This window comes from Lepeophtheirus salmonis, chromosome 6, assembly GCF_016086655.4.
Source record: "Lepeophtheirus salmonis chromosome 6, UVic_Lsal_1.4, whole genome shotgun sequence".
Taxonomy (NCBI): domain Eukaryota; kingdom Metazoa; phylum Arthropoda; class Copepoda; order Siphonostomatoida; family Caligidae; genus Lepeophtheirus; species Lepeophtheirus salmonis.
The window spans coordinates 140,647-274,595 of NC_052136.2; the positions used below are offsets into that span (position 1 = coordinate 140,647).

General features: G+C 32.7%; 3 protein-coding genes and 2 long non-coding RNA genes across 7 annotated transcripts; 2 read left to right on the top strand and 3 right to left on the bottom strand.

The window, feature by feature from the left end:
• Positions 1 to 15,168: 15,168 nt before the first annotated feature.
• Positions 15,169 to 16,113, bottom strand: LOC139905692 (uncharacterized). The gene is made up of 2 exons (XR_011780704.1): positions 15,979 to 16,113; positions 15,169 to 15,906 (listed from the first exon to the last, which is right to left on the bottom strand). It is a non-coding gene; the product is annotated as an uncharacterized lncRNA (long non-coding RNA).
• tst (superkiller complex helicase subunit twister) lies at positions 15,928 to 22,286 on the top strand. Its single transcript, XM_040713792.2, has 4 exons — positions 15,928 to 16,773; positions 16,808 to 18,218; positions 18,274 to 19,020; positions 19,086 to 22,286. The coding sequence occupies exons 2-4, from the start codon at positions 17,916 to 17,918 to the stop codon at positions 21,687 to 21,689; spliced, it is 3,654 nt and encodes a 1,217-aa protein (XP_040569726.1). The 5' UTR covers positions 15,928 to 16,773; positions 16,808 to 17,915; the 3' UTR covers positions 21,690 to 22,286.
• Positions 22,287 to 22,762: 476 nt separating this feature from the next.
• LOC121119180 (uncharacterized) lies at positions 22,763 to 27,535 on the top strand. Its single transcript, XM_040713794.2, has 3 exons — positions 22,763 to 23,057; positions 25,975 to 26,142; positions 27,073 to 27,535. The coding sequence occupies exons 1-3, from the start codon at positions 22,815 to 22,817 to the stop codon at positions 27,274 to 27,276; spliced, it is 615 nt and encodes a 204-aa protein (XP_040569728.1). The 5' UTR covers positions 22,763 to 22,814; the 3' UTR covers positions 27,277 to 27,535.
• LOC121119181 (uncharacterized) lies at positions 24,258 to 24,864 on the bottom strand. The gene is made up of 2 exons (XR_005864699.2): positions 24,496 to 24,864; positions 24,258 to 24,433 (listed from the first exon to the last, which is right to left on the bottom strand). It is a non-coding gene; the product is annotated as an uncharacterized lncRNA (long non-coding RNA).
• Positions 27,536 to 31,864: 4,329 nt separating the features above from the next.
• LOC121119634 (DBH-like monooxygenase protein 1) lies at positions 31,865 to 114,440 on the bottom strand. 3 transcript variants are annotated; one of them, XM_040714353.2, is made up of 10 exons: positions 113,743 to 114,440; positions 82,182 to 82,469; positions 81,324 to 81,512; positions 78,662 to 78,797; positions 74,082 to 74,230; positions 55,163 to 55,409; positions 39,049 to 39,237; positions 35,004 to 35,187; positions 34,741 to 34,933; positions 31,865 to 32,384 (listed from the first exon to the last, which is right to left on the bottom strand). In XM_040714353.2, the coding sequence occupies exons 1-10, from the start codon at positions 114,127 to 114,129 to the stop codon at positions 32,163 to 32,165; spliced, it is 2,184 nt and encodes a 727-aa protein (XP_040570287.1). In that variant the 5' UTR covers positions 114,130 to 114,440; the 3' UTR covers positions 31,865 to 32,162. The 3 variants fall into 3 exon arrangements, with proteins under 3 accessions (XP_040570287.1, XP_040570288.1, XP_040570289.1); XM_040714354.2 differs by lacking the exon at positions 39,049 to 39,237 and having other exon boundaries at positions 113,743 to 114,267; XM_040714355.2 differs by lacking the exons at positions 34,741 to 34,933; positions 35,004 to 35,187 and having other exon boundaries at positions 113,743 to 114,284.
• Positions 114,441 to 133,949: the final 19,509 nt, after the last annotated feature.

Genomic DNA, 133,949 nt, shown 5'->3' on the forward strand with positions numbered 1-133,949 from the left:
TTATTCCCTTGGTGTGATGTAAGGCCTCAGCTCTGTCTAGCTTATCTCACAAGCCAATCAAAGAGGAAGGAAAATGTCTTCTGTGTATTTTCCATAAATCTTATATTCCGCCTCTGGAAAGATGGAGGAAAGATATATGAGGAGGCTTAGTACTCTTGATTAGAGTTTTGCCTAAAATTAATATCAAGGTTCTTATTGGCATATCGACTAGACCCGAACTCGAATGGAGATCTATTATTATCTCTAAATCGTGCATATATCCGTGGTTCATTCTCAGCTCAGACCTCTCGAATGAGGACTTGAGCTCACTCCCTCCTTCATGGGCTGCTGTTCAAAGGATTGTATGGTATGCTAAACCTGTCTATGATTCGCCAACAACAGTGGATATAATTAAGCAGAATTAATAGAAGAGAGCTTTTTTTTTTTAAATCTTGAAAATTACCAAAGTTTAGAGATTGAAGTAATGCAACTTAATATTCCTACGGCTCATGATCTCCATGAAAACTTTGAATCAATATTAAACCAAGTATAGTTCTATATTTGTCAGATGAGATCTGTAAGAAAACATCAACATCCCAGCCCCTGGCACCTGAAAATGAAGGGTTCACCATCATATAGTGAGGAGGCATTCGAAGTATGCAAATATTTGTAAGAGCATAAAAACACCCAGACACTTGGCTGATGAGAATTAGGGAATCCCCCCTGCGTGGAGTAGTAGAAGGAAATAAATTTACTTCACAATTCTAGATATCCACAAATTACTTCTTTTTCAATAGTCCTTGTAAGGACTGTGGGAAGCTCTTTAATAGTATTCAGCATTATTTTGTTAATTGTCTGTTTGCGGAAATACTTCAAGAGTTCTACTCATTGAACAAAGAAATGACAACCCACAACATAGGGAAAATTAAATCTTTAATTTTATTCAGTCTTTTATCCAGAAAATGGTCACTCGAAATTCAAGCCATGCATTTATCATTGCTAAGTGCCAAGGCTTTCATCTCATCAAAGCTAACTAAGCGTGAAAATATTTCCAGCTAAGATTTAAAGTCAATAATATCTGCGATATATTCTGCTTTTTATCTCAGAATCTGAAACTTGGATGGTAACTCCTGGGTCTACGACCTTGAGGTGATTCGGTATCGTATTTCTGATTCCCTCCGAGACTATTCGACGTTGAAGAGGATCGTCCGACGGTATGAATATTTTATGAAGAGATCATCATTTTAAATTGAGGATTTTTTCAACAGTTTTACATTATTTTTTTTATTATTTATTATTAATTAGTTAGTAAATACTTGTATTGTTTTAGGTCTTGGTTCAGTAGTCTAATCTTAAGCTATAATGCTTATCTATGATTTTTTAGTAACGCAATTCTTCCTAACATTTTATATTGTTTTAATTCTGTTTGTGCATTATGATCAATAAAAATAAAGACATTAAAAAAAAATTAGAAGGCTTCCTATGATTACAAGTGTTTCGGGTTGACTTCAGCACCGATAATTTTTACTAAACTTTTGAAACCTGTAATTTTGCAGTGCAATACCAACGTGCAAGTTTTGAGGTTCCTCAGAGCAGAAACCATTAGTCTACGCCTTCCATCCTTGAAGTGTATTTCCATTCTACGGAGGTATTGCACCGTGGAGAAGACATGCCCCTCAAGCTTCGGGAAGTGCACCATAAATGTCGTACCAAAGCGCCCCGAATGCTGGATTTTGTGCAACATCGCCCTAAAGTTATCTAAACCCTTCACTTGTTTCCTCCGATTGCTCAGTTATACTTGGCAAATCCTTGGTTACACTAGATATAGGCTTCTTCATAAGCCCCCATAAGGGGCCCCGAAGAGAGCCTAAAGCTTTTGTGAATATTCGTCAGAGCCCTGACCTAAGGCCCAATATCAAATCTCTTAACCTCCAGGTAAACAGACGGGATCGCCAACTCTGTGTTCACTGAGTCACTTACAGTATTAAATTCTTATATAATTGTAGATCCGATCAGGTTTTAGAAGGAATTCATCATGCTCATAAAGTGGTTGATGATGTCCTTGTGGATAATGAAAATTTGGAACCCCATGTTGAAAGTGTACGTAAAATATTTTTAAGATGTAGAAAATATGATATTATGCTGATCAAGGAGAAATTTCAATTGAAGAAATCAATTTTGTTGGCTATAGAATTTGTAAAGATGGGATAGCATTAAATGGGAAGTCTTGCCTAGTTTGTGTCGATGCTCTATCTGGTTACACAGTTATAGAGGAGTATGAAAAGGAGTTTACACATCTCTTCGCGCATATCACACATACATGATCATTTACAGAAATTGTAGATATTTCTTCTGTTTCATTGTCAATCACTTCAATTTCTAAAGCTTTAGCAAATTGTTCCTCAGTTTATATATACTCCAGAACATAATCGGACAAGTTTGAAGTCGAAATTCCCATTTGAAGCTTTTGCCCATACATGGCCTCGTATGGGAGTCTCTTAATACCCCGGTGAAAGCGCGTATTCTTGTACCATTGTACAAACTTAAGCCCCTCTGACCAATTTGTTGTGTTATAATCCCTCTGCCAGCACGCTAGCAATGATTCAATGTCCTGAACTAAGCGGTTCTTTAGAAGTATCTCTTTTCTAATTCCCGCTGAAGGTGTCTTGCAATTGAAAATGTTCCAATAAGTTCTTACAACGGAGAGAAAGATTCTGGCTATTTTCCATGTAGGGTGTGATGAGGAGTAATATTGAAGAGCAGCAATGGTGCTCTTATGGAAAATGGTGTCAGCTTGTAAAACATTTTTGTTTCAATAGGTGTTGGACATACTGATTTTGAGGTTAGCTTGTGAGCAATTTTGACGGCCTTATGTTTTTCCATCTCATACAAGTCAATGACGTGTTGAAAATTTGGAGATGAGAGGTCAATATCACCCAAAATTAGGACATCTAAATATTTTTCTCCTTTGGAAACAGTTATACAAGTTTTTGAAATCGTGGGTACTATCAAAGAGAAGATAGAGTGGAAAATCTGGAGCAGCTGGATTTGGTATACTTGGTTTGCAAGATCCTTAACAGAATTTGTTTAAATAGCATTTCCTGTTGGGACTTGCATTCTCCATCAAAATAGATATAACATTAAATCCGATTTTAAAAGGCTCAGAATTTATGTTTAGCATTAAATCATTTAGCGTTTCTGAGTTGAGGTTAACAATTGGATAAAGTGCGATAGTGTCTCGATAGTTTGAACATATTGATTTTATCATGAAGACAAGCAGAGTTTTTGTTATTTTACCTCCTTCCTGTCCCGTCAATTTTCCTCCAAAAAAACTCGACTCTTTGAGCAGTATAAACTTCATCCACTAAGACAACAACTTTTTTCTGGACATCTGATAATGAAGTATATCTTGCATCAAGTATTCTCTTGATGAAAATGATGAATCCACATTGATTATAAATGAAGAAGACAGTGTAATAAGGTTATTAGGCGAAGGAAAAGGTACACCATCAATGGGCATCTAGCGATATAGTGCAGGACTCGTGTTTTGCAAAACGGGGGATGATGCCAAATAGCCTGTTGAATAACGTCTAAGGGTTGCAGGAGAGTTAAGCAGATTGAGCTGTTCACACATAAATATCATTTTTTTTTATGATGAGAGTCAAGATCCGATGACGAATTTTGATAAGCTTATTAAAATCATTCAAGGCATTGCAAATGGCATCTTGCATTGACGGAGAGTTAAGAGATGTCATATAGGCTAATATTTTTAGAAGCTTACTGATAGAAGTAATCTTCTCTTGAGCTGTTATGTGTTGAATAATCTTATGATGGACTTTGATATTCTTATGGAAGAGTAAAAATGTCAGATCCATTTGACTAGAAAAGGGGAATATTACTTCAAGGAAGCTTTGTTGTGAGCCTTCTAAGCAATAAAATTGAATACAATTATCTGTTTTTCTATAATGGATATTAGCCGGAAGTATTTCATTTGTAACTTTTGAACATAAATCATCAAAGTCGCCCACAGAGTACATTTCCAAAAAGTTTCTTTATCTTGGAGAGTACTGAAATTTCCAGCTACTAGCCTTGCTGATGAAGTGGTTTTTTTAGTTGTTCTCTCATGTTTGTGATTACACAAGTACTTAGGAAGATTTGGGAAAAGTTTCGGAATAGAAGAAGGTTTTAAATATCTATTCTTGAGATTGATATCCACCAATTTTAACTGGGTTTTTTCGACTCTTCAGGAGCTTATCTCAACTTTCTGTAACAAAATCATCGTCTTGAAAATGAAGAGAACAAACTTGTGAAATCTTTGAAGGTGCCTAAACTCCGCCAGCTTGCCTAGGAATCGCTCTAAGCCAGGCAATTTTTAAGCTTTCATAATAAGGGAAAGAGTGTAGAGACACAATAGGGCCCGGTCCTTTGGTGCATTTTTATATCCACTGCGACAATTTGGTACACAACAGCAGGCTGGCATTATGAAAAATATCTTAAACATGATTTCAAATTCATTAGGTACATATATTATATAACTATGACAAAATGGTTGTCTCTTCAATTAATTATTATCATTAATCTAATAATTGTTCAAAAAAGTAATTATTATTATGGAGTCAGTTTAATCAAATTACATCAATTTTCTTACAAGCTTCCTTAAATTCCAGCCCCGACAATATTGGGTTCACAATTATGAGAATATTTCGTAATATGGAGGGAACAATCAAGGATTCAATTCAAATTATACAAATGACTCGAAGAACAATACCAAATTTCGTTGTTACGTATAAGAAAAATATAACAAACTGAATAAGAGAACAAAAAACCAGTGAGTTAGAATGGGAAGTTTCAATGGTACAATGATCTCTCACATAAACAAACTATTATAATTTATTTGCCATCTTACTTTACACGTTATTGGTCCATACTGCATAATGCTAGGCTATTAACGGTTCTCGGTTCAAACCCGAAACAACAGGTTTTTTACGAGTATTTCTAAGGTACAAATTTAGCAGTTTTTCTACAAATTGCACGATATTCCAAATTTAACTGTTGATAATATTTTCTTTAAAATTGTGTATTCACTTTGGTTTTCAATTATAAACATATTTGGGCTTAGCAGTGGATTACAAACCGTTCGTTAGTTCTGCTGACACGCAAAATAACCTGTTGGTTGTGTTATCAACCGGGGCTATAGTGGATGGCATTTCTGATGATATTACATTAATTAACGGTGGGTTACAACCCGTTTGTTAGTCGCATTGGAACGCAACACAGCCCGTGGCCCGGGATATCAACTGGGGTTACAGTGGATAGCGTACCTTATCATAATACATGAAATGAGGAAAGGTACTTCCTTTTAATCAAGCCCTGTGGACATGCTACATATCTCTTGAGCCGAGCATCAATTTTTGCCTTAGGAAATGGTCTCGGAAGATAATGTGCAATTTATGATTTCAATGATTTTGCACATTAAAGATGTTTTTCAGTTATTATGAACATCAAATGTCTAGTTCAGTTATTATGCACATTACCTAGTTATTATACATAATAACGGTATTGTTCAGTTAGTATGCACATTACCTAGTTATTATGTTCATTAAATGTTTAGTTCAGTTATTATGCACATTAACTAGTTATTTTGCATAATAACGGATTTCTTACTTCAACTGCAACATATATACATGTTATATAAGATGATCGTGTAAATAATAAAGTGTACAGTTTTAATATAGACCATGATGGAGCAAGGTGGATAAGTCTTACTCTTAAAGATTATACAGCTCTGAATAATTAGATCTAATGGATTTTTACTCTTTTCTTTAATTATATTTAGTATTTACTATTTCGAATGAGTAATTAATAATTATTTACAGAATATGAAGGGGATCTTATAAATGAAGGTACAACATAACTAATGAAAATTATGAATATATGTAGATCCTAGTATAGTATTACATCTTAATATTTGGTTTCTTATATTTAATTTACTATGTAGTTGTATTGATGATAATCTCAATATAAATGTGTAACTGCCTCATTCATCAGTACACATTTAAGTTGTGCCTACAAATTTCCCTATAAAAGATATTTTATATGTCATGAATGGATAACGTTATTATTGTTGATTTATTGATTGCATCACTGTTTTCATCCATACCGTTGAGACAGAATTGAAGTGCTCAATGTAGTAATCAATCTTTTTCGATAATCGGAATTAAGAAACAAAAATTTTAATTTAAAGATAAGAGTGTTGGTATTTTTGAAGTAATTAAGACAGAGCGTTGTTATTCTGTTCGGACAATGTGAGAGACAAGTGACATGTAACATCATTGGAAAATATTGCTTAAGGTTTTTGGCTACATTTATACAATAAACAGCACCATCGATAATGAAAACTTATAGTCTCGGCCACAGAAATCGGAGCACAAGACGTTGTTAAAATTTTTTACTTCAAAAATTGTAATTGTTCTATTGTCAGCCTTCTTAAAATTTTCCAAATTTATTAAATAAGAGCAACCTATCAATAGTGCAGTCATGGATGTTAGTTTCCTCTAAGACAGGAAGATTATCATTTCCTACGAATTATTTCTTAAACTTTGACAAAAATACTTTGAGACTCCATTGACTTTGTAATGTGATAGCGAGAAGGAATAGCTTAACCAGTATAAAGTTCCATTAATTTTACAAAATTTGGATGACTATCAATATGGAGTGGGATATTGCATTAGACATGCATCTAGTTCATATCGGATATAAAATTAAAAGCATCAGGATTTTATTCAACTATATTATTTGAATAAAGTTTCAAATTATTATTGTGAATACGACTTTTATTATGTTATTGAAGTTCGAATTTTCTAAAAGCTTTGCTCAGAAAATCACAATGGCCACATAACACAATTCTAAAAGCCTTGTCATAAATTTAGACTTTTTCTCCTTCATTACCGGCAAAAAATAATTAAAATTAATATTTATATATACAAGTTATATAATAAAATTGAATGTTATTTGATGTTAAAAAATTAAATATATTTGTTATATTTAGTTGCTCCTGTTACATCCATAATATTTCGTTTAAAACATGTTCAAATGCTTCATAAGAAAAATAAGTAATATTGGAATTGTATGTACAATAAGTCTTACAAAATTAAAAATGAAATAACTACCTGTAATATATGCATTATATTTTATACAAATGAATTTCTTTATTTATTTATCTTATAATAAGGAAGACCACAAAGCTATAAAATTAACTTAATTTTTTTATTTTTAAATTCTGCATCCTTTTAATTTAATTTTTAATCACCATTTTTGGACAACAATCATACAGAATTGGATCATTTTCTACAAATTTCAACATTTGGTAAGTCATTCAAGCTTGATAAAAACTGAGTAAGATAATGGATTATCATTTTAACCATTATTCGGTATACAAAATTGATTGGGAAATTACAATTATGGTTATGATAAAAAGTCTTTGTTGGTCTAAGACTAGAGTTTAGGATCGACTTCGAAGTAATTCCCGTCAATATTTTCACTATACAAGGAGTAGGATTTGTGTTCACTTCCTTACCAACCCTCTCGGGGTGACTCAAAGCTAATATAATAAAAAGTCACGACAGTTGAGCTGCTCTTCTTCAAAACATTCTTCAAATTGTCTGGGTTACCAAGATAATTTTCTTTTTTTTTTAGCATGCCGGTAGGGAGCATTTTGAACAACTTTAATGATGCCTGATGACGTTTAATTATAACGTAATTTATTTCATAATATTTAATTTATGAAAATGTAGCTGAAATCAAGCTTAATAAATAATTACTCAAATGAATGTTGCTAAGATGACCATCGCTGAAATAAATGTTGCTCATATGAATGCATGCCAAATAAAATTCAAAGAACAGATACGTTATAAAAACTTTACAACTTTGACAATAATATTATACCGGAATAAAAATACATTTCAGGCTATAATATATTCTTTTATCCATGAAAATTGTCAAAGTAATTTCTTATTAAGTAAGACCAGCTAGAAAAGAAAAACTAAGTTTTCTACTTTTTCTCTTTGAAATTTCAGGATCATTTTATGCTTCCTTTACACATATGAACTTTGCTTTAGTTGTTATTTCATATCAACAAATCGTGCTATTTTCAGCAAACTCACGGTATATTTTGGGATAATATTTGAAATCCCAATGGATCGACATAAAATATACAACTCAAAGTCAAAGTAGATATATGTTAAATGGTTTTCTAAAGTAAACTTTAAACAAATCATTAAAAATTATGAGTTTTTCCATCAAATTTTAGAAATTAGGTACATCTCATTCTCATGAAGTAATAACAATGATCGATGAGAGAACCGACAATAACATGTATTTACATACAGACTATTAAAATGGATTTAGGAGATAGATAATATACTTATTTATTATTTTGAGTCACAAAATTTCAAATAGCTGAATTTTGAGACCAGATCTCTAAATATAATAAATCAACTTAAAGAAATTATACGAATCACTCAGCATAAAAGAACTATAGTCAAAATGAATACTATTAATTATATTTTAAGGTAATTGGAAATTCTAAACACTATATGACGTCCACTTTGAACTCTAAATAAACCACGCCATCATTGGCAAGAAAATGAAAATATCAATGAAGTATTTCCCTTCATAATGAAAGTCGAATGTATAAATATATTTTACTATCTTGACAAAGTTAGAATTGTGTATTTCTAACTGTGATTAGTCTTATAATGACTCATCAAGCTTTCTAATTCTGTAAAAGAAATAAAGCATGATCCACAATGGAATTTTTCAATCTTCTCATGAACAGTTTCAACATGGTTCTTCAAGTCACCAGAGTTTGTAAAAGAAGTAGAACAGTAGCTACATTGGAATTTTTTTATCTTCTCATGAACGCCTTCAATGTGCGTATTCAAGTGTCCAGAGTTTGCAAAAGAACTAGAGCAGAAACTACATTGGAATTTTTTTAACTTCTCATGAACACCTTCAATATGCTTCTTCAAGTGTCCAGAGCTTGCAAAAGAACTAGTACAGAAAATACATTGGAATTTTTTAATCTTCTCATGAACACCTACAATATGCATCTTCAAGTGCCCAGATTGTGTAAAAGAACTAGAGCAGTCACTACATTTGTATTTTTTTATCTTCTCATGGACACCTTCAATATGTTTTTTTAAGTTTCCAGAGAGTGTAAAAGAACTAGAGCAATAACTACATGGGAATTTTTTTATTTTCTCATGAATACTTTCAATATGGGTCTTCAAGTGTCCGGATTGTGTAAAAGAACTAGAGCAGTTACTACATTGGTATTTTTTCATCTTCTCATGAACACCTTCAATATGCGTCTTCAACTGTCCAGATCGTGTAAAAGAACTAGAGCAGTAACCACATTGGAATTTTTTTATTTTCTCATGAACACCTTCAGTATGATTCTTCAAGTGCCCGGATCGTGTAAAAGAACAAGAGCAGTAACTACATTGGTATTTTTTTATCTTTTCATGAACACTTTCAATATGCATCTTCAAGTGTAAAAAAGAAATAGAGCAGTAACTACATTCGTATTTTTTTATCTTCTCATGAATTCCTTGAATATGCGTCTTCAAGTGGCCAGATCGTGTAAAAGAACTAGAGCAGTAACTACATTGGTATTTTTTTATCTTCTCATGGACACTTTCAATATGTGTCTTCAAGCTTCCAGATTGGGTAAAAGAACTAGAGCAGGAACTACATTGGTATTTTTTTATCTTCTCGTGAACACCTTCAATATGCGTTTTCAAGTGTCCCGATCGGTTAAAAGAACTAGAACAGTAACTACATTCGAATTTTTTAATTTTGATCTTCTTATGAACATCTTGAATATGCTTATTTAAGCATCCAGAGAGTTTGAAAAGAACTAGAGCAGTATCTACATTGGTATTTTTTTATCTTCTCATGAACATTTTCATTATGCTTTATCAAGTCTTCAGAGCTTGTAAAAGAACTAGAACCCATTTGAATTTATAAAAATTATAATACTGTTCTAATAACGTGAAACGAGGAACACAAAACCAAGATCCTTAATTACGAGGTAGGTAGGTTACAAATATCAAAAACAACTTAATCAAGGACTTGAAATAGAATTTTGTTCACACCAAAACAACATTTATGTCTTGGATAAGCACTGAGTTATTACTTATTGCACTTTTTGTAAAACGAAGATTGATATTTTTCTCATTCCTACTAAATAAGTGACGTCACTAGCTATTTTGAATTTTTTGGATATGTAGCTCACAGCGTTCCTTCGCTAGCACAAAATACTTACGTAATTTGTTGTCATGAAATTATTCCATGAATATGAAATACCCATGACGTAACAAGCGAGGATTACTTCCTCTCGCTTCATACGTCATGGCTATTCCTTATTGAATTATTTTTGATAAACAAAGTATGCTCCGTTTCTGAAAGAACAGGCATACAATTTCTTGTTGATATCTCGTCGTTTATATAATCTATATATTTGCCATTTTATTATTTATATGAATAAATTTTGGCTATCCTACACAATTAGTTTACAAATGTATTTCTACTCTTTTAATAAAATGTGACTTAGTAATATTATAATACAGTATCGAATAAAATATTATGTTGATTTTAATATTACGAAATATATATATATGTTTTAAATATACATTTTAAACATAGTAAACAAATAATATGACGACAAAAGTCTTGGAGTAGATAAGAGACATAAGTTGGTATAATTGACATATTTGGCTAACTACCAGATGATTCCGGGCCCTTTTTCTGTTCCTTTTCGGAGAAAAGGTTGCGTGGTACAATTAAGGTAATAACGTGACTTAGATGCCAAGTGACTATACTGCAAAGATATAAAGGGGAACTTACAACTTCCTTTTGTCTCACAAAACCTATTCACCCTCTCGGCTCTTAAGGCGAGATCTCTTGAACAAGTACTTCACACGATGGATCTCGTCTCCTTTAATGGAAGGATCGTTGATTTTGCAAGTACCTCTTCATTTCAAGATCTTTTATAGTGACTAATGATCTCATTAGTCAATGTCCCTTTACATAAATTCCTTCAGATATTACTTTTAATCATCGTATACTTCAGTAAAAGCAAATATGCAACATTAACATTGTACAAGTTCAAATAAAATAATTATCTATTACCAATTAGGTATATTTTTAATATTAAAATTATCTGCTCATCATGAATAGATCTCTTCATTGTTTCTATCCTGGAATCCCCTTACCCAATGAAGGAGTCAACTTTACTCCCTTATGAACCCTTGTAGTTTTTCTTGCATGAATTTTCATCCCGTCGTCGCACGTAGAATCCGGAGTTCCGAATAAGACTAAGAGCATATATTGAGATCAATGATCAATTTTGAAATATCTAACTTTGGTCCTAATTCTTGGAGAACATTAGAACATCATAGGCTTTAAAAATTGTCAATGTAAAATTGCATTTAAATTTCAAATTGTTGTCTATTTTAGTTTTATGCCTATAACTTCTCATTGATGTAGTACATAATTAACAAATTAATAATAATATATTTCACATCTAGAGCATTGTATCTGAATCTGAAAGTAAATGGATCCCATCATAGCTCCCACTGTTGAATATATTAATTGTTCTATATGGATGGATATATTACCACCAAAGAAAAACGTCGACTCAACTGTAGTAGAAGATTAGATTTGTACGGTTTTCTTCTTAGGCTAAATTTTCATCCTGTTATACTTCCGTAGATATTGGCCAGTTCGAGCATCTCTTGTTGAGAATAAAGTATCTTGGGTCTCTTCTTTTGTCCTAATTCATAAATAAATTTTTGTCTACAATGAATGAAAGGCAATCCAAGCAATGAAAAACACTTTTATATTTATAATTTTAGCTTATGTATAATATTCATACTCCGATAATACCTAATATTTTACATAATTTATAATTACATTAACCACTTCAAATCTTTTATTTTATTCAATAAGAATTGTAGTGTCTCGAAGATGATGTATGACTTGATATTAACTAATTCAGCATACATATTTTATCACTTACTAATAAATGTAACTTTTTAATATATATTTCGTAGGGTTAGTTCTAAAGGACTCTAGAGTCCTTGAGTTAGTTCTAGTTTTTCCTTATGGTAAAAATCACTCAACCAATCATCTAAGTAAATAAGTAGTAAGGATATACCGCGTTTAGTTTAGAGAGGAATTTTTGGTGGTTTACCGGAAAGGCCTACGAGAAACACGTTATATGTCATAACATTAATTAATGACTCAATTGAATATTAATTGCCATCTCATTCTCATATGCCTGGAGTAAAATTGATTTGACTATGGAGTTGTCCCTTGAAAACTTGAATGGGCATTATGTTTGAGACGGTCTTTCTCCAAGTTATCGCCCAGAATGAATGCCCTGTTGAGTTCTAAGTTTGGAACTCGAGTTAAGATGAAATCATATTATGAATGATGTATAACTTAACTATTACCTACATATTCTATAAATTCCAATAGATTGACAATATAACAGTGAATAGATTATGACGATAATTAACTAGTAGAATAGGTATACATTTAACATTAAGTAATATAGATATCAATTATATTAGTAACTACTAATAAGTAATAAGTATTAAGAAAATGAATAGCACGTAGTTTTTGTAAAATACAAACACTCGTTTTTAGCGTTCATGTCCTGTAGTAAAAGATGTCTTTGTAGGCATACTTGTAAATCACGTGTTTTTTTAGCTGGCCCGTTAATTTGTAATTGGTAGTATAAAGAACAAATTTTATTTTCCATAACAGTTGTCATTATTATTTAATTACTGAGAAGTGAACATCCTTTTCTAAATATATGCAATTGTATTCAAAACCTGATTGAACGTTCGTGTGTACTCATAAAAGACGGAGCGTAACCCTAAGGATTTGTTGCAGAGATATAATTGCAAGTCTTGTTGGACTTAGAGTAGAATTGGGGATTATTTCGGAGCATTTCTAGCAAATGTCCTTTTTTTATCCTTCCTCCCTTGTCACAGATGATAGCTGAAGATCCAGACTGTAGATTTGAACCGACCCAAACAAAATAATATCGGTGTCGGATCGGTCTAGAACTTTCAGAGACTATACCCTTCACTAGTCTATCATCCCTCTGATGGCACCGTCGGGTTAACTTGATCACCAGGAGGTACGGTACAAGTATTTGTAACAAGAACGCTGGCCCGAATGCTTATGAGCATACCTTGTATTTCTATATACCTTGATGGCTACTAATAAATTGTCTTGTTATCAACAACTCTTTTTAAGAAAAATTGCATTATAACTAGCATTCCAAATTGAAAATTCACTTTATAAATTTGTGTTTTAAAAAAGATTAATATTCATCAACTTCCAGACATTTACGGTCAACTAAAGGTAGAATTCGGCAAACTTTAGACTTTTATGTATTAAATGGCATAACTTTATAAAATTATATCCACTGATATAGCCATTACTGGACTTGTGAAATTTTGCTTCATAAGCACAATGACAGATAAACAAAATATGTAAGAGACATTCTGACGTCATCCATATAAAACATTCAATCGAAATTGTGATATCATACAATAAGGAAGTGTGTTCTTTTGTTATATTTTTTAAATTATAGTTTAAAATTTTTATTAACAACTGCATTTTCAATATTTATGTTAAATATAGTAATATATTTATTAATTTATAACCTCATTAATTTAATAAAAGGTTGCGTTGGAATATAAGCGTCAACAGATGGCCCTGAGTGTAATATGTATGATCTACATATATAAACATAAAATTCCAAAATAAAAAGTGACGTCATTTTTTGAGGAGGAACGAGAAGAAAATTCCATTTTCGTCAGAGAAAAAGTCAATAACTCAGTGCTTATCCAACAAATAAAAGTTAATTTGGTGTGAACAAAATTCTACATTCAATATAAATCGCAAGAACCCATTTAAAGTCCTTGATTAAGTTATTATTGGTTTTTTGTAACCTACTTACTTTATTACTTAGTGCTTAATTATCCAACAAATAAATGTTGTTTTGGCGTGAACAAAATTATACACTCAATAGACAATATACATTGTAAGAACCTATTTAAAAAACTTGATTCGGTTATTGTTCATATTTGTAACCTACCTACCTCGTAACTAAGTATCTTGGTTTTGTGTTCCTTATTTCAATTTATTAGAACAGTATTATAAATTCAAATGGGCTCTAGTTCTTTTACAAGCTCTGAAGACTTGAAGAAGCATATTGAAGGGACTCATAAGAAGAAGAGAAAATTCAAATGTAATTACTGTTCTAGTTCTTTTACACAATCTAGAAGCTTAAAGATTCACATTGAAGGTGTCCATGAGAAAATTAAAAAAATCAAATGTGATTACTGCTCTAGATCTTTTTCATACTCTGGAAACTTAAAGAAGCATATTGAAGGTGTTCATGAGAAAATAAAAAAATACCAATGTAGTTACTGTTCTAGTTCTTTTACACAATCTGGACACTTAAAGACGCATATCGAAGGTGTTCATGAGAAGATAAAAAAATACCAATGTAGTTACTGCTCTAGTTCTTTTACACAATCCGGAAACTTAAAGACGCATATTGAAGGTGTTCATAAGAAGATAAAAAAATTCCAATGTAGATACTGCTCTAGTTTTTTTACACAATCTGGACACTTAAAGACGCATATTGAAGGTGTTCATGAGAAGATAAAAAAATACAAATGTAGTTACTGCTCTAGTTCTTTTACACGATCTGGACACTTGAAAACGCATATTGAAGGTGTTCATGAGAAGATAAATAAATTCCAATGTAGTCACTGCTCTAGTTCTTTTACACAATCTGGACACTTGAAGAGGCATATTGAAAGTGTTCATGAGAATATAAAAAAATTCCAATGTAGTGAGTGCTCTAGTTCTTTTGCACAATCTGGACACTTGAAGACCCATATTGAATGTGTTCACAAGAAGATTCAAAAATTCCATTGTGGTTCCTGCTTTATTTCTTTTACACAATTAGGGAGCTTGATGAGTCATTATAAAACTCATCATAGTTAGACATACACAAAATAGTATTATATATGATGGGTCCTCTTACAACTTTATGAATTTAAGATTTAGAGTCAATAATTTGACAAATATAATTAATATGTTAAAAGATTTAATTTTATTAATATATAATATTTTTGTATAATAAATAATATTTTATTGATTGCATGTTTATTTGTCTTTGATAGTCTAAAATAATTTTTATTTTAAAGAATTATGTACTTGAATAAACGAGAATTTTGTAGGAATTTATAAGAAAAAATCAATTATGAAATGTTCTTCATAGTGTTATTGTAGGCTTCATGCGATTCAAGGGGAATTGAAACATCAAACGTGGAGAGTGGTCGAGCTCCTTTCTAACCCTTTCTTCCCCAAACTAATTTGTGAGTGAAAAAATAAGATAAAAACAAAATCTTATTGGAATGTCATCATATAACGCATTCAAAAATAAAATTTTGAGTTTAAAGCACAAAGCGAGAATGATTCCATATGAAAGGCAAAATAAAACAATAATTTTTTTAGTTCCAAATAACATAAGTCAAATAATACAAATGTAAACCAGTAAATTTCTTTTAATTCCCTTTCTAGAAAGTATTATATTGATGTACGTCATACATATTCCAAGATTATTTTATAGTAACTTTTTGTAGAATGTCATGAAGTACAGTAGCCAAGAATTGACTATTGCTGCACCCCCAAAATAAGATATTTTTCTGACATCTATTTTCATTCTGTACAGTTCAACAAGCATTTCATTTACGTCAATATTAGTAGAACTCATTGACACTGTGTTCGATGACTGATAAACAAAATATGTAAAAAGCGAGGTGACGTCATCTATATTAAAAACATTCAATCAAAAGTGTGATGTCATATATGTATATAATTATAATTTAAAATTGTTATTACCTACTGCATTTAATATACACTATGTCCAAAAATTGATGGTGGTATTAAAATTATCCGTTTTATACTTTAATTTTTTTTTTTTCTGGTTGGAAGAAAATGAAATTTGGCTGATACAATCATTAGACAATATTGAATTATTCTGATGCAATAATTTTCGATGATTGCATTATACATCAGTATAAAAGGGCTCAGAAAATACTACAGGATGTTAGTTGAAATTCAATATCCGAAATGGTGAGAGAGCACTCTTTGGAGACCAGGGCCAAGGCTGTTGGCATGATAGGGGGGATCAAGCCATAGAGACGTTGCTCAAAGGTTACAGATTCCTCTCAGGACCATTGAGAATTGGTGTAAGAAAAGGAAGGATGGGCAAACCCTTGCAAATCAGAAGGGTCGAGGAAGGAAGAAAAAAATTACCAAACTACCTATACTGGTGATTTCAAAATCTTTGACCCAAAAGAGGCAATCCACAAGGAAACTTGCAGCAAGATTGACTTCGAAGGGCTATCCGATATCTAAGTCATTGTTCACAATTACCTGATGCACTCTTTGTATGCTTTGCCATACAAACTCGTCTGCACCCCAAACTTTCAGAAAACCAAAGGAAGGCCCGGCTTCAATTATCTCGTGAGTGGAAACACTGGACTCCAGATGACTGGAAATGTATCCTCTTCAGTAGTGAAAGTCCATTTAAGTTATTTCATGGCCCAAATTCCCAAACAAATTGGGTTTGGGGCAAGAGATAAGGGAGAGGTAGAACCCACACCAACTGTGAAATTTCCTCTGAAAATTCAGGTTTGGGCTGTTATCAGCCACCAGGCAGTGTCAGATCTTCACCTTGTTGCACGAAACCAAACTGTGCTGCCGAGTACTACGTAACGGGGATCCTCAGCAAGTCTCTGATATCAGCTTTGTCTCGTACTGAAGAAACTGGACCTCCTTTGAAGAAGAAAATGTTGTCTGACACATCAAGAGCCATTTTTCAGCAGGATGGTCCCCTTGCTCACAACTCCATAAAGGCACAAAAGGGGTGTTCAGACAACTTGGATTCCTGCCAACAGTCCTTATTTGTCTCCCATTGAAAATTTGTGAACCTTAGTCCAGAGGGAACTCAATGAAAATGCGCCAGCAACTTCAGAGGATGAATTTTAAAAAAACTGAGAAAAGCTGGGAAAAAATTTATACAGATACTTTTATTAATCTGTATGAAGGGATGCCAAAATGCATAAAAAATGTATTATGCTTAAAAGTCGTCATATTGGGAAGAAAAAAGTGTTTCGCCAAAAAAATCACTTGTTTAGGTTATTTCATTATTTTTTTTTTTAAAAGCCAGCATCAATTTTTTGAAATATAGTATATATGTTAGATAAAATAATATATTTATTTATTTATAACCTTTTTAATTTAATGAAGAATTGCTTGGATTATAAATAGTAAAATAAATGTAAACCAATGGGCCTGAGTGTAGGATGTTTAATCTACCTATATAAACCTAAAATTCAAAAGAACAAGTGACATCATTTTTTGAGGATGAATGAGAAGAAAATTCAATTTTCGGCTTAGAAAAAGTGCAATAAGTAATAACTCAGTCCTTATTGAATAAATAGAAGACATTTTGGTGTCAACAAAATTTTACACTGAATATACATTGAAGAAACATATTTCTACAAATACTATGTTCATGAGCTAACAAAATGGAGTTCCACTACAACAAGTTGCGTGATTGGTGGTTGTGCTCCTCCAGAAAGTATTACAACTCATTGGCATACCCTACATTTATTTATTTACATTTTCCTTCTATTTTTTTCTTCATTGAAACTGAAGTATTTTCAATTTGTCAATTTTGAATTTTGTTTTAAATATCAAATAAATTTAAAGTTGAAGGATATTCTAACTCAACCAACTATTATATTAAGTTATTACTCTCACTAACCACCATGGAAAAGGAGGATTACGCCGAGTTCGTTCCGGATCTCGTGGAGAAGATCTCGAACAAGTATTTCTTTGATCTAGCCAATCTTCCCATCCATAAGGATTTCCTTGAAGATGTGACTCGCTATGCCAAACTGGATGATGAGTTGGATCCCTCAATCCTTGTCCGCACACAGCCCGCCCCTGGTCTTTTCACTCTGGGTCATAGGAGAACACTTGATGGTTATGTGGAATTTGACGATCTTGAAATTATTGAAATACCTGTTTTGGAACCAGGAGCAAATGCTTCTAATTCCACATCTCTACATGTAATTTATAGGATAATATTTTCATTTTCATTAGGCATAATTTATTTTTCTACAGCGAGCCACAGACAAAGGCCCCCAAAAGCCATTGCATAAAACCAACAATCTTCCATTTTGGCCGGGAGGACTGGATGAAAAACTTCCTGAAGAGCTATTTTCGTTTGAAGATGTCGATGAGGATCCCTCATCTCTCTTTGATGAACTACTTACCATTCCCCCAGGCTTCACGGAAGGCGTCAGTTTTGAAACTGAAAAATCAAAACCTAGCAAAATCAATTTATCTGATGTTCTAAACAGTGATCCCTTCAAAGATGAACCCTTGAAATTCAGTTTTAAACTGCCTACCGCTTTAAAGGATAAAGAAGACAACAACTCGGAAGAAAATGTTGTCAAAGATATAGAAGGAATGCAAGAAATGGACAAATTGATCGACTCTGAAACACTGGACTTATCATTTTTAGATAAGGTGATTAAAATAGAAGATGATTCGAACGTTAAAGCAAAGGCTCCCATAAATACTTCAGAGTGGATTAATGTTGTGGATATCTCCAAGTCTGTGGATGTTGAATTCTATGATGAAATCCCTGTTATGGCAAAAACATGGCCATTTGAGTTGGACACTTTTCAGAAAAGAGCTATTTTAAAGTTAGAGAAAAATGAGTCTGTCTTTGTTGCTGCTCATACCTCGGCTGGAAAAACGGTTGTCGCTGAATATGCAGTTGCACTCTCACAAAAGCATAAAACCAGGGCAATTTATACTTCTCCCATTAAAGCCTTATCCAATCAGAAGTTTAGAGAATTCAGCGTAATATATTAAATTGTTTAATTATGTTTCTTATATTCTTATGCTCCTACTTTTTCTTCTTCTAGAATGAATTTAAAGATGTTGGACTTATTACTGGAGATAATCAAATCAATTCAGAAGCTTCATGCTTGATTATGACGACTGAAGTTCTTCGTTTATTCCTTTACAATGGAAGCAATATCATACGTGATCTACAATATGTGATCTTTGATGAGATTCATTACATTAATGACGAACAACGAGGTGTTGTTTGGGAAGAAGTTCTCATTCTCATTCCAAGTCATGTTATCATAATTATGCTCTCAGCCACTGTACCTAACACAATGGAATTCGCTGATTGGGTAGGACGAACGAAGAAAAAGAAAATCAATGTCATTTCTACGTTTAAGCGACCCGTTCCACTGGAACATTACCTTTACACGGGGAATAACGCTAAAACTAAAGATGAAAGATTCTTGATTATGGACTCATCTAGAAAATTTTGTCATGACGGCTACAAAAAAGCTGTGGAAGCGATGAACAATAGGAAAAAGCCTTCAGCTAAAAAAAATTATGGCTCCTGGTCTGCTGGATTGAATCCGCAACAAGAAAAGAATATTTGGATAACTTTAATTGATCATCTTAATAGGCAGGATAAACTTCCTGTTGTTGCTTTTACCTTAAGTAGAAAAAGATGCGATCAAAATGCTTGCATGTTGACAAGTTTAGATTTATGTACCGAGACTGAAAGACATAATATACATAAATTCATAAATGATCATATCAATATTCTGAAAGGCTCGGATCGCGTTTTACCTCAAGTTTGTAAGGTCACAGAGCTATTAAAACGAGGTATAGGGGTTCATCATGCAGGGATACTTCCAATTCTAAAGGAGCTGGTTGAAATGTTGTTTCAGAAAGGATTAGTCAAGCTTTTGTTTGCTACTGAGACATTTTCTGTCGGAATTAATATGCCTACTCGAACAGTCATTTTCGATAATATAAAAAAAAATGATGGCAAGGAGTTTAGGAATCTTTTACCCTCAGAATATATTCAAATGGCAGGAAGAGCTGGTCGACGAGGCTTAGATAGTACGGGCACTGTCATTATTCTAGTGAAAGACAAAGTGTATGAATCAGACGAACTTCAAAGAATGATGCTTGGAAAACCTACTAGACTTGAGTCAAAATTTAAACTTACATATTCTATGATATTGAACTTATTCAAGGTGCGACAACTTCGAGTGGAAGATATGATGAAACGCTCATTTTCTGAAAAGGATTCACAAAAGAATCAATCTGTTTATAAGGAGCGTATATCCAAATTGAAAAAAGAAATCGTCAAAAATAATGATGTCGGCCTAGAGAGACTATATGATCAAGTTGAGCATTTTTTCAAAATAAGAAATCCTTATTGGACAAAGTTATTTTCTTTAGCAAGTATCCAGAAATCTCTCATTCTCGGTCGTATTGTGTTAGTTCATTCGGATGGAGTTTTCAAATACGGATGTATCCTACGAGTAAATCAAGTTGTTACTCCTCGAACATATGATGTCTTTATCTACAAGCCAAAAACCGATGTGATTTCTATGGTGAATGATGAATTTTCTCTATTTGTCAATTTTGTACGGAGGAAACAGCCTATATGGGATCCCCTAACAACTGGTTATACGAAAGACTATTGTTATGTTACTTTAAGGGACATTGATATAATGGAAATCACTAAAAAAGTTATAAAAAATATTGACTCACAAAAAATAATAGATGATATCAAGAGACGTGAAATACCCAGATTTAGCGATTGCCCACCTGGGGTATCATCCATGAACGTTCTTCAGGAGCTATCTAAATTTTCTCATGAAAATCAATGTATTTCATCTTGTACCTCCATTTTAAATCCTTTAAAGGACTTTAAAATTCAAGATATTGACGACATTGAGGATTGTTGTAAACTGAAGAGTATATATGAATCTAATGTTGATGAAGACGTCACATCAATCGACTTTACGGATAGATTCAAAAATGTATATGAAGAAAAGAAAAAAATGAAGGAAGTCGAGAATCTCGATTTCTTACTTTCTGACAGTTCCCTGAAATTCCTGCCTGATTTCAACAATCGAGTGGACGTACTCAATAAACTTCAATATATAAGTTCCGATAAAATAGTTAAATTAAAAGGGCGAGTTGCTTCTAAGATGAGTAATCATGAGCTTTTAGTCACAGAGTTAATCTTCAGAAAAGTGATTACAGATAGACCCTCTGAGGAGATAGCATCACTTTTATCTTGCATTGTCTTTAAAAATAAGAAATGTTCTGAGCCGGAACTTACTCAAAGCTTAAAAGAAGGTATTGAAGAGATAAAGGACATTGCAAGAGTAATTGGAACTGCTCAAAAAGATGCTGGATTCGATGAACCCGTTGAACAATACGTGGATAACTTTTGTTTCGGTCTTACTGAAGTTGTTTATGAGTGGGCAAAGGGTCTTCCTTTTTCAGAGATTATCAAATTGACGGATGTACATGAAGGAACAATTGTTAATACTATACAAATGCTTGATGAAGTTATACGCAATATAAAAGATGCTGCACTTTTTGATATTGGTGATCCCATCCTTAAACAAAAAATGGATGAGGCCTCAAAGGCCATTAGGAGGGATATTGTTTTTACTGCATCGTTATATACGATGTAATTTGCATATATCGTTTTCTTTTTAAAAAAATATATACGTTCATTTAATTTACTGTTATTTGTTAAAAGATTATGTTACTACATATATTATTTTTTCAGATAATTATTTGTGCAAAGAACTACAGTTTCTTCTAATAGTTATTTCATTTTACTTTGGATATAATGATATTATATTATAAGTCTGTACTTTGGATATAATGATATTATATTATAAGTCTGTACTTTGGACTCAATGAAGAAATAGCTATTTAGAATTTCTAATGCATTTATCTTATCTTTGTGGGATCAATTAACCTATAAAAACATAATATATAGTGTTAATTACTAATTCATTCATTATCATGTTTTAAATATCAGTTCCCAATGGTTAATTCTTTAATTACTAGGCATAGCTGAGACAATGCCGGAGTTTGAGTAAAGTTTCAACGCCAGATGTAAAAGTTGATTCTAATGATAAAAGAATCGATTCTATTACTATTTCAAATCTATTTTTTCTTATGCAAGAATGAGAACAATTCAATAAACGAAGTATGCAACCAACTTAAATGTCTAAAATTTACAAGATAGCTAATTTATAGAAATAAACTTTGACTATGAATTATGAGTTAAATGAGTAAACTATCCTTCTAACGCTTTATTCTATTTTAGAGTTTATCTAAATTTATGCCAAATCGAAACTCTCTTGGGGAAACTACAGATTCTAATAATTTTATACTTTGATAAAATAAAAATCGCTAGTTTAATTTTTTTCGTGGAATTCCAATATATATATTAAGGAAATAGGGTTACGTGGAACCCGAGTCGAGAACCGCTCGTTTATTTATCTATCTATATTATAAATTTGACTATGATACATTAGTAGAGTATGGAATCGTGACTGAAGTGGTACTCGATTCCAATTACATTAATCGCAATCCTTTATTTTTCCGATATTATCACAGCCCTAGCCAGGGATACCAAATAGAAACCTACATAATTTATCCATCTATGGTGAACTAACTTGTATATTGAAATATAAAAACATCTGGCCACCCTGAATCAAAACTCGTTTTTTCTATATAATATAAATGTATTTTCTCCAACCAAAAAAAGGGGCGACATTTTGTTAGATTTATTTAATATTATTATGTTGTTTAGTGTTTTAGTATTATTTTTCGTATTCTACATCCTTAACAAAACCATTCATAAAAAAGAAGTAGATACTAATATGAATCTTGGAGCCCGTAGTGACTCCAAGCAGGGTCGAATCCGTGTTATCGAACGAGAGTATATTTACGAGTCGCCTGAGGACTTTAAGAAATTGCATGGTTCTTATTTACCAAGTGAGCCAGGGTATTCCACAAGTCCTTCGATTTCTGTGCAGCATAAGGTATTATTTCCCTAATTATTGTTGTAGTTTTATAGTATCCATTTACGCCTTTAATCTTCCTTCGAGGTATGTACGTACATAATATATTGAAACGGTCAAAAAAATTACATTTAAGAAGATAGATGTAATGTTATATGTATGTAAAGGCATTTTCTTGGATAAAAGGGAAATTATATATTGTGTGTACATACATTTTCGTTTTGTTAATGGAAAAACGTAAAATATGCATTAGACTGGTACGTTTTTGGCACTAATATCCCACTGCACAAATGACTTTTATGTAGTGAGCAATTAAAAAACTGACTGGAAAAACTATCAAGTCATTTTTGACATTGTACAATCCATTTAAACTAAAAAAATGGGATTTTTGAGGTTGCAATGAATCATTTTTAAGCCTCATGTACTGTACCAAACATAATGCTATTGTATTTTTCTATTTTTTAGAATTTGGTTTATCTGTAAAAATATTGTGCATCTAGTTCTTACTGACTGGAGTTTCTCTATAGGCAAGATTTGACAGAAAAGTATTTTTTGTCAAAACCAGATAAAATACACTACTATTTTTTAGATGAGAAGTTGACTACATATATAGTGATTTTTCGAATATATCTGAAGTACATAAACAACCACAATTTTTGGATACTTACATAAATAAGTAATTTTGAAACTCCGCATTTCGAGGCAAACAATGTTTTATTAGATCCCATTTTTGACAGATCATCTAAGATTTGTAACTTATCCTTATTCCAAAGTATTTTTAAAAGGCACTCATTGTATGTGTCCGTATTGATTGAAAAGCAGAGAGAAATAAATTTGAAAAGATACATACAGAATAAAAACGCCAGCTTACAATTTGTACCTATAAAAAGGCAAAATACTCTATAGACTTCTTCATTTTCATGCGTTCCCATGAAGTTCATACCAAAAAGGGAAGAAAAAGTTGGCTTTATTCGGATTTTTTACATCGTCTTTCATCTATGCGAAGTACTTTATGTATTAAGAAATTTGTATTCTCAGAGGACGTTGGCTATAAGCGTATCTTTATTATATCCGGATTTGACTTTAAATTATTTGAAAAAATTGATCCCAATTCATGTGATAGTTGATGTGGAAAAACAAGGAGGAACACGATCTTTGATAAAACAGAGATACTGCTTATCATTGAGCACATCAAGATCCCTTTAATAATTATTTAAAAAAATGGTTGACCAATTTTTTTTTACTGATAAATCAAATCTTAAACAAATATATAAAGTACAAAAAATAAAAATAATAAATAATTTTGTTCCTTTTTGTTCAACAACTATCTCTTCACCTATAGTTACATTTTGTTATATCTTTGATCAAACTCCAAATCATTGAGCATATCTTAAACCCTATAAATGATAAAAAATAAGATTACAATATTTTTGACTCATTAACCAATTAATATTAGTACAATTTTTAACTCATAGATGGTGTTGTGTCTTTCTTTATTCAGGACGGAAGACTACACTGCTGTTCAGTTCATTCTCGTTCCAGTTCAGCCCTAAAAACTTATAAAGTTCGGTCCTTGATGCCGTCATTCATCTTTATTTCTTATTTTAATTAAGCAGTTCTAATACTGAGAGTCAGAAGGACCGACCTCAAAGAATGATCCTGAGACTGGATTGGACTGAATGAATAAGGAGTGATGCAACAATACTCATAGTCCTATTTGGAACGATAGGATAAGCTTGAAAAAGACCAATTTCGACCCCAAAAGTCAATTTTTAAATCATATTCAAGGGCATGCGTAGAATTATATATATATAAATATATGTTGTTGTTTTTTTTTTTTTTTTTTGGGGGCTGGTTATTCATTCCTATTCACAAAAAAAAATTAAAAATTATTTTTTGAAAAAAAAGCTAAATATTATCTATTATATTAGATAATAGAATAGATAATATTTTAAATTAAATATTAAATTTTGTGGAAAAAATTCCCAAAATCCATGGCTTTTAAAAAAAAATTGATGTTTTTGGAAAAATATTTCCGACATCCAAAGCTTTTTGCATTTTTTTAAAAATCTACGGCTGTTTTAAAAAAATTTCAAATATTCAACTTTTTGGAAAAAAAATTCAAAATTCCACAGTTAACAAAAAATTAAATCTTTTGGAAAAAAATTCAAAATTCCACAGTTAACAAAAAATTAAATCTTTTGGGAAAAAAATTCAGTGCAGAATTATTCAGATAAAATTAAATCAAAAAATTCAGTGCAGATAAAATTAAATCTTTTGGAATTTTTTTTTAAATCCTCAGCTGTTGAAAAAAATTGGATTTTTTGAATAAAAGATCAAAAGTCCAAGCTGTTCACAAAAAAATTTCAAAAATAATTCATAATTTTTTAAAAATTAAATTGTAATTACTACATTTTTGGGGAAAAATATCAAATTTTTTGGAAAAAATGTTTCAAAAATCCATAGCTATTCTCAGAAAATTAAATTTTTTGGGAAAAAAATTGAACAATTTAATTTTTTGGAAATTTGTATATTTCGGGGGGAGGTGGGCTTTAGCCCCTCCAGCCCACTCCTGCGGACGCTGTTGGTATTAAAATGGCTTTTATTGCATGAAAAGTATCATGAGAGGACTCAAACATTGCCAGTCAGTTTTTTTTAATTGTCCATGGAATAAAAGTTCTTTGTGCATCGGGAAACAAATATTATCCCAAAAACGGTACATTCTAATGTGCATGTATCTTTCTTGTAGGGAAAACCTTTATCGAATAATATTACAATAATTTCTTTCTACCTCTAACATAAGAACAAAAAAAAGTTTAACATTCTTTTGGTAGAAAAATATGTTTATTTTGTTTTATTTTTAGTCGATATATTATGTAAAAATCGATCAAAGAATTTAGTATGTATTAGTTTTTACATTTTTTATTTTATTTTGTAGACCTATAAGGAATCACAGGAAAATCGACAACAACTCTCATTCTTTTTCAAGGATGAATATGAAGAAAATAATAAAAGTTTTGAAAACTTCCTCAATGAGACGAAATTAGATGGGGAAGTATTTATAGAAAAACCAACAGAGGCATCCAAACCTTCAAATGTTATGGAGGTATTATAAAAATGCAATAAGTTTACAATGTTCGCAATGATAATGATATGTATTAATAATCCCTCTTAATGTACCTAAATCCATTTATCGTCGAGCACGATCAAGGTATGAAAGCTTAATACGCATATTTGTTCATAGTGGACATTTATAAAAGCCCCAAATTAGTTATTTAATAGCTTATAATATGCAAGGTGAATAGAAATACAAGGTTATGGCATAAGTTTGTATTTCTATTAACCTTGGGTCTAACTTTGTATTTCTATTAACCTTAATAATATGTAATTAATTCGATAAGACGGATTTATTTTATAGCAGACATATTTTCTTGATTCTTTGAGATCTGGCTTAAGCGCATTCTACTAATACGTAGTTATGGTCTTCGAACGGGTCTCTTTACCATTAATCTATATCCACATTGCTTTAACGGATATCCCCTGAGCATTGGTATTGGGCTGGCTTTGTTCGCAACCTGTATCTAGAAACAGTAGTAGGTTGACATTAGTGGACAGTGCCGTAACTACGGTGTGGTTTTAAAGGGCTATATCTGTAAAAAAATTAGACTGATTCCCCCCTCCCAACTGAAATATAAACAAAATGTAAATTATACTAAAACTGCAGAATTTTAACAACATTATAAATTATAGTGCTTGACAATCGTTTATTTGTAAATGTACATCTCAGACCTGTGGATACTGAGGATATAATAATATCATGATCAAGGACTCCGCAGGGGTGGGTTGGAGCGCCTATAGCCCCCGCCCCCCAAATTAAGGAATTTTTGGGTGAGGAGAATTTTTTTTTTGCAAAAATAGGGGTAAAAAAAATTTTATGAAATATTTTTTTCTTAAAAAAAAGTCATTCGTGCAAATGATGCAGCATATATATATAACACATATCTTCTATTATTGATAAGCTATCTTCTATTTTTAGGAACTCAACAAAGCGTATTATCGAATTAAAGGGGAACACCAACGAACCACGACATCAAACTCTAAAAAAGATAATAGTTTCTTTATAGAAGAAAATTCCGATTACGTCAACTCCAATTCCCATGATTCGTTCTTTTCCATGGATAGTGGTATTTCCGATAACCAACAAACTAAAAAAAAGTTCAAAATGAACTTTAGTTTTTAATGGTTATATTATGTTAGAATTATATTAAATGTATCATGTTTGTCTGTAAATTGAAAAAAGTGTTACCTAATATTGTAATCCCTCGAATAAGCTATAAGATTATGTATAAGAAAAAAAAAATATGTAGCATTATGTATGTGTTAAAATTTACATAAATGGATTTGAAAACAATTAATTAATTAATATAAATGTATATTGTATTGGAAATTCAAAATTTTTAATAGCACAAAAATATAAACTATAAAATATATTAATGTTTCATACAGCGACTTTATTCTTCTTCATGATTAAGTGTTTGATATTCTCAACAGTCGCTCAATGAAGGCTCCAGGGTATAAAAAGGCCTGAATAAGAAACACTTTAATTTTGCAGAAAATATTTTATCGTAATTATTTTCATGAGTTATATCGTCTTTTCCGAGACTACGGTATCCTTTAGGAAGTATTTACCAATTACTGTATCACTCGGAGAAAATATTTCGACGGTATCAACATCTTGCTTTTAACAAAAAGGCTGTCGACAAATTGTTGCAAAAGATTTTGTTGGCTGAAACAATTTTCCCTTTTCCGAATCTTATAAAATCACATATATCAGAAACTGCAATAGGAGCAGATAATAAAAATGATAAAAATTACAGACTGAAATTATAAAACACATTAAGAAAATGGTCCAATATTAAAAAGAATTGCTTTCAATCGAAACATTCACAAACAAATGTATAAGATAAATTAATCAAAGCAATAATATTTTTAATTGACGGTTTAGATTGTATTTTGTGCATAAATAACTAAGATCAAAACATTTTGACCTTTGCCGCTTGCTCAGCAACTCCTATGTTATGTTCTAATTCAGCTCTTATAGTTTTCCCTTAATTAATATATTAATTCTAATTGAGCTACAACAACTTTACCTTCTTCTCAATTGATATTCAATGGATTCTAAATTGGCGAATCTCCTTTATAAATTACTAATTTACTATAAGCTTTTATTGTTAAATATAGAAAGTTGCCCTCACTGAGCTAGGGACAATATTCACCGCAATATACTGATACAATACAGCGCCAATAGTCACTCTGTTATGGTAGTAGCTCTATGGTTCCGGTCATAGGTGGAGTTGTTGGGAGGGTAAAACAAATTTCATTCAAAACAGGGGCTTACGTGGGGGGGTTGTAGGCCCCCAATTTAGGAATTCTTGGTTTTTACTAGAAAATTTAATTATTTGACATTTAATTTAATTTTTCCAACTTTTTTCGAAAAAATGTAATGTTTTTGTGAACAGCTCTGGATTTTTGAAATTTCTTGTCAAAAAATTTAATTTTCTGTGCATAGCTATGGATTTTTGAAATTTTTCTCCCAAAATTTTTATTGGAAATTCTTTTATAAAAAAATTAAATAATATAAATAAAATTCGTTCTACCAATTACAAATTAACAGGCCAGCTAAAAATCACAACAGATTTACATGTATGAGCATTCGTATATTATAAATAATTTATATCGTATACCTAGTGAATTGAATTTAAATAAAAGTAATTCCAACCCTCCCCTCCTTAAATAATTGTCAAACTCTAGTACCAAGATAGACTTTGGGTTTTTTGTGCTTTTCCATACTTTTACACCTGAAAATATACACAAAATTATAAGGACAATTCACAAGCACTGGCAGGTGCAGCATAGATTTTTTCGTTTGGGGTGGGGGAGATCGGTAAAGTTTGAGGATTCTTTTTTTTATTTATTACATGTATTGTGTATACATTACAAACAAATGCAGGGGCCTCCACAGGATTATATTTGTGTGTGTGTGGGTGGGGGGCTTTCTAGTCCAAAAGAAAACTTCCTTCCCTTTTTTACGGAGGCGAGGGATGCTACATCCCCTACAACCCACCCCTGAAATTAGGGATGCAGAGTCGGTGACTTTTTTGGTGGAGTTGAAGTCAGAAAATTTATACTGACTCCGTCTCCGCCTACAAAAATGATTATAATTTATGTAAATAAAACTTATTTATGACACAAGGGAACACTCATTTTGTACAAATGAATTTAAGACAAAAAATGAACGCAGAATCCCAAAATTGATCTCAGTTTTTCTCTCTGTCATTTTAATTCTGAAATATCTGGAATTATAGTAATTCGGTACTATTGTTGTTCAGAGTCATCGTTTACGCTTAAAACAATCCCCGAATTAAAAGTAGGAGTAATAAAACTTGTGTAAAAGTGTTGTATGACTAAAAAGTGTTTTTATTGGTTCTATATCTTTTACTGAACTCGATATTTTTCAATTTTTAGGCTAAAAAAGGATAAAAAACGACACTCTTCTTCCATTTTATATTTTTTAAGTGATCCCATTTTGAAATATTAAAATTATCTATTCATCGTGAATGGTTATAGTTATTGTTTCGATCCTGGTATCTAATTCCCAACGAAGGGGGCAACTTTACTCCCTTATGAGGTCTGATTATTTTCCTTTGGATAAATTCTCTTCCTGTCGTCCCTCGTGGAATCCGAAATCTGAATATACATATACACTATATAATCATAAAAAACACTTTTATACAAGTTTTCGATTTGGTGATTGTTTTATAAGTAAAAAAATTACTTTAAACGATAATAGTACTGAATTACTAAAATCCTAGATATTTCAGAATTCAGATGACTGAGATCAGTTTTGGATTTTGCGCTGATAGATAAATTTGATTATTTTCTTCAATTCATTTTTACAAAATTCAACCCCTTCCTAATTGTTCCCTGTGTAATCTAAGGCTTACATTGAGTGTTTGTAATGTGTTTTTTTCCTAAATGGTTATAAATGATAGGTATTCATTACTATTCATTTATGAAACTTGAAATTTAACTCATCTATAACTTTACTTTTCAAATTTTAAACGTGCTCTGTAGTCTATACAATCAAAATGCCACAACATCTCTAAAGTCTAAATTATTATGTTGGGGAGAATATAGCCACTAGTCATGCTAGTTCATTATTTAGTCTTGTGAATAGTCAATGTCATCAGAGTAATGTTCCAATGAGAGATTGTGTGTATCGTATTTCCTAGGTTACGAGTATATAAACCATGTTCAAAACTTATGAACGGAAAAGCAACAGATCCATTTCATTTGTTGTTCATTTTGTTAAATATCTATATTCCAAATATATATATTTTTTTAACTGGTATAATTATTTTCTACATACAACTATTAAGTTATTACTTATAGTAGTAATAACTACCAATAACTATAAACTAAGTCTATATTTATAGTCTCTAGAGTAGACTCAAATGACTCAATAGTAATTACTTTTCTATAGATATATAGAGTATATAGGCCATAAAATATATTGTTAAAAAATTGTGTGTTGAAGTAAAAGTCGGAGTCGGGAAGTCGGAATTGGCGACATTCAAAATACTGGAGTCGAAGTCTGGCATCTTATGTACCAACTCCTCTCCCCTGCCTGAAATGGTACAAGTTACTTCCAGAAAAATGGAATGAATAATTTTAAATTAAGGATTTAGAGCACCTGGGAGGAGGATAATGCAAGCATTGAATATTCCAAGGTGTACTTTTTTACTATTTTAATACAAATTACTAAAATATCAGTGTTTTGTGGCACTTTATAAAGTTAAACCTCCCGCACAGTTATAAATCTCATGTTATTTTAATAGATCAAAATGAAATGCTATTATCAAATAACCCTTAGTAATTAGAATGACCAATGCTGCGATTAAATAAGGCATTTTAAGACGAAGAAGTTGCGACTTGTACAAAGTGATTATACAAGTTGCAATCCGTACAGACATCGCAACTTATACCCAGTATATTTGGAGAATTAAGTCATTAGGGGGCATTTTATTTAAAATAACGTAATGGTACAAAATCTACCGGTTTTAACAGGGGCGGTTTAATAGTGCACAGGGCCCGAGGCAAAGATAAACGAACCAGTACTTATTTTTAGAAAAAAAACCAACTATTTTTCAATAATCTATTTTAGAAAAGGTCAAGGGTTTTTTTAATAATTCATGTCTTTTGTTTAGGATTGAGGACTAAAGTCCCTTCCAGTTCACCCTTGGTCCGGTCTAGTTCAGTCCTGTATATCAGAGGGGCGTCCGCGCAGGAGTATATTTTGAAGGGGGAGCTAGATTATTGGTTTTTTTGGAAAAAATTTCAAACATTATATTTTTTGAAAAAAAAATTTAATATCCACGGCTATTCACAGGGAATTATTTTTTTAATACAAGTTTGAATTTTTTTTTTTTTTTTTTTTTTTGGGGGAAGACTACATCCCCTCCACCCCACCCCGTGTATATCAATATATACCAATTAAGAGTAGGGACTGTGGCAAGTGCCCCTCTAAAAAAACCCTTGGGTTTCATTGCCAACTTAGTAATATACCATTTTAAACGCATCAGTACCCCGGTACTAATATAATAACAGGTCCGGATTACCAAACTACATCTATATATAATTATACACTAAATTTATTCTTTTGTTCCTTCAGACCATCAATTTAAATAACAAAGCAGAGGTAGGAAAAGTTAATTAATATGTAATCTAACATAATATCTAAGTAGCGCAAAAAAAAAAATACAAAAAGGTTTTTGAGGGATTCTATGAAATATATATAAGTATATTAATTTTTATAAGCATTATAAAGTGACAAATTTAATGATGGCACTTTTTTGAAAGACCAAAAAAATAATAGATGACAATAATTTGTAATCATATAATAAAATGGAAGACATTCATTTGAAAATTAAGAGGCATAAAATATCTACAACTTAAAAGATATGGCTTTTTTTTCTTCATTAATAATATGGCATATTTTTTGAGTCAGTGATTGTTACTCACTGAATGGAAGAGGGAGGATCATCTATAATAAGAACACAATTATCATCATAAAAATGTTAATATGATTGTACTAATAGCCAGTAATAAGGAGCAAAGAGTCAAATTTGATGACTTTGAACGCGCTTTAAGATATTCATATAAATCTCTTGTAAGTTTTATATCCGTTGAGAGTTCTTTCTTTTTTCTTCGGGATGAGTGACAAGCCTTGGACATCTCATTTTTCTTCGTACTTACATTAAAAACTCGAGGAAACTTTGTTTTTTCATACTATTATAAGATAAATTAATAAATAATTAGTTATAATTTTAAGGTTCTTCAACAAATAAAAATCTTTTAATTAATTTCCATATTTTATTCTAGTACTGAGTGGTCCATTAAACCAGTGGTTCCCAAACATTTTTAGTTCCACCTTTAAAATATACCTATTGTGCGACCCCTACACCTCTCATTGAGAGATGAATATAAAATTTAGAGTGCATTTCTTGCATAAATCATCGATATATGTACTACTTGGAATCATTTCTATACTATCACTATACTATCTTTATTGCGGTAAGTTAAGTCAAAATTGAGATTTGCAAAGAAATGACATTACAGGCCGTGGATGAGCAGAAAGGTTTATTAACGAATCAAGGTCTTAATTTGACGGATATACAGTGTACACTGAGCCTAGCAGGTCTATTCTCGGTTCAATTGTGGACCCAGCAACTCGACGATAATCTTCCATGTTAAGATGATATCTGTATTTATTTGTGATGTAAGTTAATACGGAAAAGGTCTTCTCACATAAATCCATTGATTCAAATGGAATAAGTAAATAAAAAGCTACTTTAGCGAGCAGTGGGTACTCATTCATCACATAAATCCAGAATTCATCAAGTGTTTTAGAATAAAAATTTGTTTTTTTGTGTTTAATCTCATGAAAGTTCGATAAGTGGATCTTCCATGTTAGACGGACTATGATTCGCTGTGGCGAAAAAAGAAGTGTATCCATTTATGTTTTTGGTGGAACACCATCTTCTGTGAAATACTTTTTAAAATGATCCAGAAGAGACTGATAAAAAATATGTGCATTCATAATTATTTAAGTTTGATGCCACTCAAAATTAAAATTACAATTAAAATTGTATTCTTGTTTTTTGGAAATAATTTCGTAATACCTTTGTTGTATCTCACGACCCCCAAAGCTTGAATTTAAGTCGAGTTGATTCATCTCATTTGTACAAAGTTTATAAGGCGCAAGATATGAAAAAAAATATATAACGGATCCACAAAGATGAAAAAGTTGGGAATCCCTGTTTAAAAATATTAATATTTAGTCTATCATTGATGAATGGTCAGATAATTATTGTACATATGAATAAAAAAAATCTTCTTCTATCCTTTGACCTTTTATGCATTATGGAATTTCAAAAAAAAAAAAAATTGAAAATTAAAATTTTATGGAAAAAAGTTTGAAAATTAAATTTTGAAATATTATTTTTTTTTTGTTGAGGTTGAGAGTGGATCAAAAACTAGTCGTAGTGTTGTGCCAGTCCTTATTTAGGACCAAGGACCGCGGTCCAGTCCGGTACCATCCATTTCCGTCCCATTGGCCATTTGTTGGCTCTGAAAGAAGGTAAATTCGACCCCTCGTGACGTCATTGAGGGTGTTTTTCCTTTTTTATTATTATTCGGTTATATAATTGAATAAATTATATAACTATGTATTAATCTAACATGTTCGTATTATACTATTTTATAATGAAAAATAAATATTTTTTGCAAGATATGTGCAATAATCTTAATTCATATTTCATATATATGACTTGGCTTAATAAACCATCGATATTTTTATGAAAAATTCCAAGGACCGACAGTTAAGGACCCCGTTCTAAGACTGAACCAAATAAATAAGGTCCAACACAACACTAGTAACAATCAAGTTGTAAAAATAGTAAGGGGTGAGCGTTGTTTCATTTTAGAGGCAAGAATCTAAGCTTTAAAAAAAAAAAAAAATATAGTCGTCAAAAATAAATGTTGTCTATATTTGACAGGATATTTTATAAGTTAAACGAATTGCAATTTGGAAACTGAGTTTTTATACGTAAGATAGTCAGTCGACTTATGAGAATCAGTGTACTGCTTCAAATTGTATTATTAAAAAAAAAGATTTTTTAATTCACTATCATAATTTGCAAATTTATCTCAACGCAAGAGAGCTAAAATTGGTGTTACCAGATCCAGTGTTATGCAAGAATTCTAATTGGCTAATTGAAACTTGATATAATTTGGAAATTTTCAAGACCTTTGGAGAACCGCCAATAAATAACTAATTAATCAACTAATCATCCATTGTTATATAATAATGTTGTCTATTTAATTTTGCAACTTTTGTATTAAATAACTATATCTCGAAAATCTATTAATGAAAAGTTATATAAAGTTAACATGAAAAAATGAAAAAAACCACTGGTATTAAAAGACCGAAGTTTGTTGTATGGACAATGGGGAACGTCATCTGTTTGATATGATTTTCAAAATTATGAATAATGAAAAAACTATCCTCATTTATAATACTTATTTTTGCATTTTAGAACAAGGAAATCCCTTATTAAACAGTATCCAAGAATAATAAACTCACAGGAATAAGGGGCTTCCTCCCATGGGCAAGACAGAGACTAGAGTGATCTCCAAAATACAGAGCCCTCATAAAATCTTTCCAAATATGTGGATTAGTCCAATCCATTGAGAAAAAATAGTCTCCAATAGTTATATTGCGATACTGAATTGGATCCTTGATTCGTACATTGAGCAACATTTTAGGTAACATTGTTCTGAAATGTCAAATATAAATTAGGTTGCGTATTAAATTCAAAACACACTCGGTCGATGACTCATACGCACCTGTAATCTTTGGGCGATTCCTTGAGTGTAGTGGCTGGAGTTTCAACGGTATAAAAAGGTTTTTTCAATAAATCTTCTTCTGAAAGTATCACTATTTCTTGTGGATCCTGAAGAACTGGTTTTGCTCGATGAACACCCGTTTCTCGATAGAGGGTATCAATCAATTGCTCCAAATGATCCTCACCTAATAGAGAAATAAACCATAATTCAAAATGATGTTGTTACCAAGTGTTCCATTAAAATCTGAACGCTTAAAATTTTAAACGTCAACAAGATATAATTTCAACAAAATTAATAATATAAATAGATGTGTGTCTGAGCTGTCTTAATCATTAATGTAGCCCCCCTTAGCGGTAATGTAGGTGTCCCAGTACTGACTGACAGTGGCTTGTAGGGCTTCAGGGTTTGGATGAAGGACACTGCAGGCCTTCCCCTCGACATGTACCTAAAAGGTGTAGTCGAGGAGATTGGCATCAGGGCTGTAGTGGGCCAAAAGTGTCAAAAAAGAGTTCTAAAGAACTCAAAAGACTCATTCAAAAAAGTCTTGCAACGTAAAAGATGGATTTATTTCATTACTGGTGTCAAAAGTGGCCTCTCCACCCTCACAAGGCCCTTTCCACCCACTTTTTATAGCTCTCTGGACAGTTTGGTGCGAAACCTTGAGATATCTTGAATGGGCCCTCCCGGATATGAAGGGATTGACCTTTTTTGGAATTTTTCTTTTCCTTAGCAGTTGTCATTATTATTTAATTTCCGAGTAGTGAGCATCACTTTCTGAATAGATTCAATTATATTCATAACATGTTTGAATATTTGTATGTGCTCATAAAAGACGGAACGTTACCCTGAGGATTTGTTACGGACTTATAATTGTAAGTCCTTGTCGGACTCTGAGTAGAATTGAGGATCGAAGTAATTCTTGCCAATGCCCTTGTTTATTTCCTTCCTCCCTTGTCACAGCTGATTGTAGATGATCTAATGAAACGTAATGAACATTATTCTTCTTCTCCTCCAAAACATTCTTTAAATTGTCAGAGTTGCCATGTTGATTTTCTTCTTCCATGCTCATTCTACACTGGATTTTCATCACTGTAAATAACCAGTTAATTTGAGCACACGTATTAATCCAGCCTCATCCTTTTCTTTTGTCTTACTTTTTACCCCATTGTATTTCTTTCACCAAAAATATTCGTATACCCATTTTGCTGATATTAGTGTGACTTTATTGTATTTGATGATCGATTGATACACTTTAAGTAATACGCTCATTAATACAATATTACATTAATATGAGTGGATGTTCTATAAAGGCCTTATGTTTAGTTCCTTTTTACAGATTCTAATACTCTAAAAAAGGCTAATATTATTAAAGTGATATTCAATCATTTTATACTAAGAAGTATAAAAATACTAAGATATACACATTTTGCTTTAATAATATAGAAGAAAACTCTTTAAAAAATCCTGAGTGTTACTCTTCATTTTTCCTAAGCACACTCATAAGTCGCTATTTTATACGTATGTGTTCCCTCCTCAAGAATGAAAGAACAATAATAAGAGTTTTAGAGAGAAAAAAAAAAGATTTTGTAAGTTTGACTATGAATTTTTATCCTCCAGGAGATTGTAGAGCATGATATATTCGCAACCTTTTATATTATTAGTTAGTACTTTACTGTTGTATCTCAATCAGATTGATTACCATGTGGAAGTTTGCAACGTACACATTTGGAAAGAAAAAAGATAATAGCAAGTCATTCTTTAATTATACATTTAACAAAATCTACGTTAATAATTTGCGGATACATAGGCAATATCAAATAGATTTATTATATTTAGCCGCAATTGGACTCGCAGATGGCGAAAAGCCTCTTGCGAAAAGAGTTGCAAGTATTGCGAATGAAGTTCGGGTCCATGGCAGCCCACTCCACGTATATTACGCCCCGTTAATTTTTAATGTGTAGTATAAGGAAGGAATTTTCTTTTCCTTAGTAGTTATCATTATTATTTAATTCCTGAGTAATGAATATCCTTTCCTAAATACATTCAATTATATTCAAAGCCTGTTGGAACGTTCGTGTGTGCTCATAAAAGATGGAGGGTAACCCTGATGATTTGTTGCAGAGTTATAATACTTAGTCCTTGTTGGATTCAGAGTAGAATTGGGGATCGACATCGGAGTAATTCTAGCACCTTCCTATCTTGTCACAGGTAGTTGTAGCTGCTCTAATGAAACGTCATAAGCATTATTCTTTCTCTTCTCCAAAACATTATTCAAATTGTTAGGGTTGTCATGTTCATTTTTGGTTTCTTTTTTTTTTAACATGCCAATTCTACACTGGATTTTCACCTTTGTGTATATGATATACATCAGGGAGCACTAAATACAATAAAACCTGTATACAACGTCGATGCTACATGAGAAACGACTACTGGATTTCTTCATTATGACTACATTTTTATTTCTTAGATCAAAATGCCATATTTTCATTCAAACATTCATACAAAGAAACTTAGCTTTATTAATACAGATATTTTTGTCAACTTAATCTTAACTAGAGATGAAGCACTCCCAAAATTTTAACGTCTTGTCTTTAATATTAAAGACGCAAACAATTTCTAATAAATGACGTCTTCATCCATCAAACTTAACCAATATATATATAATATTACATACTTTAATAAAGCTTGATTAAGGATAATGACGAGCTATTCTTAAGCATGAAAGATACTTGAAGTTTTATTAAACAAATTCCGTTGATAAAATGAGGTACTTTACTATAGAATATTAGTAGAACTAAAGGGTTTTTAAGGGCGTTCAAAAATGTAGCACTTATTTGAAGGACTGATAACAGGGATGACACCAATTTTTAGTACCATATTCAAGACAAATACTAGCCCTTAACTTTAACGTTTAAAATGGGAGACTAAGAAACATATTTAGTTATATTCAAATTTAAACACAAAAGTACATTGAGAAGTGCCGTAATCACAGTTTTGTTATTGGGGCCTCTGATTTGAGTAAGTATGGACAGTTTACCATACTTTTTTGGAATTTACCAGTATTTTTTTTCTTTTTTAAATTTCAGTTAATGGTCCATCGGCCATAGGCGGAGTTTACGGGGGGACCTCCCTGATCCTCTACATTTATAGCATATAATTTATAGGGTGAGGATTTTAAAGCCCAAAAATTAAAAGGATGATTTTTATACAGTTTATTTCCCAAAATTAATTCAGCATTTCGCAAATCTTTTGCTCTTACAGGATGGGTCAATAGCGAAGTCTAATCAACCATCTCCAGCAACAGTGTTGTCTGCACGTTTATTGGACTCTCTTTCCAAGACGCTCCACAAATAGTAGTCTAAAGGGTTAAGATCCAGCGAGCTAGGAGGCCGCATTTACTTTGATCATATAAATGTTGATTTTTCCGTAATAAACTCTTTTCCAATTATCCGATCTGGAAAAATTTGACCGATTTAAAATACAAGGACTACAACTGATTTGTTAACATCAATTGAAGCTCTATATCATAATGGTCTATGGAGTTATTTGCATCTTTGTGCGTGCATTCGGCACGGAGGCACACAATAATGGCCGCACGGTGCTCGAACTCGGAGAACATCTCAAGGATCTTGTATTTTATCTTATACAGTTTTTTTCAGATAAATCTAATTAGCATATTTTCATGAACATAGATCTCAGGGTTACTAAGACATCGAAGTCTAAACTTGTTCCAGATTTGAAATCATCACTTTGTATACTCATGACCCTTGTACAAATTTTAAACTCCATTGGCCCATCCACTTTCAAAAACAGTATGCAGGGCCTGCCTTAGTAGGACTGTTAGATACTATTTCTAGAAAAATTACTGTGGCAGACCTTTATCAAGTATCTGACAAAGAAACAAAACAATTTTCCTTTTCAAATTCCCCACAAAATCAAATGTATTTTGGACCCTATTGAAACTAATTTATCGATTTTATAAATTGATGTATTATTCAACCTGAAAAACGGGTAATTTTCACTTCACTCTATAATATTTTATTACCCATATGGCCATTGGATCCAATATCCTTCATAAAGGCAACCAACTTCTCGAAGGCAGTCCCATAAATTGATTTGATTTGAAGAGCAGACATAACGGTGTCTAACGTGGGCAGAGAACGACAATCAGCAAGAGGCGCACGGGGATAGTAGAGTATAAAGGCAATGCACATCTCCTCACGAGTCGATAAACCTATATAAAAAGATGATGCAACATTAGAGTGGTTATTTTTGTCTAAATATTGGGGGACATATGTATTAAAAAATTGTACTTTTTGACAAGAAATAAATGAGTATTGTATAGTTTGTTTATTAGATTCTTTTTGGTACTTCTTCAACTAATAATAAAAACAAACAAAAATGTCGTTCAGATCAATTAACATGTAGTACAGACAGTGATGCATAACTAGAGTTGAGAAGTTTGTAATGAAAAAACTACCTTTGAAAATTAGAAAAGGAAAAACGGTTGTTGCGCGTGCTCTCTCTTCTTTTTTGTTAATTATTTAATCGGTCGTCGTGGTGTTAACTTCTCCCTCTTTTTTTTTTTTTGTAAGAGTGGGAGGAGAAGGCGGGAGCCATACTTCTGGTATTACTGAATTAAAACATTTTTTAATATCAGCTGCCTGATATGATTTTTTAGGGAGAGGGGGAGAAAGAGGAGAAAATGAAGTGAGAATTATTTTTTCCAAGGGATCATCACGACTACCTATTAAATATTGATTTTTAAAGATAGTTTCTTCATGCCCAACTACTCAACTTTAATTATTGACTATCTTCAGTGTAATGTAAAAAAAAAGAAGTATAATAAAATAAATACAAATGACTCTAAATATAATTACATTATTTTCCCAGCAGTAATACTACTTTAAACGTACAATGTTATGACAGCTAAGCTGCTTCACTTTCAACAATTCTTAAAATTGTAAGGGTGACCACTCACCAGGTTCATTTTCAGTTTTATTTTTACATACCGACAGGACATATAGTATGCAAAAAGAAGGGATTTGTGTAAAGAATTTAATAATTCACAATAGAATTTCAACAAAATTGATACTATAAGTAGATGTGTGTCTAAACTCTCTTAATCATTAATGTAGCCACCCTTAGCGGCAGTGCAGGCGTACTGGCTGGCAGTGGCTTTGAGGGCTTATGTGTTTGGAAGACGGACATTGCAGGGGCTCTTCTCCCCATGCACGGCAAAGGTGAAGTCCAGTGGGTTGGCATCAGGACTCTAGGGGGACAAACAATGTCAAAAAATAGTTCAAAAGACTAATTTAAAAGAGTTTTGCAAAGGAAGGGGATGAGTTTCTTTCATTGCTGGTGTCAAAAGTGGCCTCTCCACCCCTGATATGGCTCTTTCTACCAACTTTTTTGATAGCTCTTTGGACAGTCTGGTGTTAAACACCAATATATCTTGCATGGGTCATCATGGACTTGAGGAGATTGACCTGGGCTGCTTTCTTTAACTCTTCCGGATCAGTTTGACATTTTTTAGAGAACCCTTCTTTCTCTCCAAAGTTTCGGGCTTGCTCAGAGCGTAGACAGTGGTGGTCCTGGAGACAGTCAACTGCTTGGAGTGCAGGAATGGAAATTCGTTAATCACGTTAGAGTGGCATTTTATTGACTTGTACTTCAGCTAGAGAGCTCAGATTTATTTTATTTTGTAGCTAATAGTTTATGCTTTAATATATCAAAATATGAATATATTTCAAATGCTCAACCTTTATTATTTATTAAATTAGTAAGTGTTCAGTTTTCAATGGACCACCGGTATTTATAATATTAATTTGTTGAAATGATATCTTTTTAAAGTTTAAAATTCAAGGTGTTTATATTTAAATGGACCACTGGGTAATGTAAAGGACTTCTCTAATGAATATTTATGATACTCTGACATAGTTTATGTATCCAACGTGAACCAAATCACACATCAAATACACGTACATGTAGAAAGAGAATCGATTTTATTATCCTTATATTATTTCATAATAAATTTTATTTCCTAGAAGAAAAAAATGATTTGACAGATGAGATGAAGAAATGATAAATTCTTCATCCCTTATATTTCTTTTAATTTATTTCCCCTCAAACAATTCCCCTTTCTACTGCTTTTCCATTCCTAACACACATAACATACTTAACTATAGATTAGGGTGGGCGGTTTTTCAACTTTTTACGAATTTATAAAAGAAAATAATAATAATCTGAATCCCCATAGACACCCCTCATGTGATACATTTGGATGACACTATAGCAAATATTAGATATATCTCTGTGGTGCTGGAGGCCTCTTTAAGACTTGATATTTGAAACATAGGTCAATACACTTAGTTATTAGCAGAGGTGTGTAAAATATGTCCTAGAAAGTTGGAGCGGCTTTTTGTAGTTTGTAATCGAAACAGTTTTATTTTTATTTTTCCAAAGTTGCTATCATTATTACAGGTATGAGCAGGGAAACATGTACTTTCTTGCACTTTTCCGCCTCCTGGACTTCATGACCTATCTCAGAAGGTGGCATGAGCTCTTTGTGTATAACGAAATCTCAAGTCGTGCTTTACAAGCCTCCTGATGGTCCTAACAGCCACAAATAAGTCGCTGGCGAGTTAATTCATCAATTTGCTAGAGTCCTTCATGACTTTCTTCTCCAAGCTGTACAGGAACTCTGGACCCTTCTTTAAATTGTGGCATCTACTTCTTGCTTTCCTGAAAAGGTTTTCTTCATCATTCTTCATCGTGGCCACGATGAAAACCAGGCTCACGGAGTACTTCACAATGTCCATAATCCTTGCCACCTCAACTTCAGTATCGAGGAGAACTGATACGCATTACCTTTTTCCTTACTTATGATGACAAGATGTTTATTATAATAAGTTTGTTTATGTATCAGAATGTCAAAAAATAATTAGTAAACCTTCCTATATTAATGAGGAAACTAAACATCAATTAACAGTCCACGTTTTGCTACCAAGCCCCGTATTTCACCAGCCCTTTATTTAATTTTGGAGGACGGAATATCTAAGTATAAAGATCCTTTGCACATGAAAACCAGAGTTTCAATGATGGTTTGCACCTTGGAAGTTATAAGTCTAAGTCTTTGTTGGACACAGAGTAGAATTGAGGATCGAGAACGGAGTAATTCCTGCCTATATTTTTAAGAAATTAGCAAATTTCAAATGTAACAGGATATGTTTTATTTATAATAATGCAAAATAGGTGTATTTTTGTAGAGTAAAACTACTTTTTATGCTGAGCTGTTGTCACTGTTATCAAACACGTGATAACTTTTTTTGTAGGCGTTGAATATACTTGAATATTACTCTACAACTAACATTTCTACCTCCTTGAATTCCCCCTTTTAATTTAATTAACAGAATGAATTCGGCAACGGGTAGGAAAAGTTGTCTACGTCATGAAAAAAAATCTTAAAGTGACGTCAACTGTGATATCATAAAAAGCAACGTCTGACGTGGGGGAAAATATTTCACATAGAGCATCAATCTACTCAATCTAAAAGGCACGTAGCTTCTGGTCATATATTTCGATCAAAGTTTGAAAAAAGACAGAAATTATTTATATATTAAGTAAAATCTAAAATAAAAGGGACACTTCGTTTTAATTTTTCTTACGTTATTTTTCTTTTTTGCTCCGTATGGCAACTTTAAGAAAAATCATTTCTTAATATTTTTTATATATCAGAAAAATGTTTATCAAAATAATTTTTGTAAAAATAAAAAATAATGTTTCATTTTAATCTTTATTCACTAAATAACTAATTTTGCCATTTTCCCTATTTACAGCGAGATGACCGACCTAAATATGACATTTTAGAGCAATGAAATTTTACATAGACAACTTTTCTCTAATATTTTTAATGAAAATTCGTAAAAAGTTGAAGAAATCCCCACCCTAATATACTTAGTTATGCTATCTAAGAATATAATTATATTCAATTATTTCCTTATTGCTCTAAATGATTAATTTCCTTTTCTAAAATAACGTTTAATTTAAATGATATATATTAATAAGAACGTCATTTCATGGACAATTATTATAGTGATTAAACCTTCATAACCCTAAGGACCCTAAATAGGGATGTAACGGATTTTGAGCCCGGATCCAAAGTACACGTATAGAGTATAAGTACACTTACACTATCTGAAAAGATCAGAGATCTGAAACGGGTATGGAGGGGCGTCTGCAGGATTATATTTTGGGAGGGGCTTGTTTTTTAGACTTTTTGGAAAAAAAAAAAAATCAAAATATTAAATTCTTTTTGAAAATCATATGAAAAATAACATTTTTCAAAAAAAAATTAAAAATTGATAGCTATTCATAAAAAAATATTTTTTTTCTTCAAAAATTCACAGCTGTTCAAAAAAAAAAAATATCTTTGTAGAAATATTTCAAAAATCCGTTTGTAGGAGAATTCGCCTCAACCACGTTTGCCTCGAGCACACTCGCCGTCAAACATCTTAGTATGACGATACATTCTTGCCGCCAACATGTTTTTCGTACTACATACTTTCCACATGGCACTTTTGCCGTCAAAAGTTATAAAATAGATCTTATACAGAAAAAATTGACATGTTATTCGTATTTTTCAGAGATAAATAAGTACTTCTTAGTTCTAATTATTGAAGGCAGGGCTTACGTATGAAATAATGAATTGACTTCCATAATTTAAATAAAATATGTAAATATTTGCATTATTACTGCATAAGATCTATTTTTTAACTTTTGACGGCGAAAGTGCCTGGCGGCAAGTACGCAACACGGCAAAAATATTGGAGACAAGCATGTATGACGCCAAAGAAGCTTGACAGCGAGTGCAGTCGAGACAATAAATTGCAAGGCAAAGCTACCTACCTGTCACCCAAAAATCCATAGATATTAAAAAAAAGGAAAAAAAATCGAAAAAATTAAATTAAATGTTCAAACATTAAATTTTCTTGTGAAAAGCTAAAATTCTTATTTTTCGTGTGAAGGGAGCTACATCCCCTGCAGCCTACCTCTGATAGACACCCTGGCTTTGAGTACTCGAACTTTTAGGGATCTTAAAAGAGAAGCAAGGGATTTTTCGGACCAAAAAAAGCTTATAGCGTGTGTGCATAATTGCAAATTAAACATTTTTAATATAAAAATTTGAAAAATACATAGTTACTCCGAGAAAATTAAATTTTAACAAAAAATTAAAAAAATGAAATTGTTTGGAAAAAAATTTGAAATATTAAATTTAAAATATTTATTTTTCTTGTAAAAAGGAAAAATTCCATAATTTGGGGGAGGGGTCTATTTTTGTTAAATACCAGTAATAAATTTAGAATCAAAATAGCAAATTAAATATTATTTTCCGATGATGCCGATTCTTGAAAAAACATCCGATTAATAGTCCCATCACTAAAATTTTGGTATTTTTGTTGCCTTCATTTATCTTCCGCCCTTTTCAAGGGGAGCCGGAAGCAGTTTTGTCTATAGGGGGAGGAATACATAAGGGGTACACGATATGTTTTGGTATAAGCTCCAACCCAATCGTACTCACCTCAGAAGAAGCTGAAGTTACCCAACATGCATTCACATATAAGAACACATACACATACACACGTGCAAAGTTTATATGAAATAAATTCTTGAAATCGTGAAAAGTTATTAATGTTCGTTACATTAAATACATAGAAGAGTTGTTGGGAATTATTATTACTGTAACAAAATACAAACAGTATAGTTTTATAATATAATTATCATAATTAAAATTGCTTCCTAAAACATCCCCTTCTGAAACAATTGAAAAAAACAAAAAAAAAAACAGAAGCAATTTTTAAACTTTCGATCTACACTAGAACGCTGAAGAACATTAAAACTTTCTTCATGAGAGCAAATGCATTTTTTCGTTTTGTGTCAGCGCGTGAAATGAACTCATTGCACGCGATCTTTATTGTCAATTAAATATACCATATCTTGTAAATATTGAGCATTAACGGCAAGTTCAACCTAGCCTGTGACATTACCCCTATCAGATAGAATTTGAGGCGTCTGAGAGCACTGAAAGAACGTTCTACCGTCCCCATTATTATCCCCAATATTATGAAGAGCCCTTAGCTGAGCTTCAAGCCGAGGGTCATTCAGATCGATTCCAAAGTGGTAGACTGCACGCTCGAGCGACTTAAATGGGACATCACATAGCAAAAGATCTTCTACTGAAGTCAATATGACTATTGCCTTTGAAGAGACTCGATCAAAAAGACCCAAAATCACGTTGTCTAATGCATCAAACAAAACTGATTTGTACATATCCTTGGGGTATAAAACGAGAGGTTCACCTTTCCAAAAAACCCGTGTGACCCTTGGCTCTCTTGGTTGTTTTGGCTATTCCTTGCCATGTTTTTGTGAGTAGTCCAATGATTGTTATCAAACTTCATCAAAAAATTCATCCCTAAGCAGGCTCTGCAGTTGTCTAAGAGCTACTTGGGTAAGGTTAACTCCTCCCCTTGTGGATACATCTGGTGACTGAAGTGATTCGCTGAGCATGTCACTTACTTCGAAAACGGTGATACTCATGAACAGACAAATTGTGAATTTAAAGATGGTAGAAACTTCTAAAAATTTACTTGCTCTAGATTGTGTGGCTCTGTCTATGACGATGTCTTCTATTGTGACCACCGGCAGCTGCTCTTTGATGTTGCTCAGAGCCTTCTGTTTCACAGGAAACGTGTGGGGGGAGCAGAGAGGCCTAATATAAGTCTATGGACAGCCAAGAGCTACTGTCACATTCTTAGCTATGGAAACACTCTTTGGGGAATCTCTTAAGAAGTTCACCTTTTCCGTCACTGTTGTGAGGAAGTTTCTAAGCTTGGGAATATGCTTGATCATATCTAGCACATCAAGATTGACTGAATGTATATAGCAGTGTGTTGTTGTGATTCTTAGTCCTTCTTCTTGCTGCATAGTTGCAACACCAGTGTGCTTGCCTTGAAACGAAGCGTCTCCGTCAAAACAAGCTGCACGACAAAGTCTAAGTGGAAGATTGTACCTCGTCAAGGCATCCTTTATTGTCCTGAAAATAGATTCCGATTCGCATTGATCTAGGGAGTATAGTAATAGGAAGTTTTCCTAAATTACCAAGTTTTCTGACACCGTTAGAAAACAGATGAAGAGCTGCTCTTATCTAGAGACATTAGCAGTTTCATCTGCCAGTATATATTTCCCCAGCTGGATGACGTATTACTATTAAATACACTGTGTTGAAAATGTTTTTCTTGTATTTGATTTGATGTCTTAGCGATGTTCCCTTCGAGCCATCTATCCTAGATTTTGAAACCTGCACAGCGAAGTTGAAGTAATTACATGAAATTACTGTTCTGATCACTGTGCCCACTGATAGCTTGTCCTTGCTTCGCCAAGTACTTCAATGTAATTATTAACGGGTGGCCCATCTAGCGGTTGCATTTTGAACTACCACTTTTTTGACGTTTGACAGCTGAAGTAACATTCTCATTGTATGTCTAATATTTTGTAAAAGGTCTCCGGTTTACGAAATGGTTAAGTTTATGCTCGAAGAAAATTGGAAAATACTGAAGACTTACTTCCAAAATGGAGAGTCTTCAAACGAAACTGCAAGAAAATTACTTCGGTCGAAATAAAGCTCCTTCCAGGCAGTTTGTGGATAAATTTGTGAAGTGTGTGTGCGAAACTGGTTCGTTAATGGATAAAACAATGCGTTCCCGTGTTCGTCCAGTGCGCTCAATCAAAAACATTGCTGCTGTTGCCGAAAGCGAAAAAACGAGAAAGGAGCTGTCGTTACGGTCAATGGTGAGCGCTATCGGGCCATGTTGGAAGATTTTTGTTTCCCCAAATGGAAAAGGAAGACATCGACGACATTTGGTTCCAACAGGATGGCGATACGTGCCACACAGCCAACGTTACAGTGGATCTTTTGCGCACTGTCTTCGACACATTTTTGCACATGAGTGTCTACTCTTCTTGCAACATTTTACCCTGCCAGAGTTTGCTCATCCTGTAGCTCAACAGTCGACGACTTTCACTCTTTTCGTGTTTCAGTATTTTTTTGGCCGCATTTTTCCAACTTCTGAAAACATTTTTGCTTAAGCTCTTCTTACATTTGGCACTGCAAGGATCATTTAGGAGTTTAGCTTCTCGGCATGTATAGCAGAATGCAGCTCCATTTCCATTATTAAACTTTCACCCCCAATCGAGATATGGAAATGTATTATACCATTCTTTCCGAAATTGGCACGAGTATTGATCTTTTTTGAATTCACAAGTTGGCTGATTATATCTCTTATGTATTTAACTCATTATATTAATTATTTCTTTTGTTCCATGTATTTATGGTTAAATCAACACATTTAATTATTTCTGCTTTGTGTTATTTAATATTTTGTTTGAATGAAATAAAATAAATTGAACTCTCATAGACAATAATTGTGTGGGTAAAACACAACCTTGTGGCTTATCATGCTCTGTACTGATAGGCTATAAAATCTAAAAAAACAACAACAATTATTCCAACACTTCAAGTGTTAATATTATGTTCTTTTAGCCTTAGCCTTTTGCAAACTATACATCCGTCGTATACAAACTGAGATAATTTGCGAACGTAGCACGCCGCAAAATATTAAAATTAATGTGTAAATTAGATTTCAAAAGTCTTAATTTACAAGTTATAGTTTTTTTGTGTGAGAGTGGATTTTTGTGGGGGCAAAAATTCATTTTTCCCTCCCACTTTTGGGATTGGGTGGGCAGCTACCCCCTTATCCCCCCTCCGGCGCTTATCTCTTAGACCACTGTGAACACGGTTAAAATGCAACCATATCATGTTGCAACTGCCTCTAGTCCCCCTTACGATAAAAATACAACAACAAAAAATCCTAAAAGTGATTAAGTTGACAATTGTCTGGTAAGAGAAAAGAAAAACCATTTTAATTTTAAGTAGGATTACCTCATTTGGCTCAAAAAAATAAAAATAATAAAGTTTTTATGCAAGTATTTGAAACTGCTTCGAAATAAAAAGTATATTAACGACTTTTACAAAAAATTTCATTAATAAAAAACTAGGATGAATAGAAAACCATATTCATTTATATTGGATCTGTAGATACCCAATATGAGTATTATACTGTCCCGTTCTCTTCTAGCGTTCAAATAAGTATGTGATGTATGTTAAGTATGTGATATATGTTAAGTGAAACGTATTATAAATGATTTGCAGTTAAGGGAACACCTAAGTATTGGACAGTTCCGAAATGATTGAGACAGGTTCTTTTGAAGGGAAATGAGAAGAGTTAGCTACAAAATTCTACCCAAATCAATTCTCTCATGAATTTTATGATGGAGCAATATTCCATAGTTATTCAGAGACTAAATAGCTAATGCCTACAGACCACATTTGCACATTGTCACTGAACATGGAGACTTACAATTTTCGTTCGTAATATTTGATATTATACAAACTGGGCAAAACAGTGTCTGATATCCAACCGATATCACTATTGTTTACCCTGATCCCTGCTCTAAGTACAAAATTGTTACACTTTTAGAACTGAGGCTAGACAGCCTCCAACATGGATTCTAATTTTTGAGTCCTCACCCTGTATATGATATACATCAGGGTGCCTAATATTCAGTGCACCCTGCACATTTCTTTATCACTCCAAGTCTTCCTTCTTATATAGTTTATTAGTTATTGAAAGAAAGAAATATATATACAACTAACTTTCAGCCCTGAGTTGAATGTAAATTTCCTTTCTATTTAAATGAGGTGCCATGAACCAAATAAATGTATATAAACACAAAGTTTCCATCGTATAAACAACCTCCTACCCATTGTATAATAATCATAAATCAAGTACTTGATTCATTAATTCTCCTAGCTATTAATTTATAGCCTTTACTTAACATGTGTCAAAACTTTTCTACCTCGATATTCCTCCATATTTGGTTGTTATATGCACATAAAGTGGTGTTGTTTATGGAGTAACTTTCTAACTGAGTATAGGACATAGAGCTGTGTAAAATATGAAATAGAACGCGTGTGGGCCGGAGACAACGATAGCGGAAAGTTGGAATATAACTATTGCAACCTGCTAATGACTTTGTAAGTGCCATACATAATATCACCTCGTACTAAGGCTGTGTCCAATTCAGGTTCAGCGGGTCTATCGGTCCGGGTCTCGGTTCTTTCATTTCAACAGTTTGAGTCTCGGTCTAGGTTAAGCTTTATCGGTCTCCTTTCATTTTAATACACACTCAGTTTGGTAACAGACACTTAAAATAAGAGGGGTCGCTAGATAATTCGGACCCTGGAAATGATATTAGATACAAATCGACCTTATATACAGAGTGCGTAGTCCTCCAAGTTCCAGAAAGTACCTCTAAAACTAAGGTTGCTTAAGAAAATGGTTTTCAAAGTGGCGGCCGCGAGGGGGAGCGCAGGAAGATGGAGAATTGAGGATTACTTTCAGTCTACACATACATAGTATAAATGTTTCGTATAAGGGGGTCTCAGCTAACAATATATTAGTGAAGGGGCCTTGGCATAGTAAAGTTTGGGAACCCCTGGCTTAATAAATTGTAGTTATAATGTTATAGGGACCGACAAGCTTAGTAGCAGATCTGAATTCATAATCTACCCCACCCCTTCCATCTTTTATTTACACCATCTGGTGCTTAAAACCACTTTTACAGATCAAAGAAAAAAAAGAAAAAGAAATTAAGACGTGTGGAAAAACTTATAGAATGTACCTTGTGGCCTTTTTGAAGTTGCAACCTCAACATGTATTTTCTCCTTAATGGTTATATATTATGGGTATTAAGTATTATTAATTAATAATACTTGAAAGTTGGACCATTCATAAGTTCACTTCAAATATTTAAACCGCTCTATAGTCTAGTCATCAGTATCAAGTGTAATTTTTGAAAAAAATTCCAAAATTAATTTGTTTTTAAATCCACAGCTGTTTACAACAAAATCATTTTTTTTGGAAAAAAAATATTTCTAAAATCCACTGCTACTAAAAAAAAAAAAAATTCCAACATTACAATGCAAATATTAATTTTTTTTGGAAAAAAAAAAGTTCAAACGTTAAATTTATAATAAAAATTAAAAAAAAAAATCTAAAATCCATAGATGTTTGTTACAAATTAAATTAAAAAAAAAAATTCAAATATTAAATTTTTTGGGGAAAAAAAATTCAAATTTTTAAATTGTTAAGATAAAATTTTTAAACATACGATTTCCAGAAAATTAAACTTTTTGAAAAGGTTGTGCAAAACAGTAAAGTATACAACCTGATGTATCTAATGGGTTCAATTTTCTTAAACACCCAAGAATGAATCATTATCCCTAAAATATCCTGTCATTCCTTTTTCTTAAAATTGTTTACTTCCTTTCATTTAATGATTATTTAGGTATCTTTCGTTTACAAACTCAGGTGTGTCTTTTACTATATATTTATAAATAAATTAAAAAAAACCCCACAAAAACTAAATATAAACTAGACACAAAATCAATAATAATAAAAAGCTCCATGACATTGGGTTTGTCCTTCGAAAAAACGATTCATCTGAGTTTATTTTTTTAAAATAGTGCCACTTAAGACATATATACAGGATGACTCATAAGTCTTAGGACAACAACTTCAACTAAATATTTCTCCAAGACCGCTCCATATTTTTTAATTTTGGTTATTGCATATGATTCACGTAATGTTTGTTGTTAAACCAACTTCTTTCTGAAACATATTTTTGAGCCATTACAAGGGCCTGAAAGACCTCAATGTGTGAAAGTCATTGACCCAATACACAACCAATCGATTCAAAAAGACAGGGAGTGTCGATAACATATCTAGGAGTGGTCACCTGAGGTCTATGAGGACACCCAGGTTTATCGAGACAACGAGGTAGAAGATCAACCGCAAAAAGAAGCTCTCCATGAGAAAGATGCCTCATGAGGCGAGTGGGTCTCGAGAAACCATGTGTAGGGTGGCTAAAGAGGACATGAGGATGAAACTGCATCGTCTACAAAAGCAACAACTTCTCAGCAAGGCCACAATGGCCAAGACGGTAACCCGGTCGAAGGTGCAAAGGATGTTCCTCAATCCTTGTAAGCACGTTTCTATCATTTGGACTGACGAGAAGATATTCACCGTGGAGCTGGCTTACAACAGCCACGTCAAATGGGTGCTGGATCGTAGCATCTAGGACATTCTTCTGAACATGCGCAGTCTTGTAATACTAATTATAATTCCGAAATGCCTCAATGTTGATGGAGCTACAATTTTTGTATGTATCGTTCAAATATAGGTGAAAGTTACTCTGGTTGAAACTTCTACTAAAAGTCTAAATCTTAACACAATAGTTAACCTATCATAAGACCAAATTAATAAATAAACACCAGCAGTTACTAAGGTAGAAGAATGAAATAACAAATACAATACGGGAGTGGGTCCATTATTGCCACAGGAAGTCAGGATTTAAAATGTAGCAGAGCTCTTTTAGTGCAACCTACAAGAAAAAAAAACCACACAAAGGTAACACTAAATGAAATTCCTATGCCTTCGATGACTTGATGTCTTGAGTTATTTCATAATTTATTTAATTATATAAATGAATATCAACCACTCAGCTACATAAAAGTTTTGAATGACCCCAAAAAAACATGATTTTGTTAATGTAAATATTCAAAAACCTAAAACTAACTTTCCTCTCAACTTCGTGGACAAAGACAAAAATTTGAAAATGTATTGAAACTTTTCTTCACATATTTTGACATTATTAATACCATGTTCACAACATGGATTGCCAAAAAAACTCAACATATTTCTTCGAGCCTTAATTATAATTTATTGAGTTCGGTTCGATCAATAAATTATATACATACATGCTCATAATTATTAGGGATAAAACCAATGAGAAACAACTATTAATTAATGACTGCTGTGATATATCGATAATTGGATTTTCTACACTATCATGCCTTGTATCTATGCGAACAAAATATCTACAAATAAACACACACAGATATATGAACATGTTGCAAGGAAAATGAAAAATCACTAATGTCATTAAAGGGATTAAATAAAAGGATATCAATGATGAAGAAAATGGCTTTTGCAAAGAAAAAGTAAGATCAAAAATGTGGTTCATGGTTGTATTAGTTTAGTTTGGACTAATATCGTACAGTATACCACGATTTTTTACTGGTGCCAGGCTATCACCACATATAAAATGGCACTATGTTACTACATGGCTATGGAAAGTGCTCTGGTGCTCGAGTGTGTACTTGAGTCAGACGTTCCATATATTTGGTAACATAAGGACACGGACTTGACTTGATTCCAAAAAGGAAGACTCAAACATAGTTCTAAAATCATTACATGCAAAGCCATTAAGTCAAGTTTGGCAAAAAAAAACCAACCTAAAGTAGTTCACTCCAACTCAATAAGAAAGTAATCAGATGCTATTATTTACAAAATTGACTTTTATTTCTAGGTACCGTGTTGAAACTTAAAATTTGCACCCTTCTGTGTGAGGAAATTAGAACTGTCTGTAATTGTATAGGTAGCTATGTATCTCAATCCCCGAATGCTTTTTGATTTTTTTAAAAATCGGATGGGAAATGTCATCGCTGCTAGATTCAATGCCATGGGCAACAAATCTACTTCGTAAGTGTTGCATCCCAACAGAGGTAGCCAGGCTGACGAGAATGGCTCGTACCACCCTCTATAATACTAAAAACAGGATAGATGACAACAAGACCAGAGAGAGAAAGGAGAACTCCGGAAAAAGCACATCATTAATGTGGATGCCCTTAAGGATACCGCTGATCTGGTTCCCGTAGGCTAAAATGTCTATTTACATCGACATCTACAATGGCAACCTGGGTCCAGGAAGACTTTCCCGATGCTAAAGTCGTCTTTCAGAAATATGCGCCCCCGCTCACAATGCAAAACTCAGTTACTCAGATCTTCTTATCTAAAAACATCGTTCTCTGGGAACGTTTATTTAGCCACCATACACTACGGACGTCGATACCATCGACTTTTCTTTCTGGTCACACATCAAGAGAAGGGTCTGTAGCATACACAACCCGAATATTGAAGGCCTCCGTCGACAAGGAATGGCTGCCATGGACCAGAACTTCATTCGGAATAATAGCCACTATATTCACCAGAGACTTGTCGCCATCTGTGAGGCCAATGGGGCCCAAATAAAATAAAATAATTTGATATTAGCTATGTATCAGAAAAAGATAAATAAAGATTTTTGTTAAATATATAATTTAAGGAATGACATGCTGTTTTCTTTTTTCTTTCCAGGTGTTTTAGTTTCAAGTATCCACCCAGTATACTAACAGAAGCACTCTGAGTTATTTGGGGTCTACGAACAGACAAAACTTACTTTAATAATATAGAAGATCACTTTTCAAGAAACCTTCAAAGTTACTCTACGTTTTTCTAGAGATTACTTACAGGTAGCTTACAATTTTTTTTTCCAAATCAATATTTGTAAATTAATTTTTCAATTTTTTTTCCAAAAAAAAAATATTTAAAAAAAAAAATCCGAAAGTCTAATCCCCCACAAAATATAACCCTGCGGACACCGCTGTAATCATAACATTATTCAAATTGCCAAGAACAAAAAGACTCGCGGCTAAAAAAAAAAGGCTAAGGATTTACAAATATGATTCCTCCGCAGAAGAGAGAGACCGTTGTAAAATCGGTTTTTAAGTTGTGTATTCAATTGTGCTCTATTTTTTTATGTTTAAAATGTATCCAGGGGCGTCCTCAAGGGGAGGGCTGGAGAGGCTGTAGCCCCCCCCACCACCAAATTAAAGAATTTTTTTGTTTTTTTCTAGAAAATTTAATATTAAAAATCTTTTAAGAATTTCAAATTTAATTTATTTTCCCAACTTTTTTTGAAATAATTTAATTTATATGAATGCCTATGGATTTGGAATTTTTTAAATTTTTTTCCAAAAAAATTAGTTTTTTGTCAATAGGATTTTTCTATTTTTTTGAAGAAAAAAACAAACAAACTCAACCCCCGTCAATTATTATAATAATAATCCTGCGAACACCCCTGGTATTTTTCTATTCAAATATACCATTACTGAAATTTTTCATTAATATCAATATATTAACCATCGATATACGAGCGGTGTTACTTGTTGTTGCTTTTTCAATTAGGTCTTGCAGGATTTTGGTTATATTTCTTACATCATTTGACGTTTGATGGCATTGGTCCACAACTTCCTTCGATTGATGTCTTTTAGAAAATTAAACATTTTCATGGGCGATAAGTGAAGTTGATCTATTATTACAATACAATGCACTACACGTTACCATTAGGAAAAATATATTGCAATTAATAAGTATTGACTAATTATGATAAATGATTAAATAAAGCCCTCAAAGTAGTATATAAATTGCCTCCAAGACCTTAAAATTATACCTCATGGTAGCTGACAATTTTAATCCAATCAGCAAAGAGGAGGAAAAATATGCTCTTCTTCTAATGAGTGTCCCACTCTTTCCCTTGGCTCCTTTAGTTTTTCTCACCTTCGCCAACAAAGTTGGCCGGAGGTTATGTTTTTGCTGTCTTTTTTTGTTGGTTAGTTAGTTTGATTGATTATTGGTCACCAGGATTACAGCAAAGTTACAGATTGATCAAACTTTGTAAGAAGAATAAATATGGTCAAAGTAAGATGTCCCTAAGTTTTGAGAGGTCGAGGTCAATAAAACATAAAACGTAAACAATACATAATCGACCATCACTTTGGAAAAATTAAAATTCACCACTCAATTTGATTTTAGGCCGAGATTTTGCGCTCTACCAAGTGGCTATTCTCGTTATTCTATTGTTTGATAGAGTTTTTGTAAATAAATGAGCTTAATTTGGATACACGTTTTTTCAACGATCTAGAGAAGGGATGCATTGCATCCCCCAAATGATAATTTATAATAATTAAAAAGAAAAAATGTTCATGTGGCTACTGATAGTGCTGAATAATATTTGGTCCTCTTTATCATGGAAGTTGCCCATCCTGATCTAGAGTCTTTTTTATTTTTTTAAACAAGAAAATAATTATCAAAATAAGTTACCTCCAAAAGTAGGTTTGGACCGATTCCGCGTCTCATACTGACACTCCAGTAAGAGTTCATCCCCAGGAAGAACCTGTGTTTCTTTTGGGGGTATACGTGCCACCTGATAGTTGAAATCATAGTGATCATCTTTGAGTATAACAGGGAGTTCTTTTCCGTTGCGAAGATGTCGTATCTTCATTTTACGACTTGCCAAATGAGAATGAAGTACCCCATTAATGAGTGTAATTCCCTCTGATGGGAGCCCCTATAATAATAATTAAAAACAGTAAATTATATAAATTGCAAATATATAATTTAGTAATAAATAATATAAGGAAAAAAAACATAAAAGCCCTTTATCATCATACTTCGTCTGGTACTGACATCAATGCAAGCAAACATACATGTATAGTAGAATATACCAGGTGGTCTATTGAAATTTGAACCCTTACTAATTAAGAAATAAATGAAGGTAGTGTGATTGAAATTAATTCATATTTCGATATATTAAAGCATAAAAAATTAATTACAAAACAAAACAAATCGGAGCTCTCTGGCTTACGTACAAGTTGACAAAAATGACACTTGAATAGGATCGACGAAATTCCATTCGCGCACTCCAAGAAGTTAAGCATCTCCAGGACCATGGTCTACACCATTATCAAGTCCAAAAAGTTGGAAAGGAAGAAGGGCTCCGTTAAAAAGACACCCCTCTACCCGGATAAGTTAAATAAAACATCCCAAACCAATCCCCTAAAGTCAATGAGGGCCCATGCAAGAGATCTCAGGATTTCACACCAGACTGTCTAGAGAGATATGAAAATAGTGGGCTGAAAGTGCCTTGTGAAGGTGGAAAGACCCCTTTTGACACCAGCAATGAATGAAATCCATCTCATCCGTAGCAAGACTTTTTCACACCTTAGCCCCTTTTTGTCTTGATGCCAACCACCTCGACTAACCCTTTTGGGTGTAGTCGAGAAGAAGGCCTATAATGTCCAACATTCAAACACCGAGGCCCTCGAAGCTACTGTCTGCCAGAACTGGGACACTATGCCAGGGGACTGTATCTGCAGTCGGTACCGGGCCTTCTACTGGTATCTGGGAGCCATAATTGCCGCTAAGGGTGGCTACATTATTAATTAAGAGAGCTCGGACACACATCTATTTATAGTATTAAAATTTTGTTGAAATTATTAAATCATACTTATATACATTGCTGAAGTTTAGAATTCAAAGTTTTCGGATCTTAATGGACCTTTCGTTAAACGCGTGTTGGTAGATTATTTAAAGTATAAACTTACTCAATAATGTTATTTGATTATATAAAAGGCCATAAGGACTCACTTTGAGTTTTTTGTAATATATATTTTGAGTTCTTATGAATAACGTGGACTCATTTTAGAGTTCTTATGAATAATGCGTTTAAAAAAAAAAAAGGACTCAATCAATATTGCCACCATCAGTAAATTTAGATTAATTTAAATTTAAATTTTCATTATACATATTGTATCTAACATTTTATATTGTTACTTAGTTATATAATTTATTTATAATTATTCTATTATATAACCAAACAATTATAAAAAGGAAAAACAACCGCATTGACGTCACGAGGGATCGATTTACCTTCTTTAAGGACCGAAAAGTGGGACTGGCCTGGATGGGACCGGACTTGATCTCCGTTCCTAAATAAGGAAAGACACAACACTACTTGGTAGTAGGCCTGGTCTGAAGGATGGAATCACGTTGAAAAGTCTATGAGACTAAGGTCTTGGCTGCTAAGAGGCCACATATTATTTCCCCAAAGGTCCTTTAAATTTGTTTTTCACCATTCCTGCACACATTTTGCAAACCGAGAGGGTGCCCCATCTTGGCTGAACATGTAAGGTGTATCACCATATGTGTCCTGAAGCCAGGAAAGGATCTTGTGCAGTATCTTGTTTTATCTTTATAGCCTCATGAATGAAAATGTATGGACGTTATTCCCGTCTAATATTGTACCACCCCTGACAATAACACTGGGCGGATCCTGGCACCTAGTGATGATACTATGCTCCAAATGAATGCTGTCAATGGTCTTGCTTAAAACACAGTCATTTTGGGCGTAGTGGATGACCTCAATTGTGAGCAACTTTATCCAGACCGTCTCTTCCATATAATCCAGGCAAAGAGTGGCTATTTCGAATAAAAGTTAAAAAAAAATAATTTATACTCTAGTAGGTTTTCCCAGCTTTGCCCAGGACATTCAGAAATTAAAATTAATTCGGAATTCTTCTGCTTCATATGAAACAAAAAATGAAGACCGTTCAATTTTAAGAATTCTATTAATTACAATTTGATCATTTTCTTAAAAGTATAAGCTAATTAATAAATTTCTAAACTAAAAACAAATCTTCACGAACTTATTCATGAGACCGAAAAAAGTGATGAACAGTTTGAAAGCAATAAATTTAAGTCTACCGCCTAGACTGAAATATCGGTCAAGAATAAATCCTTAAAGATCAATCTGGAAAAAAAAGTCTTGGATCGAGTCTCAACACAAGTAGGTACCAACTTATTTAGGCGCTTTTTTCTTTCTTTTTGAGGAGAGGAAGAAAGGTTGCGAGATACAAGGAATTTATCAACAACGAAGACATATCAATAGAAAGAGAATCCTTATCAGTAATCAATCATAATAAATAAATATGAAAGAAATTTGAAAGAAGAAATGAAATATAATAAATTCAATGTGTGTAGAATAAGAATGTTAATATTTCATGAATTAATAAAATAAATAATAAAATCCTAATAATCCATCTTAATAATGATGACGACATTAACAACAGCAACATACTTACTCATTCAATAATGAAATGAAAGGAGACAAATAAAAGAATTCATAATAAAAATATTATGTTTGTATTTTTATGAACCTCAAACTCAACTTTCTCTATAATGAAAATGTTGAAAAATCCTTTCCATATGTATTATAGTACATACATATATTCGTGTATTAGTGTTGGGCTCAGTCCGAGACCGAATTTTTACCCCAATTCGGTCTCATCTGATTTTTTATTTACTGATTTGGCCAGAAAAATCGGTCGTCCACACGGCGATACCTCTCTAATACAAAAATGTATACTGTATCAAGACCATAAATCTATTCACATTTTCAGCTGTCTGGTTTGTATCTTCAACTTTATCGAAGAAAAATCTATAAAATATGACGCATTTTTTCTTTGCTGGTTTCCATCTTTGACGCACACTCAAATAATACTGAGTCAAACAATCCTACTAATACCTAAAAAGTTTTTTTTAAAGTGCAAAATCGGAGCTTTCTAATGCAATTTAACGTAAACTGGGCGCACTTATACATGTGAGACACACATTACTAAAGCCATCCATTGGAAAAGTAATAGATTTATTTCTAATACAATTATTGTTAATGTTGAGGCTCAATCTGAGGCCAAATTTTTCCCAGGGTTTGGTCTCAAGTAATTTTTTCTACACAAAAATGTACATAGTATTTATTTTCAGCTGTTGATGTTTCGGCTTCTTTGTCCTGAACTGTGTTCTGACCTTTGATTGGTTGAATTTGAATTACCTCTTCTGGTTAAACTGTGAACAATTCCCACCCATTATTCAATTCTATTTTTTTTTTTAGGCGGGGGGAATTGTCGGTTTTGAATTATGCATTTGACGTCTATAAGTTGCGTTGTCTGTACATATTGCAACTTGTATCGGAAAATGGTACAAGTTTAACAGTCATTCCAATTAAAAACTATTTATTGATACTTTCATTTTATTTTGAAAATTAAAATTACATGGCCTGTAAGTATTTATGAGTGATATACATAACTGAGGGCATTTAAATTTTATGGTGTACCTCATTAATATATATCGATCATCCATGGCTTATTCAATTATTGCATTATCTGCATCCCAAGTGTTGCAAATCCTTCATTTCATTTTTTAGTTGCAACTTGTACACTTTGCTTGTAAAAGTTATTTGAAAGTATGTAAAAATAAAAGAAAAAATGGAAGCCTGCAAGGAGTCAACATTGTTATGTGCAAAGATGTACCTCCAGTGTGTTTTTTTAGCTGGCTCTTTAATTTGTAATTGGTAAAATAAAGAAGGAATTTTCTTTTCCTATGCAGTTATCATTATTATTTAATTCCTGAGTAGTGTATATCCTTTTCTAAATAAATTCAAAACCTAATTGAACGTTCGTGTGTGCTCAAAAAAGACTTTGACTATGAGGATTTGTTGTGGAGTTATTGTTGTTGTAAGTCTTTATAAGATTCAGAGTAGAATTGAGGATTGAAGTCGAAGTAATTCTTGACAATGTCCTTCCTCTCTTGTCCCAGCTGATTGTAGCTGATCTAATGAAACGCCACGAGCATTATTCCTTCTCTCCTCCTAAACATTCACCAAATTGTCAGGGTTACCATGTTGATTTTCTTTTAACATGTCCATTCTATACTAGATTTTCATCATTGGTTATTTGTATGTTTATTGATTCTTTTTCCAAGACACCTGGCATATAGTAGTCCAAAGAACTCAGATCTGGTGAGATAGGCCAAATATTCATTCATTTTAACAGTGATTTCCATGAACTCATTATTAGCCCAAAACTATCATGAATAGTGACGAAAATCGTGTGTATTTTGGGGATGTTAAAAATGACAATTTGAGGAATCTTTTAGAGGATGGCAGCTTAACTGTCATGATGTTTCATTCGATCAGCTGCAAGAAACAGTGATCGGGGAATAGGAACGAAACAAGGACATTGGCAAGAATTACTCCGATGTCGATCTTCATTTCGATTCTGAGTCCGACAAGGGCTTACAATTATTACTCTGGAACAAATCTATTCTGAGCACACACGGATGTTCAATCAGGTATTGAATCGTGTAGGAAAAACAATTCAGTCCTCAGTATTTAAATAATAATGACAACAGTTTGGGAGAAAAAAATTCCTTCTTGATATGATCTATCAAAAAAAAAAAAAAAAAAATACGCGGCTAAAAAATATACAAGATTTATATCACTAATCATTGGTCGTCCTTGCAGATGTTTCCAACCCATTATACTCCTTGAAAGTCTTGCCATCGTAAATAGTAAATATGTAGAGCTTCATAAGCTTAATAATATTCGTGGGGTACGCCCGGCACGGAAGCAAACGATTATGGCCACAAGGCGTTCGTATTCGGAAGATTTTGTATTTTTTGTTCTACAGTTTTCTCAACTGAATTACAGGGTGCCAAGATATTGAGTTCTAAATTTGTTACGGATTAAAAATCCCCACCTCTAAAGTTATTACTCAATACTTAGATGTTTCCTTTCTAAGTTAACTGAAAACTTAAAAAAAAAAAAAATGTTCAGGATGCAACTACATAAAATCCGTCCCGCATTCTAGAACATACTTTATGCACCCTCATATTCATAATGAGGACTCAAAAATTGGAATCATTTTTGGGTGGTCTAGCTTCAGTTCTAAAAGTTTGACAATTGTGTACTTGATGACATTCGAAAGAACTGACAAAAAGCTACATTTTGATGTTTATTTTGTTTCCGTGCAATCAAAATTGTCCGAGCAACAATCAAAACGGGATAGGCTGTGCGATCTCCTCCGCGAAGAAATTCAACAAGTGAACGCTGTTCTGAACAGAAAAAAATGGCGGCTTCTTGGCTGAATTAAGGTAATCTTCAGAACTAAACATCTAGCCTAAGTTATGGTCCTCAGCGTCATGGTGTACAACGGCAGCAAGACGCCTCCCTAATTCTTCAAGGCCTAGAAAGTCAGTACACACGCCTATTACAAGGTCCTCAGGTACCATGTCTTGCAATGGTTGAAGAGCTCCTTTGGAGGAACAACTATGTGTTTACCCAACCCCGGTACACACGTCCAAGAAGGTACAGCATTTCTGCAAGGAGTAAATGGAAACTTCTGGCATTTTCCTCACCAAACGTAACCCCCCCCAGACATCGCTGTTTGGAGAGTCTTGGAGGGCAAGAAAAACAAGACTTTTCAGCCGATTGTTGATGCCCTAAACGCCGTGATCACGGAAAAGGGGAAAACTTGTCCTCGGACATCATCAAGGCCAGCCGTGCTTCCGTTTGTAACCGTATTGAAGCTATCATTCAGAAAAGAGAGGGACATATTGAAGAAAAAGTGTAGAAACTTGTTCCTTTAAAAGTTAGCCAAAAATATATCGAGAAGTGAAAGCGGGTTTTTGAAATTTTTGAGTCCTCACCCTGTATGCAAGTAATTTATTTATCATCTTCTTTTTCCCTTATAGTTTGAAATGAAAAGGTCTTTAGATTTCTAATAAAAAGTATATATTTGTTCTATCCTTAAATAAAGATTTGCAAAAAGAAATAAAATAAGGAATATTAATGCATATACGAGTATGTAAATTATACAATGAATGTAGGTAAAAAAACATGCTGTAATGTTACCTTGTCTATTTTTCGTCTTATATGCATTGATGAACAGTAGACCCTCGTTCTATGAACAAATATTATTTTCATTGTGGATTAGACAACAACGCTTGTGCGTCACAAGAATGCTGTTATAAGTAAAAAAAAGAAGGAAAAAAACAACAACATACCATTCAGAATTTTATAATATCCCCGGATTCCCACCAAAAAATCCCAAGAAAATAGTAACATTGGATAGGCTGTGGATGTAGGCCTCTGTCATGGCGTCCCAGTGCTGGCTAATATTGATTTTGCACGCCTCAGTGTTTGGACGACGGACGCTGCAGACCTTCTCCTCGACGAGCACCAAATAAGTGTAGTCCAGGCTGTAGGGGGCCAAAAGTGTCAAAAAAAAGTTTAAAAGAACTAAAAAGACTCCTTCAAAAGAGTTTGCCAATGGAGGAGATGGATTTATTTAAATACTGGTGTCAAAAATGGCCTCTCTACCATCATAACGCTCTTTCCACCCACTTTTTTGATATCTCGCTGAACAATATGCTGTAAAACCCCGAGATCTCTTGAATGGGGTTTTATAGACTGGAGGGGATTGACATGGGCTATTTTCTTTAGCCTCTCCAGGTCCATTTTGGCCTTTTAGAATGATTCCTTCTTCCATTCCAATATTTCGAACTTGCTCGCGACATATACATTATATTTTAAATTTTTTTTACTGTTCTTTTAATTGGTTAGATGGAGTTGCACAGATTAAGTATAAGTAAAAATTATAGTATTACAATTACTCCATCTAACCCAAGAATCTTGTGTGAAGTCCATATATGTACATAAAGTATTATATATGTCTTTCTCTAGGAATCACCTGGGATCGAACGCACATTGAGTTCAAGAAAATAACTTCTACCAAGCCCGTTGTCACTAAGCTATGGCAATTCCATAACGTATACGGCATTCTTGAAGAAGCTGAACTGCTGGGAGTGCATGAATGGAAATTCGTCAATCCCGTTCAAGTGTCATTTACTCAACTTCTACGTAAAATAGAGAGGCGCAGGTTTGTAACTAATTGTTCATGCTTTAATATATCGAAGTATGAGTTAATTTTAATCACTCATCCTTCATTTATTATTGAATTTGTAAGTGTTCATATTTCAAACGTCATAACAGCCAAACTCTTCTACTCCAAAACCTTCTTTTAATTGTCAAATTACCCTCATAATTTCCAGTTTGTTTATTTTTTACATAACCACAATGCTTAAGATTTACAACCCAATGTATGTGTGTCCTTCAAACATTTCTAGAAAAACACACATTTAAAAGGCTTTGGCGTACATGTAACTCAATATTGATAAAAAAAAATATATATGTATATAAAAATGTTGAGGATATGAAATTACGTTAGGGATCAACAAAACTTGTTAGGGGGTGACATGTTGAGTTATGTCTACGTCATATTTTATAAATGTGCAAACTTTAAAACTTTTAGAAAAATTTCTACGATGAACAAATGAGAAAGGGTTCAAAACAACAACACGAAACAAAAGTTACATACATAACCACAAGAAAGCCCTCATCATTGAATAGGAGAAAAGAGAAGTTTCCTTTCCACCCTCTTCATCACCCGCAATCCCAATGATTATTTTCTCACATCCTATCCTAGAAAATGCATTGCTATACAGTGTGGAAACTTGAAACTTACACACTTGTATTATAAAAAAACACTCAGCACTTTTTAGTTCACCGATTATGTTATCGGAAGAAGATGGAGGGGCTTTTGGTAATTGCAAACTATATACATGTTTTTTTATTTATCAAAGCTTTTATTATTATTCCTCATGAGAGAACATGTAACCATAAAGTAATCACTACTGCGTGAAAAATAAACACTAACACTGAGGATTTATTGCAAAGTTATAAGTGCAAGTCTCTGTTGGACTCGGAGTAGAATTTAGGATCGTCATCGGATTAATTCCAACTTATATCTCTATAATCTCTAGAGTGGTGATGTAAATCGTGTGATTTTTTATAGCTGGATGAAATTTCTTTTCCTAAATAGATTCAATAATATTCAAAACCTGATTGAACGTTCGTTTGGGCTCATAAAAGAGACGGAGAGTACCCAGGTGGATTTGTTTGGGAGTTATATTTGTAAGTCCTTCTTGAACTCATTATAGAATTGGAGATCGCCATCGGAAAATTCTAGCTAATGTCCTTGTTTATTTACCTTCTCTCCTGCTCCATTGTCACAGCTGATCTAATGAAACGTCATTACAGCTAAGCTGCTCTCCTCTAAAACATTCTTCAAATTGTCAGGGTTACTCTGAGGATTTTCTATTTCTCTTTTTTTTTCATGCCAAAAATACACAAAATATTCATCACTACTCTAGAGCACTACCTGACAAAGCTTTAGCAACACACATTCGTTACTAAACCTAATGTACATTCATTATTTTTGAAGTATAAAGTACTTATTTTCTTTTCTCTTTTAATATAAAGCGCACGCTCGATGCTACATGCAAAACCCCCTACAATATTTCATGAATATGACTAAATTGTTATTTGTTAGATTAAAAATTACTATACGGATAACATAAATCTAGTTTCTTTAATCGGTAGATGGATTTTAAGTTGAATAATGTTACTTTATGAGTATTTTTTCACCACAAATTATTAAGATTTTATGCAAAATTACTTTATTCAGTGATATTATATCAGCTCACTAAATACTCAAGTTTTACCTCATGAACACATAATAAAATGCCTTAATTTCCTTAATGGAACATCCTTTTAGATTGAAGGAAGCAAGAGATGATGTTATTGTAAATACCCATATGTGTACGATTATACATGCATTCAGACAAGCTTTGCTTTATTAATATATTATAGATTATAATTAAAACTAGGATATTTTTTGCAAGATATGTGCACTGTGAATGAATCTTTTTTTTCATATTTACTCGGAAAATAAGCATGGAATATCCAACTTGGTATATTACTCAGATTTTAGGTATAATAATATATATTTAAGGAATGAACTCTGAAGTGTGTGTGTTTTTTTTTTTTTTTTTTTTTGCAATGCATAAACATATATACACCTAAATATATCTGACAAATATCCTTAATAATCCAACTCCATTTTTAAGAACAATCCAGAGTGCGACAGTTGTATGGATAGATTGTACCAAATAAACTTTGCGCACGGTGTTACTCTAGTATTTTAGAGCTCTCCCCTCAAAAAGAGGTTCTGTGACTAATTACATTAGTAATTTTCGTGCTTCCAGAATTTAAATTATCATAGCATTTTCATTCCTACAAACAAGGCACATTTTTAATCACAAAACCTTTTTATATAACCTTATATAGATGGCTGGCCACAGAGAGCTTATGTCCACCACGTTTTTAAAACCAAGTTTTCGGCCAGCATCATGCTCCTTGGGGTCATTGGGAGCAACGGCAGTGTCATGCCGTACATCTTCTTTGACCTAAAGGAGATGATGGGTGCCGACAGGTACTGTGAACGTACCAAGTGATACCTTAGATAATAGTTGAGGCCAATCTGGTTAAGTTCCTGTTTCAACGAGACTCACCCCCCTCTCACAAGATCCGAAATACCGAAACAAGGGGGCATGAAAAAAAAAGATTCATAAAATAATTTTTTTTTGAAAAAATTTCATATATTTAATTTTTTGCTCTCTTACAAAATTTACCCAAATGACTGCTTATTTTTCAGAAAATATATCTTTCAAAAGAAAAAAAATTAGCTCTATTTTTGCGTAAAATTTTTTCATCCTGACCGAATTTTTGTTTTTTTTAGTAAAAAAACAAAATTCTTTAATTTTGGGAGAAGGGTATAGCCCTTCAATCCACTCCTCCTCTTTTCTGGGAGTAATTGCGCATTAATTTTAGTTTTAATTCATTTTTTTGTTGTTATAGAAAAATAATATGTAATTTTAATTTATTTCAGATGACTTTTTTTTTAAAAAAAAACCCAAAAAACCATTTCTAATTTTCTTTTCAATTAGCGTAATTCCGAAATACGGATAAAAAGGGATATGTCATAACTTTTGACGTCGATGTCCGAGATATAAATGTGGTTGGAGTATGTCACATTATATTTACTTCCATGGATTTTATACAATTTTTTCTATACTCAAGCGTATAATATGAGCTGTTAATTATCCTAATTAATTAAATAAATAAAAAATCAGAATGCTAAACTCACTCTCTAAGCACACATTCATGTTTATATAAATTAATATTCTAAAAACGTAGACCATAATTTAAATATTTTCTCAACAGCTTTTAAAATACTATTTTTTCTACAAATAAAATAATTAATTTTAATTAAAATAGGAAAAAAAAGTGTTTTTATTTTCTCACATACCAAATATACATATTATATAAGGCTCTTTTGTAAGATTGAATAAAATATCCACATCAACTTCTTCAACCTTAAGTCCGTATGAGAATAATATTCGTCATCTAATAATAAAATACATATATAAAGAATAAATAAAGAAGTAGATCTTAGAAATAGAACGAGTCATGTAGAGAAAAGGTTCTGTTTACGTATTAAGTTAGTGTTGCATCAGAAAAGTGCACCACTTTTCAGTCAGAAGAAAAACGTTGGTGGTACATATACGTGAATTTTATTTCTCCGTGACATCTGTTCAACTTTACTGGATGGAAAAAATTCATGGTACTCGAAGTAGTTGTAAACAATCATGTATATTCATGAAAGTATCCATTTATGTCATTAAAGCACATTATCAGGTGAGATTAAGACCAATACAACAGTTTTTATTGGTGGTTGTTTCTAGTTACATCCGCGGTATCAACTGACAATTTTTACTTTTATAGATATAGATTTTTCTAGACTGTCGAAGAAAAAAATACAAATATGAACTATTCACACCGTAATATTCATATTTTCATTTACATTTAATTCATGGCGTAAAGGGTTAGACGTCTTAAATGTGGCGGTTGAATACAAAAACAAGCTAGAATTATTTTTCTCTAAATTGATTAAGAATTACTATTATTATTTTTTTTTTACGAATTATCGTAAATTTTCCCCAAAATTAAACCAATGTTGGGGGGGCGGGGGACTTGAATACTTTAGAGTAGATTTAAAAGTAGCCCAAATGGATCCTTATAATAAAAGAATAAGAAATTGACTGATTTGAAAGTGGTCATATCGAAGCCAATATAAGTTTCTTAAATCGAATAAAGATTTTAAACTGTATCTAATTTTTTTTGGGTATCTTAACTCATCCCAGTATTTTGATTAATAAGCCTATAATTGACTCAAATATGGCTATGAAACATTAGCGGAATGTGATATAAAAAAAGAAATTTGACATTTTCTCGTTTTTTGTTCAAGATCGTTTTTATGTTGACGCACCATTTATCACAAAATCAATGAGACGTTTTTATAAAAGAAAGTACGTATTGCTTTTGTACAGGATATAAAATAAAATATGTATTAATTACTCATAATATATATTCCCAAAATAATATTATTTTTTACAAAAATATCTCAAATACTGTCAGCTATTTTTCTCTTCAATCATGTCACCATCACTGATACTATGGTAGTAGGGACATTCTATGGTTAAGGTGTTTATTACAACAACAACAAATGTGAAATTTAATACTTTCGGGAGTACGAGGGCCCGTTTGGGAGTCCCTCAAAATGTACCCATTTTCAAAGAATCTCAAAAACTTGCTGTAGTACCCGCCCTAACCCGGAGTAATGAGCCCTCGACTAAAAGATAAATTTTGCATTCATTAAAATAGAAGATAACTCCACAATATATTCTCAGTGTTTTCATAAGCAGATTCAAACGAAACTACGTAATACTTATATCAATTCATATATACTCTTGCCTCAAAAACAATAAAAATAGTTTGAGATTTTTTTATTTAAAGGGTTTTTCAATAGGGACGCTCACATTTTACGTTGATAGGTTTCGAAAACGACGTCATATTTGTTATTGTTTCTTTGACAGCTGTGCTTAAAAATAATTGTTGTTTCATCATGGAGCAGTACACACTTGAGCAACGCTAGCAAATTATTAAAATTTATTACAAAAGTGGTGAGTCCTTGATCCATACTTTAAGAGCGTTAATGCCAATTTATGGTCAAAGTAATCGACCTGCAAAATCAACAATTCAACGTTTGGTGAAAAAATTTGAGTCCACTTACACGCTAAATAATGTTCTTGTGCCAGTGAGACAAAGAAATGCACAAAGTTTAAAAAATATTGCTGCCGCAAGCGCATCAATTCAAGATAACCCAAATTTGTCTCTTACGCGCCGTTCTCAATCATTGGGTATCTCTGTGACATCGTTGTGGCGAATTTTGCGAAAAGATCTTGGCCTACATCCGTATAAGATCAAGTTGGCACAAGAACTGAAGCCGCTTGACTACTTCAAACGTCGGGAATTCGTAAAATGAGCTGAAGGAAAATTCGAAAGCTTGATTTTCAACGTAAAATCATCTTCAGCGATGAGGCACATTTTTGGCTCAATGGCTTTGTTAACAAGCAAAATATGCGCTATTGGGCCGGAAAAAAACCCACACGTGATTCATGAGGCGCCATTACATCCCCAAAAAATTACTGTTTGGTGTGGATTGCATGCTGGCGGTGTCATTGGGCCGTACTTTTTCGTCGACGATGACAATCGCCATGTTACTGTGAATGGAAATCGTTACCGCGCCATGATAACCGATTTTTTTTGGACTGAATTGGAAGACATGGACTTGGACGATATGTGGTTTCAACAAGACGGTGAAACTTCCCACACAGCAAATGTTACAATCGATTTATTGAAGAGTAAGTTTGGTGAGCGTCTTATCTCCAGAAATGGACCAGTCAATTGGCCGCCTCGCTCGTGCGATTTAACGCCTTTAGACTATTTTCTTTGGGGTCACGTGAAAGCCCTGGTCTACACCAATAATCCGTCGACGTTAGAAGAGCTCAGAACAAATATTCAACGCGAAATTGCTGCAGTTTCATCCAATTTATGCGGAAAAGTAGTCCAAAAATTGAGTTCAACGATTGGACTTCGTAAAACGTGCACGTGGTGGTCATTCAAACAACATCGAATTTCATTCATAAATTAACTTAAATGTATTTTAACGGCAAATAAAGAAATTGTCGATATCTTAAACCGTTTTCGTTTTATTTAAAAAAAAATGTGAGCGTTGTTAATGAAAAACCCTTTACATGTTGGGATAGTTGCTGAGTACTTTAGTCTTCAGAGCGCTCATAACATAAACAAATAAAATTCATTATAACATAGCAGCTCTTATATTTAATTCAAATCTTAACAAATACTGTAAATGTACCTGAATTATAATATATATTACATAAGAGACCAATAACACAAACTTACAAGAACAGTGTTTTTTTTTTGTATACAGAGAATAATTCATTAATACGACTACATTATTATTTCTTCTTTCAAAAAATATATATAATTTACATCAGGGGGCACTATATACCGGATGGTCCATTGAAATCTGAACATTTACTAATTCAACAATTAATGAAGGTTAAGTGATTGAAATTAATTCATATTTCGATATATTAAAGCATAAAAAATTAGTTACAAAACAAAACAAACCTGAACTCTCTAGCTCACGGACGAATCGAGAAAATGACCCTTGAACGTGATCGACGAATTTCCATTTGCGCACTCCAAGCAGTCAGAAACGTTGAAGAGAAAGAAAAACTCGATCAAAAAGGTCAAACTGGACCCGAAGGAGTTAAAAAAAAAAAACAATCTAAGCCCATTCTCTCAAGTCCATGAGTGTGCATGCAAGATATCTCGAGGCTTCGCACCAGACTGTCTAGAGAGCTATCAAATAAGTGGATGGAAAGCGCCATGTGAGGGTGGAGAGGCTACTTTTGACATCAGCAATGAAACAAGCCCATCTCTTTCGTTGCAAGACTCTTTTGAACTCTTTTTTTTGACACTTTTGACCCCTCTAAAGCCCTGATAACAACTCCTCCACTTCTCCTTTTGGGTGCATGTCAAGGGGTAGACCAACAGTGCCCTTCATTCAAACACCAAGGCCATCAAAGCCACTGTCCGCCAGCACTGGGACGCCATGACAGATGACTATATCCATAATGTCTGTTAGGTCTTCCACCGCCGCCTGGAGCCATTATTGGGGCCACTATATTAATGATTAAGAGAGCTCAGACACATATCTGTTTATGGTATTAATTTAGTTGAAATTTTATTCTTAATTAATTAATCAATTCTGTATTTTTGAATTTTAAAATTCAAAGTGATCAGATTTTAATAGATCACTCGTTATAGATAAGTCAATAAACTATTAATTGCAATGTTATGGAATAGTAAATTAAAAAAAAGACCATATCTTATAAAAACAAAAATTCACAGTCAACAACGTCAAGCAGGATCGATTTTACCATCTGAGAACTAATACGTGGGATTGGATAGGGGTGGAATGGGACTGGACAAGACTGCAGTCCTAAATAAGAACCGACACAACACTCTTTAGATTCCACGAATTTTGAAATATATGAGTCAGTAAATTTTTAGTTCCCACCCCGTGCCTATATCGTTTGAGCCTCTTATTGGAATAGGACATTGAAAAATGATGGTTCAATCTATTTACAGTCTCCAACAAACATCGTTTCCTTAACAAATAAACAAATAAAAAATATAACAAGCAAGGATATCGTAAAATAAAATGACAAAATATCCAACACACAAAAAAATCTAATAAATATCTGTTTCTTTTGCTTTGTTGTTAGAGTATAAATAAATAATAGGATTGCCTTCGGTCTGAAAATCATAGACCGGTTTTAGACCTTTAGGATTGTCTCCAACCTGGGCCTAAAAGCGTTGTAGGAGAGTGGCTAAACTGACCCATTATACTTTAACCAAGTCAACAATTTATGGCCTCTATTGACCCGGTTGGCCGGTTGATATTGAGAACCTTGACATTATGCATAATCAACTTGGCCGGACTTCTGGTGATCGGCGTGTTCACGTCCTTCAGGACCCAGATTTTCTAGCGTCTACCACTGCCAGAATACCTTTCAAGGGTCTACCCTGATTGAGTTACTTCGATCCATTACTTTTTGTGCAGTCTGCGCACAATGTATTTTTGGTCCAATAATAAGGGAGTGAATTATTTTGTTCATTGCTCACCCAAGGACACGTCTCCAAACTAATTAGCCGTGTTCACTAATATCCATGAAATATCAGTTATCAGAACACTTATTATTTTTTAATTGAGTTTACAATGGTATCAGAGAGTGGGATACGAGACTCAAGATCAGAACTTTACTTCGTGCAGGACACACTCCATTTGAGAGTTTAATGCTAATTGGAGTGGCCAGGGAGACTGTTAATGATGTAAAAAATGAGGATGAAAAGAAGGATGGCATTTGATTATTTGTTCTGCCTCCATATTAAAATGAAGGCATATAGAGAAAGTTGTGGAAGTGTAGAGTCAATGAAGATAGTTGTTGTCTATGCCTTGATTAAAATAGATTCGGACTCCATCCGTTAGTCCTATGTCTATTTCCGTAAGAAGATTACTCCATATCAAAAGGCGATGGTGCCAGAGTTGAATAGAGAAATAGCTCAAAGTATTGAAAATCGTTTTGTGTAAAATATGTTATTTTGTAACATATTGTATATTACAAGAAATATATGAGACCTTCAGGAAAATAATATGGAAACAATGTGCAAATTTTTAGTTTACACCCAGTATTTAGATATATAGAAACTTTGGTTTTTTGCATACATAATATATATTCAATCTATCTCAATTCCTTCTTCCACATGAATAATTATTATAATCATTCATCAATTTAATTATGATAAAATATATCTTTAAAAAAGAGTTTCAATGTAATTTTGTCGACTTTTTATGTTTCGATATAGAGTGTTTTGAATAAATGTGCAGTGAGAATGCCAATTAATCCGCCAAACTGAAGTCTTGCCATTTTGAAGTCCAATAATCTGGCAAAAGTCATGGTCTTTGGAGCTGAGGACATCTATAGTTCCATCATGCCTCCACATTTCATCGAGGCTGGACTAAAAATCCACCCTTCTCAATACCTGAAAATCCTAATAGACGTCTTTCTAATCTCGAAGGAGGACAAGTTTGGCCTGAACAATGTGGAACATATGGCCCAAGTCATCCCTCCAAGACAATTCAGTCATTCTTATCTGAGAGGGTCCCGTTTTTCATGAAGGTTGAAATCTGGACTAGCAATAACCCAGATTTGAACATTCTGCTCCTAAAGCAGTGTTAGTTCCTTAAAGTAGCAGTTCCAAAAATGGGGGTCGCAGGACACAATAGAGGGGCTACAAGATGATTTAAAAAAAAGAACAATATAATTTATATTACATTACAATTGGCATAACTTTGAGTGGAATCAAAACTTAAATAATGATAATGTACTTATTTTATAAAAGTATCTTCTAGATCATTTTAAAAAGTCACTGCTAATCATCAGTCGTCTAACATAAAAGAAGCGTTTATCAAACTTCATGTGAACAAACACTAAAAACAGATTTTGATTCTAAAACACTTGACGAATTCTGGATTTCATTGATGAATGAGTACCCCCTGTTTGCTAATGCAGCTTTAGATTTACTAATACCCTCTGAATCAATGATTTATGTGGGCAAATCTTTTCCTTATTAACTTACATTATAAATAAATACAGATCGCTGCCTTATGTAGAGGATAATCTTCGAGTTGCTGTCTCCAAGATTAAACCTGGAATAGACCTGTTTTGCTCAATGCACAGAGCAAATACGTCACTTTATAACCTTGATTCGTTTATAAACCTATCGTCACATCCACAACCTATAGTGTTCTTTATTTGTGAGTCTCAATTTTGACTTTAATCACCGTCGTTGATTTTATTTACAATATGTTCAATTATTTGGACGAGGTATTTCTTATTTTTATCAATATGTGTTTTTGATTAATATAGTAATATAACATATATTATTTGCCTCTGTGTTGAACTTTATAGTGCCTTTCAGTCATCTATTTGGATAAAATGCATTCCATTTTTTTATATTCATCTCTCAAAGAGAGGTTAAGGGTCTAACAGTGTCGAGCAACATATTTTAAGGGTCAAACTCAAAAAAGTTTGGGAAACACTGTCCTAAAGGGTAGCAATATCAAGAACTACAGGATGATCACAGCTGATCATATAATCAAGTCTGCAGTATAACTCATACCAAGGATGAAAAAGGTTATTGAAGCTGGACGAGGTCACGTCAGATGAATCAAAACACAATATCACTCGTAACACCTTCACAAATTTTTATTAGATTTGACCAATAAATGACCATGCAAAGCTCTGTATAGTAAATTACTGGATGTAAAAATGGGACCAACGAATAAAAGGACTTACTCCTTACTGCCTTTCAAAAATGTATCTATCTATTATCTAGTTTCAGTATATTCCTGGCCCTAAAATGTATTAAAGATATGTTATTACGTCGTTATACAATCTTATTCCCATAGTAAAATTAAAAATTAACCATTACAATGCAAAAATAAATATTTTTCTCTAATTATGAGTGATAAGACGATTAAGAAAAAACAACTCCCGATTCTAATTCTGATTATTTAATATTTTAAATAATAGTTAAAAATACATATTTTCTTAGAATTAAATTGATAAAATAATCCCTTCCTTTGTTTAATCTAAATAATATTTACATTAAACAAAAGAAAACGATTTCTCTGCCGGGCCAAGGTTAACAGAACTACAGGATTATACCGTAACGCGATTACGACTCACGCGAACACGCTTTTAGTATTGACGTCATAGTAGATGAGTGATTGCTTTTTTTTGTCATAATCTGTTTTTCTTGCCCAGCAGTCGGTGTGATACATCAAATTGAAAATTCTAGCAATATTGACGTCATAGATTATGAGTAATTGCGTTTTTTGTCTTGTCCATAATTCGGTACAATACATCAGATTGAAACTTCTAGCAAGTCCGATTACATGATGGTCTAACCTATTGCCGAGCGAGCTTTTACCCAGGCGAATTTTCCGGGGGCGAGTAATCCGACGGCAAACTTTCCAAAGACAAATTTGGCAAATACCTGATCCCTTTACAAAACTTGCGTTTAGAACACTTTTGCTCACGCTTAATTTGTGTTGAATTGTTACTTCTCAGTTTTCAAGCATTTTTTATGTTAAATTATTTCAATAAAATATTTTTAAAATTATGAGATTCAAGTAAAAAATTCACAGATTTTCATATCTTGACGGATATATTTAACAATTTGTCTTCATAACTTTGAAAAGTAATAAATAATAATACGTAAGAATCAGAATCACACATTACACATTATTTTCCCGATGCCTCGATTCCAGAAAACATACACAATACTCCGATTCCGATTAATCGTCCCATCGCTACAAATTATACTACTTTTCTCATCCCTAATCGATGTAAAAAAACAACGAAATACAAATAATAGATTACTTACATTTTTAGTACAATCCGATACGCAACGTCCCAGACTCGTAAAACCTTCTTGATGAGGCGGTATAAGATGAAGGAAATTAACTTCTGTTCCAATAAGAAGCATAGCCGTGTCATGTTCTCTTAGATTTGGAGTATAGAATATTCTTATACCTGTAAATATATTTAATCATAAATTTGAATAATGAACGGAAAACTGCCCTAGAGAAAATTGTCCTGGAGGAAAATTGCCAGTTAGGAAAATTACCCGTATTTTGTTCAAACTTAAACTTCATGATGAATAATAAACTCGCTTAATATTATTGAAGACAAATATATAAAGATATCTGTTTTTTCCATCCCCCAAGGGAGTACCTTCAAGTGTGAGCAATATTATTACAATATCTGAGGGGGGATTAGTTTAGGGTCTCTTAAAATATGCTGGAATACTCTCATCTCGGGGGTAGTGTCCATTAAATCCAAGGAATCCATGTAACACCATAAACTAGTTCAAAGCCCTCACGTTAGCCTGGGTCCAGGTGGTCGTGAAGGATAGTTAAAAAAACCGCCAAAGCATCACATACATCCAAGGAACCCCCTTTAATATAAAAAAATAGTTGTCAGCAATTGTGTTTACAGGGGTACTTGAGGGAATCCCTGGATCCTTAAAAACTACTGTCAAACCATCACATACATACAAGGAACCCCTCTAACTATCTCCGGGTCAATAGGTAATTTTCTTTTATCATGGCAAAAATTTTCCCCCGGCAGTTTTCCTAGTACCAATTGGATCTATAAACAGGAAGCCCGTAATAATATACGAGTATCAAACTACCAAAACATTGTTTTAAAGCTGACCCTCCCCTTCTCTACGAGGAGTGACGTGGTAGAACGTCTTACCCCTACTTTTTAAGTGACCACGTAGTATGCATATGTCCCCTTAATGAATCACACTATGTCTTAGTACATAATCTTTGAAACAAAATCAAATGCAATCGAATGAAATCTGATAAGGCAGACCCGATTTACGACTAATAAATACAATTACACAAAGTTACTATAAGCGTTTTCATGTGACGTCATCATTATAAAAGAAACCATGTTAGAAAAGTAATGAATAGCTAAATTGTTTATGAATAAAAACTAGGGATATATCTGTCCCAAAATTTTGAGGTCAGGCCCAGTCCTAAATTTGAAGGATGAATCTGAATATCAGGTAATTGCTGTCCCATAAAACAATCTTTGATAAATCTACCAATGGCCTCATCATGAATCAATCTATCTTTCTAATAAGCCTAATTTAGAGTTTCATTTGGCCAAATTACACTTGAAATTTTATTAAACTTATTCAAAAGGTAAACTACGATGCTTCACCATAACATTAGTGAAATGATGCCTGTAGAGGGTGCTTTAAAATTTAGGACCTTATTAGGGTGGTGACCATCTATTAGGCTGATTTTTTTTCCAAAAAAGATCGTCTTTCTTTAGCATCATGTCTAAAATAAAGATGCAATCGTTAAGCTTTACTTATTTTTAAAGCTATTAAATAAGGAGTTCTCAACTGGTCTAGTACTGAGACCCACATCCCGTGAATATTTTAGAGGGAATATGGAGAGGTACTTACAGGGGCTTTGCTCTTTATTATACAAAACTGGAAACGCAAAGAGTATGAATAATTTAGTTTCCTAGTAAAAGGTCATATGAAAAAAAAAATGTAAATACGAAAATATTTTCTTAAATAATAATTTGAAAAAACAAAAAAAAAATTATTGTTGAAATTAAATATTAATAAAAATTAGGGGCGGTAAGTTAATATTTTCCCCCAGGCCCCGATCACTATAAAATTGCCCAACCAAGATTTCCTGATTCTCACAATAAAACAATAATAAATTAATAGATATTATCTATTTGAAAGAGGCCACATATCGGGTCCAATAATAGTCTCTTAAATAAATAAAAAGATTCTAAACTATAATTCAAATTATTGGGTAAAATAAGTCTATGATTGACCAAAAATATTTATAAAATACTGGGCTATATATATATATTAGAGGTCTAAAAATAAATCGAAATTTTCTCTTTTTCTTGATTGATGTACAAGGTTGTTTTTATATTGAGAAGCCACATATGTGTACCAACGAATCAGAATCAAACTCTCACTTATTAAATGATAGTGAAAGAATCCCATTAATAAATAAAATGTAAGTTTAAAGTAAAATAACCATACAACGGAAACCCACAAATAATAAGCCACAACGAAGTATTCATATCTTGTTGCCCATCAACACTATAGCAACCTAGAGCTTTCTTTATTTTATGAAAATTGAGTACATATCTTTTATTCTTTGAGAAGGAATTCTCGTCAATTTCTCTAAACTAGGATAACTCTTAATAACCCCGTGGAGGCGCTGCAAAATCTTCTACTTGATGCATAGTCAAGATGAAATGATTATAAATATTTGGATACTTTTTGAGAGGTTATTAGATAGGGACAAATAAAGTATAATAAATCAAAATAAATAATTGAAACCACAGTTAACACTCCTAGATATTTCAAGAGAAATGTAGTGAGCTGAGATAAAAACAATCTTGAAGAAAAATCAAAAAAGGTTAAATGTTCCAATCCAGGGGCGTCCACAGGGAGTAGGCTGGAGGGGCTGCAGCCCTCGAATTAAGGAATTTTTGCTTATTATAACAAAATTTATCATTTGATTTTTTTTTCAAACAATTTAATATTTGAAATTTAATTTAATTTTCAAATTTTTTTTCCAAAAAAATTAAATTTTCTCTGAATACCTATAGATTTTTCAAATTTTTCTCAAAAAAAATTAATATTTGACATTTAAAAAAAAAAAAAAAAATTATCATTGAAATTTAATTTTTCAAATTTTTTATGAATAACTGTAGATTTTTGAAAAAATTTCGCAAAATATTTAATTTTTTTAAAATAACTGTGGGTTTTTTAAATTTTTTCCCATAATAACCCGTAATTTTTTGAAAAAAAAATCAATAATCACCAGTTGTTCACAAAAAATTAAATTATTGAGAAAATTTTTTCAAATATTACATTTTTTGGGAATATAATTAAATTTCAAATAATTAATTTTTTTATGGTTATATAATCCTGCGGACGCCCCGGCAATCATTTTTCTATATAACACTAATAGAATGTACACACGTTGCAAGGCTGAATAGAAACAAAGAATGAAGGTAGAATGGTAGACATAGTAATATGGATGTAAAAACAGGGAGAAGAAAAATGGACAGAGAGAAGTGATCTTGAGAAACAAAGAAATAACAAGTATTTTAATACAAATAATGTTATTTGCATGTAACGTAGCATTTTTTTTTATAAAGTGTTAAATGGCGTAAAGCCACAGAAAAAATTAGTGTTTCAATTTGCAAACCAAGGGCTTAAACAATTTTTTTTAGCATTAAAGGGGTTTATGGATGTATTGGCGGTGGTTTTTAGGAATCCCACACTTTCTGAAAAGAAATTGATAATAAATAGTTGAAAAATACAATTGAAATCCAAAGAAATCATTCGGGCTTGCTTTGATGTTGACGGGCCATACATGTACACACCATAGAATAAAATAAAATACCAGAATTCAATAATTATATTCAAAGCACAAAGAAAATAATAAACTCCTGCAGGGTAAACTCTCTTAAATGAAGTTTTTTTATCATTAATAGAGAAATAAAGAAACGGGGAAACCTTAAATAAAGAATTATATCTGACATTAATTTATCCTGAGGATGAGAAACACACAAAATAAAAAATAAAAACCAATAGAGCATTGGTATAATCTTTTTCCCGAAATATAAATTATAATAATAGAATATATGTTGTGACTGAACATAAAAACAATCTTGAATACAAATCAAGAACAGATGAAAATCCCAATTTATGTGTGTACATAATATATAATACAATTTTTCATAGACATATTTGAATCAATTATAGGCGTAATATTCAAATTTATGCAGGGGCGTCCGCAAGAGGTGAACTGGAGGGGCTGTAGCACCCTTAAATGAAGGAATTTTTTCTTCTTACTATAAAATTTAATATTTGAAATTTTTTCACCAAAAATTCATTTTTGGTTTTCTACAGATGTAGATTTTTGTAATTTTTTAGAATAGCTATGGAGTTTTGAAATTATTTTCCAAAAATTTTAATATTTTAAATTTTTGTAAAGAACTAGAGATTTAAAAAAAAATTCAAAAAATTTAATAATTGAAATTTAATTTTTGAATTTTTTTTTCCAAAAAATTTAATGTTTGAAATTTGTTTTGAAGAACTGGTGATGATTGATTTTTTTTTTGTGAATAACTGTAGAGTTTTGAAAATTTTATCGCAAAATCTGGTCCAATATAAGTCTCATAAATCAAATAAAGATTCTAAATTATAAGTAAAAATCCTGGGCATGTTAACTCATCCCACAAATTTGAATACAAAGCCTATAATAATTGACTCAGATATACCTATGAAATATCGGGCTGTTTGTACCTATTAAGATAAAAATATTTGGGATTTTCTCCAACTCTTGATTTTTGATTTGATATATTAAAAAAATCTAAATGATGAGTAAATAAGGAACTTACCAGAACTATCTTCAATAGGATCCCGCGATGGATTATCATAATGTATTTCAAGCATGAAATATGTCGCCCCACCAAATTCTTCACCCAATGGCATGCCTACATGATCCGGGAGAGTTTCCCCTTCTGAGCCCACTGCCTAGGATATAAAACACCAAGAAATATATACAATTTGAAAGATATAGAAAGAAGATATACAAAAATACTAAAGAAAAACTCTAAATTAATTAAATCAGACGTTTTTATGTTCCAATTTACGTAGGGAAGACACGCTTGCAAACAGTTGCAAAGGATCATTTTCTCGAGCATCCAAATGTGGCATCAACCATCAAATTTACATCATAGCTGTATACTATGTAGAGTGGCCATTCGGTAGAGATCAAACATCTGTCGAAAATCATTTTTCTAAAATCAACAACAAATAATAGTAATTTGTTCAAAAGTAATGGTTGATTTTGCATTTTTCACATTTTGTATGACTTCGTCCTTGACATCTCAACATTAAATGGTCAATTAATATTAACATATTACAGGGCCGTTTGTAAGATTATATTTTTATTTATTCATTTTTTTTTTTTGGGGGGGTGATATTTTTTCGAAAATAATTTACAAAAATTCAAATATTAAATTTTTGAGATTTTTTTTTTCAAAAATCAGCTATTCTTAAAAAATTTCAAAATCCCTAGCTGTTAAAAATAAATATACAAATATTAAATTTTATAGAAATTTTTTTTAAAAATCCACAGCTATTCACAAAAAATTTATTTTTTTGGCAAATTTTTTTTTCAAAAACCCATAACTATTATCAAAATATTAAAAATTTTTGAAAAAAAAAATTTAAAAATCTACAGCAGTTCAAAAAGAAAAAATATATAAATAATTTTTTCAAGAAAAATATATTAAAACCATAGATAGATAGCTATCTACAGAAAACTATTTTCTATAATCTTTATCAGTGGGTCAACTTACAAAATCGCCAAGGATCAAATACATCTTTACTCCGGCGTGTAGTGCCAAAACCATAGAAAAATTATATTTATCAGAATAAAATTTTCAATGTCATGTTTTACAACAGACTGTTCAGAGAGCTATCAAATATGTGGGTAGAAAGAGCCTTGTGATGGTGGAGAGACCACTTTTGACAAAAGCAATTAAAAAAAGCTCATCACTCTTTTGAGTTGTTTTTTTAAAAATCTTTTTTGATACTTCCGGCCCCGAGCCGAAGGCCTTCAGTGTCTGTCATCCAAACACCGAGGCCATCAAAGCCACTGTCAGCCAGCACTAAGACCTCATAACAATACATTATCAACGGGTGACTTGACTTCCGTCTCCACCTGGAAGCCATCAATGTCGATAAGGCAAGATACACTAATGATTAAGAAAGCTCAGACACACATCTATTTACTGCATAAATTTTGTATTAGTAAATTAAATCTTGTTGAAGTTTAAAATTCAAAGTGTTTATAGCCCGTAGTTGAAACTTTACCTAGTCTTCCCTATATCTATATAGAGACTTAATGTGAAATTGGGTTTTCTTTAAATCTTATCCCGTTATGTCTGGGGGAGATATAATTTACCTATTCTCACTGCATAGATAGGTATTGAAGTATCAAAATACTATTGATGATTTCCCGCATTGAGTCCACATTGTATATCTATGTATCTATAAAAGTTACTTAATCTATAGGATTACAAACGTAGATGGAATAATGGCCTCGCAAATAGCTTTTTTAAGTGAATTATGGGAATTGGGAATGACCAACGTAATTTAGTATCATCTTCACTATATAAACAGCTACAAACAGTGTGCGAGTAATTTAACTTTATTTGGACTTTATTAGTATGTGTAAGGGGCTGCAAAAGCTATCAAATAATTTATAGGAGAGAAATAATGAATTTAGATTAGGGATGTGTCATGGATAGACTCAAGTCCGGACCTTAATCCAATGCATTATTTGTCTGGGGCTAGGTTGAATGTAAACAAATGGAAGAGCTCACGCTCAGTGGCGTACTCAGAGAGTGGGCTGAAGCCCCCCACCCAAATTAAGGAATGTTTGCTTCTTATTAGACATTTTTCAAAAAGTTGATATTTGCAATTTAATTTTTCGAATGTTTTTCCTAAATATTTAATTTTTTACAAACAACAGTGGATTTATGAAATTTTTGGAAATGTTTTTCAAAAATACATGATGGCTATTGACAAAAATTAAATAAATAAAAAAAAAACACCCGCAGCTGTTCACGAAAAAAATTCAAAAATTAAACTTTTAGGCAAAAAGTATTTCCCCTATTTTGGTTTAAAATTTTGCATCCTTACCAAAATAATTATAGTAAAAAGGAAAATTCCTACATTTTTTTTTTGGGGGGGGGGGGGTACAGCCAACTCCCTGAGCAACTTACGTACTAAAGAACTACCTTGTCGTCAACGTTTGCTCCAACGTCCAAACCCAGATTCAGAACGTGATTGACGCTGGAGGCCGAAACATCAAATTAACTCTTTTACAAGATTCACATATATAATTCAAACCAATTTCCAAGTCATCCTCGAAAAAAAATGCGAGTTCAGTGACATATTTACGAAAAATCTGCTAATTTCATCCCCTTTGTTTATCTCCGCCCAAAAAAGTTTGTAGTATTAAAATAATAGAAGACTATCAAGTCTTACCCATGCCCAAGAATTCGTTGCAAGACAAAAAGACCATTCCGGAGGCATATTGGGACTGTAGCAGGCAGCTCCTTCCTTTCCGACATGTGCCTCGAACCATTTCTCTGTAGAACCATCGTGAACATGACACTCGTAGAGGACCATGTGATGAAGATACTTTTCATTCCCCTTTTGCAGAACGGGTTCAAACTGAAAGAAAAAATAATAGTAAATCTATATGTAAGAATAACCGTGGAATTTTCTAGATATGTACATAAAAGTCTTTTTTCTTTTTCTTTTTTCCACTTGAGTAATAGATCTTTCTCCTTATTTATGTTAGGGGCGATGTGGAAAATTGAGCATATTGCAAAATGCCCGAACAATCTAAAATATGTCCAATAGAGTTGTCATTTTACGTTCACTTGACATTGTTAAGTAAAATGATTGTAGGTAATTTGATTGTTGAACAATTTATTGTACAAAACCATTTGATCATTAAGGATTTGATTATGATACAAATTGGGAGAATGGCATTGTTAAGAAAAAAAATCCTTATTTTTTTTATAATCCTGGTACAAAAAGTTTCCAATACAAAACCATAATTCTTTCATCTCATCCCTTCCCAAATAACACCCCTGATGATGGTTATAGGCGTATTTTGAAACATTCATTTGCACTAATAATGGTAAAAAATATGGACTTTATAGCATTCAAAGCCAGCTCCACAGCCAAAAGGAAGTCATTTGAAGGGAGTGCCCCCTCCATATAAAATACTGATATATGTAGGCCACAAAAGAGGACATTTGAGACTATAAAAGTCATTTCCATGTCAAATGAATTAGGAAACCCCTCACAATCCAAGGATAAAAATATACTTACACCAATCATGTGATGTTTCCTATTCATTTTTGGAGCTTTGAATATTTGACACCAGTAGTGCGTGTGATCATTGGGTAGCAAAAGATTACGGCCGACTAAATCCCATGATAGAACGTCATTCTCTTGGGTTGGATGTATTTTCTTATAGGGCAGTTCCTTCAAATAAACGGAGCGGACACCTCTGAAGGATGGAGTATGATATGATGGAACACCAGAAGAATCTCCTAGAGGATCTTCTTGACCAAGAGCCCATATGAGTCGCACAGTATCCACACCCAATTGAATATCCTGCAATAAAAAAATTGAACATTTATTTGAAATATGGATTTAAAAAGCAATTTAATCTAACAATATGTAAACACACATTATGGCCACTCGCTTTTTAACGATCAAACTTTTATGAAAACAATGAATCATATTTTATTGAGGAAAACTATCAAATACGTCAATTGAAGGCTTATTCTCATAAATAACTATGATGGATAAATAGAAGTGATTTTTTTTTTTTAACTTTTTCAAAAATCCTTATAGACCTACAGGGTGCTCCTCAAGAAGTGTCCCTTCAAAATAAGACAAAAATATGACTCAAAGACTATATTTTTAGTTTATAGATGTAGCAATACTTTTTTTGCAGGTTTAATATTGTCCAATAATCCACCAATATATCTTTCATTGTGTTAGCCCTTGGGATGGACCCATTGTCCTAGACCAGGGGCGTCAACAGGGCGTGGGCTGGAGGGGTTGTAGTCCTCTCCAAATTAAGGAATTATTGTTTTTTACTAGAAAATTTATTATTTGAAATTTAATTTTTCAATTTTCCCCCAAAAATTTACTATTTGAATTTTTGGGGGAAAATTAATAATTTAATTTAATTTTCAAAAAAAAATTTCCACAAATTAAATTTTTTTTTAATAGCTTCGCATTTATAAAAAAATTTCATATTTGAAATTCCTTTTCAAAAAATATAATATATGAAATTTAATTTCAATTTTAAATTCTGGATTTTTTTATTAAAAAAATCAAACTTTGACAATTTGAAGAATGTCTTTTTTTTTGGCAGGGGGGAGCAGCTTAGCTGTTATGACATTTTATTATATCAGTCGCAAGTAGAAATGAGATGTAGGAAATATATACAAACCACACTCTGTAGCTAGAAATAATATAAACAGGAATTATTCGGATGTCTCTTAACTCCGCAACAAATCAATTCCCAATCACATTATTTACGTTCAATTAGTAAGTGCGTTTGTGTCAGAAATAGTTCATTATATGTGCACATAAACATATGTGGCCCGTCAACACAAAAATAAGTTAATATAATTTTCAGGCTTAATCACATTTGTATTCTTGGTCAAATGATAATCTTCAATTTCTATCAAAAAAGGAAAGATTCTTATTGACCCTTTGAGTATGCCACAAATTGCAATACTTTTAGGTGCAAAAATGAAGTATAATAATTAAAGAAAAATAAACTAATAGATGTTACTTCTAAGGCCATAATATTAACCTTCTCATATATCAAATAATGGATAAATTTAAAAATAATCTTTAATGCAAGAGGGAACCTTTTTTAATGTTATAACACATTATTCAATAAGTCTCAAGGCAAATTAAGTAAAGCTCAATATTTTAGCAAACTTTATTCATCAACATAGTCTCCTTCAAGTATGATACATTTTTTTTAAAATAAAAATGTTTAATACATTGTGACGTACCAACTCAAGAACTCCGGTTTATTTCTACGAAACAGCTCCAAATAGCGCACCCAGTCCTCGAAACGTTACAGTTTTTGGTCGACTGTGAACAAACACAGCACCCACTTTGAGAATACCTTTTTCATAGACCATTTTTCTTGCAAAACAGTAAACACACTGCTATTTGATATATTTAGAATGTCAGCTATGTCGTGCACCTTCATTTTACGATTGGACAAAACAGTCAACCAGGTTTTGAACCACAGAAACGACAGATTTATAGCAGCATCCCCTGAGGAAGTCCAGGGTACCTTCACGACAAAACCTCCACCCCAAAAAATGTGTTTGGAAGTCGGTGCCTCTGATGGGAAAAAATAGACCCTTTCTTCTTCAACCCCAATAAGAAAATCGGGCCGAGACCTACTATAAGGTCCTGAGGGGGAAAATCTTGCCCTGTCTCAAAGCTAACTATCCTGAGAACAACTATGTGTGGACTAAAGACGGTGACCCCAGCCATACGACCTTGAAGACACAGAACTTCTGCAGGAGCACTTTGCTAACTTTTGGGACAAGTCCTAATATCAATCCCCTCGACTTCAGCGTGTGAAGCGTCTTAGAGAGCAAGGTTGTGAAGACATCACGTGGAAATATGCTAGAGCTCAAGGCCAGCATCAAGAAGCAATGGGCCAACATGTCTGCCAACTATATTGGCCCAACCTGCGCCAAGTTTCCCCCTCGTATGAAGTCTGTGGTAGAGCCTGTAAGCAGCTATATTAAATATCTATTGCCAAGACTGATTTCTAAAAGTTTTTGCAATAACAGTTTTTATTGTACTTTGCTAATAAAATTTATGAAGGTTTTGGTTTTGCCTCCTGATCCGGGAAAATTTCCCTATCACACTCTGTCATTCTAAGTCCTTGTTGGACTCAGAGTAGAATTGAGGATTGAAGTCGAAGTAATTCTTGCCAATGTCTTTATTTATTTCCTTTTCTCTTTCCTCCCTTGTCACAGATGATTGTAGCTTTCTCTCCAATCAAAAAATTATTCAAATTGTCAGGGTTACCATGATGATTTCCGGTTTCTTTTTTTTTCTAACATGACCATATGTTTGTACACAGGATTTTCATCACTACTCATTGTAATTTTCTGTCTTTCAAGCGTAGACCCACTAGTAATTACTTTATAATTATATGTTCCCTCCTTAAGAATTAAAGAACAATGCTAACACTATTAGACAATGAAAAAATTCAAATTTAAAACTATTATCAAAGTAAAATATGATCAATTTAAAAGTAGAATATATTATGTAAATATATATGTATTTATAAGCAAATATTTTCATTTGAATAAAAAGGAAATTAAAAGTTTACCTAGAACTTTTTAAATTTATTTTATGCATAATGGAAACAAAATATCGAATTTTTTTTTTTTTCCCTGTTAAACCAGGGGGATCTCCATTTTCTGATGAATAAAATATAGATTATATACAATATTTTCCCCTCCAACAAATATTATATATGTAAAGCCGTGTCTTTTGATGAAAATCTATCTTAAGGTATAAGTATATCAACATACTTTGTTTATTGAACAAGTAGGTGGATAAATGTCCTAGAAATCCATCATCTTTCCATATATCCAGGTATAATACTTATCGATTTAACATACAAAATTATTCAATAGGAAGTAAGGAGATCAGATTTATCATAATGGAAAAATAAAAAGTCTTATTCATTCTATTTTTTTATAGATCGTATATCATTACGTGCTCACTTACAAAAAAAAAAATGTCAGAGGTTGTGTATAGAATTGTTAAAAAAATGCAATGTCATGTTGTATTAGAAAAAATCCCCAAAAATGATATGGTAACCCTGATAATTTGAATAATAACATTTTTATGAGGAGAACAGCTTAGCTTGCACAAATCGTTACTTCCATTGTATCACGCAACCTTTCTTCCAAAAAGAAACACATAAAAGGCTTAAAATCATCTGGTAGTTAGCCAAATAAGTCAATCATGCCAACTGCTATATATCTCTTATCACTCCCAGATAATCTCTGTCATATTATTTCTTCACCATTTTTAAAATGAATTACATATAATAAATATATATATTTCGTAATGTTAAAATCTTAAATAGTACTTTATTCTATCCTGAATTATAATATTGTTTAGTAATATTCAATTAAAAGTATAGTAGGAAATTTGTATTTCTATATGATAGCCAAAATGTCTTCATATAAATAATCAAAAGATCACTATGTAAACGACGAGGGATCACCAAAAAATTGTATTCCTGTCCTTTTGGAAATGGAGCATAAATATAATTTAACTTATTACTTCGTTTATTTATCAAAAAGAATATATTAAGAAATAGTCATGACGTATCGTATGAGAGAAGGGAATCGACAGATAAAATAACAATAAAATACATGGGGTATTTTTGTGTTAGCGAGGTAACGCCGTGGTCAAAACGTTTTATTGAGGAAGGAAATCAACACAAAGCCCAACTCTAATCTAACAATGATATATGCAGAAATTACTCTAGAATCTATCCTGAATTCTGCTCTTAGTCCAACCAGGACTTACATTAGTAACTCTTCTACAAATCCACACTATATACGTAGAGATGAATAAAATAATACCTGCATAAACGTGTTACTGATTTTTTTTTCTAGTTAGTCAAATGAAAATAGCTATTTTTATTTTTTAAAGCTGTTGTAATATTTTTTTACTTCTTGATGAGAGAACACATAAATGTTAAGCAATTTTTTGTGCGTGTGGGAGTAAAAAATAGGATTTGTTGAGTAGTTATTAGTGTAAGTCATTGATTAAACACTCAACAGAATTGAGAATCGACATACGAGTGATATGCCCTGTCATGTTATGCCGTATAAAAAAGAATCCCCAAAAATGAAATGTTTACCCTGACAATTTAAATAATATTTCCAAGAGGAGAGCAGCTTAGCTGTAAAAAGTTATATTAGATCATGTTTGTGCAATGTTTCAGTTCTTGAACCGATAGAACTGTAGCCAAGAAAGTCGAACCGAGACAGTAATATATTGCTTATTGGGTTCGGTTCTTGTGCTTTAGTTCCTATATAGAATATTCAAAGACAATAAAATATATATTATAAAAATTAAATTAGCTTTCATAAAGAAGTTAATTTTCTGAGGTTTTTATTTTTCCTTCTTCCGTGTAATTGCAGCGTTCTCCAATGATTTTTTGTACGTTGCCAGGCTGATACAGGTATATATGAGTTTCAAATAGCTAAGGGATTCTTATGGATTTAGACAAGTGGTTGTTATAGATGCGTCTGGTTCCTAAAACCACTTTTCCAAATATGGGGGAAGGGGGTTATTAGGTTTAAATAACTCGCAGTTTTCAAGGTTTCTATTAACAAGGTTAATATAGGCTTTAGGGTCCTTAACTATTATGTTTAGAAAAGTGAGCAGGTCTGCGGCTACGTGTGCTTCTAGTTAGGTTAAATAGAGTTAGGGAGAGTAATTTATCCTTACACAACTAAATCGATTTTTATGTTGCTTGAGTAAGTTTCTTAGGGGTAGTAATGAGGGTTACTTCGGCCTATATATGTTTGTGCGTATTTTTATTCAGTCTATCTACCTAGATTAATAGGGGCCAGTTTTGACCTAACGAGACAAGACATTCAAAATAAAAGAGGGAAGGGGTGAGGTAGCTTCTGGGTCCAAGTCCGCTACTAAGCATGTCGATGCCCTATAATATAATTATAATATTTCTTAAGGCGGGGTTTCCAAATCTTTACTATGTTAAAGATTTACGACTTTATGCGAAACATGTGAACTACGTATGTGTAGACGGAAAGCATTCCTCAATTACCCATCTTACTGCGCCATCCTAGCCTCCCCACACGGCTCCCACTTTGAAACCCATTGTCTTAAGTAACCTTAATTTTCGGGGCCCCTTCTGGAACTTGGGGCAACCCGCACTTTGCATATAAGGTAGCAGCGGCCCTGTTTGTATCTAATATCATTTCTTGGCCCCGAATTTTCAAGCAACACCCCTTGTTTAAGAGCCTGTTACCCCTGGGCCTATATAAAAAGAACCAAGACCGAAGACCAGAACTGAGACCGAACCCGTTGAAATGAAAGAACCAAGACTGGTACCAATAGAACCGCTGACCCTGCACCCGGCATAACTTTCTGATAACTCTCCAACCAATCCTCAGTATTACTCTTCGTCTTTCACGCTCTAGTAATTATTACTTTATACTTAGATATTCCCTCTCTTCAAGAAGAAAAATAATAATGATGACAGCTTTGGAAAAAAAAAAAAAAAAACTCTCCTCATGTTGCAACTATCAAAAGTCCCTACCTCTTCCATTATCATATTTTTCTCATCACTTTATATTGATATAATTGGCTAAAAATTGTTTCATGGTAACCATGCTGACCGGCTGGTTATAGTCCTCGTTTCAACATGGTAACACAGACAATTGGAATAATCTTTAAGAAGAGAGTAGACGTTGCATGATCACACGCAATAGTGATAACTTTATATTTACAGTTTCTCTATTCAAGAATAAAAAAATAATAATGATAATAGCTTTCAGAAAAAAGATATACACAGCTCAAAATTTCCAACTATAAAAAATATATCAGTAAATAAAAAAATAAAATATTTATTCCATTTTTTTTAGATTTTGTATCATTACGAACTCCTTAAACAAAAAAAAGTCAGAGGTACGGTATAGAATTGTAAAAAAATATGCTTTGTCATTATATTGTATAAAAAAGAAAGGGAAAAATGTCATGGAAAGGCCTGATTGCGCTTTCGGCCTTGTATAGAGACTGTAATAGATGCTGGATGTGATTTTATTGAATAAAAAAAATTAGTATCCATCAAGCTTTCAGAATCTGGTTTTATTTTTTTAATGTGATTATTGGTTGGAAAAAATTGAATTTGAAAAAAATAAAATCCTTTTGGTGATACAGATAGCTTGTGCATTCTGTATATCAACAGGGTGCGACCTCTATTTAACAGCCAAAACGATTTAAAACAAACGGAAGCTAAATAAAATACAAATGAGAGTATTGAATACTCCCAATTAGCATCCCTGGTGACTAACCAGTAAACAAAATAGGGTAAATACGAAAAGGTGACGGAATGCGATGATACGAGCCCAATATTAAATGTAACGATATGTAACGTTACGAAGACGACAAGAAATGTGAGAAAATAAAGACGATATGAAATTCGGCAAAACAAAGAGAAAATAAGTCTATACTTAGAGTTGTATAAAATATGACCTAACCGAGGGCAATATTTTATTACGGTTGGTCATCTGAAAAGATTTTTTATTTTATTTTCCAAAGCTGCTATAGCAGCATTTTACTTCTTGAATAGAAAACACATAAGTATAAAGCAATCCTTAGAGCGTGTACTCATGAATGATGTCGAGTAAAAATGGGGATTTCTTGGGAAGTTATTAGTATACGTCATAGTTTAAACTCAGAACAGAATTGAGTAGGATTTGTATTTATTAGCTTTCTCTCACGACTGATCACATTTGAGCTGATGTCTTCCCAAATATTCATCAAATGGTTGGGATTACCAAGTTAATTTTCAATTTCCATTTGTTTTCAATAAAATTTTCATAAAAATATGACAAAAAACGCCTTTTTAACTTATCAATCAAAAAAAAGGATATTTTTCAAAGCATCATCTTCGATTATTTTTAAAATTTGGCACATATTTTAATATAACTCAAAAATTCTAAATTGAAGCCTTTTTAATCCTCTGTTTCAGGGTTTAGATGCTGCTAAAGTTTGGGCCCCATTTTTAAATCGCTGTATTTTGAATGTTTTTAAAGATATCGATCTACTTTCAAACCAATTTAATATATAATTGTTTTGTCCTTTTGTTGTATTTTATTGTATAAACCAACAAAATGAGTTTTTACCCATAAGGTCAGGAGGTCAATATTTTGACCTCAAAAAATGAAACGTGTCCATTTTCAATTTCACTCAAGTTTTTATATGTTAATTTGTAATATATTATAGACATATAAAATAAGTTTTTAGAGATGCCTTTGATTCCACTGAAATACCAATGATGAAAATGTGTGTGAAGGTAGAGCAAATTGACTATATAGTAATTTCTCAGTTCTTCAACTCCATTTGTCGGTGGTGCGCTTGAGCCTTCGCTTGCATGTTTCTAGTATTATATGGGCATAGGTGAAAATCCAGTGTGGAATGGGCATGTTAAAAAAAAAAGCCGAAAATGAACATGGCAAGCCTGACAATCTGAAGAATGTTTTGGAGAAGATTAAGAATATTGCTCATGACGTTTCATTAGATCAGCTGTGACAAGAGAGGAAGGAGAAAAGGGTATAAACAAGGACATTTTCTAGAATTACTCCGATGTCGATCCCCAATTCTACTTTGAGTCCAACAAGGTCTTACAATTATATCTCAACAACAAAACCTAAGGGTTACACTCCGTCTTTTATTAGCACACACAAACATTCAAACAGGTTTTGAATATATTAAGGAAAGGATGTTCACTACTCAGGAATTAAATAATAATGACAACTGCTAAGGAAAATAAAATTCATTCTTTATACTACCAATTACAAATGAACAGGCCAGCTGAAAAACACACCGGATTTACATGTATGTATATGGGCAACCCACCTTTAAGAATGCATATACCAAATATGATGAAAACGAAAAGAAGACGAAATACGGCGTAAGGAATACGATAATAAATGTGACGAAACAAAGACGACATGGAATTCAACGAAAACGAAGAGAAGACAAATACCTCACGAAATTAATATTGCCATAGGTGTACGTAATTCGACAAAGTAAGATAGATGAAGAGAGAAATGGAACAACTTTATTTACAAAAGAATAAAGGCAGCAAAATTTGGCATTTGTTTGTTGTAAGATAGACAATTTATAGAGATAAAAACAAAAAATAAATAAATTGAAATTGCAAAGAAAAATAAATTAAGTTTTCAATCTAAATAATTAATACATATTTAATTATTTTTCTATGCCAAATGCAGTTACTTATCTGATCTAAATGCAAACATTTTCATTCGGATAAAATACTTATGTATGCTATTATTGTATCTAGGAAGGTAAAAATAGGTATCTACATGATATCGAGGAAAATTAATTTTGAAGATTATGTTATAATGTTCTCAATCAGGGATTTACTTTCCCATTTTGTCATTCATTTCCTTTCCCTAGTAGGGGAAACGGAGAACACTTTGCCAACACCAAAACAATGTTAAATATCAAGATAATTTAAACAATAGTCTACATCCTACAACTGCACTAAATGATTGTGCAGCATGCTTTGCTCATAACTAGTGATGGGATTTTTGTAGAGGGTGAGGTGAAGGAAGGAGCGAGACTTATGATACTACTGAATTAAGAACCTTATGGACATTAACTACCTGTGATATGACTTTGAGGGGAAAAATGAACATCTGCTATAAAGAACAGAACCTTCTACATTACAGCTAGTATTCGTATAGGGAAAATATTACAGCTGACTGGAGTTATTAGGCATCGTCAAACAGACAAACTTTACCTAAAAAATATAGAAGATAACTACACAAGAAATTATCCGTGTTAATCACCGTTTTTCGTGAGTACTCTCACACGGTCTAACTCAATACTTAGACCTTAACTTCTCAAGACTAAAACAATATTAATGACAGCTAGATAAATAATAATTTTAATATGAAAATATCCGTAATTAGTGACCGAACATTCCGAAAATATTTTGGGTAATAGCACAAAACTGTAGGTTTTAAAGTCGTGGAAGTGCTATAATTTGAAAGATAATTAGTTCAGCAATGGATTGATGTAATTATTATCTTTCTTAGGTGCGTTGCTATAGCCGATTACAGCCCTTATTTTTTTTAATAAATTATATGTTTTGATTTGAGGTATTCACTATTTCTTTTAAGAGATTATTCTTGAGATGTTTCTACTTAAGAAAGTTAGTAGAAGAAGCATTCAAATTATAATGGTCAACCTCCATAACCAATTAAAAATCTTATTGACAGGACATGTGAAATCTTAGGGAGGGGCATTTGTGAAAATCCAATTGAAAGCTAGGCAAACAGGTGTATCTATGTAATCTATGATGCTATAACAGAAAATATAAGGAGTACTTTAGTCTCTATCGTGCTACATGGATGAGACAAAGCCAAACAAACTCGATGTTACGTGTAAAACACCTGCTAAATTTAATTAATATGACAACAATGTTATTTCATATTTAAATACAAGGCTAATGCTCAACCTCTCGCTTTAAAATTGATATAACCAAGTTAAATGCTTTCCTTATAGTTCAAAATGTTGTTAAAGATCGTCAGCATTTACTTGAACAGTTACTTGATTTACTATATACAGTTTGAACAAGATTCAGTCCCTCTCACAAGGTCTGCAATATCCAAAACTTGTTGTAAGAAGAAAAGGTGCCAGGCACATCCAGACCTGGCCCTCTAACACCACCGATATGAGTCCAATGGATTAATAATTTTAGGGGAGTTAGAGAGAAAGGTCTCTCCAAATTCACACAACAGAATCAAATCCTTGAAAGCCTCCAGTATCAAGTACTGGGACGTAGTCAAGCCTGCAAATACTTTACCGAGCCAATGATTAGCAAAGACGGCAGACACATTGAATGATTTTTTTCTTTTGTATAATTCGAACTTGTAAACAAATTTAAATCTCTAAATGCTTCCTTTATTGATCAGGATGCAGTTAAAAGTGGTTCGGATTTACCTGAATGACCCTGCATAGTTTTTATTTTCTTTCTTAATATACATAAACTGATGACCGATAAGTGAATAACCAAGGAATAGTTTAGTCTCTCTGAGAGTGCTTCCTAGCTGAGCTTTAGTCTTGATCCAATCAAGAAAAGTTTTACATTTTTTTCAAATTTTTTGACGTTGATTGACAATATTTTATATAATTAACATATCTATTTGATGACAGTTATTGCTGTCCAAGAAAAATGGTCTGATGAAACTGTTCCTAGTCCCCCTACATCCTCATATAAAGTGTTGATCTTATCTCGTGGTACACATTTTACTTTATTTTCAACTTTTCAAGAGTAAAATTTAAACAAAGGGTTTTCTTGTGACATTTATTTAACAAAATCATCTGAAAATAGTTATCGACAAAACTTATATTTTATATGTGAGCACTCAGCTCTAGTAATTGCATAAATACGAGGCCTAAATCCCTTGCAGACCTAGACTATATAGTCAGACTCGAGCTCGGTCCACTCCTTTGTGATGGACAAATATTGGACATTCCTGTGAGGAGTAGCACAGGCCCTCTAGATACCCACTAGACCGCTTAGATAGAGTAGGAGTTCGTGTCTGGAGAGGAGGGCGGCCACATGTTGAACTCCCAAAAGTCGGGAAAGTTTTCTCTCCGGAAGGCCTGAGTCTTAGCGGTGATATGACACAGAGCTCCGTCTTGAGTGAAAACAAAGTTTTCCCTAAACATTTTACCGGACAAGGTAGCACTTTCGTATCCAGAAGTTCGATGTAAGCATCTGCATTGAGCCACTCCTTCCTCTCCCACAAAAATGGGAGGGATGAATTGGCCTTCCGGGGCACTGAATATTTTACTCTGAAGAAATGTCTCACTGAAGCTGAGACGACATTGTCTGGATGTTCAATTGTGATGCAGCGGTTGTTCTGTTTATTCACAGTGACATCAATGGTGAAAAAATTTTCATCAGGTAAGAGCAAAACTATCCCTAATTTTTTTTCGCTGTTGTAAAATTTATAATCTTCTTTGTTTTTTCCAAACGTCTCAGCTGCCTCTGTTCAGAGATAACATGTCCTGTTGTCCTTCTCCGTTATTTTCCACCAACGACATTGCGGTTTGTAAATAATAAAATGTGTACCAGGAGATAGATCAACCTTCTATAATATATGCATCAAACTAATACTTTGATAGATCATTTGATTCAAATGCCAATCACCACACACAAATAACAAAGTTAAATGTAGAATTCACTCACATCTAGAGGAAAACAACTATAAATATTTTTATAAATATTTAAATTGTTTTTTTCATATATTTAAAGTAGTTTTGATTGAATTAAACTGAATTGAAAGAAATTTGAACATATTTTTATACATAGAGGTGTACAAAATTTTAGTGTTGTAGGTAGGTTTGAATTATTTTTTGTACCGGTTCGGTCTTAAGTGATTTTTCTAGACTCATTTGGTTCCAAATATCGCATCCAGTGATGGTCTAAATCGTTATTATTGGAGTTGTAAAATATATAATCCAAGACGAGTGAGAAACTTTATGTTGTTGGCAACCATAAATAGTGTTTTTACTTACCAAAGCTGTTAATATGCTTCTTTAATTCTAAAGGAGGAAAAAATTTAAGTACGTAGTGTGTGTGCTCATGAAAGATGGAAAATAACAAATCAAAGAGCAATTAACTGATCAATCTGTTTTCAGAATCAGTACAGCCAACTTCAGACCTAATTTTGACGACAAGTTGGTTAATGCTTGTGACCAAATGCACAAATCGCATAAAAACTCTTAAAAATGAAAAAGGTGAGTTCCTTTTTTTTTTTTTTGTTAAATGAACACTAGAAATAAATATTTTGTCTAATATATTGCAGTATTTAAGTCAAATATAACTACTTATAGTACGGCCCAAAAGACAGATTCTAATTCTGAATGCGGCCAAAGGAGCAAGAAAGAATTTCAGACATTTTCTGCGTGACAGTGATGACAGTGTGGAAAAGTTTTGAACCACCGAAACGACAGATCTATAGAGCATGTTCAGGGCACCTTCAGGACGAAACATTAGGCCCAAACAATATGCTTGGGAGTCATGGCCTCTGATGGGACAATGGATCCCTTTTTCTTCAAGCTCAATCATAAAATCGGGACTAAGGCCTACTATAAGGTCCTGAGGTGGAAAATCTTGCCCTTGCTGAAGGTTAACTATCCTGCAAACAACTATGAGTGGACCCAAGATGGTGTTCCGTCTTGGGTCCACTCATAGTTGCCTTACGACAATGAAGAAACAGAAATTCTGAAAGGAACACTATTCTGACTTCTGAGACAAGACCTTCTGTCCCTCTTCCAGCCCTGATCTCAATCCCCTCTACTTCAGTGTGAGGAGCGTCTAAGAGATCAAGGTTGGGAAGACATCACACAGAAATGTGCAGGACTTGAGGCCAGCATCAAGAAGTAATGGGTCAACATGTCTGCTGATTATATTGTGGCAGCCTTCGCCAAGTTCCGACCTCATGTGGAGACTATGATAGAGGCAGGAGACGGTCATATTGCATAATTCTTCCCAAAATTGTTTGCAAAATAAATAAAAAGTTATAATGGTTTTGGTTTTGATTCTTGATCACAGAAAATTTCCCATTGACATTCTGTATATATACATTATGACGAGAGATCAACAAGAAATTGTACTCCTGTTTATTTGGAAGCGGAGCATAAGTATAATTTAACTTATTACTTCGTTTAGTTATCAAAAATAATAATTTATGATATAAGCATAACGTATCAAGTCAGAGGAGGGAATCGACAGCTGACAACAAGGTATATGGGATATTTTTGTGTTAGCGAGGTAACGCCGTGACCTAGATCAAATATTTCAAAAGGACCAAATGAGTTCGGTCCATTCAAAATCATAACGCTCTCAAGCCGGTCTAGGATTTTCAGATCGAACCCAACACTAACATATATATATATTTACAATCATACACACAATTGGGGGGGATGAATAAAAGAGAATCTCAGAAATAGTCTTGTAATAAAAGCTCTTATTATGTTACTACTTCCTACATGGTACAAGACAACCTAAACTTACATATTCTTTCTTATTCTTCTACACAAGACATATACTGGGTGTAAGTAAAAAAGTTACTCCTCCACCAAAGGATTTTGTTTAAACTTTTCTAGTATGAATTTGAAGAATAGAGATATATTTCATAAACAATATTTTGTTTTAAAAAAATCGTTTAGATCAAAGATGTCTGAAGAATGCAACAAAAGAATACACCATTTTCTTTACGCGGGAAATACTCCTTCATGGATTGCGAGGCGTGTAGGAACAACTAGAAAGACAGTTTACAATGTCAAAAGGAAAATGGAAGCTGATGAAGGCACAGATAGACATTCTAGCTCTGGCGTTAAGTCCAAATAAGATTTAAAATTTTTTAAAAGAAGGGTGTCTAGGTCGCTCTACTGAAGAGTATGCGGGTTTATGCAGATGAATTCAACGTTACAAAGATAACAATATCAAGTGGGAAATCCCTTGACAAGGTTGGACAGTCCACTGATAACTCCAATAATTAAATGTGAACAACGTGTCTAGTGACTTTTAAGTTATAATTATAAATTATACCTGATCCAATCTGGCTACAGCTTAGTAAGGGTGTGACAACATACATACTAAAGTTTCCAAAATAGTAGGCAAAACACAGCTATGGAGTAAACAACAGAAGATTTCAAGCCTATTATATTTTCAGAGACAGATCACAGATGCTACTTGCCATTATTTTGGTGAAAAACGATGTTGATATTAACAATGTTGAGGTCTTGTAGATGACAGAAGCCCTGGTTGAGATCAAGGACCCTGGGCTAGAAATTCATCAGCCAGATGCAGGAGATGATTGATGGTTACCCAAGACGCTCTGTTGAAAGCATGACACAAGAGCTGAACACACCAATAAGATCCAAAAATCAGCATTGCAAATCTTGCAAGATGAATACAATCTTTTCACTGAGAAGACGAAGGACAAGTGGGTTACCCATGCAATCAAGCTGTCCAACAAGTTTAAGAATGGCAAAGAACCAGATATGCTTTTTTTTTTCTCGGATGAAATTACTTTTGTCAATATCAAGTTCATAATGTTTAAAAAATATCTCTGGATAGCTGGGCAAAAGTTATTAAACACACTTACCAGAAGCTGTCAATTTGAATAGAGTTATCTCAAGCAAGGGCGATGCCAAGCCACTGGACTTATTTGAGAAAGGATTGAGGGTCTCCACTGGAGTCTCCCTGGAGGTAATTTAATAAGTGGTGCACCACTGGATCAAGCATGTCACTGAAGACAGTCCATGAGTATGGCAACAGGACTCTGCTACCTGCCACACCTCCAAGACGAGACTCAGGATTGGCTCCAGGAACAAAGCTACGAATAGGAGTCGAAGGATATTTGGCCTCCTACCTTCCCCACTCTGAATCCGATGGATTATTTTGTCTGGAGCTACCTCGAGTAAAAGGTCAACAGGAGTCCATATATACAACCAAAAACTCATAGATCGACTCCATCGTCCTACAATGCAAGAATCTAGATAGGGGATCTAGTTTCCAGGACATGTACGCAGTTCAGGGGCCGAATCGAGGCTGTTATTGAAACCTACGGGGCTACATTCAGTGAGATATATTGACAATGTTTATATCACTGCTCAGTTTTTGTTTTTAGAATAAATCATAAAAAACGATCATTTGGTGTTAATTCAATGTGGAAAGATCAAAATCAATGGATTTCGTTATTACAGCCCGTATATCAACCTCAGGAGTATGCATTAGGTCGCAAATTCAGAGGAATGCCTGTAGGATTTGCCACCTGAATATTGATACCCTGAAGGCAGCCATCAATGTGCAATGGACCATTATGTCCGAAATCTATATCATGACTGTTTTTGAGAACTTCTGAAAGAGATTAGAGTCTGTCCGTGCATTCACTGCGGGCTTTATTGAGTAAATCACATTCCTGTTTGTGCCCACTTATCTTATTTAAAATTATTACTTCCAATTAATTTATTGACTTGTTGTTCTTGATAAAGTTTTAGTTACACCCTGTATTTATAACTGAATGCCCTTCTTTCTTCCATACACTCTTGAAGAGTTAGGTTGTATTATTTCTATATATATGTACAACAAATATTGAATTTTGTAGAATGATAATATGAATTGGAAGAAACATCTGCAAAACATTGTACAGAGAGAAGCAAAACTTTTATATTCTTTCTAATGAGTCTTAATTGAAGTTTTTAAATAGTTGGATAGGGGTTACCATGCAGGGTCGTTGGTAGGGGGGCATTGATAGGAGTGGGAATAGTGATACTAATCATAAACATTTGGACCCAAAAATCAATTACGTTAATCTTGACATTTTGAAGAATCTTTTAGAGCAGCTTAGCTGTCATGACGTTTCATTAGATCAGCTGCAAGCAGTTGTGACGAAGGAGGAGGGTGATAAATAAATACACAAAGACATAGACAAGAATTACTCTGATGTAGATCCTCAATTCTCCGAAGGAATTACAATTATAACTCTTCAAAATGTCTGGAGCTGTCACATCATTGGGTCGAACATTGAAAAGCTCGTCTTTGTAGCTTGAACAGACTCGGCTAGGCAATATTTTACTTTTGTAAGCGAAGGAGCAGACTCCCCCAGAGTAGAATCCATTCCAGCTTTTACATTGGTTGGCTGAGGCCTTTCAAATAAAGCTATTGACTGACAAACAAATACTAAACAACGTGGGGTCTTCAAACTCGAAATAAATACTGTATTGATTGTGTTCTTTCTAATACTGGTACAGTTATTTTTTTAGACAAATATCTCCATCTCTTAATGAGGTTAAGCAGGTGCCTTGCTAGGCCTTATTAAGCCCCCCCGGCTTAAGGATTTTTATCATATCTTGTATCCAAAATGGTAGAAGAATATTTATGAAATTCAGCAAGTAATCGTATAAAATTAAAAGCCTGTTTTTGACAGAAATTACATACTATTTTCCTTCTCTCTTCCTACCTCTTTTCTTTTACGTTCATTCCTTGTTTCTTTTCCCCCTCTATTCAGCATTACAACGTGGGTACCCTCTCATAGTTTATATATAAAATAAACCTATTCAATTATATAAAGATGGTGATTTATTGAAAGTACTACAACAATAAAGACTCGAACTATATTTGAACCACCATTTGTGTTTGTATAATGATCATTCATAAACATATTTTTTTAAATGTGCTAAAGAACACGAATTAGATAACTAATATGACATAAATAATAAATAAACAATACCTATTGAGCATGCTATCATTTTGAATTAAATTAAAAATAGTATATATATCATTGTATACATGAATATATTAGGTCAAGTACAAAGTTCTGAGCGTTATTTGCTAGATATCTTTTGTGAGCTTTATCTTACGATTAAACAATTACATTAAAAAAAAGCTTAAAGTGGTCTTAAAGGTTAAGTGTACACTTAAAAAAAGCTAATTCACAGTTTTGTGTTTGATGAAACCAGTTGTGTGTTACAGCGTTCCAAACATTGAAGTAATAAAAGAGAAAATTCGATGCATTCTTCAGGATCACTGCGACCAAGGTGAAAAAAGGTGGAGCAGGCAGCAAAAAAATTTGCTGTTTATGGACCCGATACAGTATTAAATGCAACAGTAAAGCGGTGGTTCCAATTAATAACTTTTCTGAATTATGGAAAAATAGCCCCCCCAAAAAAAAAAAAAGGAATTTTTGCTTTTTTTCCAAAAAATTATTTTTATCATAACGACCGCGGATTTTGGAAATATACATCGAAAAAATTCAATAAATGAAAAAAATTTCCAATTTTTTTGTGAATAGCTGTAGATTTTTGAATTTTTTTTTTCAAAAATTAATTTTTTTGTGAACAGTTGTGGATTTTTGAATTATTTAAAAAAAAAATGTAGATAAAATAGATTTAAAAAATTATTTTTTTTCAAAAAATTTCAAAATGGTATATTTAATTTTTTTTCAAATATTTTTATATGAAAAATTGAATTCTTGAAACATTTCGCCGAAAAATTTAACTTTTCAAATTAAAGAAAGTAATTATTTTCTGATTTTTTTTAAACACTTTTAATAACCCCCCCCAAAAAAAAAATGGTAATTTCTTTACTGTTATTAAAAATATTAAAACAATCGAAATCGACAACAGGAATTTTATTGGGAGTCCCCCATCCCTAGTTTATACACACACTTCCTTGAGGCAGTCTCCTCTCCACCTTTCTACTTCTCTTTCCTTCATTTCCATCAGGATGCTCAGTGTTTATCATCATCATGGAAATATGTAATAATAAAAAAGAAAGCCGAGCATTCAATATTCTATCTCTATTGTTATTTTTATGCTTCGCTGAGTTCCTTTTTTTTTTTTTTTTTTGCAAATATGTTTATGTTTGCTAAAAATAAAAAAACTTTCTTTTTCCTCAACAAATTAAGTAGCAAGAAAACTGATACAAACAATATGTAATGTTATTAAGAGGTTTCCTTTTTTTTCAAGAAAAAAAAAAAAAAACAATACCATTTAAAAAAAAAAAACACACATAAAAAAGATTAAACTTCAATAGGAATGGAAAGAAAAACAGATCATGATGCTAAATAGTGTTGCCATATCCAAGAAGCCATGAGATGTAACATTTATGCATGGATTTAATTAAATGAAAACTCCTCTGACTCATTTGTTTGTGTCTAAAAAAAGTCAAAATATGAATTTGAAAAAGCCCTTTTACGTTATGTATGGAGTGACTCTTCAAATAAATACCTCAAGTTTTAAAATTTATTGGCTATTCACTGAGGAATCCGGAGATTCTTGGTAGAAAATTAAATCCACATTCTCCTTAATTTCACGTACTATGAACTGGTTCCAACAGACTAGTGTATTAAATATGACGCACAGAGTTTGTTTATTATTATCTCAATCAAATTATATCTCTCTTCATTTAGGACTGTCGTAGTTTCAATCACGGAATCTATACTTTCCTAGATGTGAATTGTACGAGGTTCAGTTACCGGAAAGGAATTAGCATAACACAAACATGCCACTCCTGCAATATTTTTTTTAGAGCCAACAAACTTCATCATCTCATAAAAACTGATTCCGTTTATCAATTTATATATTTTTTTCACTAATGAATAGAAAAGTGTTCAAGCTTGTTCCCTTAATTAGAAGGTATATTTTTGGCAGAGAACATTAAAGCCAATTTGAAGTTATTTAATGAAGCTGTTTAAAGTAACTTTTTCTATGATTCGGTTACCATGGGACTTCAAATCGTTCAGCAATTTTCTTCCGTGGGCAGCCCGGGTGGCCTTCATTTTGTATGTAAGTATATGTTTTTAATAGAAGGGGTACGACTTCATCCTCAGGTCAGTGTTTATGTCCATAGAGACTGTTGTACAGCTTGCTTGGCGCAGCAAGAAGCTTAACCATAGTCCTAGCAGATGCCTTCATGTACGATTTGAGGCTTTCGAGGAATCTGTGAGTACATTTTTTATCACTCCGGGGCTTGTGGGCTTTTCTCTTATATGCCCCCTTCTCCTTCCAGCGACTGTAGACGTAGTAGATTGCCTGATGTATGTTGTGCTGTGTCCACGCAAGCTCATTCGATGATGGTGTTCCTCCAGGTCTCCTCAGTCGTAAATACTGGTTTTTAATTAAAATTTGCTCAATTAACATAAAGGTAACGCTTAACCTCACAATTTAAAATTGAAATAACAGAGTTAAATGTTTTCCTTATTGCTCAGAATGTAGTTAAAAATGGTCCAGATTTACCTGTAGGACCCTGTATATTATTTTTGAATGATTTAATCTTTGTATTAAAAGTAAATAACATACTATGTCTCAGTTGATTTTTTTCATTAAGATATATTCCAAATACATGTATTGTTGTGGTGAATTTACTTGAACGAGCTTGTACAGTAATTCACAAAGGTATACCCCAAAGCTATACGGAACCAAAAGTCAATATTAATTCAAATATATACGACTATCTTTTTTATCAACTCTCAACTTCGACTGACAAAACTTAGAAAAAAACATATAGAGGGTTCGGAAGCAAAACGTGTGCTGAATGACTGATTTTAGAAAAATGTAAATAAATATAGTTTTTTGATAAATAATTTTGAAATTTTTTAAACAAAACTTTGAAACACGACCTTTGTGAACATGTTCACTCAATATGGCCGCCCTCAGGAGCAATCATAGCCTCCACACGGTGGCTCAAGCTTTGCAGGAGTTGATGATGAACTTCTCAGACAAGTTGTTCAACTCCTTCATAATGGCGGCCTTCAGGGAGTCCATGTTCGGATGAGATGTACGGTTAGTCTCCCTCTCCAAAGTACTCCACAAAGAAAAATCCAACTGGTTCCAATCCGGCGAAGATGAGATTCTCCCCAGCCTTAAAAAATAAGTGAGGCATCTTCTGGCCATCGGCCGTCACGATCCCCAGGACCATTGTTTGGGCCGGATGTTTTGTACAGAACATCCCCTGGACCTCCTCTAGTGATCCCCCAAGCCAACGGTCGTTCTGACGGTTGTAGACCTAGTCCATGGTGAAAATTATCTCGCCAGAATTTTTTTTTACTCGGGATCCATTTGCCTTGATCCATGCAGGAATTCTCCTGAAAGTGTCCGTCAAAAGGTTGATCCATGCAGATCCACCTTGAAAATGTGGCGCCTGGAGCACTTCACATTGTCCATAATCTCTGACACCTCAATTTTGCCACCAAGAAGGTCTGAGATCCTCAGCCTTTTTGCTTCTTGCTCACCCATGATGAAAGATTTGAGAAATGTTTATTATCGTTTACTTATGCAGAAAGGACAGGAAATTCGGAATATGCGGGGGGAAATCACAAACCCCGTCTATTTTAATTACATACATAAGTAGCATTTATTAACAGTCCACATTTGGCTTCCGAACAGAGTATGTAGTAGCTGGTATTCTGTATTTTTCCTAATACCAACTGTTAATTATTATTTAGAGAATAGTTCATAGTTATCGTATATATTGAATTGATAATCTTATCAATACCAGAGTAGGAAATTTTTTATACATAGACCTTTTAATATAAAATATCAATCAAAATGACAAAAGTATTGGTTTTAATTATCAACTTATCTTTTAAAATGTTTATGTTTTGTAAATGACTTGACTTTAATTTTTACTGGTACTCCGATTCAAAATCTATTAAAAATATGACAAAAATGTTGAAAGCATAACCTCTCAGCTCTGGCCTGGAAATTAATGAAGAAAAGACAGAATTTTTAAGTACATACAACAAAATAAGAATGCCCCCTTCTTCAAGACATCTGGAAAAATAATGTTAAACAGATTCAAAATGCCATCTAATCTAAACTAAGGACTGCTGTCAAGTTTTTTAATTCGTTTATTTTATATATGTGGGATAAGGGCACAGCATAGAATACTTATATTGAACCAAAAGTTATAAACCTTTTACAAGTGACTCCTTTTTAAGCGGATATTTTATCTCTAATTTGTCATATTGAAAAAAAAATTATTTTCAATTAAGTAAAAAGATAAATCTATCTACCAAAAAATTACCCAACTCTAAGAAATTTGGTGGCCTCTAAGTTATTTATTTTTCTGAAGCTATGCAGATCCTTAGATCTCTATTGATCGGTCAATTTTGACATAATGATTACTTATAGCGCATTTGTCTCAAGAAATATCTTATGAAACAAGGCCGAAATTATAATAGTGATCCCTGCAATGGAGTGTCCAAAATTTTAAAAGCCCTCTCCACTTACTCTTTAAGACTAGAGGGATTCTGCAAAGGTTCCATTTTTTTTCAAGTGTTATTTCATAACACTTTATGAAGCCGATGAAGGTATGTATATACCCAATACAGGTAAGAAACCATGATATCGTTGCTGACACTACTATATACCCATCTATTTAAACCAAATAGCATTACGAGTCAGAGTTAGGAGTTTGACTCCAGCTACAAAAATTATTATAATTTATGTAAATAAGACTTATTTATAATCTAAGGCTTAAACGTTGAGCGTTCATTTCTAAATTGTTATAAATTATACGTACTAAGTACTTTTAATTTATAAAACTTGTAACTTAACTCATCCATCAATTTACATCACAAATTTTCAACGTCCTCTATAATCTTTATACAATCAGAATTCCCAAACATCTCTAAAGTCTACCGATAACTATAAATTTAATCTATATTTATAGCCTCTAAATTCAATTGTACATATATAGGGCATGGAATCTATTATTAAAAAAATGTGTGTTGGAAACTGGAGTTAGATCGGGTCTTTTATGTACTATTATTCTATATTTCTCAATAAAAATTGAAGTCCAACGACCAATTGTACCATTCAGATTGACGTTAGCAACACTAAAATGAACGAATAATATATTTAAACTAATTGAAATGTTGAGACATATAACTAAAGATTGTCAAAATAATGTATATATTTTTACATTTGTTCAAATTTAAAACCTACACAATGGACAAATCACGTATACAAGGTATATGTGAATATGTAGAAATCAAGTAGATGAAACAATAATTAATTGTTGCGCTGCAGCAATCAGAAGTGGTCATTTCTAGTGATGGGACGATTTCAATCCCTATGCCAATTCCGATTCTGGCATATTTTAAATAATAGTTAAAAAATATACATTTTGTTATCAAGGACGTCCACAGGATTATATTTTAGGGGTGGTTTTTGTAATTTTTGAAAAAAAATATTCAAAAATTGATTTTTTTTTTCGAGAAAAAATTGAATGGTTAAATCTCAAATAGTTTATTTTTATTTTTTAAAATACAATTTATATTTTTAAAATTTTTTCCAAAATCGATAACTATTACGAAAAAATTTAATTTTTATGAAAAAAATTTCAAAAACCCCTGGTTATTCTCAAAAACAAAACTTTCTTGTAGAAAAATTTGCAAAATCTACAATTGCTGACGAAAATAGAATTTTACGAAAAAAAATTTAAAAAATCCACAGCTATTCTCCAAAAATAATTTTTTTAAGGAAATTAATTTAAAAATTAAATTTTTAATATAAATTTAAAAAAAAAAGAAATTTTAATATTACATTTTTTGGAGTTCAATTTAAATTTAACTTAGTTATTCACAGAAGGTTAATTTTTTGGAAAAAAGTTTTGAAAAATTTCATTAATTTAAAATATTAAATTTTCTTGTAAAAAGCAAAAATTCCTTATGTTTGGAAGGGACTATTTTTTTATGTTTTTTCATAACCTATACCAGTAATAAATAAGAATCCGAATCGCAAATTAAATATTATTTTCCCAATACCGACGCCAATTCCGATTGTAGAAAAAACGCCCGATTCTTCTATTCTGATTAATAGTACTATCACTATTCATTTCATAGCAATTTTTAGGTATGACCATAAATAAATTGAAATAAAAAAACTAATAATAAAAAGACAGGAAAAAAACCTGATTGGTTCATCAAAAGCCAATTATTGGCACAAAATATGGATATTAATTAGTGATGAGGAGATTAATCTGAATCGGACTACTAAATACTTTTTCTGTAATCAGAATCGCCATTTGCGTCGGAAAAATAGGATTTAATTTCATATTCTTATGCATTACTAGTAGAGGATCCCTTCTTTGCAGAACTGAATAGAATGCAGCTAAAAGAAAAGAGATAGAGAGAAAAATATAGAAAAAGATAAATGGAAAAAAGGTTATATTTCGGTCAAAAACAACCTCGAATTGACATGTGAGGGCAAAAAAAAATATCATAGAAAGCTTTTTGATCATGTTATGCGTCTGCTTTCTAAATTTCAGACTGACCGGTTCGACCGTTTGGGTTCCATGTTTGTTAACAGCAAAAATAGACTTATAGAGTGGTCCATTAAAATCTGGATATACTCTGGATTGTCCATGAGGACCTAAACATACCATTCATAAGGGCTTCAACCCCAACTGTTGATAACTAAGGCAACGGCAGTACTCTATGTGGAACAAAGTCTAATTTTGCTTCAAAATTTTATGCCTCCTTCGAGCCGAGATATTAATACCCTTGATTATTTTGTTTAGAGGTATGTAGAGTAAAAAGTGTAAAAAACCAGACATCTACATTTCTCAAAGCCAGTATTGAGCAGGAATGGGATGTACTTTTGGAATCTTTAGTGCGTAAATGGTCTCAGTCATTTCTGAGAAGACTCCAAGGATAAATCGGCAAGAAGGTGGTTTTATTGAATAAAGAAATAAGATTTTTTTGTACCTTTTTCAATCTATAAAAAAATTATTAATAATTTTTATCATCAAAATTCCGTATTTTAGTGATGTTCGTAATATCTTTATCCCCACAGATCTGAACAACTCTGTATATTAGATAATTTATTACTTTTCCCAGTTATTAAACTAAAAATATTAAATATTTCCGTCAAGATACAGGAAACTACCACGTGAATTTATGACTTCAGTCTTATAATTTCATAAAATATCGTAATAAAAAATGTATGATAAAAAAATGCTCAAGAACTGAGAAGAAAACAAACAGAATACAAACCTTGATGTTAACAAAAATCCAATTCAATTTTTGCCTCTAATCACCCTGAAATATAATTGTGAATTTACAACTATATTTTACTCTACTGGGATACCTAAAGTGCGCAAGTGTACTTATTACACTCTAATAAGGGATTACTTTATTAAAGTAAAAATATGATTAGATATAAAACAAGCTAGAGATCGTGCACCTTTTTTATAGATAATTTTGGAACCGGTACTATTTCTGAAATCGTCGCATCACTAATGTTAAACATTGAAAAAAGTTATACAGATATAATGTATAGCGACAATTCTAAGCACAGCTGATATATAAAAAAGAAGAAATAATTGAAGAATGAGAAAGAAAATAAACACAAATCCCCGCAAGAATTACTCCGATGTCGATCCTCAATTCTACTCGTAGTCCAACAAGGACTTAGGCATATGACAAGAGTTGTCCATTAAAATTTGAACACTTTGAATATTAAACTTCAACAAGAAATAATTTATTCATTAACAACAGAATTTCAACAAAATTAATACTATAGATAGATGTGTGCCTGAGGTCTCTTCATCAATGTAGCCGTCCTGGTAGCTTTGAGGGTGTTTAGCTGACATACACTGCAGGCATTCCCCAGGACATGCACCCAAAAGTTGGCATAAGGGCTTTAGGGGGCCCATAAGTATTAAAAAATATTTAAAAATAACTGAAAAGACTCTAGAAACGGAGGAGATGGGTTTATTTTATTGCTGGTCTTAAAAGTAAGCTCTCCACCCTCACAAGGCTCTTTCCAGTCTCTTTTTTTAGAGCTCTCTGGATAGTCTGATCTGAAATCCCGATATATGTTGCATGTCCCCTCATGGACATAAATGAATTATACTGGGATATTCCCGTTAACTCTTACGGGTTAAGTTTGACCTTTTTTGACAGATCCTTCCTTCCTCTCCAATGTTTCACACTTGCTTACTGCGTCCTGGAGACGCCCAACTGTTTGGAGTGTGAATGGAAATCGATTACGTTCAAGTGGCATTTTCTCGACTTGTACGTAAGCATTTTTGTTAGGTAAAAAAAAAAAAAGACCTGCTAACCCAGACAATTTAAAAAGGATTGATCATGCCATTTTATTAAGTTAGTTACAAGAAGCTCTGAGAGAAAGAAAATATACATAAACCACTCTCCGTATTTGGTATAGCCATAGACAGGATTTACTCCGATGTGGATCCTCAATTATACACTATGTCCAACAATGACTTACACTATTTACTAGTTTTGTAAATCCTAAGCACTTTTGTTATAAAAAATGAACACAGTATCCTAAAAACGTGAATAATGTTTGGGGAAAGATCAGCTAAGCAGCTTCCATGACGTTTAATTAGACTAGTTACAAGCAGCCATAAGAGGACGGAAATGAAATCCGAATCCCACTCCGTATATAGCAACGACATATGTAAGCAGAATTTACTCAAATGTCAATCTTCAATTCTACTCTGATTGTGAGCCCAACAAGGACTTACCCTTATAACTCCCCATCCAATCATCAGTGTAACTCTTCTTCATTCATAAGTATCCTTAATAATGAAAGAATAATAGAGAATTAGTAGGCTCAATAAACCCTGAGCGTGCTCTTATAATTGCAACTCTTTAAAATTGCAATTAAACTCCTAAAATGTATATATATTATTTATTCCAAAAAAATGAAGAGAAATAAAGTACAAGAATAAATAAAACTTAAAAGATCTAAAATTATATTTAAAATATAAAAAAATCCTTAGAATGATTAATCCAATGTTTTGACTATAAAATATTTGATTCATTGACAAAAAAAAATTCTTCTTCAAAGTTTCCATCTTTTAAACTCTGGCATCTATTCTTAAATAATTGACCATCTTTAGAAAATACTCTCTCAACGGTAGCTGAGGACAGCAGTGTATACATCAGAAGATAACATTTGTAGTTGATTAGATCTTACGGCAATTCTGCCAAATATTCAAATATATTTGAATAACAATGATTAAACTGATAGAATTCACATTACCGCATGCAAATGCGATAATATTACATGCTAATGGCTAGGGTTTCCCAAACAATGTGTCTTCAGTGAAGATCAAGTGTGCCGTACGATTTGTGACAACATATATTATTTTAATAGCTTATATTAATTCAAATAATTATTTTAATAAAAATAGATGTATGAAAAAAATTTGTTTTGGTGTGCCTGGGACACGAAAAAGTTTGGGAGCCACTTTCTTAAAGAACATGTTACTAAAATGTTTCGTGCACTATCATCCAGATAAGCCGAATTACTCGATTGAGCTTGAACAAAGAGGTTCTCAATTTTTGAACTTATGCTTACGTGAGATTTTGAGATTGTATGACAATTTACTACACCAAAAATCGTATTTTAGTTGGTAAAATTCGTTTACAAATAAGAAAGATTCATCTTCCTACGTAAACTACACACATGAAAGATCTGGCGGTGTATCTAGTGGAATCAATATCTGAGTCTTCTAAGAGTGGCCAGCTACATGAGAGGCAAAGCCGTCAACTGTAAACAGTAAAGAGTACCAGATACAACATAGAAAAAAGGATTTTGGCTTATTTTGAGAATTAACCGTCTATTCCTGCAATCTTTAAAATTATTCTTCAACTCTCAATTTTGTTATTTCTTAATATACAAAAACGGAAAAAGTAATACAAATGTATATATATGAGCAAAAATTCAAGCGATTTTATAGCTCTTGTAAAATGTCGAGCGTGCTCTCCTTCGTAATTCAAAACAATGAGAGCGCTCCCGCTAAATAATTTTGAGCGTCGCTCACTAATGCTGGGAATAATAATGATTACAGCTTACGAAAATAAAAATGTACATTGTTCAGATTTCCAACATAAATTTATCTAAAAATATTTTGTGCTAGCAAGGGGCAACTAAGGCTGAATAAATATTTTACAAGTGGTACATCAGCAAAAAAAGGTTGAGAATCCATGGTCTACTAGATAATAGTATTGTTGTGTTTCGGTCTGGAAATCCTAGACCGGTCTGAGACAGAAATATTTTTTGTTGGATCGAATTAGTTCGGTCCAACAAAAAAGCTCGGTCTGGAACGGTATCATAAAAAGTTCAGTCTAGATCGGTCCAATTGATCCCTCATAATATATGAGACCGAATCAAAATCTGTCTAGAAAAAATCACTTTAGACCGAACCGAAAAAAAAAATCGGTGCTGGACCGAGTCTCAACACTAATAATTACAAATTATCGCAATATAGACAATATGATGACTAAGCATGAATCATCATTAAATTTATATATTCTATTTTTCGGCAAAATATTTGTGGCTATGTGTCCTGAAACTCCCAAAAATGTACTCATATAATAAATTAAATCATATCTACATTATATAATTATAATATGCTAAAATTATATTCACGAATAAAATATATTTATGACATTACAATGAATTGAATATTATCAAAATAATTATTCAAAACACAAAAAGAATTTCCCTAATGGAGTAGTGCTTTATATTTTACATATATATATATATGCATAATTTAATTATTATTAATTATAATTGAAGAGCATTGGTACATGGTAGGAAATAACACTACTTATTCGGGTCATCACTAATTAATGAATAAATATGGTGACATTTTAATGGTTCGAACAAAACAAAAAAAATATGTTATGATTTTGCAATTGCAATTGAATAAATAAGAATAGAGGGTTATACATGAGGTCATCATTCGACGAATTACACGTAATTACTGTTAATGTATCTAGCAAACATTAAAAAAAGAAAACAGAAAAAGGCCTTACTCAGTTGATAAGTAGCCCATAACGACTACTGTTGAGCTCTTAAGTATTCATAGGCTATCATTGACATAATATTTTTGTACAATTTTTAAAATAAATTACATATATTTCATAATATTAAAATCCTACATAGTATTTTATCGATACAGTATATTAATATTGTTAACTAATCTTTTATTAAAAGCGTAGCTTCACATTTGTATTTAAATATGATAGCCAATATATATATATATATTATATGCTACGAGGGATCAACAAGAAATTGTATTCCTGTCCAATTGGAAACCTTGTTGTCAACCTTTCCCCACAATTATTGTATAATTACCGGGTACGGCGAAAAAATCTTTACACTTTGTTTAAACTACACAAGATATTTGTGAATGTGGTAAAAATTATTAATATATGTGTGTGCGTCTAAAACTGAACACTCTGTAATTTTTAAAGTGGTCGACGAATTAATTTATTTAACATGAAAGATGAGAGTCTTAGACACATGTCTATTGAATATGGCCGTCCATGTTCTCCACAACTAACTCCAGCCTGGACCCAAACTTGCTGCATGACTTGGCGATGAAGCTCTGGTCGAGGTTGGCTCAGGCATTCTTGAGGGTAGACTTCAGATGGTCCTTGGACTTCTATTGCACTCCCGACAGCATTCCCTTTAAACCCCCAAACACTGCAAAGTCAAGCGGCAAACAATCAGGCGAGTGAGGCGACCAAGAATTCAGATCGAAGAAGGCTGGAGTCTCGATCTGAAGAACTCTTGGGTAAAGTTGCTAGTGTGCCAACTGGCACCGTCCTGCTGCCACCACCGCCTGTCCCCGTAAGTAGCCCTGGTCCAAGGGAACACTTTATTCTTCAAGTATTGACAGTACGTCTCGGAGTTAAGCTTCTTGTGGTCCTCCAAGAAGATGAGATCACATTTCATCCGTCGGACGCAGCAACAGCCAGGACCTGGAGGTTGCCTAACCCACATGCACTCAGGAGTCCCTTTGACCACCACGCTGTAAACGGTGGTGCGGCTGCAGTTCAGAGCCTTGGAAATTTCAGTGGGACTTTTTCCCCACACAGAAAGTTCCAAAATTGCGACTCGACGTCGCTCCATATTGTCGGCAGTTGTTTCACTGTTTCTATTTAGATTTTGCTGGAGTTTTGTTTATAACTAGTATAAACGAATATATGCATGGCGTAACATTTAAAGGAGTGTTCAGTTTTAGACGCGCACACTTGTAATACTAAAAACAACTAGATCTTCATAAGTGTGTTAGAAGCTGAGAAAATGCCATCTAAACTTGATCAACGAATTTCGGTACGAGCACTTTTGGACGCTGGCAAGAAACCAACAGAAATTACGATGTCTCCATGCGTCCAGACAAATACCCAGCCATGCACGTGCTGTTCCAGCAGGATGGTGCACCTGCACACACGTACAAAAAGGCCCAGAACTAGTTGGAGGACAACTTCGCTATTGGGCCAAAGAAAATGCGGCCCCTTACTCACCAGATACCAACCCTTTGGACTTCAATCTATGGGTATTTATATTAAGTCCAAGGCCTTCACCTTTCGACACCCAAATATCAACAGCCTCAAGGCAACGTCAACCAGCACTGGGATGCCATATTTGAGGACTACATCTGCAATGGGTGGATGTAGTTTCGTGGCCGCCTGGAAGCCATCATTTTTGCCAAGGGGGGCTACATTGATCATTAAGGTAACCAAGACATCATATTAGTTATTTTTAATTTAATGAGATACCCTATTATAACTGGTTACTGAAGTATATCCTGATAAAGTTCTGGATTAAAAGTTTAAAACAAAAATTCGACGCACTCGGTAATTATTCCATTGTTGGAAAGAATTGACCAAATTCCTCTCACTCGAAAGCTATAAATTTATACTGAACTGTCTATAAAGTCATAAATTATGTACTTAAAATGAGCTCAAAAGAAATGTGAAAACTGGAATTAACCTACATGAAAATATTCAAAGACTTGGAATTAGTACAGAGTGCGACAAAATTACTTCCTTTTTCAAAAAAACAATAAAACAAGTTTTATAAATCAGAAAAGTTTTATTTTATTTTCATAATGATAGTACACATTTAAAGTTTTGTTTTAAATAGTTTTTAAAATCATGTAAGATAGTTGACGTCTCCCATTGTCCATAAACTCACCTTTGGTATTTTAATACCCAGTGATTCGTTCATTTTTGTTTGTTTCTTTTAAAACAACATTAGAATGGGAGGTTTTACAGGGATAGTGTTTTATAGAAAACGAGGTAAAATTTAATTTTTCACCTATCTTATTTTATAACTGTGAATGATTAGTTTATTAGATTAGCTATTAGTGGTTCTGCAAAAGTGTTAAAAAGGTTGGATTTTCCGGAATAAAACCAGTTCCAACAAACACTAATTTATACTTTTTGCATAACATAAAGTCTGATGGCACGAATTTTAGCTTTCTAGTATAATCATCCGTGGAGTAAATAGCGTTTAAACAACTTTGCAAATATCTATGTTATGACAACGAATTAAAAAAATCATTTTTTGTGTAACATAAATTGAAGCAATTAACTGATTTTTATAAAGTTCTCCAATAAAAACTCAGGAGCCACATTACAATTAGTTTAATTTTATAAAATATTATGGGAAAGGAAGTTATATTGCCTCCCCTTCCCCCTTATATAAGGAATTTTAATGTCGGGTTTATTTGCCCCGACTGATGTTGTAATTAAATATGACGCTATGAGACGTTTTATTTATTTATAATTTGTACAGAAATCACAAATTTTATTTTAGCGAAATATGTAAGAAAATATTGCTCAAAGAATAAAATAATTATACGAGTAATTTATGTTTATGAGATGAACAGGAACCAACTTCAGTGTAAATAATAAAGATTAATATCATGCAGTAATTACAATTTAATTATAATTAATGTAATATGGAAGTGGGATATTGTACAGGGAGTTGTACTACTTCATTACTTGGGGTAAAAAAAGACCTCTTTCTAAAACACTTTGAACGAGGTTTCTATATGTAACCATATCACCCTTTAAATGAAATTCAACACGAATATCAGATTTAAATAACTCCACGACTTACAATTTTAAAAGATTGGAAATAAATAAATAATTTACAGAATAAGTAAACAGAAATGCATCATGCAATAGAATTTAAATAAATTCCAAACCAATTAACGTAGGCCAATGACAAAGTCATTTTTTGAAAGAACAGTCTTGAGAACTTCCTTTGTAACTTATACAATTTTTGTGAACAAAGTCAGTTTTGTAATGTCGTCAAAGAAACGTAGAGTGCTTGATTTGCTCCACGCGGGAGTTTCTGTTTTGAGAATCAGGAAGGTGTTTGAAACAGATGTCAGCTATGAACAAAAGCCTGGGAGCGGAGGCTACAACATAAAACGATCGGAGGAGTTCATGAGTGGCATGGGGGATAGTATTTAGTGTATTAGTTTATATATAAAACGATAACGATATCATCCCTTACTTAAAATTCAATACGAATATCACATTTAAAAAACTCAACAACTTGCTATTTTAAACAATTGGAAATGAATAAATATAAGTAGAGTCTTTATAATGTATGGCTTAAAGCCCATTGTAATACCCTTTCTATACAACAATACAATGGTTAGTTGAAGCAGAATCAGCAAATAAAAATAGCATGTCTATTAGAAAAGAAGTCCTACCTCTACAGAATCACAAGTGTCCCAAGGTCTAGAAAATCGTATCACTGTATGGGTGTCGTTTTCACTCCCACTCATTAGCACATAATCTTGAGACATATCCATAATTGGAGCCGAGTTCCCCTCTGCCCATCGATCTGAAAAACGTACATCCCCATCCGAGCCAATCCAACCAAGAGCAATGTCAGATCCCCTCATGGCTCCATTCATAGAAAATCCTAGTGCGATCCATCCATGAGTCCGCCCAACGAGTTCGAAATGGATGTCGTTGTGGAATGGCGTCCAAGAGAGTTGGAGATTATCATGGAGGGAGATGTGATGTGTCCATTTGTGGTGAGGGGATGCAGAGGATGGAAGAAGAAGTAGGAATGAGATCCCAATAAATAGCATGATAATTAATAAGTCACTTTAATTAATGCATATTTTGTTTTGAATTGACCACTGCTATGTTATTGTTTTGCACTGGATGATGGTGTTATGTGACTGACGATTGAAATAAGAGGGAGAGGGCAGCTACATCAACGCACTTACACATCCAGGTGATTATTTTTTTATAGCAGCAGTGTAGTAGCCTTCCTTCTTCTTCCACACTAGCTAGCTACTCAGTACTCACACACTCTTCTTCTCTCAGTGTATTCTTCCTCTGCTCCCACTGTGTTCGTAGTACTGCACTGAATATTTGACTGTTATACAAATCCATGAATGATTTAAAAACTACTGTAAATGGAATGTGGAATCATCAACGTCATGACTCATGATAAACATGCAGGGTGGATTTTTCGTAGAAATAATTTTTATAATCTTTGATGGTAATCATTTTGAGCATTAAAAATCAACTTAAAATAACATGGTAACTCTTACAATTTGAAGAATATTATGGGGGAGAGCAGCTTAGCTGTCATGACGTTTCATTGGATCAGCTACAAGAAGCTGTAAAGGGGAGGAAATGGAAACAATCAACGACTTAGGCAAAAATGTTCAATCCTGTTTCGTACATATCAAAGATAGCTCTTGTATGCAGTAGAAAAGGAAGTTCACAACCCAGAAATGAAATAATAATGATAGCAGCTTCGAACAAAAAATTATCTCTTCAGTTTGTCAACTCCAATAAACGGGCGAGCTAACAAATACTTTAATTTTCATAACTAACTAGCAAAGGGTTACCCGGCATTTCTTGGGCAAATGAGGTAGTGGGAAATTACATTGAGAATGGTCAATGCGGGCGTGGGTTAGAGTATTCTATAATGCATTATAATATAGCACCAGTCGTACACGCAATGTAATATTATGAATTTAAAAAAAAAAAGGGTTTTAAACTTCAAATAATATAGCAACATATATACAAAAATGGCCAAATCGAAATTCCCAAACAAAATTACGAAAAACTCTTTTGCAAAATTTTGAGAAAAGTAGAAAATAGCATTTATTGGCATTGTAAAGAGGAACACAAATCTATAAAATTATTTTTTTCATACTTACAAAACCAAAAAAGTTATGGAACATAATGACGTGGAAAAGTACCCCTCGATAACTGGTTCATTTTTGCAAATATGATGTAATATACAGTATGGGAGTATTCAAAAAAATTCTCTTCTAAATATATTGTTTTGTGGCATTTAAAACTCACAGTATCACGCGACAAAGTGTACCCGTTTGAGCTGAATACGGGACGGGTGCTCTTTTTCTAAATACGGGGCGATTCCTTTTTTTAAGAGAAGTTTGGCAACCCTAACCCCAAGATACTTCTTAAAGCCAGTCCTAGCCATATAGCTTGATGCTGCTGTAATAAGTACGCCTCATGTCCATACTATCGACTGGTTCATTCAACGTTATATTTTTGCAATGGTAAGCCACATCTATCATGCGTTTGGCAAGTACAAATATTGCTGTATAGACAATTTTTTGATAAAAAATGAATATATTATAATCTTCAAACCTCGATAACTCTCCCTATAAAAATGAAGAGGTTTTGTGATTTAAAATAAAATGTGTCTTGTTTATAGGAGTGAATATTTCATATAAATTTAATTTTAGAATCATAAAAATTTATTAACAGGGGGTGTCCGTGGGGGGTGAAGTGGAGGTGATGTCGCCCCTCCCAAATTAAGGAATTTTTGCTAAATACTACATTTTTTTTGGTCAGGATGAAAAGATTTTGCGCTAAAATAGGAGTAAATTTTTTTTCACGATTTATTTTATCAAAAAAGGTCATTCGAACAAATTATGCAGCAGAGCAAAAAATTTTATATCTTAAATTTTTTGTGAATAGCTAGAGATTTTGGAAAAGATTTTCTAAATAATTTAATTTTTCAATTTTTTTTTCTACAAAATTTAATTTTCTGTGAAAAGCTATGAATTTGTGAAATTTTAATCAACGGTTAATTTTTGATTTTTTTAAATAACTTTGAAATTTAAAAATTATTTTTTTTTTTTTTCCAAAAATGTTATTTTTTGTGAATAGCTATGAAAGTTTGAAATTTAAAATTAAATTAATTTTTCAAAACATTTTAATTTCTTGGATTTTTTTAATATTGTGACACGCAGAATAGATGTGGTAATCTCCTTTATTCTTTGAGTTCAGAATGCTGAATCAAAAAAGTTTTAAAATACTTTTCAAAGTTACTTACATAAATTTTAATTTATGAGAATTTATGAATTTTAATCCCCCCCCCCTGCATATTTGAAAGAAAGATCCTAGAAACGGCCTTGATAATTAATATCCATTATGGAAAATATATTTGGCTCAAAGAAATTTTTTGATTAATTTTTATTTTCAAACATAAACTTAAATATATGTACGTCCTTCTACTGAAGTAGTTGTTTTTATAAATTTAAAAATAATTGCTTGACAACATTGAATATGTGAATATTAAATAGTTTCATTCATTCATATTTTTTCATTTCCTTTCATAGTTATACAAATTAGTAATGTGACGATACCAGATTTTCAAACGAGCATTTTTTATTATGAGAACGAGTACTTGCTCAAGTTTTAGTCTCTTGATTTCGAGTTGGGTGACTGTTTAAAGCCTAATGATCAGTGTTGGACTGTTGAAAAAGAATATAAGTCCTCTCCTAATAAAATGTGTCAGACTTAGGACCGGTCCTTAGGGTCTTTTTATGGTAACTAGTACAGCTGAAATGACGTAGTTGTTTACTATGTTGTTTTTATAATCTACCGAATATATTGAGTGCTCAAATTTTTTGTCTAAATGGTTGTAAATTAAAGGTATAATTTATGATACTTGAAACTTATTTATAAATTTACTTGACAAAGTCCAAACGTTTTCAGTACGTCCTCTATAATCTTTAGACAATCACAATTCCTAAGCACCTCGTGAGTTTAAATTATGTTGCATAGAGCGTATGCTAGTTCATTACTTAGCCTTGTGAATAGTCAATGTCATCAATGTAAAGTGTAACGTTGCAGTGAGAGGTTGTGTGTATTGTATTTCCTGGGTTACGAGTGCATAAATTATATCAGCTAGCTATCATTAATCATTTTCTGCGTGTTTACTTCTTCAATTCAAGCTAGCTAGACCATTGCTATATACAGAGTAAGGGTTTGTCTGTAATTATTTCCTCTCATAGCTACTCGCAGCTAGTTTAATTAAACGTCATGACAGATAGGCTGCTCTCCTTATTAACCCTTTCTCTCATGAATTAAAAATAAATGAAATATAAAATTTTATATTACCTTTTTGTAATGTTTTGACTATAACAAACATACCGCAAGAAAAAAAATAATATAACATAAAAAATGTTAAAAATTAACACAATATTAGTATGTATATAAAACATAAAATAATATATATAACTAAAGTTTTGTCAACATTATTAAAATTGTTTGAGTTGTCATGTTAGTTTTCGGCATTTTTTGCTATTTTTGGCATAGAGACAGATCATAGTATTTTCATCACTACTCATGAGCATGTCTATAGACATTCAGAAGAGAGGAAAAGTTAAAGGGCCCACACAGGATTATATTGGGAAGGGGGAGGTGGTTTTTTGTTTGAAATAATCCAAAAATTAAAAGTTCAATTTTGTTAAGAATCAATAGCTATTTACAGAAAATTAATATTTTTTGAAAAAAGTTTTCAAAAATTTAATTTCAAATATTAAACTTTTGGAAAAAAAAATCCAAAATTAAAAGTTATCCAAAAAAGATTTCAAAAATTAAATTTGAAATATTAAATTTCTTGGAAAAAAATTCAGAAATTAAACTTTTTGGGGAAAAGTCAAAATCAAGACCGACTCACAAAAAATTAAATTTTGGTAAAAAAATGGCAAATATTAAAGTTTTCAAAAAAAAGTTTCAAATAATAAATTTTTCGGAAAAAAATTTCCCAGAACTTTGAAAAAATTTTCGAGTAAATACTCAAATATTCTTCAATTTAGGGGTTGAAGGTACAGCCCCTCTAGACCATCCGTTTGGACGCCCCTGGATTTGTCGTGAAATTTGATGTAATACAAACTTTATTTTGCAAAATTTGTATGCTATTAAAAAGGAAAATTATATATGTTGTCAAAAATATTTCATAATAATCTTTTTTTTTGATATGATGACATAAATTTATGAATAATGGTTGCAAGAAAATAAAAACATGTATTTTATTCCCCCCCATGTATTTCCTTCCAGATGAGTCTAGAAAAAATTACTTGAGACTGAACCTGTGGAAAAATTTGGTCCAGGACCGCATCTCATCTTAGTACATGAACATACGTATGTAATAGTGTTCGATGTTGGTCTGAAAATCTTAACCGGGCTGAGACTGTTATTATTTTTAGTGGGCCGAACGAATTAACTAGTTCTTAGACAGTTTTTAAAATTAATCTACAAGGTTGTGTTTGGTTCAAGTTGAGCAGTTCTATCGATCCTAGTCTTGGTTGTTTCATTTTAACGATTTTGGTCTTGGTTCAGCTTAAGCGTTCTCGGTTCTTTTTATGCATGCTCTGTTTGGTAACAAACACTTAAAACAAGGGAGTTCCCTGGAAAATTCGGGCCCAGAAATGATATTAGATACAAACAAGGCCACAGGTACCTTATACGCAGAGTGTATAGTACCCCAAGCAGGGGCCCCGAAAACTAAGGTTGCTTAAGACAATGGTTTTCAAAGTGGAGTCCGAGAGAGGAAGCTAGGGAGGGGAGTAGGAAGATGGAGAACTGAGGATTGATTTCAGTCTAATCAGTCTTTTTGTAGTATTAATATAATATAAGAGGCCCTTCGTATAGTAATGTTTGGGAAACCCTGCCAAGCTTAGTCGCGTCCCTAGATTCATAATATACCCTACACCTTTCCTCTTTTATTTACGCCCACTGGTGCCTAAGACCCCTTTTTCCAGATCCATAAGAAGCCCTTAGCTATTTGGAACACAGATAAAACTTTATTGAGAACCGGAAATGCTTGAACCACTTGATCAATAAGAGCACAACCTTGTTTGTCTCCTTTCATTTCATTATTGAAGGAGTAAGTATGATGCTGTTGTTAATGTCGTCATCATTATACTGATGGATTATGAGGATTTTATTATTTATTATATTAATTCATGAAATATTAACATTATTATTCTACACACATTGAATTTATTATATTTCATTTCTTCTTTCAAATTTCTTTCATATTTATTTATTATGATTGATTACTGATAAGGATTCTCTTTCTATTAATATGTCTCCGTTGTTGATAAACTCCTAATATCTCGCAACCTTTCTTCCTCCCCTAAAAGAAAGAAGGGCCCAAAATCAGTTGGTACCTACTAGTGTTGAGACTCGGCCCAAGACTTTTTTTTCCAGATTGATCTTTAGGAATTTAATCTTGACCGATATCTCGGTCCAGGCCGTAGACTTAAATTGATTGTTTTCAAATCGTGGTCATATTTTTTTGGGGTCAATCTATGTATCACCGATTTTATCCCCTATTTGTCTGACTTATGAGTTGTACAAGTATGACTTAAGTAACACATTTAACCTCCTACGGCGTAAGTGTAGGTCGTTGTTCACAGTTTTTAAAACACAACAAACGTCGTCATCAACAATTCATTTAGTGAATGAGTCTGGACGGAATTTTAAATGACACCGAGTTTTACTTATGGGGGCAATCTAGACCAAATTTTTCATGAGAATGTCACGAACAAACTTCTTTCAAGAACCGGTTAAGTTCCGTATAAGAATCTAGGCAGTCCTAAGAAACAATCAAAAATGACTATTAAGACTTTATACACATACATTAGGACAAACTTATTTTCTAATATAGATCTTTTAATACGAACCAAAGTATTTGAGTTATTTAATTTTTTGGATGGGACTCTAATCCTGGACCACCCTGTATGTGTAAACGTGAAAAAACCACCAACAGTGTATCATTTTCTTAAGACATTCCATCTATGATTATTTCAATTTAATTTAATTTTAAAAATTAAATGCATATGAAACCCTATTCTATTATCTAGAAGAATTGTATTTATAGCACTCATATCCTATTTCATTGTTATTTATAGATAAAAGTTGAAGGAAAAAGTTCTGAGTGCTTTTTCGCTACATTTTGATAATAAAATTATCCGATTTAGATCAAATATGCCCCGTTTTGTTTGATAACTTTTGTCCAATTTTATGGGCACTTGCGTGGATCCGCAATTTTGTTATGATACTGCTGTCTGATGGTGTGCCCTTTTTTGCGGGCAGAAATGTTGTTGTATCAATAGACTTAATTCAGGGTTATGTATTAGGCCGAAAGCTGCATCAGATATATGTACCTAAAGAAGATTTAATTAACAGAGGAAGAAGGGTGTTGCGCCGTGAAGAGGATTTTTGTCGACAACAACATGGAAATCCTACTGTCTTGGATCCACTCTTGAAAAAATAATTTATAATTTCCGGCAAAACATTTGAGTATTCAAAGTATTTCGTTGGGCTGCAATTTATTCTTCTTCATTATGAAAAATAAGAATTGTATTCTTATAATTCACTTTAGAAAATGAACTGAAATGAAACTTTTGAAATTCAACAACATCACTTTATAATTTTCAGAACTTCATACATTTAGCAAACATAATTATAAACTGGAAACTTCTGAATCCCTTTAAAAATAGAGAATGCCGTTAAAAAAAAAGTTACTTTCAAATGGCTCTAGTGTTCAAAACACACCCGTTGAAGACTAAAACTTTACAAACATTAATTTTTCATTAAAATACAATAGTAGATCGAATTAACAAGTCACTCTAAAAATTGTACAACCTAATACACTTGCTAAAATAAAAATTTAGAAAAGTTGACCCTTTTTTTGACCTTTGACCTTGTATATGACCTTAAAACTGTACTTTATAAACTTAAAATGTTATCTATTCTACTATTTCTTTCAGCATAAAAAGGCTTTAGTGAGGATCACTTTTGCAAGTGTCTTCTTATTATTTTGAAAATAAATTACATAATTGTGCATTCAAAGGCCGGTTATGCAGATTGCCATTTGATACTACTATTTTACGCGCACCGGTAAAAAGATTTTATTCACTTCTTTAAATTATATTGATCGGGCTCCTCTTTATTCGGTGTATAGAAATACGTATAATAAATTATTTAAATCTATTATGTTTTTTAGCCAGCCCGTTAATTTGTAATTGGTAATACACAAAAGGAATTTTCTTTTCCTTAGTAGTTGTTATTATTATTTCATTCCTGAGTAGTGAACATCCTTTTCTAAATGAATTCAATTATATTGAAAACCTGATTGAATATTTGTTCTCATAAAAGACGGAGGGGAGGCTAACCCTGAAGATTTGTTGCAGATATATAATTGTTAGTCCTTCTTGGACTTGGAGTAGAATTGGGGATCAACATAAGAGTAATTCTAGTAAATATCCTTTTCTCCTTCCTCCCTTGTCACAACTAATTGTAGCTGATCTTATGAAACGTCTAATGAACATTAATCTTTCTCTCCTCCAAAACATTCTTCAAATTGTTAGGGTACCATCCTGACTTTTGGTTATTTTAATTAACTTGCCCTTTCTATACAGGATTAATATCATTACATATACTATTATAAAACAATTATTAACACGTAACAACATTGACAATGACTGATATTGGAGGTGGAGAAACAGAGTGAAAGAAACAAAATAAGGTTGTAATCCTTTAGAAATACATAAAAACATACTTATATTGCACACCTAACATACTTATATATATATATACACTCAAAAAAACTTTTTTTGTCTTCAAGGGAAAGTCTTTAGAATTGTGTACAATATTGTATGAATGTGTTGAAAGATAGTTCCATTGTTATTTTTCTATACAGAATAATTTTATTTATTCTATAAGAAAAATAATTAGTATGAAAGATTGCTTTGAAGGACAGTATTGGAGAACCATTTATAAGAAATACAAATTATTCACAATTAAATACAGGGTCATCTGCTATATCATTAACTTCTCCTTTATTTCGATACTTACATTAACTTAAATATGCAAATGTAAAAGTTGTCAAGAACATCTAAATTCTAAAAGAGCGAGTATGCAGTTCTTCCTTTTGCTTTTCTTTTCTAGAAACTCAGGCCTAAAGTACATTACAGGGTTGATCTTGTCAAGTGGTGAATATTTTATTATTTTCAATTTTTCAAAAGTAAAATTTAATTGAGAGGTTATGTGAGGATATTTATTTAACAAAATCATTTAAAAATAGTGCTTAGCACAACTTTTATTCAATATGTGAGGTCTCAGCTCTTATAATTGCCTCAATACCAGCCCTAAATCCCTGGAAGGCATTGTCTATATAGGCAGAATCGAGCTTGGTCCACACCTTCCTAATAGAAACCATTAGAGACAAGACACTCCACTCCACCCTTTCCTCCTGACGCACCTAGATAGAGTAGTCGAAGGGGTTTGCCTATGGAGAGGAGGGAACCCACATGTTATGGTTTCTAAAACTTTAGAAACATGTCTCTCATGAAGGCTAGGGTCTTAGCGGTACCTGGATTGAGTGAAAACATAGTTTTCCCGGAAATATTTCGGGCCCAAGGTAGTACTTTCTTATCCAGAAGTGATCTATGTAAGTGCCAGCATTGAGCTGTTTCTTCTTCTCTGCTATATATTGGAGGCAGATTTCGTCTGTGCTGGCCACAACGCCCAAGACCATGGTTCCAGCTGAATTATTCGTTATGAACACATGTTTCACTGAAGGACGTCGTAAACCTAGGACTTAGGACATCGAAAAGTGGTTCGAGTTTAACCAACTTACCATCTACCGCGTTTGCAAGGACTTAATAGATAGGTCCGATCTAAAGGATTGTTCTCAAAGTAGAAAGTCACTTAAGCGATGCCCCAAAGCAGCCAAAGACTCTATCGACTGCAAAAGTTATTCTCTAGACCGGTCTATCATGCAATAATGATCATGTCATGTGGATAGGGCTGAAGTCAAAGAGGTTTGAGTAAAAGGCCCTTTCTTTCTTAATAGCTTCATAAAATTCCGTTTGGAACGATGTAGAAGTATTCTTAATGACATTAAGCAGAAATTGGGGCCATCCTAGAGCCCAAGTATCAACTTGTTGTACTACGGAATCCGATGGCAAGTGGAGTATAAAGCCTAGCGAGTCCACTTTAGCTACATTGCCGACCAAGTCCTACATTGTTTAGGAGTAGAAGAGAGTTACAGCTATGCCTTACATGTGTGTAGAGACTTTCATTCTACTTGGAGGCTTCATTGTATCTAATTGTATGAATCTTTCATTGATAACTACCATGTCCGAGTTCCTTTAAAATCATTTAGATTAAAATAAAGTATTGCATGCAAATTAATGCAAGACTTATTCACTTCTCAGTATGTGCCTCATAGGCATTTAAAGAACTATTAATCAATTGCCTACATAAATGATTTTCTGGTGTAATTCTATCTCAAAATATCATTATAGGTCTATGCAATAAATATTTTTTAAAACATACTACGAATATCAAATTTTAATGGCACATTAAACGAACAAACATTTGTAATCGAATGGATATCAAATATTTACATCATAGGAAAAACTAGTGTTGTGTCGACTTGAGTCGGATTGAGTTGAGCCGACACATTATATATTAAAAACAAAAGAAACAAATAGTTACACATTAAAGTTGGTCAGTTTATCGATATTATAGGGTACCCAGGGAACTGACACATTTCTAACATTACTGCATATATTTATCGATATTGGAACCAGTACATGTAGTGCTTATATTACGTAACTAGTAACGTAACTCAACAAATCATCCCGCTTAGTGTAAAATAATAATACTGAAATTTTTTCAGCCTACTATTCTTGAGGTATTATATTATTTTCTTTTTCTTATTCACTTGTCCTGTATAATCATGGTTCAGCTTACCGCTTTTATAAAAACGAAAAATATTTATTGACACTGTAGCAGGGAACCCTCTAACATTGTTCCCCTATGTTTGTGAGTAGTAAGGGCTACGGAATTATAGACACATGGGAGACTCACGCTTTTAATTTGACCATTTTCCATACATGTTTGGTGCTTTGTTCTTTTATATTAATCTTATACGTAACAATGAAATTTGGTATTGTTCCTCATTTGAATCCTTGATATCACTCTATATAACGGAACATTCTAATAATCGTGAATCCAATATTGTCGAGATTGGAATAGAAGGAAGCTTATAAGAAAATTAATGTAATTTCACTAAACTGACTTCATAATTACTTTTTGAACGATTATGCCATTAATGATAATAATTAATAGTCAATAGAAGAGACAATTATTTGGTCGTCGTTATATAATATATGTACTCAATGAATTTGAAATCATGTTTCAGATATTTTTTCATAATGTCAGCCTGCTGTTGTGTACCAAATCGTCGCAGTGAATATAAAAATACACTAATGGACTCTATTGTGCCTTTATACTCGTTCCCTCATGATGCATGATTAAAAAGTGCATGGCTTAGAGGGATTCCTAGGCAAGCTAATGGAGTCTAGTTACGTTCTAAGAATTCACGAGTTTTCTCTCTTCATTTTCAAAGACGATGATTTTATAACAGAAAGTCAAGGTAAGCTCAGGAAGAGTCCATAAAAACACAGTTAAAATCGGCGGATCTCATTTCCTGTTATGAAAGAATCCTTCATTGTGCAGATGCCCCTTCACATCAAGGTCTGTGATAATGATTTCTGACCTTGTGAATAATTGCATCTATGCTCAAGAATACATGAATTCTTCCAGATCTTCTAAAGAATCATCTTATACATCTACATATATGCACTATGGAGTTCCATAATACAACATAATAATCGAATGAAAGATCCAGATGAAAACAGAGAGAGAGTTATCATCCACCTTGGCTCTTTCATTGAAGTTCTTGAGTATTTATCTCCTTAAGTCGTTCTGCTTCGTCTCCTACTCTAAGAACTCTATTCTATTGATAAGTGTTCTTGATGTATATAACGCAGAAATAACTCATCTCAATCACATTAAATGTATAAAATTAAATATCAAATATGACGTCATTTCTTTGAACGTACACCTTTGGTCAGCTGGAGGTTATTACTCAAAATTTTGCCCTCCTTGTCGCCTCGATGTATCTCTTTCTCAATGTTAGGACCATATGCACTTATCAAATTTTGAGTCACCTGGCTTGCGTTTTCGTCTTGTTGAGAAAAACTGTCAAATATGGCGTATTTTCTCTTTGCTTGTGTCCATCTTTGACGTTTGCTCAAGCCCGTCGAAAAAGTTGTTTAGTACGAAATCTTACCTTTTAACATTATCTAGTGTAAACACGAAATATACATGACTATATAGCCATTTATTGGAAAAACAAAGGATTTATTTTTACTTCCCATAGTATTATGAAGGCAATTCAGCACCATTGGAGTCGAACCAATTCGGTAATTATGTTCGAGTCGACACAACACACACACAAAAAAACAGATAATAAATGTCAAATTGTTTTTTATTACATGGACAGTACTCAAGAAAATTCAATTATATAAATAAGGGGATATTTGAAATAAGAAATGTGTTTTCTTATCAATAATAAATTATAAGTAAAAAAATAACCACTCAAATTATACTTTGATGGATTGGAGAGTGGACAAGCATCCTTTAAATATACCTATATAATATATAGTCGATTTCTTTTTCTATGTTTTTATTTTTCACAACTTATACATTTATTTAATTATTTATACACATCTAGACAAACTATAGTCCAAACTTGTAACAGAAGATCTCTTTAATGAAGGAATGAATTTAATATCATTTACTCTAATGTTGTAAAAATATCAGAGTTATGAGAAAAACGTCAACCCTAAAGGATGCTTTAGAAATGCTTCAATATTTTTTTATTTTCAGGGATCCTCGTGTATAAGTAAATTCCCAAGTCGGACTTGACATCCCTCTTGATGGTCCTAGCAGCCACTGAGATGGCGTTGACAAGGCGATTAATCAATTTGGGAGCTGTACTTCTTAATTTTGTTCTCCAAGATGGACAAGAAGTCCGGATCCCTTTCAAATTGCGTCCGCCACTTCTTACTTTCATGGGAAAGTTTTCTCCATCATTCTTCATCTTGAAAACCAGGCTCCTAAAGCACTTCACAATGTCCATAATCCTTGCTATCTCAACTTCAGTATCTAGAAGATCTGAGATGCACTGCCTCAATGTCAGGACCATATACACTTAGCTTCTTACTTACTCATGATGACGAAATCCTTATAATATTTTGTTGATACACAAAGGATGGCTGAACCAGAATGTGAAAAAATGATCACTTAACCTTCCCTATATTGGTGAAAAATCAGCAATGATTAATTGTTCATTTTTTTTACCTTGCCCTGTAGATAAGGTCACTTTATCATTCTTTTTCACGACGTCTACTAAGGCGTTGAATTAATTTGGTGGGTTTACTCCTGTATCTTTTTCTCCAAGTAGGGGGGCGTGGCGTTAAAAGCCCTTCTTTTCGGATACAACTATAAAGGACAACAATAAGGACTCTCAAAAAATATTTTGTAATTTCCGGTTTTAAAAGCTAAATCTGTATCGATTGAAGGTTTTAATGGTTATTCTTGTATTCTACAGCTTAAGTTACAATAAAAAATTGTGTTTTGAGCGGACAGTCTCTCCAAAACATGCATTTTGTAACATAATATAATTATCATCGCTTTAAGTAGTTTTCCACATAACAGTAAATTAAGAAAGCTTGAAAAAGTTTATCAATCTTTTGATATTGAAGAATGAATTAATGACTAACTAAGTTACACTGCACTAATATAAAAATATAATACTTTTATTTGAAGAAAAAACAAGGAACGATTATACTGGGTGTAGCGAATAAATCTTTACACTTTCAATCTAGATCTTTACCAAGATGTATTTCAACAACAAGTTGTAATAGGCTATGTCATAAAATAAAATGATGTCTCGGCTACACTAATCATCGAAGTAGTCCTCCTTGTCAGCAATGAGGCATTACAAGGTCCCACGGAAGGCATTGCACCCATTGCAGATATAGTCCTCAGATATGGCATGCCAGTATTGGTTGACGGTGTCCTTGAGGTTGTTTATATATGGGTGGACTCAATGTATATATCCAAAAAGTGAAGTACTAAGGGTTGGCATCTGGTTTCGTTGGCCAGAAAGGGTGTTTGTCCTCCAACCCCTTCACGGACTTTTTGGACGTGTGTATAAGCACACCATACTGCTGGAACACCACATTCATGTCCAGGTAGTTGGACTCGACCCATGGTAACAACTTCTCCTCCGTTGCTTTCTTGCTAGCGTCCAAAAGTTCGAGGACAGAAATTCCTTGGTCAAGTTTAGATGGCATTTTCTTGGCTTCTAGGACACGTAGGAAAATCTATTTTTACTTCTTTTTTTAGTATTTCACCGGAAGAATTTTACTGTATTCACAATAACCTGGATTTTTGTAGCAAAAACGAAGTGTTAATATTTTTTCCGCTGAACCTGTAAGAGGGTCTTTTTTCAAAAGGCATTAAAACCAGTTTTTATTTTTTGTTTCTGAATGATGGTACACATTTAAAGTTTTGTTGTATATAATTTTGAAAATAATATCAGATATGTGAGATACCCCTTTAAACCGTTTTTTTTTTTTTTTTTCTGTCTCGAAATTACTTTTCATTGACAAAGTTTTAATTGATAATTATTTGATACAAAAAGATGCAAGTGCCCATAGGCAACATATTTTCTGTCAAAAAGTACCGGGAATTTTTAATTCAAAGTGCCCACAATGAAGGGATTTAAAAACAATTTTTTTTTCTATGTCGGTTGCACTGTCCTTCATTATGATACCAAGTTTGAGTGGTATCTGTCGACCAGTTTTGCTTGCAACTGCTGGATAAGTCAGTTTACCTCACTATTGCTCCACGATTTTTACAATGAATGTAGTTATTGAACAATCATATCGTCATACCAGCTTAAGGGGTTATCACATTGCTTTAATATCTCTAATGAGTCTGATCGTAAAATTCTGACTAAAAATTTGGACATGAGACGCGTCGCTGCATGCCTTGTAATAACGAACGCATCTTCTCTCCATCAGAGGCCACACCGCCGAAGACCATTGTTCTGCCCTGATATTTGGTATGATAAACTCTTCGGCCTTTTCTTTTGATTCCGCGAGCCAGCAGTTTTGGAATGAATAAACTTGAAAATCTTCTTGTCTCAGAAAAAGTTTTCACAATAGACCCATTTCCTAAATCCATGTGAGGATTTTCTTTCACCTCTCGAGCCTCCTAGATTTCATGCCCTCTGTCAAAAGGTGGCATTGGGTCTTTGTAAAATAAACTAATCCCAAGTTGGGCTTTATAACCCTCCTGATGGTCAGAGGAGCCGCACAGAAGTCGTTAGCGAGACGATTCATCAACTTAGTGGGATCCTTCTTCATATTCTTCTCCAAACTTCACAAGAACTTTGTATCTCTTTTTTTCATCTTTGACAACTTAAAAACCAGGCTCTTAGAACAATTAACAATGTCCATAATCTTCATTACTTCAACTCATCATCTAGGAGATCTGAGATACGCTGCCTTTTTGCTTGTTGCTCGCTCATGACAATAAAATGAATAAAAGATTAGTATAGTTTTTTATGTAAAAAGGACGTTGGAAACAGAATATCAAAAAATAATCAATAAGCCTTTTTCAATTAATGAGATAATAAACATGAATTAACAGTCCAATTTCAACTTATTATATTGGAATAATATCTTTCAAATAACCATTTTTCTCCCTTTTTATTGTCTTTTTCTAAAAAAATCGTCAGCATTTCTTATTTTATTTTATCCAGCCTAGAAGAAAAAAATGTTTCCAACTTTTCGCAGTCTCCCCTACTCAAGATCTCTCTATTTACGAATTTGATACTACTATATATTCCTTCGCAACCAAATATCATTCTTCAATTATAGGGGCCTGATGGGAGTTTAGTTAATATTGCTTGAAGACAACCTGACATTTGTTTCTTTACTTAGTGAATAATAATAATAATAAAAACTTAAAAAGTGGGTTGAGTAATAATAAAAGCTACAAAACAAGAAAGGGACTATATCGAAAAACACATTAATTTAAGTAGATAAATTAGATAGGTATAATTAATCAGTGTTGCAAATCGTTGGCATTTGTTAGCTTGATCCTTTTTTGGTGATTGAAATCTGACATAGGGGTGCCCAGAGGGTGGGCTAAAGGTTCTGTTGCCCCGCATAAATTAAGAAATTTTTCCTTTTTACTTGAAAATTTAACATTTGCAATTTCATTTAAATTTTCTATTTTTTTTAATTTAATTTTTCAAATTAAAAATAAAAATATATATCTTTTTTCTCTAAATAACTTTGGAATTTTTTTAGACAGCTGTGGATTTTTGAAATTTTTTTACGAAATATTTAATTTTTTCTGAACAGTTATGGATTTTGGAAATTAAAAAAAAAAAATAATAATATTCAAATTTTTTTTTGTGAATAGCTCTGAATTTTACTTATTATTTTCAAAATTAAAGTTATTTTTTAAATCTTTTTTTGCAAAAAGATTTAAAAAAACTGTTTTTCCTTTAATTAGCTGTTGCTGTTATTATTACTTAATCCCCGAGGAGTTAACTTCTTTTTCAACTATATATACAAAACTGGATTGAACATTGGCGTATTCTCGGGGAAAAAAAGTACTGAATTTTATTATTATTCCAGGCTCCATTCCCCTTTCAAATGGACTCGTGTCAATTTGAGTTGAGTTAAATTGGAGTCAAGTTGACAAGGACTATAATTAAGGTCTTGTTTTATGTAATGATTGTTTATCGTGTCCATTTAGATATGTGATGCTTTGGATTCTTTTTTTATATTATTAATCGGTTAAATTTGCATCATTTTTCGATTCTCAGCGCAAGAATCGAGAATTTTTTTTTATATTTATTATTATGGGTTGTATTCTTGGGTTACCTTTTCATATCGACTAAAGCTATACTTGAAATTACCTTTTATGACTTACGACTTGCCTTGTAAACTTTACACATACTCACAATTCGATACGTTTTTTTTAAATCCAGCCTATATGCCCTTGCTGTATACGGAGGGGGATTTGTGTTTATTCCCTTCCTCTCGCGGCTGCTTGTAGCTGATCTAATAAAATCATGACAGCTTTACTGTTCTTCTCACAAATATTATTTAAATTGTTAAGATTAACATATTCCTTTTTGGTTTATTTTATTTTTACATACTGCTAGGGCATATTTTATGAAATAAAGCTTATATTAAACCAATGAATACTTAAACAACAAGAAAGGGAAGGCGGCCGAGAGTAAATCTTTAAACCAAGTAGCGAAACACGACCATTAGCCTTAGTAGATACAATGATGCAGCTTTTTAAAACTTTTTCGGAAGATGTCAATTTTCATATGACGTCACTATGTCATTTTTCTTACTACTGATGTAAGCTGGGATGTAATAAAGGGAGTGATTGATGAAGCACTTCAAGCTTACACTCTAAAATTGCTGCGGGGAAGGAAGAAATTGTTTTATTCTTGGATTTTTCCTTTTTTGAATTTCCCACTAAGAAGTAGAGGCCGGTTTTTCAATTATACATTTATGATTTATTGATTGTTATTATAAAATCGGGGGAGTCCATAGGTGGGGGATTGGAGGGGCTGTAACCCCTCTCCAAAGGGGAAAATTTCTTTGTTTAAACGAGGTCGATTAAACTTCATTTAAAGGTATTACAAGGAAGATACTGTGAAAATCATCTCAAAGTTCGTAATGCCATTTAAAAGAAATATTTGCTCAAGGACCCTCTATCAAGAAAGATAAGCTGTGATATAAGTGTCGGAATTGAGTTAGAGTAATAAAGAGGAAGATTTCGAAACTGGGGTGAAATGGTATATTTTTTCAATATTTTTCAGACTATGTTAGGATCTTTACGACTACATATTACAGCCTGTTAGTAAAATTAACAAATTTAATTTAGTTAAACTTCTATCAAAAGTTTTTTTTTTAAATGTTTATGATAAATCCTTTTTACGTGTCCAAAAGAACGATAAAAGTTTTTTTAATGAAATGTAGCCTTTTTTCCTATCTGTTTGTTTCTCTGCGTATTGCAGCCAATGAGCGGCTATTTATATCTAAAAAAATTTGCAAATACGTTGTTTTACTTAGATTGACAAAAAAAAATAGTGTTTTTTATGACCTTAACCTTGATTACCTTTTTTGAGGAAAAACAAAAGTTTTATAAAATAAATCAAAAAATTGTGTCAAATAGAAAACAATTTATAGTCAAGTTTTATAAAATAAATCAAAAAATTGTGTCAAATAGAAAAATATTATAATGAAAATTTAATAGATGCTAATTTTACAAAAAAATGACATCTTTTTCACGGAACTGTGTTTGCTCTCTCATATTTAGTTTTAAAGAGCACAGCATCCGCCTTTGGGATGACAAACTTATTCAACCATCAGAAAAGTACGAGTTCTACAAGTTCCTCCGACAAGTACCATAAATGTCTGGAAGGTTTGGATGATGTTGATTTGGAAATTTGTCTGTTAATTGTTGAGTATTTTTATTCATGACTTCATTAAATTCAGGTCGTTGTAATGGTAAGTCTGAAGCCTTGTATGTATTGTTCCAAACTTTTATTTATAAAACACATATATCTCGCAATCCTCTTTCTTCTCTGGGAGTTAATTTAAATTGAAATTTAAACATTCAGATTTTAAGACTAAATAAGACTTTTGATAGCCAACAGACATGGTGCATTCCACCAGGTATCATAAATTTAACTCCTCGCTTAGGAGTGTTGTGTCTTGACACGAGGGAGAGGAGACACAAACTTATTTATAGTTGGAGAGATCCAGGATGACCGAGAGACATGAGGACAAGGAATGGCGTGGAGGAAATAATACAATAATTATTTATGAGATCATCTGTATTCTTTATAATACAAAAACCTACTCTAATTTATTTACAAAATACATGACTATTTATACTACGTAAATACAGTACTTTTAATACATATATATATAAAAGAAAATACAAGAAGATAAGAAGAACAAGGGGGAAGGAAATATGAAATACATTACAAGGAGCATCACCAATAAATACCATCACTAGTTCCAAGAATTCCTTATTATCGTCTTAGGGCTCACATATTGAATAAAAGTTATAGGGAGTGCTATTTTCAGATGATTTTGTTAGTTAAATGTCTATGTAAAACCTTTTGTTTAATTTTTATTGAAAAATGACCTTATCTAGTGTATACCACTAGATAAGGTCAACCTGGTACTTCCATTTTTCCTTCTTTTTTAAAATGACACAAAGAAAAAAAAATCCTTAATTGCTTATTTTCTCCTAATCAATGTTCTAAAATTTAATCAATTTAATTAGAATCAGCTCTTTTTAAGCTTTAAATTATTATTAAAATATTGGCTCACTTCCAAATAATTCTGGGCCTTTTTTCTTTTTTTTTCGGAGGAAAAGTTGGAAGGTACAATAAAAATAACCAGTGTCTCTAGAATGAAATGAATAATGATAAGAGCTTTAAAAACATACAAGCATACTTCAGGTTGCAAATACCTACAAAAAGTATGCTGCTGTTCATCTAAAGTCCTATTTTTTACATTTCTAACAATTTATTCAAACATAAAGAAAGTTATGTTTAACTACATACCTATGACTAATGTTGGTATCTATACCAATCTAATTTTGAGTATATTATGGTGGGTAATTTTCCATGAACGATAAAATTTATATTTAATATTTTATCTATTCAGAGCTGTGGTACTTGTGACAGAACTGGGAATAAAGTGGATCCAGACTTCAATTAGAACCTTATGAACTCTGAAACACATGAAATTGGATAAGAAAAAGGTGGATTCAAATAGTAGGTCTAATAAAATCGGTCCTGACTGAATTTTAAATGAGACTCATTAAGGTCGAATGTTGCTTTGGGATCGATGTAGGTCAAATTTTTCAATACGATTGATCTATTCATGACATTTTAAATGACCAAAAAGTGCATTCAAATATACTTCTGATGAAATAGTTCTGGATCAAATTTAAAATGAGACTAATTAGGATCCAATGGTTCTTTAAGATCGATCTAGACCGAATTTTTCTATGCACCTAATCCCTGCATAACATCTTTAAATGCCCAAAAAGTGCCTTCAAATATGACCCTGATAAAATCGTTCCAGATAAAATTTAAATGAACAAATAAGGATCGATTTTTGATTATCAATCTAGGCCAAATTTTTCTATACAACTGATCTGGAGAGAACATCTTTAAATAAGCGAAAAGTGGATTCAAATAGAGCTCTAATAAAAATTTTCCAAACAGAGTTTTGAATGAGACTATTTTTCTATACGACGGATCCATGTTGAATATCTTTAAATGGCCGAAAAGTGCATTTAAATATAGTTCTGATGAAATCGTTCACGATCGAATATTAATAAAACCCATTAGCATCGAATGTTTTATGGGGACCGATCTGGACCGAAATTTTCTATATAACTGAGCAAGACAGTACATCTTTAAATGCTGGAAAGTGGGTCCAAATAGAAGCTCTGATAAAATCGGTCCTGAACGAATTTTAAATGACACCCATTAAGTTTGAATTTTTCATTGTGATCAATATATGTCGAATTTTTCTATACTATTGATCCATTCAGAACATTTTAAATGCCCACAAAGTGCATTCAAGTATCCCTTTGATTAAATAGTTCCAGATCAACCTTTAAATGAGAT

Coding starts and splice junctions, on each gene's coding strand:
- LOC121119180 (XM_040713794.2), top strand. CDS start 22,815: ATGTTGTTTAGTGTTTTAGTATTATTTTTCGTATTCTACATCCTTAAC. Junction 23,058..25,974: donor CGATTTCTGTGCAGCATAAG/GTATTATTTCCC, acceptor TTTATTTTGTAG/ACCTATAAGGAATCACAGGA. Junction 26,143..27,072: donor AACCTTCAAATGTTATGGAG/GTATTATAAAAA, acceptor TTCTATTTTTAG/GAACTCAACAAAGCGTATTA.
- tst (XM_040713792.2), top strand. CDS start 17,916: ATGGAAAAGGAGGATTACGCCGAGTTCGTTCCGGATCTCGTGGAGAAG. Junction 18,219..18,273: donor CTAATTCCACATCTCTACAT/GTAATTTATAGG, acceptor ATTTTTCTACAG/CGAGCCACAGACAAAGGCCC. Junction 19,021..19,085: donor AGAAGTTTAGAGAATTCAGC/GTAATATATTAA, acceptor TTCTTCTTCTAG/AATGAATTTAAAGATGTTGG.
- LOC121119634 (XM_040714353.2), bottom strand. CDS start 114,129: ATGCTATTTATTGGGATCTCATTCCTACTTCTTCTTCCATCCTCTGCA. Junction 82,470..113,742: donor ACACTTGTGATTCTGTAGAG/GTAGGACTTCTT, acceptor TTTTTATTGCAG/GATATTCAATTGGGTGTGGA. Junction 39,238..55,162: donor GTCCAAACCTACTTTTGGAG/GTAACTTATTTT, acceptor CTTTTTATATAG/GTTTATCGACTCGTGAGGAG.